At 34.0% G+C, this 144179-nt stretch overlaps 2 protein-coding genes across 2 annotated transcripts; one reads left to right on the forward strand and one right to left on the reverse strand.

The window, feature by feature from the left end:
- The first annotated feature begins 18909 nt into the window (after positions 1 to 18909).
- Positions 18910 to 21493, forward strand: LOC133325649 (cyclin-dependent kinase inhibitor 1B-like). Its single transcript, XM_061534370.1, has 3 exons — positions 18910 to 19075; positions 19149 to 19558; positions 21336 to 21493. Exons 1-3 carry the CDS (start codon positions 18930 to 18932, stop codon positions 21491 to 21493), a joined length of 714 nt encoding a protein of 237 aa, XP_061390354.1. The 5' UTR covers positions 18910 to 18929.
- A 7624-nt stretch (positions 21494 to 29117) lies between these two features.
- Positions 29118 to 96350, reverse strand: LOC133325650 (death-associated protein kinase related). Its single transcript, XM_061534371.1, has 9 exons — positions 96264 to 96350; positions 43411 to 43501; positions 43125 to 43328; positions 41108 to 41345; positions 39422 to 39525; positions 36807 to 36959; positions 36532 to 36736; positions 34995 to 35163; positions 29118 to 30331 (listed from the first exon to the last, which is right to left on the reverse strand). Exons 1-9 carry the CDS (start codon positions 96295 to 96297, stop codon positions 29118 to 29120), a joined length of 2412 nt encoding a protein of 803 aa, XP_061390355.1. The 5' UTR covers positions 96298 to 96350.
- Positions 96351 to 144179: the final 47829 nt, after the last annotated feature.

Here is a 144179-nt window from a genome sequence, read left to right on the forward strand (position 1 = left end):
AACTACCAACAGCAACAACACCCCCGAGAAAAAAAAATACGTTACACTTATTAAAAATTCTGAATTTTTCTTAATTAGAAAATATTTCGAAAATTAACCCAACCAACTATGGCAACAATAACGGACAATAAACAACAACCAGACAATATGAAAACGAAACTGAAACCGAAACTTCGGAAATGCTTTTCTTTAAACAGGCGGACAATAAGAGGCGACACGCGTTTTCCGCCTTATGCCTCAGCTTAAGAGTTATGCAGCCCATGTCGAATAAGTAGGGGTGTATTTTATGTAAATCATGATCACGACTCTATGACCACTTTGCCGAGCAGCCCACAAATGGCCAAGGCACTTTACTCCCCTCCATGTTCGAGTTCAGGTTCAGTTTCTGGTCATAGTTTTGTTTTTCATAATGCCACGGAAAAATCATAAAGCGTAACGACGACGACGACGATAAAGAGGAAAAGGAAAAGAAATAAATTTTGTACTTTCAAATACCCACCACCCCTCCCTGACGCTTGGCAGGTCCGTCACCTTGTGCATCTGTGCCGAGTTTTGAAATGAAATGCAATAAAATATTATTATGTTTTTTTGTTCGGTTACGCCATTTACGCCGAAGTAACGTACAAATTTAAATAATTTAGCAGCCGCCGAGCAAAGTAGAAGGAAATTAGTTTTTTGTTTAATTCAGATACAAGAAATGTGGAAAAACAGAATGCCATTATAAGAAATTAGCATTACAAGGAAGGCTGAAGGTTTTTCTTCTTCGACCGGTGTCTGTAAATTGAAACCCACCACCACCCAAAGAGACCCTTTTAGCCTCTTGAGCAAAATGCAACAGCGTTGAAACCACAAGTGGGTTATATTTACACCACCACCAACACCGCCACTTGCAATCATTACCCACCCGGGCAGGTGTTAGATAAACTGAAATAAAACAAGCAGGACCAAAATGGTCATGGCTATTAAGGAATTTCGGAATTAATTTATGTTTTCTAAAAATTATCAGCCTTTAAGAAAGTGAAAAGTGTATGAATAGCTTAAAGAATAATGACCCTAAAAATGTTCATTTGCACCTTGACAATTTCAATTTTTTATTTGTCCTTTCATTCAAAATTCAATTATTTTTTTTTATAAAAATAACCATAAAAAATTAAAGAAAAAACCAGTAAGGAAAGTTCAAAAGTCGGACAGGGCCGACTATATGATACCCTTCACCACTTTGGGTACAATATCCTTTTGATAGAATAGACATAGCATCTTTGGAGGACCACTGAAATGGAATCGATGGAATTTATGAAAAATTGAATTGAAAACTTTATATGGGAGCCATATCTAAATCTGAACCGATTCCAACAAAACTTCACATACATCAATTTGGGCCTAATTCAATACTCTGTGCTCCATTTACATAAAATCGGACGAAAATATATATGGGAGCTATATCTAACTCTGAACCGATTTCAACAAAACTTAACACGCAACAATCTGTACCTAATTCAGTACTCTGTTCAAAATTTTGTCTCAATCGGACCAATATTGGCAGTATAAAATTGGACGAATCTATATACGGGCGCTTTATCTAAATCTGAACCGATTCCAGCGAAACTTCGGATACATAATGTTGGAAAGGGACTTTGGTGCACCACTAACATTAAATCGGATGAAAATATGTATGGGAGCTATATTTAAATCTGAACCGATTTTCACGAAACCTAGCATACATCACTCTAGACTAAATTCCGTACGCTATGAAAAATTTCGTGCAAATCGAAAGATATATAGGGTCTTTGGTGCACCATTTACGTTAAATCGGACGAAACTATGTATGGGAGCTATATCTAAATCTGAACCGATTTTCACGAAACTTAACACACATCATTCTAGACTATTTACCTTAAATCGGACGAAAATATATATGGGAGCTATATCTAAATCTGAACCAATTTTCCCGAAACTCACCACTCACCATTCTATACTCAATTCAGGACGCTATGCCAAATTTCGTGCAAATCGAAATTTATATAGGGACTTTGGTGCACAATTTTCATAAAATCGGACGAAAATATATATGGGAGTTATATCTAAATTTTAACCGATTTTCACGAAACTTAGCACATTCATTATAGGCTTAATTCAGTACGCTGTGCCAAATTTCGTGCAAATCGAATAATATATATGCACTATTTACCTAAAATCGGACGAAAATATGTATGGGAGCTATATCTAAATCTGACCCGATTTTCAGGAAACTTAACACACATTATTCTAGACGTAAATCATTAGGCTGTGCCAAATTTCGCGCAAATCGAAAGGTATATAGAGACCGATTTTTCCCAATTTCAATAGAGTTCGTCCTTGGGCCAAATAAGTGACCTAAGCCAAATTTCATACAATTCGGATCATAATTGCGACCTGTATTTTGTTAACAATTTAACATGGACGGACGGACGAACATTCATAAATTGAATGAAATTGATTCTATGCATATTCTCAAAAGGAACCATGGGTCTATCTCGATTCCTTTTGCCTGTTACAAACATATGCACAAAGACATAATACCCTGTACCCACAGTGTGGTGAAGGGTATAACAACGCCTAAGGAGGCTTCTTGAAAAATTAATTTTAAAAAAATTTAAAATATTTAAAAAAAATAAAATATTTTTATCTCAGTTATGACTATTAAAACATATATTTTTACGCAATCCCCTGCCCCTTAACACCATAATAACTTCTTGTTCTATTCAAATGCCTGTCAATCTTAATTCCTTTAATAATTTCCAAAACCACTGTCATCCTCCTTAACCTTCGAGTACTTAGTTGATGGCGGTGGTGCTGCTGTGTAGTTGTTATTTTTGTTACCACTTGCTGATTGTGATATCGATAACAAAACGAACGAACTGAAAAAAAAGAAATGCCAACCTCTTTGCCCACTTCGCCATGACGCTGATGAGGCCTGCCTGCCCCGCAACAATGCTGGCTGTTGTAGATCTTGCTGTGATTTTTTTTGAGGCACAAGATCACATCAGAGATCGCATCAGCAGCTCGTCACCAAAAAGTAAATGTAAGGCATTTACAACAAATTTGATGACCTCGTTCTTAAATGCGACAGACGGACATACACACACACTCTCTCTGAAATAAGGGCTGCTTGTAACGAACGTTACAAAAAAATTCACAAGTCCATAAAAAAAACACGATTTACATAAATTGTGTTCTTTTTTTTTGAGAGAGATTTTTTAATGTAATTTAAGATTTAATTTTTTTGACACAAAAAATCAGACAACAACTGTGGTTGTTGTTGTTGTAAATTTGAGTGGCACTTATGCACGCATGCGTGCACATCTCAGTTTTTTCGTGACGATTTCGAAACAAAAACCCAAAAAATCAACGACCCTTAGAATTCTGCTGCACAAAATTTTCTTAAATCGAATTTCCTTTTCATGTCTTTTGTTGTCCAACAATTTTAATTGCCACTCTTTACTGAATGCAAGGGTGGTGGGGGGCCACAAGGCGACAGAGGAGTTATAATCACATAGAAAATTGTTTGAAATTTTTCTTTCAAAAAAAAAATTTTTATTGATTTTCGAAGGCAATTTATGAGCGACTATTTTTGCACATTATTTGTTTTTATTTGTTCTCAAATATTTATGACTTTTACACACACACAAACTCAAAATTTTTTTTTTATATATAAAAAAGGATGTCATAAAAAAGTTCAAAAAGTCCTTTCGTTGTTTTTTCCTTTTTTTGTCTAATTTACGTAAATTACAATAAATTGTCACTAAACGTTTTTGCCATAAATTTTCGATCAGTTAACAAAACTTCGGTATTGATTTTCCAGGATTCCAATAAAAAGGACATGTTTTTCTACATGAATATTTATGGGATATTTTCAGTTGTTTTTTTATTATTGTAGTTATTAGTGTTAACAAAATAGTTTCGATAAACAACAACAACAACAAAAAAGAAGGACTCTCGTGTTGATAGATTTATGTTTCTTTGTTTGTTCTTAGTGGTAAAAGGAGGACAGGATAATGGACAACTATACTCATATTTCATATTTATTGCCGGAGTTATGGTCTTGAGTGGAAACATAAATCATACAAATTTTTAAGAGGATATTTTGAAGGAGCAAAAACATATTTAAGGACTACACAACTATGTTGTCAGGGTATTATAGCTTTGTACGGCCGCGAAATATTGGTCCTAGTATAAACATGCCTATTTTGATAAAGATCGGTCAATATTTAGCGGGTTCCATGAGGTTCCAGTTATAATCAAGGACAACGCCTATTATTTGCGGTGATGATCCGATAGTATTTTTTGGGATGAAGTGGACCAAAAACCAAAATTTTTGTGTTTTTTTTTTGGATCTATAGCCCAAGCTCAGAGTATAAAAACCACTCAAAGTTCGTTTTTCGAGGAAGTTGTGTAGGGTATAGTGGAAGTGATGCAAATGTGGTATAGGTTGGTAATGTGGTATAGTCACTTTTTTTGTGAACTGAAAATTTTAGAATAACTGAAACATTTTCTATAGTTTGCTGTTCTCAAAAAAATAAGATAGCAATGACCTGTTTAATTTATTTAAATCACGTTGAGAATCAGTACCAAAAATAAAATTTTTCATGAAATTGACTTTTTTTCGGTTGAAGTTTAAAAATAATTTTTTGTTTTACGGATGTACTTTAATCCTTATTACTAAAGCATTAAAATAATCAGTATGAACTAAAAATCAAATAATATGCTCGATTGCACCACATAATCACCAATTTGGAAAAAAAACTAGACATTTCTTCAGTAAACACAAGTGTAGGTAATGTGGTATACCTTGATTCTGCATGAAAAAAGGCCAGCACTATACAAAATCTCATTACTATGTGAAACATTTGTACTCTACGAGAGTCTACCATGAGTCACAGGGATGAAAAACAAAGGCTATGAGCTTTAACAACTTCTCCATACAAAAATTAAATATTGCCATGTGTAGACATTATTATATAATAAAAATTAAAGTTGCACTCAACGTATCCGTTAAAAATCTTAACAGACATAAATCTCGAGCTAATTCGCATTCATTAAAAACGATAAATTATATAAGATATCAATTGGAAGTGAAAATTATACTATACCACATTAACATCATGTGGTATACCACATTACCTGCACTTTTTTTAAAATCACTTTTTATGGGATTTCAAATATTTTCTCAAATATCTCTTAAATTGTTAGAATAATATTATTTTCAAATTGATACATGGGAAGACAACACATGTAGCATGTTAAGTGTAAATTTTCAATTTAATCGGATAAAAAATAAAAATTTGGCAATCTAAAAACAAATGGATATACCACATTTGCATCACCTCCTATAATATGGTCGGCCCCGTTCGACTATATACTGCTCCACTCACTGGTTTTAAATAATATTTCTTCAAGTATAAAAACAGGCGTGGATTAATTTTTTTTCAATGTATTACCAAGTCGTGGATTTGTATACCCTTCACCACACTGTGGTACAGAGTATTACGTCTTTGTGCATATGCTTGTAACAGGCATAAGTAATCGAGATAGACCCATGGTTCCTTTTGAGAATATGCATAGAATCACTTTTGAAGTCGGTTTATACATGTCCGTCCATACGTCCGTCCGTCTGTCTGTCAATGTTAAATTGTAAACAAAGTATTGGTCGCATTTATTATTCGAATGGGATGAAATTTGGCACAGCTCATTTATTTCGCCCAAAGACGAACCCTATTGAAATTGGGAAAAATCGGTTCAGATTTAGATATAGCTCCCATATATTTTCGTCCGATTTAATGTAAATAGTGTACCAAAGTCCCCATATATCCTTCGATTTGCACGAAATTTGGCACAGCGTATTGAATTAGGTCTAGAATGATGTGTTTTAAGTTTCCTGAAAATCGGTTCAGATTTAGATATAGCTCCCATATATATGTTAGTCGATTTTATATATTTATGATTCGATATCATTCGATTTGCACGAAATTTAGCATAACGTACTCAATCGAGCATAGAATGATGTCTGCCAAGTTTCGTGAAAATCGGCCCAGATTTATATATGTAGCTCCCATATATATTTTTGTCCGATTTTATGTAAATGGTGCACCAAAGTCCCTATGTATCCTTCGAATTGCACGAAATTTGGCACATCGTACTGAATTAAGACTAGAATGATGTGTGTTAAGTTTCGTGAAAATCGGTTCAGATTTAGATATAGCTCCCATATATATTTTCATCCGATTTTAGGTAAATACTGAACCAAAGTCCCTTTATGTCCTTCGATTTGCACGAAATTTGGTATAGCGTACTGAATTGAGCCTAGAGTGACGGGTGCCAAGTTTCGTGAAAATCGGTCCAGATTTAGATATAGCTCCCATATATAGTTTCGTCCGATTTAAGGTAAATAGAGCACCAAAGTACCTTTATATCCTTCGATTTGCAAGAAATTTTGCATAGCGTACAGAATTGAGACTAGAATTAGGTGTGTAAAATTTCTTGAAAATCGGTTCAGATTTAGATATAGCTCGCATATATATTTTCGTCCGGTTTTAGGTAAATAGTGCACCAAAGTCCCTATATATCCTTCGATTTGAACGAAATTTGGCACAGCGTACAGAATTGAGTCTAGAATGATGTGTGTTAAATTTCGTGAAAATCGGTTCAGATTTAGATATAGCTCCCATATATATTTTCGTCCGATTTAAGGTCAATAGTGCACCAAAGTCCCTATATATTCATCGATTTGCACGAAAGCTGGCATAGCGTACTGAATTAAGTCTAGATAGATGTGTTTTAAATTTCGTGTAAATCGGTTCAGATTTAGATATAGCTTCATATATATTTTCGTCCGATTTAACGTAAATAGTGCACCAAAATCTCTATATATCCTTCGATTTGCACGAAATTTGGCACAGCATACTGAATTAAGTCTAGAACGATGTGTGTTCCATTTGGTAAAAATCGGTTCAGATTTATGTATACCTCCCATATGTATTTTCACCCGATTTAATGTAAATGGTGCACCAAAGCCTCTATAAATTTTCCGATTGGCATGAAATTTGGCAAACCGGGTATCATATAGTCGGTCCCGTCCGACTTTTGAACTTTCCTTACTGGTTTTAAATTGTTTAAATATTTTATAAACACTTTTTATGAAAAAAATTTTGATATTTCAATTTTCAAAATCGTAATGAGTTAATTTCTTTATTTGCTTTAAATTGTAAACAAAAAAAAATGTTGTTGTTGTTGATATTGTACAACAACACTCAGCCGCTTCTTTCTTTGGTTGTAATAAATGTTCGGGGGTTTTGGGGTAAATTAAAATCCATCCATTAAAGTTTACATTTTGTAATTGCCGTTGAAATTCGAACATTTATTTTCAAAAATTTGTTTTTGTTATTGTTTACTTGAACTCAATTGGCATTTGTTTATAAATTTAGTTCAGCCAGTGTGTGTTTGTATGTATGTATGTATGTATTCGGATGCTTTAATTTAGCTTGAAAATAAACAAACAAAAACCAAAAAATTATTTTCTTTGTTTGGAATTTTTATTTGAAAATTTTCAAACGAAAAAAAATCAGTTCAGTGACTTTTTAAGATTCAAAAAAAATTTGGGAATGATTTTTAAAATTTGTATATTCCAGACAAAAAATTGTCTGGTATGTGGAAAAAAAGGAATATTTAAATTCGTCCTCCTGCCACCCAGCTATCTATCTATCCATCAAACCGGAAAAGTCAATCTCATGTCATGGTATGACCTTTTCCTCAAAGGATTTAATTTTCAATTTTTTTTTTTTTTTTTTTTTTTGACAACCAGACATTGAAGTGTCCTGTCCGGTTGATGTCCAGTCAGTTTTGATGTGTAAACCTCACAGGAAGGAAGTTCAATTTTGAGATGAACGTGATGAGTATCAAGATGACAGGACAAGACAGGACATCAAGGGATTGAGTAGTAGTTGGGCCACCTAGGTGGTATGGCCACCTGGGTGGAATTGTGACATTTTCTTTCTTGGCTTCTTCAAATTGAAAATTAAATCCTTCACAAATTTCAAATACCCTCATATCCATTCATTTCAATGATATACCAATTAGTAGCTTCCTTTAATTTATTTTTTTGTTTTTTTTTTTTTTTTTGGTGGCAAAAATATCCTTTCTTGCCACCGGTAGCTAGCTAGCTTCCATGTAATGGCATCCCGCATTTAATCCTTTTTGTTAGATCGAAAATTGAATTGCAACTAATTAGGATGACGATGACAACAAGGACATATTCTTGGAACTAATACCCGCACGTTCCCGGGCAGATAAATGCAGCCAAACCCCCTATCCTGGCAATAGACAAGTACCCCTCTCCACTCCTCATAATTATTTCAACACGTTTAATATAGCCAAGCCAAAAATATATCCTTTTAAAACCAGCAGCAACAACAACAACAAACAAAAGACAGCCACTTGAACTAAATATCCAAAAATCCTTAAGGAGGTTGATTGTTTGTTTACTCCTCTTCTGGGTTACAAGGATTATGCTCGCATGCTCGCTCGCCTGATGAAATATTTAGACAAAAAAGACAACAACAAAAAATGCAACATTTTTGTTCTTGTTGTTGTTGCATTTTTTTTTTTTTTGGTATGAAAACATCACGTTTACAAAACACCTCAGAAAAAAAAAACGAAAGAAATCCACAAACTATGCTGGCATCCTTTCCGGTAGAAACAAATACCCCTTCAACAAGGATTCGAACAACAACAACAACAAGGAAGGAATCTCTACTACCGTGTAAATAATTGTCAAGTAACCAACAAAAAAAAAAAAAAACACAAAACAATGCACACAAGTAGTAAATTAACTAAGAAAGCCATAAAATTTGTTTTCTTTTCACTGAGTTATTGTGTGTCCTTTTTTTCTTCTAAAAAAAAGGATCTCTTTTTGCTACGAAAAACTCCTTTAAAAAATTTAAAACGTCGAACAACAACACCAACAAGAAGAACACACTTAATATTTTGTAATACGAAATTCTGAGGGTGTGCCTGGCAAAAGGATCACAAAACATCACCACCACGAACTGTATGCTAAGGACTTTATGTCTGTCCTGCCATCTATCCCTAAAGGCTGTCTCTCCCTTTTTAAGGTGGTGTTTTGTCACATTGTATCTTTGTTGTTACACTGCGTGTGTTTCTGTGTTCCAAATATAGGACGGCAATACGCGTGATGACGATCTATTCCACAAAGTGGTTAAATTGTGTCCTTTTGAAAGAAAAAAAGGAGGCACAGTGGTAAAAAAATCAAATAATTTTTATAAAATTGAAAAAAAATTGTATGAAAAAATTTTTTTGATATATTTAAAAAAAATACGTGCTTCTGAAAAGGGGAAGCGAAAAAAAATTAAAAACCGGTTCACTAGGGTAAAAAACCGGTTTTCATTTTTTTCAAAACCGATTCTGAAAATTAATTGAAATTACTAAATAATGTATTTAATAAAAAAATAAATATAATTTAATTTAAACCCGGTTCTGAAACACCAATAAAATAGTTATATTTTTCAAGACCCGGTTTAAAAATAAAAAAGAAAATATGAAAAATAAAAAAAGAATGTAATAATATATTGATATTGAAAATATACGATTTTGTAATAACAGCAAAGTAAATAAAATTAAACCGGGTTAATTGGAAAAAAACGGTTTTCAGTTTCTTAAAACCGGTTATGAAAAAAATTGTATAATCAACAAAAATTAAAAATATATGATTTTCATAACAATATAAATCTTAATAAATGTTTGATATTCAAAAAATATGTATTTATGAAAAAAGGAAGCGAAAAAAATTAAAACCGGTTCACTAGGGGTTTCATTTTTTTTTAACCCGATCCTGAAGATTTGCGAAAATTAATTAAAATCACTAAAAAAATGTTTTGAATAAAAAAATAAGTATAAAGAACTTTAAACCCGGGTTTGAAACCTAAAAGAAAGATTATATTTTTCAAAACCCGGTTTCAAAATTAAAAAATATATATGAAAAATATAAAAAAATAATGTAATTATCTAATGATATTGAAAATATACGATTATATAATAACGGCAAAGCAAATATAATTAAACCGGGTTCATTAGAATAAATATAAGCAATTTTAAAACCGGGTTTGAAACCCAAAAATTGTTATATTTTTCAAGACCCTGTTTAAAAATATAAAAAATAGTGTAATAAGACATTAATATTGAAATTATGTGATTTTATAATAAAGGGGAAACAAATAAATTTAAAACCGGTTCATTACGGTAAAAACTCGGTTTTCAGTTTTTCAAAACCGGTTATGAAAAATTTGTATAATCAACTAAAATTAATAATATATACGTTTTTTATAACAATATAATTCCAAAATAGCTTTAAAACCGGTTCGGAAACCAAAATTCATTGGTTATATTTTTCAAAACCCGGTTCAAAATTTCACCTGTTTCCATGAAATTGAATAAAAAATAATTAAACTAGAAGAAATACTAAAACCGTGTTGATTTTTTCTTAGTATTCTAATTTTATAATTTGTTCTAATTAAAACTATTTTCGGGTGCACAGTGGTAAAAATAATAACAATTATTTAAAAAAGTTTGTGAAAAATATATTTCCTGAATAAAAAAATTATACTGATATTGAAAATATACGATATAAAAAAACGGCGATACAAATAAATTTAAAACCGGTTCATTATGGTAAAAACCCGGTTTTCAGTTTTTCAAACCCGGTTATGAAAAAATTTGAATTAATAACTAAAATTAATAAAATGTGTATTTAATAAGAATATAATTCATAAATAGCTTTAAACCCGGTTCGGAAACCAAAATTCATTGGTTATATTTTTTCAAAATCCGGTTCAAAATTTCACTATTTTTTATTCCATCAAATTAAATCAAACAATAAAAGTAGAAAAATTTTAAAGGCGTTTTGATTTTTTTCCTAATATTCTAATTTTATAATTTGTTCTAATTGTTTTCGGATGCACAGTGGTAAAAATAATAACAAAAATATTAAAAATAGTTCCTGAAAAATATAAAAAATAATGTAATAATATATAAATATTGAAAATATACGATTTCATAATAACAATGTAACAACAAAAATTTAAAGCCGGTTCATAAGGGTAAAAATCCGGATATCAGTTTTTTAAAACCGGTTATGAAAAATGTAAATAATCAACTAAAATTAAAATAATAGAGGTTTAATACTAATATTACAGTAATATAGCTTCAAACCCGGTTCACAAACCAACAAGTTTTTGTTTAAACCCGGTTCAAAATGTTTCCATTTTTATTCTACACAAATAAATAAAATAATATACCTATAAAGAATGGAGTTTAAGAGTATCTAATCCCGTTTTGAATTATTTTTTCTTTCAAATTATAGAGGATCGTATAAAAAAAAAAAAAAAACAGTGGTAAAAAATATGACAAAGGATTCAAAATATTTTTATCAAATTATTAAACTATTTAATATTGACATTATACGACAATATACGATTTCATAAGAAAGGAGAATCAAAAAAATGAAAACCGGTTTTGTGTTCCAATGAACTTCAAAACCATTTCAGAAAATTTTAAATAATCAACTAAAAGTACCGAAAGATATTTGTAAAATAAAAAATCATTAAACCCGGGTTCAGACACCAAAATTCGCTGGTTATTTTTTTTTTTTTCAAAAATTCGGTTACAAATTTCAATTCTTTATTCTACACAATTTAAAAAATTATTTAAAAATGAAAAAATCCGTTTTGTTTTTTTTTTTTAATTAAATTGTGTCCTTTCAAAAAAAAAAAAAAAATAAAAAGAAGGAAAAAATCAGAGGCACTGCGGTTAGGGTAAATACCCGGATTACATTTTCTCAAAACAGATTCAGAAATTTTTGGATACTCAACTAAAAGTAGTAGTCAAACCTTTAAAATATCAAGGACATTTGAAAAAATAATTTTTTTCTTCGATGCTTAAAAAAATATTTTTTAAAATATCCACGCCTTGTGTTGATACTTTACAACTTGTTTTTAAAAATCCACGCCTAAGGGAGCAACAGGAAAATATTTTTAAACCATAGTCCTTAAAATCTTGGATTTGAAGGACTTTTGTGGTGTCATTTCTTAATATTTTGTTTCCTATTTTTTTATAAAATTCTCTTTGAATATCTTTGTCCTTTTTTTGATTATTAATTGCGTTCAATGTTTCTTCACAGCTTCCATCCCAAATTAAAATTAATTACAGTTGATAATTTATGTAAATTAATTCTCTGATCTTTTTCAAACGATTCTAATCTCTCAAAGAAAAGAGTGACCCTGACCTTGCTTTAACAAAACAAAGCAAGCCCAAAATTAAAAAGAAAATAAGAACAACTAAAAACCCGTTTAAAAAACAACACCAAAACAAGAATCTTTTGCAATAAGAATCGATTTTTAATCGAACCCCGATTACCAATCTGTGAGAATCAGAATCCAAGAAGAATCTATTGATCCCCCGCAGACAAACAAACAACTAAAACGAAGGAAAAACGAAGACGACAACGACTAGGACGACGATGTCTTCCAAACAAATATATAAACAAAACAAAAAACTCAACAAAAATAAGAATTTTCATAATCAAAATAAAATGAAAACCCAGTGAAAAACGAACGAGCAGGTAAAGAGGGAAAAACTAGACAAACGAACGAAAACAGACAACAAACGAACATCCCAAGTGATAAAATAGTCTTTCTCTACTCTCTTCACTTACAGAGGATGATAAGAGCCATGCAACAACAAACACAATTTATTGGACGACGGGATGGATGATCGCACAAAACGAACGAGTGAACGAACCAAACCAACCATCCAACCGAATGTCAAACGGAGAAACAGAAGAAGGAACAACAAAAAAGTACAGCAAACAGGGTCAAAACAAAAAATCGATGATGAAACTGAAAAACACTGAGGGAGGAAGGAGAGAGAACAACGGCACAAATGTCAGAATTTCTGTTGTGTGCATGTCTTATGTGTGTGTGTGCGTGCTACGCATTGACGCAAGAAAAACAACAGAGGAAAACTAGATGAAAACATAACAACGGCATAAATAACAACAAATTTATTTTTAAAATAAAAAAAGTACAAAATATGTTCTATTCTAAATTGTTGTTATTTTTTCTATACGTTGAAAAATGCTGCCGACGACAACGTCAGTAATTTGGCAGAGAAATGGCATGGAAGCTTTTTCAATAGACACAGTGGGGTAAATGCAGAAAGTTGAGAGGGAAATTTTCAAATTAAAAAATATATATTTAAAAAAAAATAAAAAAAAATATTTTGTTACAAAAATATGTATTTTTAGTATTTAAACTGATTATTTACTAAATATAAAATTTTCCAATTGGAATAAATACGAATCCTTTGTAAAGGATATAATAACAATTAAGAAGTATTTCTGCAAAGGATAATTCCAATTAGAAAAGGACATTTGTGATTGCAACTTTTTTTAGCCATATTCATACTGTTTTGAGCAAAAAAATATTTAGAAGTAATATTATTCTATGAAGATATAAAAAATATTAAAAAGAGTTTTCCAAATTTTTTGGTCAACAAGTTTGGAGTTTGGGGTCCATAATTTAATAATTTTAAAATTATAGTTATTAAAAAACAGTGAGCGGACGGGGCGACTATACGATACCTACACAACTACCACGGAACTCTAACTTTCTGCGGATTTCATTCCGATCCTGGGCAATATTTCGTGATAGTTAGACCCTCTTGCCCGATTAGAGGTCAACAGCAATTCTTCCTTACACTGACATATTTTCCGAATATTACTAATATTCAGTAAAGTCGTTCTAATTACTTGTCCATAATCCCTTAACCGTGGGTTGTATTGTAATGCTCGGGTTATAATTGTGGCCTATAGATCAACCTCTTCCTCTTCCTTACACTGACATATTTTCCGAATATTACTAATATTCAATAAAATCGTTCTAATTACTTGTCCATAATCCCTTCGTCGTGGGTTGTGTTGTTATGTTCGACTTAAAATTGTGGCCTAGAAATCGACTCAAAAAAAAAAAAATCGGTCCACTTCATCCCAAAATTATTATCTTATCATCACCGAATATTATAGCCGTTGTCCTTGACCTCATGGAACATTTCAAAGCGAAAAACGTGTTATTTCCGCGCAAATGGTAATGGTGTGGTAATGGTTTACTAAATATCGGAATACGTAAGCATCTATAAATATTTATGTGTAATATAATTGGTATAAATTTAAAGGTCAACCACTCCTCTAGGATATACTATCAACTTCTCGTCTATGTCCGTCAGGAGTAAATATATTCCCTATGGAATACAATTTTTTTTAATTTTTCACACAAAAGTCAGGGTCCATTTGACCCGTTATGACATGCTTATTCTTTAGCCCAATCTCCTTATTCTTGTAAAAATTTGCGATGAAAAACCGACAAAAATTAAGTATTTGGTCCATTTCATCTCCTAAATATTAATCGATCTTTACCAAAAATTGTTCACACAAAAGGCAGGGTCCATTTTACCCGCTACATATTGGCCGATTTTTATCAAACCAGGCATGCTTATTCTTTAGCCCAATCTCCTTATCCTTGTAAACATTTGCGATGTTTGGGTCATAATTACGGCCCCTGGAGCGGCCAGAAAAAAACCAACAAAAATTAAGTATTACGTCCATTTCATCTCCTAAATATTAATCGTTTTTGGTGAAACAATAGAGGTCTTAATTGGTCAGAACCCATCTTGCTCGGGTTATAATTGTGGCCTATAGATCAACCTCTTCCTCTTCCTTACACTGACATATTTTCCGAATATTACTAATATTCAATAAAATCGTTCTAATTACTTGTCCATAATCCCTTCGTCGTGGGTTGTGTTGTTATGTTCGACTTAAAATTGTGGCCTAGAAATCGACTCAAAAAAAAAAAATCGGTCCACTTCATCCCAAAATTATTATCTTATCATCACCGAATATTATAGCCGTTGTCCTTGACCTCATGGAACATTTCAAAGCGAAAAACGTGTTATTTCCGCGCAAATGGTAATGGTGTGGTAATGGTTTACTAAATATCGGAATACGTAAGCATCTATAAATATTTATGTGTAATATAATTGGTATAAATTTAAAGGTCAACCACTCCTCTAGGATATACTATCAACTTCTCGTCTATGTCCGTCAGGAGTAAATATATTCCCTATGGAATACAATTTTTTTTAATTTTTCACACAAAAGTCAGGGTCCATTTGACCCGTTATGACATGCTTATTCTTTAGCCCAATCTCCTTATTCTTGTAAAAATTTGCGATGAAAAACCGACAAAAATTAAGTATTTGGTCCATTTCATCTCCTAAATATTAATCGATCTTTACCAAAAATTGTTCACACAAAAGGCAGGGTCCATTTTACCCGCTACATATTGGCCGATTTTTATCAAACCAGGCATGCTTATTCTTTAGCCCAATCTCCTTATCCTTGTAAACATTTGCGATGTTTGGGTCATAATTACGGCCCCTGGAGCGGCCAGAAAAAAACCAACAAAAATTAAGTATTACGTCCATTTCATCTCCTAAATATTAATCGTTTTTGGTGAAACAATAGAGGTCTTAATTGGTCAGAACCCATCTTGCATGCAAAATTTCGTGAAGATTGGTTCATAACTGTGGCCTGTATCGTGTTTACAAATTATACTGGACAGACGGACATGTCTAGATCGACTCAGCTAGTCGAGAGATAAGACGATCGGTATACTTAAATGTGGATCTAGGACCAATATTTCTTTAAAACACTTTCATTATGTGTTTGCAGGAAATGTTTTAGTGACCAGTATTAGGCAGACATCTTTTAAGGACTATAATTTTTTCAATAATTGTTTCCCTGATGTCGTAAAATCCTCAAATAAATCTTGAATGTATTTTTTTGCTGGATTCAAAAAAGAAGCTCGATATTTGGGCGCCACACCAATTAAACACACATTTCTAGATCGACTCAGTTAGTCGAGATAAGACTATCGGTAAACTTAAAGGTGGGTCTAGTACCAATATTTCTTTAAAAGACTTTCATTGTGTGTTTGAAGGAAATGTTATAGTGACCAGTATTAGGTAGGCATTTTTTAAGGACTATTTTTCAATAATTGTTTCCCTGATGTCGAACAATTCTCAAATAAATCGTAAAATGTATTTTTTGACCAGAAACGACCAGAATTGGCCAACAGAACAGGTGTTGTGTTCCACCAGGACAATGCTGGGCCACGTACATCTACAGTGACCCGCCAGAAACTTCGGGAGCTTGGTTGGGAAGTTTTAATGCATCCGCCATAAAGTCCGGACTTGGCACCAAGCGATTATCATCTTTTTCTTGCATTGCAGAATTTTTTAAATGTTTATTTTACGTGTATAATAATCTTGTCCTGTAAATTTCGTATTATGTAAATAAATATTTTTTGTATGAAAAAAATATTTTTTTCTGTTGTTTCAAATTATGTATCCAATATTTTAAATAAATTGTAAACTTGTGTGGACATAACTTAAAACTTTCTTAATATTGAAAGTAAAGTTTGGAAAAAATTAACTAAATAAATATTTTATTATAAATCGACATTTGTGCGTAAATTATACCTTGATAATAGTCTTCTGTTACGAATTTCTTTTTCCCAAGTCTATAATTTGAAGACAGATTTTCTTTAAGTCAAAAAATTGGCAGACGATTACATTTTTATACCCTCAGAATAGTCAGAATTTTATAAATTTATTAATTTACCAGAATAGTTCAATTGGGGACTATTCTGTTAACAAAAATCTCGCAGTCGATTATATTTTTACTTAGTTTTTAATATATGTCCACTCTTCTTCTACCAGAAGCTGAAATGCCGCTTTTCGAAATTTGCTTATTTAAAATGATCATCTTGGAGGACTGATTATCCGAAAAAGAAAGACTCTTAATAAAAATCTCGGCTTTTGGAATACATACCTTTAGTTCAGCATGCATATTTCAGTTAACCAATGTCTATTTTGTAACCTTGGACCTTATAAACCAAGTATCAAAAATTTTAATACCAAAAAAACTTCTTAGGACTCAAAATAGATTGTCTTGAAAATCTCTTTTTTCTACTACGAAAAAATTTCAATAGATATTTTTTTGCAAATATCGTCAGTTCTGGAGGCATATTTCAATTACTGTAGTCCACTTTTATACTCCTTGAAGCTTATAAGTCAATTTTCTAAATTTGTATGCCAAAAATAATAACTCTTTAATTAACCCATAGAGGAAAATACGCATACAAATCTTTATTTTCTACTACAAAAAATTTCCAAATAAACATTTTTGCAAATATCTTCATATTGAAATTTAAAAAGAACTTTGAAAATAACATTAGCTCTCCTTGCATTTGACCCTATTGATTGCCACCTATTTTCCCCAAGAATACGAAAAAATCGTCGTTTACTTTTATTTACATTTTATAGCTAATTATTTTAATCATTAACCACTATTAACTTCATTAATATGCCAATTTTCGGATCCAAAAATCAAAAATCATTTCAAATATTTAACTGAAGTTCTGCTGTAGTTGACCTTTAAAAAATCATTTAAAACACTTTTCGGTGACCTTCCCCACTGTAATTTATTCTTAAGGCTTAGTATAGAAGCAGAGACGTTGCTGCATTGCTGGCTGCAGCGACAACGATTTGGTCATATGCTGTGTTAATAATATTACTGTTCGTTTTGTTTACGAAATGAAACCCATTGTGTGGGGAGAGATATAGCACGAGAGAGCCAGAGTGAGAGAGAGAACATAAAACTCCACCAAGAAAACAGACACTCTCCCATTGTGCCTTCACTGGCTGAGTTTGTTGTTTGTGCATTTAGTTGGGGGTTTCTTTTTGTTGTTGTTTGTTTGGCTCTGGCTCTCTTGTGTGCATGCTCGTTTGCTTGCTCGCTGCATTGTTTACGTGACTGAACAATGGCCGAGTGTTGTTTTCATTAGGGGAGTACTGTGGCTGTGTGTTTTGTTATTGTTTGTTGCTATGCTCTCATCCCAGTTTTGACTTCGTGCGATGGCAAGTAAGAATGCCGAGAGCCGTTGTTAAATCAGTTGAGAGACACTACTCGTCGAGTTAACAGCAGTATTTGCTTGCGCTAAACGCTGAAAGTAATTCGACAATTTTATTAAAAAAAATATTTTACCAAACAAAATAAACGTAATATTACAAAATATATATTTTGCAAATAAATTTAAAAAAAGCGAATTTATATTTTTGGAAATATAAACAAAGCAACAACCTTGGAAATCAACAACAAATTACCAGCCAGTAACATTTTTTACTTTGTGTGAAAAGAAACATTCAAAGAGTACCAGTGAGAGTGCAAAGCTATCCCATTGTGAGAGAGAACTAAAGCTTTTCAAAAAGATAAAAATAAATAAATTTATTAAAAACATAATAAACAATTATTTTGAAAAGTGAAACATTAACGAAAAAATAATTGAACAATTAAATAAAAACAGTTAAAAAAACTATTAACTTGCTTAGACACGATTTATTGTGCCACTTTGTCTGCTGTGAATGCACCATCACTGCCTGTCAAATTGGAGCATTGCTTGACTGTACGAACGTCGCAGCAAGGTGGAGTAGAAAGAAAAAGCTTTGCGTCACTTGTTGTGTTTATTTGCGTGAGTGTGTTAGTGTATGTTGGGGAAATTGTCAGTGATTTTGGCGCCAAAATTTGACAGTTCCACAATAGAAAAAAGAAAAGACGCAAAAACATCATAAAAAACAACTCGCCTGTAGAAGAAGCCATACAAAAATAAGTGCAACAAAAATAAAAATATAAAATTGTGAAAAACAATTTTTTGGAAATTTTGAATTGAATTTGATATAAAAGTAAAACAAAACAGAACACAAAAATGTCTGCTGCCCGTGTATTGAATCCCATGATCTGCAAAATCTCCAGCAGTCCAGTGGCTATGCGTAGCAATGTGACATGTGGACGCCAGTTGAATCGCATTAAAAGGGATCTCTTTGGCCCTGCCAATCCCGTTGAAACCACAAAGTAAGTCCAAAAAAATACAAAATTTCCATATTCAATCTTTATTAATAATTTTTTGTTTTCGTTTCTCCTTTAGAATCTTCAACGAGGAATTGGAAAAAAGCCAAGAAAGAGCATCCCGTAAATGGGGTTTCGACTTCCGTAATGGTTCACCCTTGTCCGCCAATTCACAATACATTTGGGAACGTGTCTCCACCCAAGAGAATCAAAATGCTCCCGAAATGTTCACCTTGACACGTGCCGCTCATGTCCGCCCAACCCCTGCACCCAAATCACAAATGGAAATGTTAATGGATGAGCGTGCAGAACGTGAAAATCAGCTGAATTTGTCACAGTCTTCGATGACCACAGATACCGACTCCTGCGATGATAGCCAAGATGAATCCATGGTTGAATTCAAAGTCCCTGCTGGTCCCAATAACGCCGAGACCAGTGTCTTTGTGCCACGCAAAACACATTTACGCAAGAGACAGCCCAAAATTACAGGTAAATATGAAATCCATTTTAAATATTTCAGATTGTAGATTTATATACATTTTATATTGTAGAATTAAATCAGCAAGGGTTAAAAATTCAGGGTATATCCCAACACTTCTTACTGACACTACATTTAATTGCAAAATATTCCCAAGCTTTTCTCTCTCATCAATCAAATTTTGAAAATTATTCACATGGAACTGTTATATTTAAAATATCAAAAATTCCCACACCTTTTCCTCTGTGCCCAATCAGCCTTGAAATGCTGCACGCAATTTCCTCCAAACCAATTTCCTTTAATTAGCCAGCCAACCGACGAGAAAAATAGTAACGTATTGTAAAATAAAGTAATTTCGCCACTCCAAAAACAAGTGCCGTGTGGGAAATCGATACATTTCCCATAACAATAACGAACGATCAATACCGAACTCTAATTTCCACCCTCTATAAAGCAACTCAATATCATACCGTTTTTGGGAGGGTTTTCAAGCCAAGCCCTAGTAACGGTCACGAACAAAAACAACAGAATTTTTTGGGGGAGTAAAACAAATAAAACTTGCATTGCTGCATGCATGTTGTAGGCGTTGCAAGGTATGCTTTTGTTTTGCGGTTACTGATTTAATAGCTTTCATTATTTATATTTCCGTTTTATAAGGTTTGGCATATATTTGTCTGCCATGGCAGTAGATAATGATCCCTTTTATGGACTTCAATCATGATCTCGGAATACAAAAGGGGTTGATTTTTTCAATATCATTTATTTTATCCTTGTCTGGAACAAAAAACCAAAGCACAAGTGATTTTTTCAAGCACAGCTGTGTTGAGTTTCAAATAAACCCCCATAAAATGTAAGGTAGCTACCTTACCGACCTTCCCCTTTTTTTCCGTATCGCTGCACGCTTTAAAAAAGGTTCGCGTGTTTTGCCAAAACAACCCCTCTCTAGGGTTTTACCCATTGTCCAGTTGTGATGTGCGTGATGAATGATTTTTCATATTGTGGTAATGATCTTGTTGGATTTGAAAATCTTTCATCCTGAAATTTGAACAGATGTTTAATGGGGTGGCTAGCTTTTCCTATGAAAATTTTTCGATTATAACAGATGTTTGGAAAAACAGCCCCCTTTATCAAATTATGGAAATTTAAAATAAAATAATGACAGCCCTGCAAAGATAGATCGTAGGGACAGAAGAGGAATAGGAGAGACTAATTCAGGAGTCTGAAATATTAAAATAATGGAAAATAATTTTGTAGTCAAAAATTATTTTGAGTGGAAAATAATTTGCAAATCTGAATATGAATTTTTTTATTCTGACATTTTCCCCTTCTAATAATTACTCAGAACTGTCTGTTTCTGTATTAAAGAAATTAGAGATTGATTTTTCTGAGTCTCTTTGTCTTTCGGCTCATTTTGTTTCGTCCTGTGCCGAACGCGTGCCACTTTCGTGGGTACTTCTTAATGCACCTTTGTTTTAAAAATTTGCTAATACAACAACAATGTTAGCAGCTAAGGCATTAAGGGATGCAAGCAAAGGATCACAGGACAAGGCAATGAACTCTACTGTAGGGGATGAACAAAACTAATCGCCTAGGTGGTTGAGTTGAGTTGGGGATGAAAACAAAACTAGGGCCTATTTCCAATTAATCCTTGGAAAATTTCAAACAGCAGGAGGTAGACAAATTTTCCCTTTTCTTATTGGATTTTAGCATACGATCAAATTAAAAAAAAATATTTCTTTTCTCTTAATGTACTTTACTAATTTATTTTTTCTCTCTTTCTATTTTTAGAATACATGAAGGAACGCAAACGTTTGGCCCAGACCCCCAAGAAAGTATCCCCCGCCAAGCGTATGCGCACCAGCTCCGGCTCCTCATCAGCGGTCAGTCATGCTGTCAATGCCAATAGCATAGCAGCGCATTTCTCGCTAAGAACACGCCAGCATTAAGGATCAATAAGAAAAAAATCTAACCCCCCATTATCCTGCAGCAGCTCTTAGTTTTATAAGGAACACACAAATTGATTGCAATCATATTTCAACAACAACATCAACATCGTCATTTATTTTACTTCTTAACCAAGCAACAAAAATGGATTAATCCTGGACCAAAAATCAACATCAAGGAAAAAAGTTTTAGTTTTTTCCCCTGGAAAGTTAACCCCACACCCTATTGCTACTACACTAAACAAAAAACAAGAAATGCCATAAACTAAGTTCTATTATTTTTGTAGTTATATAATACATAATAATTGTAAGTTTCTTTTTAGGTTTATATATAAGTTACCTTTTAGGGTATTTATCCTTAAATATTTTAAGGTTATGATATGAACAAGTTAGAAATTAAGGTCCCCAAATCACCCCCTACCAAAAACCCATTTGTGAATTCTTTTCCCTCTCCCCTTTAAAGGATTTGTTAATTATTTGCAAAACCAGACGAAAAAAGTTGGCTATTGATCTCAACATTGTTAAAATATTCCAATCTTTTTTTCTTCTTGTTTTTGCAATCGAAATAATTAACAGACCCTTTAAAGAACACACACACCCACACCTTCCTTAAGAAAAATTTCTTTAACAATTTTTAAGTGTAACTGTAAACAATAATTCATTTTTTGGAATTTACAAATTTTATTTAAAAAAACTTCTAAATTCCAAGAAAATTTTCCTTTTGCAGTTGAAATTGTTTTGGAAATTTTTCAAATCACCCCCCAGTCCAAATCCTTTTGAAGTACAAAACAAAAAATTGTAAATTATCAAAATACCTTCTATACCCCTCCATACCCCCCTTTACTTTCCTCTCCTCACCTTCTTTCCTTTCCTCCCTCCCCTTTAAATAATTCTTTAAAAAATTTTACAAAAAAAAAAAAAAAAAAAAAAAAAAAAAAAAAAAAAAATAATTAAGGGGAAAAAATTCCCCAAAATATCCCAAAACAACTTAAAATTTTTTCAAACAATGAAAAAAGAATTGAAGTTGCAAATCAATTCTTTATACGAAAACAAAAATAATTTTTGAAATATTTAAAAAATATTTTATCCGTATATTTTTCAAAACATTTTTTTGAATTTTTTTTAGAAAAATTTGAATTTTTTAAAAATAATTTTTCTCCAAAAATTTGAATTTTTTAAAAATAATTTTTCAGAAAAATTTGAATTTTTGTAAATATTTTTTTAAAAAAAATTTAAATTTTTTTTAAATATTTTTTTTCACAAAAATTTGATTTTTTTAAAATAATTTTTTCAAAATTTTGAATTTTTTCTAAAATAATTTTACATTATTTTCCCTCTTCTCAAACTTTAAATTATTATGAATTGTAAATCCCATTAATTTTAAATTTTCATGAATTATTTTTTTCATTTTTTTATTGTTTGTAAAAAAATTTTATATTTTTTGGAGATATTTGTGAAATTAATTATGTTTCCCCCCTACTCTTTATTATTTATTTTTTGTAACATTTTTATTAAGAATTGTAAAACTATTATTTTTTCCAACATGGAAAAACTTGACTTAAATTTCTGAAATTTGAAATTTTTTTTTTTGGAAATTTAACAAAAAAGTTTTTCTAAAACCCCTTTTTTTGAAAAAAGGTCTTTGTTTTCTGGGTTGTTGTCAAGACCCGAAAACAAACATCTTTTTTTTCTTTCAAAACTTTTCCCATTCCCTTCTCCCCTCCCTAAAAACCTCCCTCCCCTCACCCTTGTAAATTGTATAATTTTATTTTTTAGTTTTTTTTGTAGGCAGTGCCTTTTAATTTTTTTCCTTATTTATATTACTTTAATATATTTTAGTTATAATTACAATACTTATAACATACATATATTTTTTATATATAAAAAACAAACTGAACTAATTATTTTGCGCAAAAAATATATACATCATCTAAAACAAATACAACAACACTTGATTGCATTTTGTATAAAACACACTTTTTTGGAGTTGTAACAAAATACCAAATCCATTTAAAAATTCAGCAGCAAATCCTATTTGAAAACCTTAACATGAAAATCATATTGAAAATGGATACAACAACAAATTGCATTCATTTAATTTTAATCTTCAATATTTGCATCAACTTCAAATTCTTACATTGTTTTGAGATTTGCATCAGTTCCCTCATCGAGAACCCTACACACACAAACTTACATACTCTAGATTGCAATACTAATTTGTATTATCAAACAAACAAATAGTTTTATAACACATATACATAATCCATATATACATACATATGCATATATATGTACACTTTTTTTATAAATGTAACTTTTTGTATAATTGTAATTTATAAGAAAAGAAAAAAATTAAATTTAAATTACAAACAAAAACTATTACATAAGAAAACAAAAAACAACAACAATAACAAAAAATCCAGAAAACTTTAAATTTGCATTGTTTTCGTTTTGAAGGAGGAAGGGAGGATTTACGAGCCCGAGGATCTGGGCATCAAAAATTGAAAACGACAAATTGAAAACAAAAATTCAAAAGTGAAAAGTCTTCTATGGTATTTGGAAATCGTAAAAAAATTAATTATTTTTTTTTAAGAAAAATTATTTTATGTTTTATCAAATATATTGAGAATATTCTTTTAACCAAAGCACTATATAAGAATTTATTAATTTTATACGGATTACAAATACCCAGGTTCCACGCCTATTTTTCCAATCACTCCATAATATTTCCCTCACAAAACATATTTAACATAACCCAACTTAAAAAAAAAATTTTGTTTTGAATATTTTTTAAGGAAAACAATTTCCACTCCCATTAAAAAAAAAAAAAAAACACCACAATATTTCTCCACACAAAACACATTCTATATAACTTAACTTTTTTCAATAATATTAATGTTTCGTATCCTATTTTTTTAACAAATTCAAAATTTATTTAACGAAAATCTAGAATAAAAAAATTGCGTTGTAATTCGAAGACCCATCAATGAAGTGATAATTTTGATACAACCACCACTACTACTACCACTCCCATACTGTGTGCTGTGTGTTGCGTGCCTCAAATCGAATGCAATGCGCGTCAAAGCCATGGAATAGATACAATTTTTTTTATTATTGGAGATAACAGTTTTGTTTTCTGTATGTGGAAAACGCAAATGAAACAAGAAGAAGTGGATGAAAAACTAGCTGAAAAACTCGTTGGACATTCTTCTCACTTTGTAAACGATGTACAGACACGAACATGCACCACCACGTGTGTGTTTGGTTTGGAATTAATTTTTTAGAGCCGCTTCTAGAAGATAAGCGTATGAGTAGATGGGGGGACAAATTTGAAAAAAAAAGAATAAAACATTTATGAAAAAAAAGAAAAATTTTGGAAATTAAAAAATCAATAGATATTATTGAAAAAAGTGGGGTTAGGTTGAAGAACTTTTTTATGAGAGCAATATAGTGGAGTTTTTTAATAAAAGGAGTGGGAAATGCTAGTGCTAGGAGCGGATAATGAGAATGAAACAAAATATTATTGAACAAAATGTTTAAAACATAAAAAAATTCTCAATGTGTTATAGAACAATTTTGGAAATTGAAAAATCAATATTTAAAAAAAGTGAGGTTAGGTTAAAGAACTTTTGTATGCGAGAAATATAGTGGAGTTTTTAAAAAATGGGAGTGGAAAATGATGGTAAAAATCAAAATAATTGCAATTGAAAATAAAATTTTCTTGAAAAAAGTGAGGTTAGGTGGAAAAATTTTTTATAATTGAACATTTTTGCAGTTTTTGAAAATAGGAATGGGAAAATGAGAATAAAAATAAAAGTTTAAAAACGTGAACAAATGTTCAATGTGTTATAGAGAAAATTGAAATTGAAGAACATATTTTTATAATGTACATTTTTTTGGGAGTTATTGAACAATAAGAGAGGAAAATGACAGTGAAAATAAATATTATTGAAAAATAAGTGAGGTTAGGTTGAATAAATTTTGTGATTAAAACATTTTGGAGTTTTTAAAAAAGGAGTGGAATATGAGAATAAAAATTAGAATTTTAAAACATGAACATCAGCTTTTTATGAGAGAATTATTGTGGAGTTGTTGAAAAATAGCAGTGGAATATGGTAGTGAAAATCAAAATAATTGCAATTGAAAATAAATATTATTGAAAAAAAAAAATAGTGAGGTTAGGTTGAATAATCGTTTATGATTGAAGCAATTTAGGGTGTTTGAAAATAAAAGTGGGAAAATGAGAATAAAAATCAAAATTTTAAAACTTGAAAATTTAAAAAAATGTTGGAAAAGATTTTTTTAAGAAATATATCCTTCTCTAGAGGTGTGGATTTTTTTAAAGATTTTTTAAGAAGGATATCCTCCTCTAGAGACGTGGATTTTTTAAAGAAGATATACTGCTCTAAAGGCGTGGCTTTTTTAACGATTTTTAAGAAAGATATCCTCTTGAGGCGTGGATTTTTTAAAGAAGATATTCTGCTCTAAAAGCGTAATTTATGAAATATAGATTATAATTAATTTATATTTCATAATTTTCAACATATATATGGATGTCAGCCTCCAAACCCCGGAATGCGAAATTACAATTACTTTGGTGAGAAAATACGATTAAAATCTTTAAAATATCGAAAATACTGCGGTACCGCTATCTGGGAGCTATAACAAAAGAGAGCCGTAATTCATATTTTCTTAGTTTTGACATCCGCTAAAGTTCCGAAAGTTGCCGAATTTTAGGGTGGCACCCTTATGTGGGGCATACATTTATGCTAACCATTCTCTGATTTGAATGAAATTTGTCTATTCGCCGTTCGCTGTCATATGAGATTTATAAATTTTCAAAAATTATACAATCTGTACGGGAGGTAACTGATAGCGACATGGCGATTTGGTACCATCTTGATTTTGGTTTTGGTAAAATATTACGATGTGTCCAAAAATTTTATACTCTATATTGCTATATGCTTTATTTTACCTAGCAATGACATCAACCGAACTATGAATTTGTTATGCTAGACACCAACCCAATAACAAAAGTTATCGTTATCGATCATTGCTGTATGCCAATCATATGACATGGCAATTCTAAATTAATTTTAATCAATAATGATGTGTGATATGACAATGTCATAACGGTGCCTGGCTTGGCTAAACATATAATTTTAGACTCGCAGACAAAATAGTATAAACCAAAGATGGGGTACCTAAAAAACTATAATTCGGTTGCGCTAAATTGAAGATTTCCCATCAGAAACCTTAAAAATGTTAAATTAATTAATTTCAAGAGAAATTTTGGCTACTATTGATTTCCGCCACCCTTTGCATTAGAAAACGTTGATTTAATTTCTCTTACCTTTCAAATCTCATTTGACAGCAAACATTCTCTTCCAAAGCTCGCGAAAACAACAGAGAATGCAGTTTGTACGATGAACGAACGATGACGGCAGCGATTGCGACTGAGACGACAACGAATGCGTAAACGTACGACGAAAACACGAGATACACACACGTGAATATGGCCGTCAAAGTAAAAGAACAAACAACAGCACAATTTTGACAAACATATTCCAAATATTTTTTAGCACAAATTTTAATATTGAAACTATGATGAAATATTTTGAAAAAACACTTTCTACATGAGAGCACAACATAGAGACCATTTCTCTTTTCACTTTGCAAAAAATAACGACAAAGGGACTACGTGAATGATACAATCTTCAGCAGTTAAGACGTCAGAAAGAACGAAAATCACCGCACAACAAAAACAAATAAAGAAACACAGTAGTGCGTTAAAATTACAAACTTTTGTAGAAAATAACCAAATTCCCGGATTCATAAACTATTTTATTACACTTTACAATTAATATTTCTTAAAAAACATTTACCGAAACTACCGACCGAAAACACGACTCGCGATATCGGGGAAAAACCATGTTTTGCAAACTGTTGCAATGGAAATGTCAATGTCAACTAATGAGAGAATAACAATAGGGTTGCCATTATTAATGTAGTTGTAATAAGATGATGTGATGTCAAGACAAATAATGGGAACGATTAATTGAAAAAATTAATTAAATAATTGGAAATTCCTTGTGTTTACCAAAGCTCTGGTGGTAGGTCAAGTTTTTGAATAAAATTCGCACTATGTCGCCAGTTCGTCTTGGCTTTCCTCCCCTTTATAGCTTACCTCCCAAAGTAAAGTTTCAAAACGCCGATACACATGTCTTCAAGTTTTAGCCCCTCTTTTAATAATCCGTTGGAATTTCACGGCAAATATTTTTTGTTCTGCACAGGGGAACTCTACACTTATTTTCTTTTCCGTTCTTCAGTTTGTTTTCTCTTTTCCTTGAAGCCGGGCGTGTGTGTTTTCTTTAATTTCGATAATAATTATTTAATGTGATCCATCAATCATCAGTAAATGTTCATAATTTAATTTAACATCAGTGAATATGTTAAATGTTATTAATAATTTTAGCATGTTTAGTTTTGTGCGTAGTTTTTTTTTTTTTGTTTGCAAGCTGTCCATTCTTCTGTGCTCGTTTTTTTCTGTGTGTTCTTTTGCTTTATCAATTGGGCAATTCGTGCTTTGTTTACCTATTTCGTGTCCGTCTCGGTCTTAACAATCGTTGACGTCGCAGTCGCCTCGCTCGCCGCCGTCGACATTTGATCTCTGTGTTTAGGTTAGTGGTCATTTGGTTCGTGGTTTCGTTTGTTTACATTTTTTGTAACTTCTCGGTCGTTCGTTTGAACAATCGTTGGCGTCGCAGTCGCCGCAGTTGTTGTATGATGTCTGTTATTCTCGTAAGCTTAGGAGAGTAATGAAATGGCAGATGAGCTCTTCTTCAAGGTAAGAACTTTATATTGTTGTTGTTTTTGTGTTTTAATAGAATAATGGGGAAAAATAAACAATATGCAACTGCAATTCGTTCACAGCAGCAGTATTGCCAATATTTGTGTGGGGATATTGCCTTATAATTTTATATCATTTGTACATTAATATAATAATAAATAAGGACGGAGTGATGATTTTTTAAAAACATTTTCGAAAGACTAATTATGAGTGTAGATTTTTTTTAAGGTATTAAATCGGATATTAATATTTTTTTCTAGGTTTAAACATATTTTCAAGACCTAATAATAAGCGAGGATTTTTGAAATATTTTTTTTTAAGACCTAGTTATGTGGACGATTTTTGGTTTCGATAGGAAATCTTTAATTTAGCCCAGCTGAATTAAGGTTCCTAAAGGAAATTTTCAATTCAGCCCGGTTGAATTAAGGTTTCCATTGGAAATCCTCTAGAAAATAAAGTCAAATTCGCTTACACATTTCAATTTTTATTTTCTTTATTTACAAAACTAATTTAATTTTTTTTTCATAAAATAATAAATAAATTAAAAATTAATTAATAAAAAAACATAAATAAATAAAACTTAAATATACAAAAATAATATTTTTTTCTTATTCTTTTTTGTGGTTCATTTTCTTCTTCTTTAAGAGTACATTCAACGAAATTTATGCTAGGAGTATTTTATGTGGAGGAAACAAATGAAAAATTCAAACTGCAAGGAAATTTATTTTCAGGACCCCATGGCTTCAAAGATACTTTTTAAATTTCCCTTTCTCCTCTTCAATTAGCCGCACCCCCGGTCTTTTCCTGTAGCTGCTGCTGCAATTGTTTCACCATATTCCCCCTGTTGTTGTGACGCTGAAAGAAGGCATTGATCGAACTCATCGAACGATATTCCAAATTGTCGCTAACATTCCAATCGATGGCGCCAATACTCTGATGCCTACCCAAGGGGTTGCGGGTCTTCGATTCGTTATATTTCTCCAGGAGATGCAGGAGACAATCTTTGGTATTATTGGCGGCCTCTTCCAAATTCACCGCCTGATGGGTATTGGGTAGGCCGACGGGAACATCACGGCTCATTTGACTGATACGGAATTTGGCCCGCTTTATGCTGGCTGCCTCTTGGAAACGATCCGCCGCTGAGGTGGGTTTTTGGGCATTGCCAGTTGTCATGGTACTGACGGAGGATTTCCTGGGGCCATTCGAGGAGGTATTCAATTTGGGTGTCTCTTCAATGGATTGTTGCAGACGCCAGGAGAGGCTGCTGGTTCGGCTTTTACCGGGGTTCAAGTTGCTGAAGAAGTTATTGGTGGTGGAGGTTGTGGAGGTGGAGCTGCTGGTGGTGCTTGTGGTCGTGGTGGTGTTATTGTTGTTATTGGAGGTCACTGAATTTTCCATAGCGGTCTTCTTTGAGGTAGTTGTTGTTGTTGTTGTATTGGAAGTTTTAGGGGTCTTGACTTTCCCCTCCTTTTCCTTTGTGCTTCCCGTTTTTTCACTTTCCGAGGTTTTGGGGGACTTTTTCTTTTCCCCAGTACCCTTCTTTGTCTTGGGTTTCTTTTCCACCTCTTCGCCCTCCTTCTCCTTTTCACTACCATCCTTATTGAACTTCGTATTAATCTGGGCCAACATCAGCAAATGATCGGATAGCTTTTTAATTTCATCGGCCAAATTGACCCGCTCTCCTGACGAACGACGACCCAACAAATAATTCGTATCCGAATTACGGCGATCGAATGTATGAAGATACGATTTCAGAGAGCGTTGCTGCAAATTCAGGGTACTGCCATTCAACTCATCCACCCGACTGCCAAACGGATTCGACATATTAATACTCTGTGGCGTCGGGGTAGCAGCACCACTGGGCGAGGGGAACAAATGTTCCCGGGACTCATTAATGGGTGTGGGAGGTTCATCGATATTATTGAACTCCGATAAATAGGATTCGTCATCGGTTACGGTGTCAAGGCTCTCGCAGGGTGATGGAGAGCAAACTGCAAGATAGAATAAGGGAGAGAAAAAATATTTTTGTTATAAAAATACATTTTTTGAAATTTTTTTTTTAAATAAATTGTGTATTTTTACAGCCAAGCCTTGTGTCGATTTTTTCAAAAGCAAATTAAAAACAAAGAGCAAACAATTCATAAAAAAGAGAGACAATTTTACAAAGGCTAATATACTCTAGGAAATAAAAGAGAACATTTAGAGAGTGCATGAGAGAGAAAGAGAATGATTAATATATGATCAGAGAGATATACAAGAGACGAAAAAACAACCGTTAAGGGCATTAAGTGAATAAAACATCCATTCAGCTCAGCTGAATTAGGTTTCTGATAAAAAATCTCCAATTCAGCCCGGCTGAATTGAGGAAATCTTCAATTCAGCTCAGCTGAATTAGGTTTCCGAAGGTAAATCTTCAATTCAGCTCAGCTTAATTATGTTTCCGAAGGTAAATCTTCAATTCAGCTCAGCTGAATTAACGTTTCCACAGGAAATCTTCAAGTCAGCTCAGCTGAATTAGGTTTCCAAAGGTAAATCTTCAATTCAGCCCGGCTGAATTAAGGTTTCTGTAGGAAATCTTCAATTCAGCCCAGCTGAATTAAGGTTTCTATATGAAATCTTCAATTCAGCTCAGCTGAATTAAGTTTTCCATAGGTAAGCTTCAATTCAGCCCAGCTTAATTAAGGTTTCCATAGGTAAGCTTCAATTCAGCCCAGCTGAATTAAGGTTTCCATAGGTAAGCTTCAATTCAGCCCAGCTGAATTAAGGTTTCCATAGGTAAGCTTCAATTCAGCACCAGCTGAATTAAGGTTTCCATAGGTAAGCTTCAATTCAGCCCAGCTGAATTAAGGTTTCCATAGGTAAGCTTCAATTCAGCCCAGCTGAATTAAGGTTTCTTTAGGAAATCTTCAATTCAGCACGGCTGAATTAAGGTTTCTATAGGGAATCTTAAATTCAGCCCGGCTGAATTAAGGTTTCTATAGGGAATCTTCAATTCAGCCCGGCTGAATTAAGGTTTCTATAGGGAATCTTCAATTCAGCCCGGCTGAATTAAGGTTTCTATAGCATATCTTCAATTCAGCCCGGCTGAATTAAGGTTTCTATAGGAAATCTTCAATTCAGCTTTACTGAAGTGGGGTTTCTATATGAAATCTGCAAGTTTGGTCAGCTGAATTAGGCTTTTCTATGTAGTAATATGAGCTTTTAAAGCTTTGATGAAGTGAGTAGTGCCTTTAACCTATAATGAATAAAAAGAGCTTTCGAATGTAACCAATAAATAAAGCTTTTAAGCTTAAGCTAATCTCTTAACCATAACCAAAAAAAGTGTCTGATCTTGAAAGCTTAAAAGCCATGAAAGAAACCCAAAACAAATGAAATGAAGGACAATCTCTTACACTGCAGGATAATTTCCATAAAATTATACAAATACCAAATTGAGAGAGAGTGTGTGTGTATATACGTATATATGTATGTGTGTGCATGGGTGCCATGTAGCGAGAATAAAAATGGTGCCAAATTCAAACAGAAAAAAACGTATTAGAATTTATTTTCCATAGAGAAGCTTACCTTTGGCCTTTGATTTTATTGAATGGTCTGATGTTTTTCTTTGTTATGCGGAACATAAAGTGGATAGGTGTTTGTGTGGGTGGTAGAATTTTCCTTGAGCTTTTTTGTTAAAATGAGAATTGATTTTCGTATACAAATTTTTTGATTGGAACTGGAATGCAAATTGCAGTATCGAGCCCCCTAGAGAATATTCGGCATTATTTGCGTGGCAATTTCTAGGTCTTTAAAGACTTAAGAAGAACAAAAAAAAAGAGAAGAAAGAGGGAAAAAGAAGGGTATTTTTTGATAAAGATCACACACAAACAAATGTAACGACCCAAATAGCGAACCAGCTTTAAGGAAGAAAATAAAAAAAAAACTGCAATTGAAGTAACCCATCAGGGGTATTGCCGAGGCAGGGAATCACTGAGGGGAGAAAGTAGAAAGAGAAAGCAAAGAGAGTGAAAAAATGAAATCAAAGCTATCGGTATGTCACATTGACCGACTAAGAGGACAACACACACAAGTAGATAAGGACGAAAGGACATCACGAATGAGTGGAGGGAAAACGAATTCCACGTTTTGCAATCAGGGTCCCTTTTATCTTCGTTTTTTTATTCGAATTGAAATTAAATATTTTTTTGCTCAGATTTATTTGTGGTTGTGGCAATGAGGAAAAATGAAGTAAAAAACTATTTGCCTTCGATGATATGATGGTGGCAGTTGTTGTTGTTGTTGCTGCTGTTGCATGATACTGCTGCATTACGAATGCTGCCTTTGGTGACGTTGGCTGTGTGTGTGTGTTTAAACAAAATTATGCTTAAGGCGCTTAAGAGAAGCTTACAAAGTATAATCCCGCTCTCATACTCTCACACACACACATACTCTCTCATGGATTACAACACATAACATGACACACACAACAACAGCAATATGACAGTTGGCTGCTTGTTTAAAGCTGAAGAAAACAAACAATGGAGATATATAAGCGGAACTAAGAAGATTGTGAATATCAGCACAAAATAACCCCAATAAAAACACATTTATTAAATTTAGCTGAATAAAGAAATTTTTTTCTCAATTCAGCTGAGCTGAATATGATTTTCCATGAAAAATAATGGAATTAAAATTAACTGAATTAAGAATTCAAAGGGAAAATGCATTTCAGATTAGCTGAATTAAGGATTCCATAGGAAATCGTCAATTCAGCTTAGCTGAATTAAGGTTTCCATAGGAAATCTTCAATTCAGCTTAGCTGAATTAAGGTTTCCATAGGAAATCTTCAATTCAGCTTAGCTGAATTAAGGTTTCCATAGGAAATCTTCAATTCATGACACAGCCCAATTCAGCCCAGCTGAATTAAGGTTTCCATAGGTAATCTGCAATTCAGCCCAGCAGAATTAGGGTTTCCATAGGTAATCTGCAATTCAGCCCAGCTGAATTAAGGTTTCCATAGGAAATCTGCAGTTCAGCCCAGCTGAATTAAGGTTTCCATAGGAAATCTGCAATTCAGCCCAGCTGAATTAAGGTTTCCATAGGAAATCTGCAATTCAGCCCAACTGAATTAAGGTTTCCATAGGTAAGCTTTAATACAGCCCAGCTGAATTAAGGTTTCTATAGGTAAGCTTCAATTCAGCACGGCTGAATTAAGGTTTCCATAGGAAATCTTCAATTCAGCACGGCTGAATTAAGGTTTTGGTAGGAAATTTGTAATTCAGCTCAGCTGAATGAAGGTTTTGGTAGGAAATTTGTAATTCAGCCCAGCTGAATTAAGGTTTTGGTAGGAAATTTGTAATTCAGCTTAGCTGAAACATATTTTTGGTGGGGGATTCGTATTTTAGCTTATATCAACATATTTTAGCAACATCAACATTTTAGTTAGAAATCTGAAAATCTGTCTTGCTGAATAAGATTTCGGTAAGAATTTTACATAATGTAGCCCTGCTGAATGATGTTTCCGATGAGAAATCTTAAATCGCGCTTAACTGAATTGTTTTTTTATGGGAAATCTTCAATTTGGCTCATTTGAATTAGGTTTCTGATGGAAAATCTTATATAACTTAGGTGAATATATTTCCTAGTGGGAAATATATATTTATAGTTAGCTGAATTAGGGTTCTTAGATGAAATCTGCAATTCAGCCTAGCTGAATTAGGTTTCCGACGGGAAATCTGCAATTCAGCTTTGTTGAATTAGGTTTCAGGCTCGAAATCTGCAATTCAGCTTTGCTGAATTAGGTTTCAGGCTCGAAATCTGCAATTTAACTTAGCAGAATTAGGTTTCTAGGTCGAAATCTGCTAAGTTGAATTAAGTTTCTAACGGAAATTAAGGTGTTTTCTGGGGTTATTTTGCTGAATTACGAAAGCTGACACATATTGACTCACACTGACACAACAAAAAAGGTGGGGGTTAAAATTTTGTTTATGTTATTTTTTATTAATTATTTCACAGTATTTCTTGTGTTTGTTGTTGTAGTACACATATAAATGACAACAAATATTTGTAATACTTATCACAGTATAATAGAAAAGAAGAAAATATAACGAAAGATGAAAGTAATAGGAATGAGAAAAAAATATGAAAAAGGAAACATTAAAATTGAGGTTAGTTTGAAAAGGCAAGGTGTGGGTGAGGTGACGGCGAAGATATTTTTTAACAACTAAACTTAATCTTTGGCTTTAAAATAATAAATACATAACAGACAGCAAACCAAAACAAATCCCTGGAAGGACAACAAAATCGAGGGGCAAAGCAAACCGGTTCGGTTAACCTTCCAGGGAGGGAAGGGTTTGCTTTTGGTTGTTGTTGTTTTTAATTTGCTTTGGCATGTTTGCTATGTGCTTTTTATTAAATGTTGTTGTTGTCTTTGTGAGCATGTTGTTGTAGTTGTTGTTGCCATGGCAGACGACATCACTGACACTGTCACAACATTTGATGATTTGCATGTTTGTGTTTGTTCGGTTTTTGTTCTTTTGTTGTTGTTCTTGTCGCATGACTCCATAGGAGGAGGGCAGGCATATGCGGCGGCACAGGCTCTGATGGCTGCTGGTGTTGTTGTTGTTGCTGTCGCTCTGGCTGCGGATGTTGCCCTATCTGTCATACGGTACTCACCTCTTGACGATGATATGCTGTCGGGGCCGTGAGCCTTTTTGTACTCCGTCTCGCTGAGCGGGGCAATAACATTTCCTTCGACATCGAATACATACGGACTGTTCGGATGTTCCTCCCAGCGTTCTATGAAGTTTTTCAGATTATCTTTTGTTGTATCCAATTCTTTTGTCTGTCGTAGGAAAAAAATTACAAGAAAATCAAATGAAAATCAGAAAAGAAGAAGAGGAAATAAAACAAAAACTTGAAGCCAAAGGCAAACGAGTTGAAAGAACTCTAAATAACAAATTAAATTAAAATTGAATATGAATATAAAATTTAGTTGAATTATGGTTTATAAAGGAAATCTTAAATTCAATTTAGCTGAATTATGGTTTATAAAGGAAATCTTAAATTCAACTTAGCTGAATAAGGTTTCCGATGGTAAATCTGCAATTCAGCTTAGCTAAATTGGGTTTCTGATAGGAAATCTGCAATTCAGCCTAGCTGAATTAGGTTTCCGATGACAAATCTTCAATTCATTAGGTTTCCCTTGAAAAATCTTCAATTCAGCTCAGCTGAATTAGGTTTCCCTTGAAAAATCTTTAATTCAGCTAAGCTGAATTAGGTTTCCGTTAAGAAATCTTTAATTTAGCTTAGCTGAATTGAGTTTCAGTTGGAACTTTTTCAATACAGCTTAGCTGAATTAGGTTTTCGTTGCAAAATCTTCAATTCAACTTAACTAAATTAGGTTTTCATTGCTGATAATAAATCTTCAATTAAGCTTAGCTGAATTAGTTTTCCGTTGCAAAATCTTCAATTCAGCTTAGCTGAATTATATTTCCGTAATAAAATCTGCAATTCAGCTTAGCTGAATTAGATTTTCTAACTTAAATCTGTAATTCAGCTTAGCTGAATTAGATTTTCTAACTGAAATCTACAATTCAGCTTAGCTGAATTATATATTTTTGTTCGGAAAATGCCCATTTAACTTAGTTGAATTTGGGTTCTAATGGAAATTCTTCAATTCAGCTTAGCTGAATTAGGTTTTTGATGAAATTTCTTAATTTTTGCATAGCTGAATTAGAGTTCCGTTGGTAAATCTTCAAGTCAGCTAACCTAAATTGCAATTTCGTTAAGAAATTTTCAATTTAACTTAGTTTTAATAGGAATTCTTCAATTCAGCTCAGCTGAATTAGGTTTCCGGTAGGAAATCTTCAACATAACTTAGCTGAATTAGGTTTGCGGTCGTAAATTTTCAATTCAGCTCAGTTGAATTCTGCAATATCGATGGGAATCTGCAATATCGCTTAGCTGAATTAAAGTTTCGATGGGAAATTTACAATTCAGCCCAGCTGAATTAGGTTTCCAATGAGAAATTTGAAATTGGGCTTATTTGAATTAGCTTTATTGTAGGAAACCTTCGTTTCAGCCTAGCTGAATTAGTGTTCCAATAGGAAATCTTAAATTTAGATTAGCTGAATTAGTGTTCCAATGGGAAATCTTAAATTTAGCTTAGCTGAATAAGATATTTTGTGCTAAATTTTAATTTTTTACTCACCCCCGTTACTGGATCGCTCTCCTCGGTTTCATTACTGGCCACCGAACTGTGATCCCCATCAATGCTGGGCGGTATGGGTGAGGGTGTGGTTGCCTTCAGCGAGGCTTCTGGTATGGTTAAGGGCTTTGGTGAAACCTTTGGTGGACTCTTGGGGCGTCTCTGTAGCCATTTGTGTTTCAGACACTGTTCAGCTGTCATGCGGGTACTGAAAATTCGAAAAAAAAAACAAAATTATTTTTTCCTCCTTACATTCCTCGAACAGACCTCATACTTACTTCAAGTCTTTTACTAATAGCTTCGATATAAAATCGATGCATTCAGGTGAAACATTGCTAAAGGATTCATCCTCAAAATCATATTTGGCAATTGTCACATTGGCCATGGTCTCAATATCAGTTTCTCCCATAAACGGTGAGAGGCCGGAGATTCTGTAAAGTGTCAGAGGAAGAAAACGGAATTTCCATTAAATCAGCCATTGGTTAAATTCAGGACATAGCACAATGGCAGAATAACCAAAACAGTGTAACCATGTTGTTGTTGTGTTTTTATTTTTGTTCGAATTATTTTTGTTTGGTTGGAGGGTGGATGAAGGCATTCGAAGAGTGGTTGGTTGCCATGTCCAAAAACGTTAGAAGAATTGTAATTATGTTGTTGTAACATGATTGTTGTTAAAATTAGTTGTTGTTATTGTTGTTGTGGTGGTAGTTGTTTTTGTTGTTATTGCCCGAATTGTTGTTAAGTCATTTTTGTTAATAGCCAAAAGTAATGAAAATTGGGATTTTTGTTGTTGTGTTCGTTGTGCAATGTTGACGGGCGGAAGGAAGGATGTGATGTGACGTAAAGAGTGAATGGAAGAAAAATGGGAAAAGATGAAAATGAAATAAGAAATTAACTCAAGAAGGCTAATCTTAAAGCTAACGGGGTTTTTATGACTAAGCAGACAATTAAAGGGGGGAATTTCTCAAGGAGACTTTAATTTAGCTTAGCTGAATTGAAGAATTCTTACGGGAACTCTAATTCAGCTATTCTGAATTGCAGATTTCGCATCGGAACCATAATTCAGCTATGCTGAATAGAAGATTTCTTATCGAAACTCTTATTCAGCTGAGCATAAGTGAAGATTTTGTATAGGAAACCCAATTCAGCTAGGCTAAAATGCATAGCTACGATCGAAACCCTAATTCAGCTTTGCTGAATTGAAGATTTTCTCTAGGAATCCATATTTAGCTAAGCTAATTTGACGATTTCCTACAGAAACCTTAATTCAGCTATGCTAAATTAACAATTTCCTGCAGAAACCCTAATTTAAGTAAGCTACATTGGAGATTTTCTATAGAAACTCTAATTAAGTTAAGCTAAATTGAAGATTTCAGATGATAAACCTAATACAGCTAAGCTGAATTGAAGATTTCCCATCGGAACCTCAATTCAGCTAAGCTGAACTGAAGATTTCCCATCGGACTGCAATTCAGCTATGCTGAATTTAAGATTTCTCACAGGGAACCTTATTCAGCTAAGCTAAAATGAAGATTTCAAATGAAAGACCCCAATTTAGCTAAGCTGAACTGAAGATTTCCCATCGGACTGCAATTCAGCTATGCTGAATTTAAGATTTCTCACAGGGAACCTAATTCAGCTAAGCTAAATGAAGATTTCATACAGAAACCCCAATTCAGCTATGGTAAATTGAAGATTTTCCACAGAAACTCTAATTCAGCTAAGCTGAATTAAAGATTTCCTATTGGAACCCTAATTCAGCTAAGCTAAATTAAGAATTTTCTACAAAAACTGTAATTCAGCTAAGTTAAATTAAAGATTTTCTACAGAAACTCCAATTCAGCTAAACTAAATTAAAGAGTTTATACAAAAATTCCAATTCAGCTAAGCTTAATTGAAGATTTCCCATCGGAACCCCAATTCAGCTAAGGAGAATTGAAGATTTCTCATAGGAAACCTAATTCAGTTAAGCTAAGTTGAAGATTTTCTAAAGAAACTCTTATTCAGTTAAGCTGAATTGAAGTTTTGCCATCGGAACCACAATTCAGCTAAGCTGAATTGAAGATTTCTCATCGGAAATTCAATTCAGCTAAGTTAAATTGAAGATTTCCCATCGAAAACTCAATACAGCATAGGTTATTTACCATCGAAGCCCTAATTCAGCTGAGCTGAATTCAATATTTCTCATCGGAAACCTTATTCAGCTAATCTGAGTTGCAAATTTCTCATCGAAACCCAAATTCAGCTAAGCTGAATTATAGATTTTTCAACCTGACTCAAATTTAGCCAAGTTTAACTGACAATTTACCACTGGAAACCTTATTCAGCTAAGCTGAATTAAAGATTTCCTGTCGGAACCTAATTCAGCTAAGCTGAATTCCCAAAGAAATCACAATTCAGCTAAGCTGAATTGATGAATCACAATTCAGCTAAGCTGAATTGATGATTTCCCTTGAAAATTCATATTCAGCTAAGTTTAATTTTTTTCAACCCCCCTCGTTTTGTATAATTATTTAATTTAATCAATACGAAGTCATTGTAAAACCAAATGAAACCTCTTTATTATTCTTAAGGGTCATTGTCGGAATTGAAACCAAATGAAATCATTTTTTAATTAGATTCGTAACCAAAACAACTACAACGGCAACAACAACAAAACAAAACATGCACACAATACCATAACAATGTGTTCGAAATTTGTTTAACAAAAAATCTAATCAATGGAAATTAAATTATTTTTAACCAAGGATCATCTCCATCCATCCCGCCACAAATAAAATTTTTCCCATGACAACCACGATTTTGATTAACCAGATTTTTTAATTATGTTTTAATTTCTTGTTAAGAAAGGGGAGGGAGGTCCGCTCCCCGCCCTCCTCGAACTTTTACTTACAGAACATATGTTATAACGCCCACACTCCACATATCTGTGCTATAGGAGATGCAATCAAAGTTAACAACTTCAGGAGCCACAAATTCCGGTGTACCGAAAAGGATCTGCAAAAAATTAACAAACGAAAAGAAAACACACAGAAAGAATGGTTATTGTTCAGTTAGAAGGTGAGGGAAGTGGATGAAATGATGAACCAAGGGATAGAACTTTGTAGGTGGGAAATTCATTAACATTTGTATGTTGGTGTAATCTCGGATTTTTATTGCATTCCTTTTACTTCGAGATTTTTATTTTTGTTCTTCTTCGTTTTAATTATGAAACACCCCATTGCTATTGTCATATTACACGTATGGATGTGCGTGTGTGTGTGTGTGTGTTTGTTTAATACAAAGTAGAAGAACAAGAATTGGGGTTTAAATTAAAAATACAGTTGGAAGAAGTCGTATAGGAGCACTTAAATTACATTGTTTCAACTGAAACCCTAATTCAGCTAAGCTGAATTGAAGATTTCGGCTATGAAACCTAATTCAGCTAAGCTGAATTGCAGATTTCGAATCGGAAAACTAATTCAGCTATGCCGAATTGAAAATTTTTAATCGGAAATCCTATTCAGCTAATCTGAATTGCAGATTTTAGAGAGGAAACATAATTCAGCTATGTTAAAATTTCAAAATTTCAATCTGAAATCCTATTCAGCTATGCTAAAATTAAGATTTCTTATTGGAAAGCTAATTCAGATACATTTAATCGCTAATTTTTACATCGGAAACCTTATTCAGCTAAGCTGAATTACAGATTTAACACCGAAAACTTAATTCAGCTGAGTTGAATTGCAGATTACCCTTCAGGAACCTTATTCAGCTGCGCTGAATTATAGATTTAGCCTCAAACACCTTATTCAGCTAAGCTGAATTGCTGATTTAACATCGGAAACGCTATTTAGGTATGCCGAATTGCATATTTAACATCGGAAACACTATTCAGCTAAGCTGAATGAATATTTTCCTATCAGAAACCATATTCAGCTATGCTGAATTGCAAATTTCCCAACGAAAACCTTATTCAGCTAAGCTGAATTGCAAATTTTTCATCGGAAACCTTATTCAGCTAAGCTGAATTCCGGATTTACCATCGGAAACTCTATTCAGCTAAGCTGAATTGCAAATTTTCCATTGGAAACCCTATTCAGCTAAGCTGAATTCCGGATTTACCATCGGAAACTCTATTCAGCTGAGCTGAATTTGCGATTTTTGTTCATTTTTAAATTTTCCTCAGTGTTTTTTTACCAATCGCAGTGTTTTTGTAAGACAAATATTTTAATTTAGTTTTTATTCGATGCTCGGATATAAAGTTGTCAGTTATTACCCTCAAATTATGCAGTACCCTAAACCTTGCGGATCTATTATTTCAAATGTGTTAAATACACCTCTATCAAAGAAATTCATGTCAAATAAATTAAAACCCATTTTTAATTAGCTCCAAGAGCTTTAATAAAATAACTTGAGAATAATTAAAGAGAGGTCGCCCCCTCTCTTTTTACTACTCTTTTATGACCACACACATAAACACACAAATACATATGTAAATCTTCTTGTTAACGAATTACCAGGCAATTAATTGCCAACCCTCTGCTCAGGATTAATCCTATGTGGTTCTGGTTAATGACTTCGTTTTTATGTTTCGTACCTGTAATTTCTTGTTCGGATCAAATTTCCGTGCCAGACCAAAATCTATGATTTTAATGCGGTTACCCTCCTGGGTTAGACATAAAATATTTTCAGGTTTCAAATCCAAGTGGAGGATATTGTTGCGGTGTATAAATTCCATAGCTTCGCAGACTTGGCGTATGAAGACGACACACACCCTCTCGGTGAGGACAAATTCATCGTCGACCACACGATCGAATAATTCACCGCCTTCTACTCTGGAAAGAGAAAGAAAAATATAAAGAGAGTAAAAAATATTCACAGCTCAATTAGAAAAGAGTAATATAAAATTAATGTGTCCGAGGGGAAATCTTCGAGTTAGATTAGCTGAAAAGGGTTCCCAGTTAAGAATCTTCAATTCAGCTCAGCTGAATACGAATTCCTATAGGAAATTTTCAATTCAGCCCAGCTGAATGAATGTTTCCATAGGTAAGCTTCAATTCAGCCCGGCTGAATTAAGGTTACCATAGTTAAGCATCAATTCAGCCCAGTTGAATTAAGGTTTCCATAGGTAAGCTTCAATCCAGCCCAGCTGAATTAAGGTTTCCCTAGGAAATCTTCAATTCAGCCCAGCTCTATTAAGGTTTCCATTAAAATATCTGCAATTCAGCTTAGCTGAATAAGGCTTTCATAGGAAATCTTCAATTCAGCCCAGCTGAATTAAGGTTTCCATAGGTAAGCTTCAATTCAGCCCAGCTGAATTAAGGTTTCCATAAGTAAGCTTCAATTCAGCCCAGCTGAATTAAGGTTTCTATAGGAAATCTTCAATTCAGCCCAGCTGAATTAAGGTTTCCATAGGAAATCTTCAATTCAGCCCAGCTGAATTAAGGTTTCCATAGGAAATCTTCAATTCAGCCCAGCTGAATTAAGGTTTCCATAGGCAAGCTTCAATTCAGCCCAGCTGAATTAAGGTTTCCATAGGCAAGCTTCAATTCAGCCCAGCTGAATTAAGGTTTCCATAGGCAAGCTTCAATTCAGCCCAGCTGAATTAAGATCTCCATAGGTAAGCTTCAATTCAGACCAGTTGAATTAAGGTTTCCATAGGTAAGCTTCAATTCAGCCCAGCTGAATTAAGGTTTCCATAGGAAATCTTCAACTCAGCCCAGCTGAATTAAGGTTTCTATTGCAAATCTTCAATTCAGCCCAGCTGGATTAGGGTTTCCGCTTAGCTGAATACGTTTGTGATAACTACAATTAAACCTAGCTGAATCATGTTTCCAATGGAAATCTTCAATTTAGTTGAGCTGAATTAGGTTTTTGATGGGAAATTTTAAATTTAACTTAGCTGAATAAGTTTTTTATTGCGAAATCTACAATTTAACTTAGCTGAATTAGGTTTCCAAAAAAAATCTGCAATTCAGCCCAGCCTAATTAAGGTTTCCATAAAAAATCTGCAATTCAGCTTAGCTGAATAGGAGTTTCTATGGAAAATCTTTAATTCAGTTTAGCTGAATTAGAGTTTCTATAGAAAATCTTCAATTCAGCTTTGCTGAATTAAAGTTTCTGTTGGAAATCTACAATTTAACATAGCTGATTCAGCTTAGCTGAATAAGGTCTCCTATGGAAATTGTCGATTCAGCTTAGCTAAATATGGTTTTTTTAGGTTTCTATCAGTTAATTTTTCATTTAGCACTTCCGAACTTACTCTGGCCTTGTTTTTGTTTCTTTTTTGATTTTTTCTTCTGGGCTTCTCCACGTGAAAAATATATTTCGGCCCGAGGTGAACATTGACTGTCACCAAAATATTGAATACTTTTTTCAATATTCGGCCGAGTATTAAAAGACACATTTTTGAGGAGCCTCGAATAAGTTACGCTTAGACTTAAAAACTACAACTAAAAACAAATGCTCAGCTAGCCTAAGCGGTCTTGAAAATTTCCTATCGAAGCTATTAGCAATTCTAATACCCTCATACTAAGTACTGGAGGGTCAATAGGGTCTTGGAATATTTTCCATTGTTAGTGTTGTTGTTTTTATTGTTATTTTTTTCTACTTACAATTCCTGCACCACACACATCATTTTGTTGTATTCATATGCGGCATACAACTGTGTAATTAAATGGTGCTGCAGCGAATTCATGATCTCCACCTCCCGTTCCACATTGCGGCGATCCTCCTTCTTGGGTGTGGGTACAAATTTGGCAGCCAGCTTTAGGCCATTACTTTTGTCTTGACATTTGTAGACGACACCGAATTTGCCACTAAAAATTTAAATAATTTTAATTATAAATATTTATCTCGCCCTATCCCTCCCTCTTCCGCTCTCTCTCTCTCTCTACATACCGTCCCACCTCTCCGAGAATGTCGTACAGTTCATGGGCATCCACATCTCTTTGTATTTGAACATCACGATAAGGAAATGCCGGTTCCAATTCTGCAAAGAAAAAAAAAACGAAAAAATATTTTCAATTAATTATTTTTCTATAGTCGATCGGAATTGGGTCCAAATATTGATCGGCATTTGTAGCCAAATTTGACATAAATAATATTTATTGAATAATTTGTTGAGCAAATCCCCAGAAAATATCTTTTTAAGATCGTCTAATTGCTCGGGGCAATAATTCATAGCCAGCCGGCCAAGGCGCATTAGGCAAATGTCACAGATATGTCACTGCCGAACGGCATCTTTGGGCCAATATCTATTATCCAATATCGAAAGGGGAAGGGGGTATTCAATTGAAAATATGAAAATGATGAACACGAAATTAATGAAAACGCTTAGAAATTTTGAAGGTCCAACACAGAGATTTGTGATAATGCTAATGGTGGTGGCAGAAGATGGTGTGGAACTGATTTATATGGGCCAGCTGGTCGGATGGCTATTGAATGTTAATGGCTAATATGGCCCATTTGGTAAATGATGAATGTTTACAGCAAATAGTTTGATTGGCAAAATGCTTAAAAAGAGATTTAAGGCAATTTTTCTAAAACGAAGGAAAATTATTGGCGACAGGAAATCATCAATTCAGCAAAGCTGAATTGCCGATTTAACATCGGAATCATTATTTTCATAAGGAAACTTTGAAGATAACCTATGGAAACCTTTATTCAGCTAAGCTGAATTGAGGATTTCCTATAAGAACCCATATTCAGCTAAGCTGAATTGAAAATTTCCTACTGAAACCTAATTCAGCTAAGCTAAGCTGCAGATTTTCCATCGGAACTTATATTCAGCTAAACTAAATTGAAGAATTTCTATTAAATACCTAATTCAGCTAAGCTGAATTGAATAATTTCCATTAAATACCTAATTCAGCTGGGCTGCACTGAAGATTTCCTATAGGAACCTTAATTCAGCTGGGCTGAATTGAAGATTTCCTATAGAAACCTTAATTCAGCTGGGCTGAATTGAAGATATCCTATAGAAACCTTAATTCAGCTGGGCTGAATTGAAGATTTCCTATAGAAACCTTAATTCAGCTGGGCTGAATTGAAGATTTCCTATAGAAACCTTAATTCAGCTGGGCTGAATTGAAGATTTCCTATAGAAACCTTAATTCAGCTGGGCTGAATTGAAGATTTCCTATAGAAACCTTAATTCAGCTGGGCTGAATTGAAGATTTCCTATAGAAACCTTAATTCAGCTGGGCTGAATTGAAGATTTCCTATAGAAACCTTAATTCAGCTGGGCTGAATTGAAGATTTCCTATAGAAACCTTAATTCAGCTGGTCTGAATTGAAGATTTCCTATAGAAACCTTAATTCAGCTGGGCTGAATAGAAGATTTCCTATGGAAACCTTAATTCAGCAGGGCTGAATTGAAGATTTCCTATAGAAACCTTATTTCAGCTAGGCTGAATTGAAGATTTCCTATAGAAACCTTAATTCAGCCTGGCTGAATTGAAGATTTCCTCTGGAAACCTTAATTCAGCTGTGCAGAATTGAATATTTCCTATAGAAACCTTAATTCAGCTGGGCTGAATTGAAGATTGCCTATAGGAAACTTAATTCAGCTCGGCTGAATTGTAGATTTCCAATAGAAACCTTAATTCAGCTAGGCTGAATTGAAGATTTCCTATAGAAAACTTAATTCAGCTGAGCTGAGTTGAAGATTTCCTTTAGAAACCTTAGTTCAGCTGAGCTGAATTGAAGATTTCCTATGGAAACCTTAATTCAGCTGGGCTGAATTGAAGATTTCCTATGGAAACCTTAATTCAGCTGGGCTGAATTGAAGATTTCCTATGGAAACCTTAATTCAGCTGGGCTGAATTGAAGATTTCCTATGGAAACCTTAATTCAGCTGGGCTGAATTGAAGATTTCCTATGGAAACCTTAATTCAGCTGGGCTGAATTGAAGATTTCCTATGGAAACCTTAATTCAGCTGGGCTGAATTGAAGATTTCCTATGGAAACCTTAATTCAGCTGGGCTGAATTGAAGATTTCCTATGGAAACCTTAATTCAGTTGGGCTGAATTGAAGATTTCCTATAGAAAATTGGCTGAGTTGCAGATTTTCCATCGGAACCCATATTCATAAACCATAAATTGAAGAAATCCTATTCAGCAAAGTTTTTTTTGTCGATTTTCCATATGTAATTAAATTTTAAAAATGTCTGCATCTCCTTTACCTCTTTCAAAATCATTATACAACTCCAATTTATGCTCATCATTTCGAACTTCTTGTTTCTAATCTTATTACACTCTCATGGCCTGCAAACTATTCAAGTAATTTTGCCAGTTGATTAGAGCAACAAAACAGAACAAAACAAAAAGATATCCTGTCTCGTCAGAGAGTATCCTTTCAACATATTTTCAAAGCCATTAGACAAATGATGGGATTTTCGGGTTAAAACAAACTATAAAAATTAAGACTTTATTCGGATATTCAGAGAAATTGCCTGCCAACACATGTGAACTCCATACACCCTCCCAATCTCTCTTCTTCTCCCTCAAATAGAAAAGGATAACTGGCTCCTTACTCTCTCCCCCATGGAGAAAAATATTTGCTAAATAAATTATTTTTGGCCAGCACCACATAAAAATGCTCCACTGGAAGCATTAAAATGAAAATAGCCATGGCCATGCTGTTGTGATGGCCGGTCAGCTGCTGGCTAGGGCCATACCGTTTTTGTAGCATCAATCCCAAAATAAGCCCTCCACAGATTAGGCCTTGTAAATAATTTGTTCTCTTACTCTTCGACCAACAACAACAACAACTAAAAATCTGTAGAGTGTAAAATCTTAATAAGTGCTGAATATGCTGGAACACAACAGGCAAGCCTTCAGTTCGGTTCTCTATGAAATTGGGATTTAGTTATAGGCCAAATGCTGCTGAATTGGGTTCCGCATGAGATGGATGGGATTGCACGAAGTTGGTTATAATTAAATATGTTTGGTAGAGGATTAGAATCAATCGCAGAGAAACAAAACTACAATATTCGAATTATCAGGCAATATTTGATGAAAGCAATGGGGCCCTGATACTTTCTCTCTTGCTCTCTGGAGTTGCCTCTCTTTACTCTATAACTCTCTGGCTATGCATTGACCTTCTAATCCATTTGTTTATTATTCAGTAGGTTCCCAGAGGCTCTTCAGCATAGAAACATGATACTCAAATTATTCCAGAGAGGAATGCCTAGATTCCCAACTACCTCTCCTTCTCTTGTCCCGTCCCAACCCTTTCAATATTTTGCAAATCTTAATAACTGAATAGAATAACACAGGACACACACACATGGACGTGACTCCACTGCAGGTTTACTTTATTTTTCAGGAATAAAAACAACAACAATATCAGGATTTTTTATTTTGAAAAAGTTTTTGTTGTTGTGGTTGTCTGAATGTTTATCTTCGGACTGCATGGTCTTGGAAATATCCATACAATTATCATAAATAAAAAAATGAGTTTTGCAGGATAGATGAGAGCCTAATGGATAGTAAAGTGAATTAAAAAATCAAGACCACAAGATTTTGTAAATAATTTCGTAGGACTTCATATCGACCACAATCGATGTCGATTTTTAGAAAATAATGAAGTTATATAATTAATGTAAATAATAAATAAATGTATCTTTGGTGCGGGTTGCGTATTAGTTACGACAATACTTATACGCAATACTGAACATAGGAAAAATATCCAATACTGATCTCAAGGTGTGATTTTTTTATAGAATTTTAGGGCTCTATACCGAGCACAAAACGAGGATTTTTGTTTACTAATTAGTTGGGAGTTCCTTCAGATATTTAAAAGGAATAGTTTTCCTTTAAGACCACTTGCCATGAACTCTGAACGACTTTTTAGGACAATTTTTAAATCCTAAAATGTGGATTTTTTAAATAATTTTTAGCTTCATAAAGACCACAATTCATGGCTTGTAGATAAAAATGAAGTAATATGGAGCTTATCATCTGAAAAACAATTAAAATGTACTTTGGTGCAGGTTGCGTATTAGTTACGACAATACTTATACGCAACAATAGTCATAGTAAAAATATCGAATAAAGCGTGAATTTTTAAGGGCCTCATACAGACTATATGCTAGAGATTGTTTAAACATATATTTAGATCCTTATACTGACCACAAATGTACGCCTTTGTTATAGATTTTTATGGTCTCATACCGACCATAAGTCGTGGAGTTTTTAATTAGTTTTATAGTGTTTTGTACCGGCCATAAGACGTGGAGTTTTTAATTAATTTTGGAGTTTTTAATGAATTTTGTACCGGCCATATGACGTGTACTTCTTAAATATTTTAGGGCTTTTTAAGGCGTGGATTTTTTAAAGATGTACTTAGGGCATCATAGAGACTACAAGATAGCTATTTTTATACCCTTCACCACACTGTGTATTATGTCTTTGTGCGTATGTTTGTAACAGACAAAAGGAAACGAGATAGACACATGGTTCCTTTGAATAATATGCATAGAATCACTTTCTGAGTCGATTTACGCATGTCCGTCTGTCCGTCCGTCCATGTATTTTTGTGAACAAAGTACAGGTCGCATTTATGATCCGATTTGGTTGCCCCAAGGACGACCCCTATTGAAATTGAGATATAGCTCCCATATATTTGTTCGTCCGATTTAATGTAAATGGTGTACAAAAGTCCCTATATATCTTCCGATTTGCACGAAATTTGGCACAGCGTAATGAATTAGGTATAGAATGATGTGTGTTAAGTTTCGTGAAAGTCGGTTCCGATTTAGATATAGCTCCCATATATATTTTCGTCCGATTTAATGTAAATGGTGTACAAAAGTCCCTATATATCTTCCGATTTGCACGAAATTTGGCACAGCGTAATGAATTAGGTATAGAATGATGTGTGTTAAGTTTCGTGAAAGTCGGTTCAGATTTAGATATAGCTCCCATATATATTTTCGTCCGATTTAAGGTAAATGGTGCTCCAAAGTCCCCATAAATCATTCGATTTGCACGAAATTTGGCATAGGGTACTGAATTAGGTCCAGAATGATGTGTGCTAAGTTTCGTGAAAATCGGTTCAGATTTAGCTATAGCTGCCATATATATTTTCCTTCGATTTAAGGTATATGGTGTGGCAAAGACCCTATATATCTTTCGATTTGCACGAAATTTGGCATAGCGTACTGAAATAAGTCTAGAATGACGTGTGCTAAGTTTCGTGAAAATCGGGTCATATTTAGATATAGCTCCCAAATATAGTTCGCCCGATTTTAGGTATATGGTATGCCAATGTCCCTATATATCTTCCGATTTGCACGAAATTTGGCATAGCATACTGAATTGCGTCTAGAATGATGCGTGTAAAATTTCCTGAAAATCGGTTTTGATTTAGATACAGCTCCCATATATATTTTCAACCGATTTAATGTAAATGGTTCACCAAAGCCCCTATATATCTTCCGATTTCCACGAAAATTGGCATAGCGTACCGATTGGTGCACCAAAGTCCCTTTATATCTTTCGATTTGGACGAAATTTGGCATAGCGTACTGATTTAAGTCTGAATTAAGTAAGTTTCATGATTGGTGCAGAATTAGATATAGCTCCTATAGATTATCGCCTGATTTATGTTTAATTTTTAATTTTGAACGAAATTTGACATAGAGCACTGAATTAAGTCTAGAATGATGCGTGTAAATTTTCCTGAAAATTGTCCGATTTTGCACAACGTACTTCCGATTTTAAGTAAATGGTGCACCATAGACACAAAGTAAGGCGAATTGACACACAATTTTGCACAACGTACTTATGATAGTATAGTTTATAGTTAAGTTTTGTTGGAATCCGTCCAGATTTAGATATAGCTCTCATATAGTTTCGTCCGATTTTAAGTGAAACCCAAGGGCCAAAAATATGTCTATTAGGAACAAAACGTGCATAAATTAGTCTAACTTAGTCTATTGCTACCATATCTATTTTCATCCTATTTTAAGTAAATGGTACACCAAACTCTTCATGTTTTTCAGAATAGAATGACGTAATTGCGTGTTACTTTGGCTCTAAATATTTAACGGGTGCACGATTGATATTTGCTTTAAATCGGTTTACAGAATTTGGTCCCATTGTAACAAACGAATGCCATGTTTATGGATTGAATTAAGTAGGTTCACATTTAGTTAAAGGTCATATATTTTAGTTCATCCAATTTCATGTTAATGGCCTTTTTAATATACCCATAGTGGTGAAGGGTATCATATAGTCGGCCCGTCCGACTTTACTGCTTTCCTTACTGGTTTTATATAATTTTTTAGTTCCTCTTTTCGACCATATGGCGTGGATTTTTAAATAATTTCGAAGGATTCCTTCAGACCACAAGGCAAGATTTTTTTTTTAATAATTTCGAAAGCTTCCTTCAGACCACAAGGCGAGAATTTTTTTAAAAAAAATTAAGAGTTCCATCAGAAGCGGGACATAATATGAAGCTAATCATTACAGGTTGCGTATGAGTTACGACAATACTTATACGCAAATAATGATTATATGAAAAAATATTGGATTAGAAATGGGTTTTCCCATGAACTTGGTAAATTTTTTTAAATATTGTTATAAGGTATCACAAAACCCTTAATGGTTTGGATATTTTAAACGAATTGTTCTGGGCAAATAAAAATTTTTTTTGGGTTTCATATAATCAATATGCTGTGGATTTTAATAATAATTATTTTAACAATGTCATGATCGAGCCTTACTGTGCGAAACTTTCGAGCCGTTTTTAAACCCACCCAGCTAAATTAATGTTCCAATTAAGTTTTCCATTAAAACAATTTTAATTTAACTCTTGGTGAAACATTTTTTTTCGCTTCATATCCTTCCTTCCTCCACTTTGTATTGTTTTTCCACAGCTATATCCCACTGAGTGCATTCATATGACTAATAACAATAAGTTCTTATTAATCACATGTCCGGTGGTTTCGTGACACGAAACCTGAATACAGTTGTGAAACACCAAGTTCTACTCCTGCTTCTCATCTCACCCTATCAAGGACTGCTACTAAGTAAACACACACTGAGAGAGAGAGAGAGTGAAACAAAAGAAGCAAAATGACATGTCTGAGCTTCCATAGCAAATACTCCATTAACACAAAACTTTTCATCTTGGCTACCTCCAACGAAGAAGAAGAAAAAAAAACAACACACATCGCCTCCCAATAGAGAAGGAAAGAAACTAATTTCCATTTATGTCTGAACCAACATGCAACAAAAATAACAAAACCGACATCCTTTAACATGTAATGAAAACGAAGTAGAAGTCTGGGATCCGACCAAAAAGGAAACTTTTAAGTCTACCAAAACCGAGCAAAAAAAAATTGGACCTTTGGGTATTTCATATTTGGGTTTGCATGTTGTAGTAGTTTCCTTGCAATGTCTTAAAGGTTTTTTTGTTTTTATTTTCTTTTTGTTGGTGGATTCTTTGCCTAACCTAGTTGGCCTGGCTTGATTTTAATGAAAACACCAAACAAAGTTAACCGCCAACTGTGGCGTCAGATGTGGCCGCAAAGAGAGAGGTGCCAAACAATAAAAACCACATAATGGTTTATTCAATTAGTTGGCTGGGGATAAAGTTAGTGAAGAAAAAAGAGAGAAGGCACAGGGATCGGAAAATGTTTATTTAATGAATAGAAGAAGCCCTAAAAAGCCCCTAAGTAGCTTGGCGGAGTAGAAGAAGCCCTAGAAGGCTCTATGAAGTCTCTACGATTCTTTAAAATATCCAAGGTTTGATTGCTCTAAGAAGCGCTATAAAATTCTTTAAAAAAGCCATTTATTGTTGACTGAAGGTATCTCTAAAAAATCTTCTAAAAAATATACGCCTTGTTGACATTAAGACGTTGTTAAAAAATAATTTAACAAATCCACACTATGGATATACTAACATGCCCTGAAAATTTCTATAAAAACTAAAAATCTTGGCATCTCTTAAAATATCTGTTCCATATTGACTCTAAAGAACCATAAGTTTCTTTCCAAAATTCACGCCTTGAGCCCTGAAGAAAGCCATAAAACATCTTTGAAAAAATTATTTTAAAACAATCGATATCGTGGTTACTCTAAGAATTCCTACATTTTTTTTTAAAAATTGTGCTCTAAAGAAAACTAAAAAATCCTCGCCATGTTCTGTATGTACGCTTTAAAATATGTATGGCTTGTTCCATATTATTCCTATGACCAATATTGCGTATAAGTATTGTCGTAACTTATACGCAGCCTGTACCAAAGTCACATGTAGGCCCAAATCTTGACAAAACTTTCGCCTTGTTGTCTATGTGAGGACAAAAATTTTTTTTTATAAAATTTTAGATATTACCCTTGACACTCAAGCATGGTGGCTGTGTGGATCCATAAAAAATCGTTCAAAACCCATGCCTAGATGCCTCTATGAAGCACAAAAAAAAATAAAAATAGGTCTCGCCTTTTACTCTGATTACCTTAAATCATCCGGCGTGAATTAAATATTTCCTAATCAAACTATTCTGTATGGATCCTGGTGCGTATAAGTATTGTCGTTACTTATACGCCTTTAAAAAACACGTCAAATCAAACTATTCTGTATGGATCCTGGTGCGTATAAGTATTGTCGTTACTTATACGCCTTTAAAAAACACGTCAAATCAAACTATTCTGTATGGATCCTGGTGCGTATAAGTATTGTCGTTACTTATACGCCTTTAAAAAACACGTCTCAGAGTATTTATGAAGCCTGAGTATTCATGAAGCATGAACAAATATTTCAAAATCGACTCAGAGTCTCAATGTTGCCCTAAACATTTTTATTACAATCTCACGATCTGGTGATTCAAATATGCTCGGAGAGAGTCTCTAAAAATTCACACCTTATGAATTCTAAGAAGGAAGCCCTAAAAGTCTATAAACAATCCACGCCTTAGGGTCTCTAATTTTATTTTTGAAAAAAAGTTATTTCTTAAAAACTCTAAAAAGCCATATTTTTTAGAAATCCCCGATATAGTGGAGACTCTTTACTCAATATTTTCCCTATGGCCAATATAGCGTATAAGTGTTGTCGTAACGAATACGCATCCTATGACGAAGCAAATTTTAATGGTTTTCAAAATGAATCTATGCCTATGGTGGCTCAAATATTCTCTTTAAATTCAATAAGAAATCACGCCTAAGTGACTCAACAATTTTCTTAAACACCCCCCACACCCCCACAGGGCTCTACGAAGCCCAAAAAAATATATTTTTTGAAAATCTACTTATTAGGAACTCTTAGAAGCCATTTAAAAAATTCGTGCCTTTGAAACTATATGAGAACCTAAAAAATCTATAAACAATCCACGCCTTAGAGGCTCTAAGAAGCGGTAATATTAATTCACTCCCATATAGCGTATACGTATTGTCGTTACGAATACGCAACCTGGACCAAAGTGAATTTTATTTTTTAAATAAATCCATGGCTTACATGAAAATTTAAAAAAATCTACGTCTTATAGCCTTCATAGTGCCTTAAAAATTTTCCAAAAATCCTTAATTTAATTTTCCATATAGTTTTCATTTCCTCCCTCTTTATCGGAATTCATGTGTCTCACAATGTATGCATGTGTGCGTGTGTCGGAGTTTGTCTGGAAACTTAACACTATTTGTAATTTTTTTTTGTTCGCTTCTTTTTGTTGACTGAGGGAGAGGCGAAGGGGGTGTGTAATAATGTTTAAACTCATATTTTTATTAACCATTCGACAATATGAAAATTGAGTTAAGCTGCAGTTAAAAGTTAACATTTTTCATAATTTCCCCTTGTCATGCCCTTGTGCGATGTCGGTGATGATGATGGCATGTCGTCGATGACGATGACGATAGCTTCAAGTTAGTCCCAATGGATGTTTGGCGTTTCGTTTCCTTCAATTTCTTGTGCTGGCACCTTTAACTAATACCGTTACGGAGGACTTGTGTTAGCTTGGTGACTGCAAAAAAAAAGTTCACCCTTGGTGACTTCAGTTTTTTTCTAGCGGCAGCCAGTGTAGCTAAATGCTGCCACCACACATGCTGACGTTAACAAATTTTGTTCGGTGGCGTTTTTTTCTGATGACTATTTTTTATTTGAGGAAAATGAGGGGGAGTAAGGGTTTGAGTGTGAAGCTACGTGTTATGCCAGCAAATGTGTTGCATTCTAGTGAGACGACGACAACACGACTGCATATGTTCCTAATTCCATGCATTGCCATAAAAAAAGGCACACGGAACTATTTCGTGGGAGTTCACATGGGAGGCAGATTATGAATTTAAAGCTTCATGCTTGGTTGGTTGGTTGTTCGGTGGAAGGTTTTATTTTCTGCCATCTCATCCGACTAATTCAAAAATAAGTTCAAAAATTGTCACACATTCTGCAGAATGTGCTGCTTCGGTAGAGGGTAATAAAACTAAATGGGATGCAAAGAGAAAAGAACACAAAAAAATCGAGGAGAACAACAGCAACTACAAGTTGATGTTTAATCAACTCAGTTGAAGATTTAATTTGTATTATTTATGGGAAAATATGAGAGCTGTTAAAACAGTTTCTTTGTTTTCAGTTATTTTTTCCTTTTATTGAAGGAAAATATGTTACAGTTTTTGTGAGAGGAGGAAAATTGTTGCAAAATTAAATTTGAAATAAATTTTAGAGGATTTGGGAAGATAAAGTTGGATTTGAGTTTAATATTTAATAGAGTTAAGTATTAACAGGATCATATTTAAGGTTTATGAGCAAACGTTTTTTTTTGTGAAAAAATTAATAATAAAGAGAATCTATTAATTGATTAATAACGTAACTGTATGATGGTCCATGTTGCGTATAAGTAACGGCAATACTTATACGCTCTGGAGTCCACAGAATATGTTCTTTATTATCAGGCCCTGCAGATGGTTTATAATCAGGACCTCACACAAAATTTAAATAAAGAATTGAAATCGTCATTTGTATAGGGGGCGTATGAGTTGTGACAATACTTATCCGCAATAGCGGTCATTTAGAAATAATGGGGAGTTTATTTGTTAATAATTTTACATACAGACCAACAATCGATTTTTATTACATAAAAAAAATTCTCAGGTCATTGAGAACTCTTTTCCTATTGGAAAAAAACTCCTCAGACCACAGGAGACTCTTTCATGTAGAAAAAAATCCTCAGACCACTGTGGACTCTTTTTCCCAGAAGAATAAGTTCCTGAGACAATCCTCAGATCACTTAGGACTCCTTTCCTTATAGGAACAAATTCCTCAGATCACTTAGGACGCCTTTTTCCTATAGGAATATGACCACTGGAGGACTCTGTTTCCTAAGTTGTGAAAAAATTAATAAAAAAGAGTATCTATTAATTGATTAATAACGTAACTGTATGATGGTTCATGTTGCGTATAAGTAGCGGCAATAGTTATACGCTCTGGAGTCCACAGAATATGTTCTTTATTATCAGGCCCTGCAGATGGTTTATAATCAGGACCTCACACTAAATTTAAATAAAGAATTGAAATCGTCATTTGTAAAGGGGGCGTATGAGTTGTGACAATACTTATACGCAATAGTGGTCATATAGAAATACTGGGGAGTTTATTTGTTAATAAGTTTACATACAGACCAACAATCGATTTTTATTACATAAAAAATTTCCAGGTCATTGAGAATTCTTTTTCTATTTTTCTTTCATATAGAAAAAATCCTCAGACCACTGTGGGCTCTTTTTCCCGGAGGAATAAGTTCCTGAGACAATCCTCAGATCACTTAGGACTCATTTCCTTATAGGAACAAATTCCTCAGATCACTTAGGACGCCTTTTTCCTATAGGAAAAAAATTCTACGACCACTGAGGACTCTGTTTCCTAATAAATAATTGAAATCGTCATTTGTATAGGGGGCGTATCAGTTGTGACAATACTTATACGCAATAGTGGTCAAATAGAAACAATGGGGAGTTTATTTGTTAATAATTTTACATACAAACCAACAATCGATTTTTATTACATAAAAAAAAAAATTCTCAGGTCATTGAGGACTCCTTTCCGTTTAGAAAAAAAATCCTCAGACCACAGGAGACTTTTATAGAAAAACTCAGACCACTGTGGACTCTCTTTCACAGAGAAAAAAAGTTCCAAGGACAAATAAGGACTTTTAATGTCTATTTGATAATTTTCTCAGATCACTGAGGACCATCTTTTCCTATAGGAAATACTCCCACAGATTACTTAGGACTCCTTTTTCCTATAATCATATTCTAAGACTACTGAGGACTCCGTTTCCTAGAGGCAACAATCCTCAGACCACTGTGGAGACTTTTTCCTATTAAAAAATATCCTGACCACTGTAGTGTCTTTTTCACACATAGGAAATTTTTTGACTATTTGAAAAATTTCTCAGATCTCTGAGGACTCTTTTTCCATAGGAAAAAATTCTAAGACCACTGAGGACTCTGTCTCCCAAAGGAAAAAAAATCCTCAGACCACTGTGGAGACATTTTTGCTATTAAAAAATGTCCAGATGCCACTAGGGACTCTTTTTCATAAAGGAAAACAAATTCTCAGACCACTGAGGACTATTTTTCCTATAGGAAAAAATGCTCTGACCTCTGTGGAGACTTTTTCCTATTAAAAAGATATCCTGATGCCACTAAGGACTCTTTTTCCTATAGGAAAATTTCCACAGACCACTGAGAACCCTTTTTTCCTATAGGAAAATAGAATCTAGAGCATTGGGGATTATTTTTCCTACAGGGAAAAAATTCCTCAGACCACTGAGGAACTGAATATTTTTTTTTTTGAATTTATTTCTTCTCATGGAATGCCCATTCCATTTTCGTTTCCATTCATTTCGATTATCTCATCACACATTTTCATATTCGTTTCCATGTCTTTCTTTTTCATTCTTAGACATTAGTAACATTATGAAAATTACTCAAAAAAATACAAATAGATTTCCTTTCAATGCAAAAAAAAAAAAAAAAAAAAAAAAACAAAAGCAACAACAATAAACCAAATATTCTTATATATTTCTAATCAGCCTAAGTGCAATCACATCAAAAAATCACATTTTTGTTGTTTTTTATTTCAACTGATAAGCCCAACAAAACAAGCAACCAAAAAAATTTGTGAAGAGAAAAAACTATCCCCACAAAAGCCTCGAAAAATACCATATGAACCAAATTCAGCACCCTCTCCAAAAGACACAACGAAAAAATCATCATGATTGAATGTGTCGAAATGTGAAAGACATTTGGTTTTTGTTAAACCCAGAATCCATATGAACCCGGCACAGCGTGAGAGAGAGAGCCAGAGTCCGCTTTTTGAAATAGTGACAGTAGAAAAAAAAACGGATAGTTTTGTAAAAGCCAACAAAAGTCCCTAATGGCTGGCTGGATGGCTAGCTGACTATGGCGGAATAAAGGGTGCGAGGGGTGCTATGGGTGGCTAAATGCTGTGAGAACTGCTAACGCGTTTGCTAAAATGTTGCTGGCTTTCAAGGGACACAAAAAACTAGGACCGGAAATTCACATAAACGACCATGAAAACAAAAAGATCAAATGCATACAAAACTACAACAACAACAACAAAGTAAGAACAACAACAAAAACTACAGCTGCTGCTGCCAAGCGTTTGTGAAAATATTTGGGTTATCCTTTCAAAAATATTTTGAATAGCCATATGGATGTGGTGTATTAGCGGGGAGGGTGTGGGATAGAAAAAAGTAAGTGAAAGGATTACACAAATAAAATAATATTAAACAAATAGCCATAGTAAAATAATATTTAACAAATAGCCATAGTGCGTATGATTATTATTAATAACATATTATTATTATTCTATTGATAATACTCATACGCCCCCATGGTTGCAATAATATTAATTATACGCCAAGAAGTACCTCACGGAATTTCAACCAAATTTTCAATATTTTTATTAGTCCAGATTTTGTTCAATCTGCTTTTTATTAGATTTTTAAAAATCTCGAAATCCCTTCTTAGTAAAAATTTATATTCTTCCAATATCCGATTTAATTTTCATGTTTCCCAACCCATCCCAATACCCATTTACATAGATGACTGGACACATGTTGGATTAATGAAAGAAAACATATGAGGTTTTCAAAAAAATAACAAAAAACTCCCCTCTTTTTTTCGTTGTCAATAGACCTCCGGGCAAGTTAAACAAACCGGCTATGGGGGAAACTGCCGAACAAAAACGACACGCCAACGGATTATGTCTATGATGTTAGTCAAAACTAAACTAAAGTGTGATTACCACACACAGACTAAACATCGGAATCCCTTTTTGGTAACTTTTAGTTGAGTGACGAGCGCAAAAAAAAGTATTAAAGTTTCACAATGAAGTGAATAATGAAAATAAAACTAAAACATAAATTGGCACAAGGATTTTTTGGAAGGATTAAAGAAGATTGAATATATTTGAATGAGGAAAAATAGTCTTCAGGGGTCTAGAGATTTTTTTCTTTAGAAAAAAAGAGTCCTAAAAGGTATGAGGATTTTTTTTCTAGAAAAATATCCTTAGAGGCTCGAGGATTTTTTTTTATAAGAAAAGATGTCCTCAGTGGCTTTATGATTTTTTTTTCGTATAAGAAAAAGAATCCTGAAAGGCTTGAGATTTTTTTCTTTCTGAAAAAAGACCTCAGAGGTCTGAAGAATTTTTTCCAAAAAGAAAAAGAGTCCTCAGTGGACAGAGGATTTTTTTCCTATGGGGAAAAGAGTCCTCAGTGGACAGACGAATTTTTTCCTATAGGAAAAAGAGTCCTCAGTTCACTGAGGAGTTTTTTCCTATAGGAAAAAGAGTCCTCAGTGGACTGCGGAATTTTTTCCTATAGGAAAAATAGTCCTCAGTGGAGTAGGATTTTTTTCCTATAGGGAAATGAGTCCATAGGAGCTTGAAGATTCATTTCCTGTAAGAAAAAGAGTCCTCAGTGGCCTAAGAAATTTTTTGGGTAAAAAAAAGTACTCAGGTTTTGAGGATTTCTATATGAAAAAGAGTCCTCAGTCGACTGAGGAATTTTTCCCAATAGGAAAATGAGTCCACAGTGGCATGAGGACTTATTTCCTAGAGGAAAAGGATTCCTCATTGATCGGAAAATATTTTCCTATAAGAACTAGAGTACTAAGTGGACTGATGAGAAATATCATTGGGTATTTTTTTGTATTCGAAAAATAGTCCCCAGTAGACTGGGATTTATTTTCTATAGGAAAAGATACCTCATTGACCGGATAATGTTTTACATTAAGAACAGGAGTCCTAGGAGACCTTAGATTTTTTTCCAATAGGAAAAAGAGTTCTATGTGACCTTATGATTTCTTTCCAAAAGGAAAAGTGTCCTTTGCGGTCTGACAGATTTTTCTAAAAAGATCCTTAATAGCTCCTTTATAGGAAAAAAATCCTCATTGGCCGGAGTAATTTTTTCCTATAAGAACAATAGCCCTAAGTGGCCTGAGAAGTTGTTTCCAATAGGAAAAAGAGTCCATAGATGCCTAAGGTATTTTTCATATGGGGAAAATTGTATTCAATGGCCTGAGGAATTTTTTACTATAAGAAAAAGAGTCTCCGGGGACCTTTAGGATTTTTTCCAATTGGAAAAATTGTATTCAGATTCTTGAGCATTTTTTCCTATAGAAAACAAGAGTACACAGGTACCTGAAGAATTTTTTCCAATAGGAAAACTTGTACTCAGAGGCCTTAAGAATTTTTCCTATAGGAAAAAGAGTTCTCTTAAGGATAAGGATGTTTATAAAGATTTTTTCCTATGGGAAAAAGTGTCCTCATTGGTCTGAAAAATTTTTGGCTATAGGATAAAGAGTCATCAGTTCTCTGTGGAATTTTCCTATAGAGAAAAGAGTAGGCAGAAGGCAGAGGATTTTTTTCTAATAGGAAAACATTTCCTCAGTGGCTTAAAGAATATATTTCCTATTGGAAAAAAGTCCTCAGAATTTCTTGCTTATTGGAAAATAATTTCTCATTCAATTGAACCATTTGCTCATAGGAAAAATTTCTTCAGTGGCTTAAAGAATATATTTCCTATTGGAAAAAAAGTCCTCAGAATTTCTTTCTTATTGGAAAATAATTTCTCATTCAATTGAACCATTTGCTCATAGGAAAACTAGTCTTGAAAACAAATCGAATCGTATGAATTTTATTGTCACAATAAATTATCACAAATTATTTGATATGTCCTCTATATTCCCATTCACATTCTGATATCATGGCGATTTTTTTTTTTCATTTCCTCCTTTTTCCCCATTTACCCTGATCTTTTGGCTCATTTGTTTTGTCTTTTCATCAATTTACTTCGAGTGTCTTTCTTAATTCTTATCACTACTGCTTTTGCTCTCTACGAACCATTACCAAAAGACATTTTTGTATTGTTGTTGTTGTTGTCGAGATTTGTATATGAATTTGCGTGTCGACAAATACGACTTCGAGGAAGAACCGAACAAGAAAAAAAACTGCTGGCTATGTTTGTCATCATTATTTTTGGGCTCTTATCCAAATGTTATCGATGCCAGAACAAGATTTTTCCTATTGTCATTGGGCGGGCCATAGACATTCCGTCCGAGCATGGTGGTTGTCGGTTTCTCGATTGTTGTTGTTTGTTGCCTTGTTATTGTTTGGCATTAATATTGACTTGTAGAGGAATTTTCGCTATCAATAAAAAAATCGTGTACGGAGGATATAGCCGGGTTGCCTAGTAATAGAGGCAACGGAGCGGTCTGTGTAAATTACTGAATGACCAACAAAAAAGAAATAAAAATCGGCAAATGAAATGAGGCATAATGGTTAGCCAAACGAATACGAGCAAAAAAATTGTGGCAAGTACCGAAACGTGCAATTTACTTTTCTAGTGGTTATTTATCTTGACATACAAAAATATTTAAATATGTTATAGACAAATGGCTGGTGTTGGAGAAGGAATTTAATCCGCTATCCATAAAAGGGTGGACTTTTGTAATAGCTCCTCAAAAATTTTGTTTTTAAAATCCACGCCTATCGGTAGCTCCTCAAAAAATATTTTTTTAAAAATCAACGCCTATCCGTAGCTCCTGAGAAATATTTTTTTTAAATATCCTTTTGCAGGTATCGGAAATATATTTTAAAGTACATGCCTAAAACGGCTACCATTCATAATTATCTTCGGAGGCGTATGCTTATTATTAATTCTAAATAAGGTACCATAGGCGTATGATTGTTATTAATAAAATATTTTGTATTAATAATAATCATACGGCTATTGGTTCGAATCTTATTCGGAATTTCTTATTATTTTCAATAATTTTTTTATTTCTTATTTTGTTTCAGTTTTTCTCTCGTTCCACCCCACTATACTGCTTATCTCGTTGGCTATTGAGGCTATTACGACCGACCCAACCAAAAACCAGCACCGACCATATAAACTTGACATTGACACTTAAGTAAACGACAAAGACAAAGTAAAATAGACGACAAAACTGAAATGAAATTGTTGTCGGTTTTTATTTCTATTATTTTCTATATCCGAATGTGAGTGTGTAGTGCCTATTATTTGTGTATTACGAATATGTGTGTTGCTGTTCTGCCGGTAAAAGCTGCTAAATTTGATTTGACAATTCAATGGCAATATGCAATACGGCCATTTACCGCTTAGCTGTATTTATTTTATATTTGTGCTGGTTTTTATGATACATATGGGAACTGTTGTTATTATTGTCGACAATAATTAGCAAAAATAAAGATGAATTTTATTTCAAACAAAAATATTTTTTATTAGACAAATGTTCAAATTATTATTTTTATTAAATTATACATGAGGGGTACGAGTGCGTATACGTATGGATGATACGTATACGTACTATTTATCGAAAGAGGCAACTCTTTTTCCTATAGGAAAAAATTTTTCAGACCACTGAGGACTCTTTTTCCTATTGGAAAAAATTCCTCCGACCACTGAGGACTCTTTTCCTATAGGAAAAAAATCCTCAGACTACTGAGGACTCTTTTTCCTATAGGAAGGACTCTTTTTTCTATTGGAAAAAATCCTGAGACCACCACTGAGGACTCTTTTTCCTATAGGAAAAAATTCCTCAGACCACTGAGGACTCTTTTTCCTATAGGAAAAAAATTCCTCAGTTCACTGAAGTCTCTTTTTCCTATAAGAAAATAATTCCTCAGACCACTGAGGGCTTTTTCCTATAGGAAAAAATCCTCAGATCACTGAGGACGCTTTTTCCTATAGGAAAAAAATCCTCAGTCCACTGAGGACTCTTTTTCCTATAGGAAAAAATTCCTCAGTCCACTGAGGACTCTTTTTCCTATAGGAAAAAAATCCTCAGAGCACTGAGGACTCTTTTTCCTATAGGAAAAAATTCCTCGGACTACAGAGGACTGTTTTTTATATAGGAAAAAAATCCTCAGACCACTGAGGACTCTTTTTCCTATAGGAAAAAAAATTCTCAAACATTTGAGGACTCCTTTTTCCTGTAGGAAAAAATTCCTCAGACCACTGAGGACTCTTTTTCCTATAGGAAAAAATTCCTTGGACCACTGAGGGCTCTTTTTCCTATAGGAAAAAATTCCTCAGACCACTGAGGACTCTTTTTCCTATAGGAAAAAAATCCTCAGACCACTGAGGACTCTCTTTCCTATAGGAAAAAATTCCTCAGAACACTGAGGACTCTTTTTCCTATAGGAAAAAATTCTTCAGACCATCGAGGACTCTTTTTCCTATAGGAAAAAATTCCTCAGATCACTGAAGACTTTTTTTCCCCAAAAGAAAAAAATCCCTCAGACCACTGAGGACTCGTTTTCCTATAGGAAAAAATTCCTCAGAACACTACTGATTATTTTTCCTATAGAAAAAAATTCCTCAGACCACTAAGGATTATTTTTCCTATAGTCCTCCGTGGTCTGAGGATTTTTTTCCTATAGGAAAAAATTCCTCAGACTACTGAGGACTCTTTTTCCTATAGGAAAAAATTCTTCAGTCCACTGAGGACTCTTTTTCCTATAGGAAAAATTCTCAGTCCACTGAGGACTCTTTTTCCTATAGGAAAAAATTCCTCAGTCCACTGAGGACTCTTTTTCCTATAGGAAAAAATTCCTCAGTCCACTGAGGACTCTTTTTCCTATAGGAAAAATTTTCTCAGACCATTGAGGACTCTTTTTCCTATAGAAAAAAATTCCTCAGACCACTAAGGACTCTTTTTCCTATAGGAAAAAATTCCTCAGACCACTGAGACCTCCTTTTCCTATAGGAAAAAATTCCTCAGACCAATGAGGTATCTTTTTCTTATAGGAAAAAATTCCTCAGACCACTGAGGACTCTTTTTCCTATAGGAAAAAATTCCTCAGACCACTGAGGACTCTTTTTCCTATAGGAAAAAATTCCTCAGACCACTGCAGACTCTTTTTCCTATAGGAAAAAACTCCTCAGACCACTGAGATCTCCTTTTCCTATAGGAAAAAATTCCTCAGACCAAAGAGGTATCTTTTTCCTATAGGAAAAAATTCCTCAGACCACTGAGGACTCTTTTTCCTATAGGAAAAAATTCCTCAGACCACTGAGGACTCTTTTTCCTATAGGAAAAAATTCCTCAGACCACTGAGGACTCTTTTTCCTATAGGAAAAAATTCCTTAGACCACTGAGGACTCTTTTTCCTGTAGGAAAAAAATCCTCAGACCTCTGAAGACTCTTTTTCCTATATGAAAAAATTCTCAGAATACGGAGGACTCTTTTTCCTATAGGAAAAAATTCCTCAGACCAATGAGGACTCTTTTACTTATAGGAAAAAATTCCTCAGGCCACTGAGAACTCTTTTACCTATTATAGAACTCTTTCACCACTGAGGACTCTTTTTCCTATAGGAAAAAATTCCTCAGACCACTGAGGACTCTTTTTCCTATAGGAAAAAATTCCTCAGACCACTGAGGAGTCTTTTTCCTATAGGAAAAAATTCCTCAGACCACTGAGGAGTCTTTTTCCTATAGGAAAAAATTCCTCAGACCACTGAGGACTCTTTTTCCTATAGGAAAAAATTCCTCAGACCACTGAGGACTCTTTTTCCTATAGGAAAAAATTCCTCAGACCACTGAGGACTCCTTTTCCTATAGGAAAAATCTATTTTCCAATAATTCTATTTTCCAATTTTCAGGCCACTGAATATTAATTTCCTATTAGAAAAAACGTCAGGCCAGAGAGGACTATTTTTCTTATTGGAAAAATTTCCTAAGGTCACTTAGGACTCATTTTTCCTAATAGAAAACATTCCCAGGCTACAGAGGACTCTTTTTCCTATAGGAAAAAATCCTCAGACCACTGAGGACTCTTTTAAATATTAGTTTAGATTTATCATCCTTTCAAACATATTTCCTTTATTTCAACTCCATTATCAAAAATAAATAAATTATTTTATATCAAAGTCTGTTTTTGATATTTAATTCCAGGCAAAAATCCCATTCTTCAAAAAATGCCTTTGTTTGTTGTTATTGTTGCTGTTGTAGTTGTCTGTATGTCTGTCTTCACATAATCGTTATGCATCCTCTTAAATGATAAAAATGTCTGTTCTGTTGAAGGAATGAAAGAAAGAAGCTTTGCGAAGTAACATGACATGCTCCCTGGTAGGTTGGCTTGGTTGCTTGGATTTTTTCTGGTTGTGGATCTGTTGATGTTGATGACATTTGTTCAAGGCTTTGTCACCAGTAGTGGCTGGCTGTTCCTACAAAACGTCAAGCAGAATATGAAAGAGAGGATGGAATGGGAACATTTTATAGTTTACCGAAGTTAATGTAAAGTGAATGTACCCGTAAAAATGAGCAGTGATTATGTTTGCAGTGGCAGCAGCACACATTTTCCAATTAAATCAGGAGCAACAACAACAAGAATTTATGACATATCAATTTAATGGGAATTTTTAATGGAAAAAATATCTCATTTATTTTTGATGTTAAAAAAATAATAAAAAATACAAACAATTAATAAAAAGGGAAGCAATGAACTCTGGCCTTCATTGTTGTATTTTAAAATCATGATTTTTAGTATTTTTATTTTGGCCTTTATCTCTCCCCCACTCCTCCTTCCCCCACTCCTTATTATTTTATACGCTGCAGCTATCTCTTCTAACTCTCATTGAAAATGCATTTGTTACGCCCCAACTGCATTCATCGTTATGTTTTCTTTTTCTATAGCCTACATTTAGGCTGTTTTGTAATACGGTATACAATTTAGAGCATACCTTTAGGCTGCACTGCCTTTATATTTACACAAAAGCCATGCAATTTTCATTCTTTTCAACCCAAAACACTTATGTAGTTTTAGGGAAAACACTGCAGTGCATTTTCTTTGTTTTCCCCATTCAAACAACGACAAGCCAAAGAAGAAGAAGCAGAAGAAGACAATTTGCTTTGCAAATATGGCTTCATCTCGCTCTCTATCTCTCGGTTCGCTCTATGGCTATAGAAACAAGGACAAGGTTAGGTGGATGTATTCGAAGTGGTTATGGGGGTTTGATTTAAATTCTAAGAATTTTTTAGAAGTTTTGAAATTTAAATCTGAATTTTCACACACACCTACATGACGCCGCTCTCTTCGGTGTTGACATAAATTTTCGATTTTCCGAAATTAGTGTCTAATGTCCCCATTAACACTGGCATTTCGTTCGTTATTCAATCAACGACACTGACATAAATGGGCAATTAAAATCAAACACATAAAGTTTTCAGAGGAGGCGGCAGGTAAAATGGAAAGGGGACTAAGTCATAGAATAAATAAATAAAAGAAAAATCGTCAACAAAAAATTGGAAAAAACACAGGAGAAGGACCAATTTTTTTCTCTAAGTATTGAGGATACTTTTTCTTATAAGAAAAAAATCCTCAGGCAACAGAGGCCACTTTTTCCTATAGGAAAAATTCCTCAGGCCACAGAGCACCCTTTTCCCTATGGGAAAAATTTCCTCAGACCACAGAGGACTTTTTTCCATAGAAAAAAAAAACATTAGGCCACTGAGGACTCTTTCTTCTGTTGGAAAAATTACTCAGCATATTTAAGACTCTTTTTCTTATAGGAAAAAAATTCTCAAAACACTGAGGACTATTTTTCCTATAGGACAAAAATCCTCAGACCAGTCAGGACTCTTATTCCTATAGGAAAAATTCCTTAGTCCACTGAGGACTTACGACTTTTTTCTTATAGGAAAAAAGTCCTCTGGAAAAAAATTCCTCAACCCACTGAGGACTCTTTTTCCTATAGGAAAAAATCCTCAGTCCACTGAGGACTCTTTTTCCTATAGGAAAAAAATCCTCTGTCCACTGAGGACTCTTTTTCCTATAGGAAAAAATTCCTCAGTTCACTGAGGACTCTTTTTCCTATAGGAAAAAATTCCTCAGTTCACTGAGGACTCTTTTTCCAATAGGAAAAAAATCCTCAGTTCACTGAGGACTCTTTTTCCAATAGGAAAAAACTCCTCAGTTCACTGAGGACTCTTTTTCCAATAGGAAAAAATTCCTCAGTTCACTGAGCACTCTTTTTCCTATAGGAAAAAATTCTTCAGTTCACTGAGCACTCTTATTTTTATAGGAAAAAAATACCTCAGTTCATTGAGGACTCTTATTTTTATAGGAAAAAAATACCTCAGTTCACTGAGGACTCTTTTTCCTATAGGAAAAAATTCCTCAGTTCACTGAGGACTCTTTTTCCTATAGGAAAAAATTCCTCAGTTCACTGAGGACTCTTTTTCCTATAGGAAAAAATTCCTCATACCAATGAGAACTCTTTTTCCTCATACCAATGAGGACTCTTTTTTCTTATAGGAAAAAATTTCTCAGTACGCTGAGGACTCTTTTTCCTATAGGAAAAAATTCCTCAGTTCACTGAGGACTCTTTTTCCTATAGGAAAAAATTCCTCAGTTCACTGAGGACTCTTTTTCCTATAGGAAAAAATTCCTCAGTCCACTGAGGACTCTTTTTCCTATAGGAAAAAATTCCTCAGTCCACTGAGGACTCTTTTTCCCATAAAAAAATCTCATGCTTCTGAAGACTTTTTTTCCTATAAGAAAAATGGCTCTGGCAACTGAGGACTCTGTTTCCTATAGGAAAAATTCCTCAGACCACTGAGGACTCTTTTTCCTATCGGAAAAAAATCCTGAAGTCTCGGGGGACTCTTTTTCCTATTGGAAAAGATTCCTCAGGCTACAGAGGACTATTTTTCTTATAGGAACGAATTTTTCAATCCGCTGTGAACCCCTTTTCCTATTGGAAAAATCTCCTTAGTTCGCTGAGCACTCTTTTTCCTATTCTCCGACCATTCGGAGTCCTTTTCTCTATGTGAAAAAATGCTCATATCACAGAGGACTATTTTTACTATTGGAAAAAATCAGATCGCTGTGGACTGTTTTTCTTATCGGAAAAAAATCTCTTAGGCCAATAAGGATCATTTTTCCTATTGGGAAAAATTCCGCAGACTGTTGAGGGCTTTGTCCAATATGAAACTCCTGTGTTCGTAGGAAAAAAATCTCTGAATACTGAGGACTCTTTTTTATATAGGAAAAAATCTCATAGTCTAGTGAGAACTCCTTTCCCAATTGGATAAATTGCATCAGGTCGCTGAGGACTACTTTTGTCTATGGAAAAAAATCAGTAAACTGAGGACTCCTTTTCTTGTAGGAAAAAATTCCTAAGACTATTGAGGAAAAACATTTTCGTATAGAAAAAATTATTCAGTCCAATGAAGTCAATTTTTCTTATTGAATCTTCAGCCTACTGAGTACTATTTTATCTTTGGGAAAAAATCTTCATTTCACTGACTATAAAAAATTGCTCTTACCACTGAGAACTTTTTTCTAAACGAAAAAAATTTCAGACCCCTGAGGACGCTCATAGGAAAATAAATTTCTATTAACGATACCATCCCACACATAATATCTTTTGTACATGATCACATCTTACACACATGATTTTCTTCTATCCTCCCTCCACCAACTTCCCAATTTCTAACCCTCCACACACCCACCCAAAATTTTCTACACGACCACCATAAACGTGACTTTTGACAATATTGGTTTTCTGATGCTGTGATGTCGCTGTCACAAACTATTGTCTTTTGACGACAACATATGATGTCCTAACCCTCGTCCTCCTTGTCCTTTTCGTCGTTGCCATCATCGCCATCGTTAGTGTCAAAATGTATTGTTACGTTCGGGCCATTCTGCTGTGGTTAGCAAAATAATTCAGTTTTTCAAAAATTACTTTACTTAATGAGGAAAATTTATGGGCGTTGGCGGAGGTAGGCGTGCTTGCAACAACGACAGGAGACAAGTATGGAAAGTGTCCATTGCATAGGACAGGACATTGATTATCTCTGTGTATCTTGTTATGGAAGGTGTGCGTGTGTGTTTCGATGTTGTTAAAGTTGTAATCATTAATTTGTAACATGAATCTACGTAAGCGGTTAATTAGAAGGTAAATGAGAAGAATATGCCGTTGGATCGGGGAGCGTATGATTATTAATAATAATAGAGAACTTGGAGGGCGTATGATAAATATTGAGGTATTAATATTAATCATACGCATACTTTGCTTATGGCAAATGTACTGATTTTGAAATATAGATCTAAAAATGTTCCGCATCTTGGGATTTTACGTTCCAAAATTTTCAAAAAAAAAGATAATAGGTTCCACACGATTTTACATAGAAAATATTATTTAGCATTAGATTTTAAATTCAAATTTTAACGTTCCACAAAATAATCTACAGAAAATATTATGTTCCACCAGATTTTTGATGAAAAAGTTTACCTTCCCCATGTCTTCTTATAAAGAAAAAATATTTTATTCTACTAATTTATAATTTAAATACATAAATTTAAATTTCTATAACTGGGTTGCGTATAATTGTTATTAATTCCGAACAGCGGGGCGTATACGAATTTTCCACTATCACATATATTTATCATACGCCAAATTCTTCTTTCATTTCCTTGCTTTTCAAATTCGTGTGTTTCTGTTTTTAATATTTCATGTTTTTTAGTTCAAATACATTTTGAACTTTTTTATATATATACACACATATATAATATATTTTATAATACGATACATATATTATAAAAAACACATACTGAAAATAATATATATGTATGCATGTACATAGTACGTCATTATATGGCCTCAGGTGGTAGCCGACCGTCACTGATATTTACTTCGAGAAAATATTTACCGCATACCACAGACATAGGAAATATAAAGGAGGTGAACTGAAAAAATACAGCAAAGGGTGAAGCGGGAGGGGGAGGTTGATGCTAGGGGAAACCCTTATGTTGATGGTAACAAAATTTTACAGCAAATGATATTTGCTCTCTTTTACAGCGACATCATCATCGACATCATCGTTATATATGTATGATGTTGTTGTTGGTGTTGTTCTTGTTGGGGACACGTTCAATTTTCAATGAATAAAAAATGTTGTGTTTGTACGTACATATGTACATATTGTATGTCTGTGAAATAATACACACACACCGACACATGTGAACACAACCTTCGTTGTAAAGTGCGTGCATAATGCAAGCATTTGTAAACACCACAGATGTATTGAATGTGTGTGTGCGCCACAAATTGAGTGCGTTGAACAAAAAAAAAAAAAAAAAAAAAACAAGGATACATTTTGTAATCGTTTGTCGCCTGACCCCAAAAAAACAACGAAAACAAAATGGAAATCAAATCATGAATTAACTAAAAATATATTTTTTTAGATGTGGATTTTTTTAAAAATATTTTTTGATCAGTTATCGACAGTTTTTCTGATCGATCCAGAGGCCGCAATTGTGGCCCGAACATTGCAAAATTTTGCATGGACAACGGGATCGGTAGAAATTAGAGGGTAGAAATTTTCTATGAGGATCCAGGTATGGTCATGGACAACGCCTATAATTTTCGGTGATGAACAGATAATAATTTTGGGATAAAGTAGACCGAAAATTTAATTTTTTGTGTTTTTCGAGTCGATCTGAATGCCACAATTGAAAGCCGAACATCACAACACAACCCACAGTGAAGGGAATCTGGACAAGTAATTAGCAGAGCTGTACTAAATATTAGTAATGTTTGTTGACCTATAGACGGCCAGGAGATTGCAAATATCGCGAAATATTGCCCAAGCTCAGAATATAGAGCCACATAATGTTAGATTTTCGTTGAAGTTGTGTAGGGCATCATATGGTCGGCTCTATCCGATTATATTTTTCCGCTCACTGGTTTAAAAATATTTTTTGAACAGCTTTTTATACCCTTCACCACACTGGCAAAAGGAATCGATATAGACCTTTGGTTCCTTTTGAGAATATGCATAGAATCACTTTCTGAGTCGATTTATGCATGTCCGTCTGTCCATCCATGTATTTTTGTTAACAAAGTCCAGGTCGCATTTATAATCCGATTTGGATGAAATTTGGCACAGCTCATTTGTTTGGCCCAAGGACGAACCCTATTGAAATTGGGAAAAATCGGTTCAGATTTAGATATAGCTCCCATATATTTTTCGTCCGATTTAAGGCAAATAGTGCTCCAAAGACCCTATATATCTGCCGATTTGCACGAAATTTGGTAAAAGGTACTAAATTGAGCTTAGAATGATGTATGCCAAGTTTCGTGAAAATCCGTAAAGATTTAGATATATCTCCCATATCTATTTTCGTCCGATTTTATGGTGCACCAAAGTCCCTAAAAATCGTTCGATTTGCACGAAATTTGGCATAGCGTACTAAATTAAGTCTAGAACGATGTATGTAACATTTCTTGAAAATCGCTTCAGATTTAGATGTAGCTCCCATATATATTTTCGTCCGATTTTATGTAAATGGTGCACCAAAGCCCCTATATAACCTTCGATTTTCACGAAATTTGGCATAGCGTGCTGAATTGAGTCTAGAATGTTGTGTGTTAGTTTCGTGAAAATTTCAGGATATAGATATATATCGATTTTATGTAAATGGTATACCACCGTCCCTATATATTCTTCTGTTTGGGTGATATAGCTCAGATTTAGATATACATATATATTCGTCCGATTTTACATAAATGGTGCACCAAAACTCCTAATGTTTGTCCGATTAAAACGAAATTTTGCACAACGTATCAAATTTAGACTTGAATGACGTTATTGGGTTTTGTTGAAATTGGTATAGATGCAGCTATAGCTTCCATATGTATTTCGAACGGGTGTCTGATTGAGATTAAATTTTTAACTGTGCGACCTACCGTTTTCCATAAATTTGTCCCATGGTACGCAGACTACTCTAGATATGCACGATTGAAGTTAAAATTAGCACAGGTTTGCAAAAAGGCATGAGTATGTTCTTTAGGGTGCACATTGATATGCAATTTTAAGGATACATATGTACAATGTTCCCTAAGTTGTGAAGGGTATCATATAGTCGGCCCAGTCCGACTTTACTACTTTCGTTACTGGTTTTTTATTTAATTTTTGTGAAGCTACCTTCAGGGGTGAATTTTATAAATTTTTTTTTTGAAATACAACCATCAGACTTGGATCTAAAACATATGGTTTGTGGAGCTATCTAGGCAGTTCCTTATTTTATTTTTCATGTTCCGAAAAAATAACAAAACATTTTCCCCAAAATCGATATCCCTACCTTAAACAATCGTCATAACTAAGTTTTTTGTGTATTCCAATCAATACCTTTATCTCTAAAATTTATTTTCCCCCCTGATTCACATAACACACATATTCGATTGACATAATTATAATCAAATTCCTTACGTAATATAACCAGACTTGTGATTTACATTACCATTCCCACAAATCCATTAGGGAAATTGCAGCCACCTCCACCGTTCCCGCCGCGACTCGACTACTGCTCCCGCCTTGGCTTCTGTTGTTGACATTTTTCTGTCGCCATGATTTGTATTTGGAATTCTTTTGTAACTGCAGTCTGACATGACATGTTTATTGTTGTTGTAGCTGTTGTTGTTGTCATTATTTGTCTTTATTGTCCCCAAACCATGTTTTTGTTGTCTAACAGGGGTTTTTTCACGGATTATTTATGGTCGTTTACATGTTGTTGTTGTTGCTGCTGCTGGATTTTTAAATTATGGCTGTTGCACTCTGTTGCACATAACAACATTAGGATTTGTTGTTGTAGTTGTTGTTGTCTGTTTTCTTAAATAATTATCAGGTAACGGCGCCTCATTAACATGGAAATTTAACGAGGGGTTTGAAAAAAGCGAGGTGGGGAATGATAAGAAAATGATGGTATTAAGGGAGGGGAGGGCAATGGAAATGAGAAAAAGGAGGGGTGCAGATACTTCCCAAATCCCTGGAGACAGTTTGCTTCTTGCAATTCAAACCTCGCTGAAAAATGTATTACTCCTCGAAAATTATTCGATCACCAGAGTAATGGTGGTCCCAGAAAATGCATCTCACCCAACCTTCCTCTCACAAACACACACACACCCTCATTTACCTACTTGTATATGTCACTATGTTAAGCTTTTAATGTCTGTTGTTTTGGTGGGTTTAATCTATGTAAATGTCTGTCGTGTCTGTCTTGTCTCTCATTTAGTTTGACAGACAAATTTCCACAAGTCTGCGTATCTATCTTTCGACAATAAGGGAACCGACAGCGAGGCAGGCTGGCTGCCAGCCACATCAATAGGAAATCATGTACAGAAAAATGTTGACAATAGAAATTTTCGTAATCCAACGCATTATCGTAACGTATAGGGGTGGGAGGAAGCAGAATTAATGCTATGAGACTTGGTTGCGTATGATTATTTAGAAATTTAAGGTGTATATGAGGGCGTATGATTTATTTGCAAACTGGATTAATATGTATACGTTCAAAAGTATATTTTTACAAATATATATAAAAAAGAAATTAAAAATCCTTGCCATTTTTAATGTCCTCAAAAAATATATTTAAACCGGTAAGTCGGTCCCGTCCGACTTTACGGACTATATGATACCCTGCACCACTTTGGGTATATTCAACAGATGAATCCTAACAGACGTCGCATTTCTAAAGGAACAGAAAAATGAAATTGGATCCATAACCATGTCATTCTGCAACCGATGCTAAATTTTTCATATAGTCAGATATAAGAGCTATATCTTATATCTGACTATATGAAAACTTAACACACATCATTCTAGACCTAATTCATTAGGCAAAATTTCGTGCAAATCGAATGATATATAGGGACTTTGGTGGGCCGTTTAAATTAAATCGGACGAAAATATATATGGGAGCTATATCTAAATCTGAATCGATTTACAGGAAACTTTACACACATCATTCTAGGCTTTATTCAGTACGCTGTGCCAAATTTCGTGCAAATCGAAAGATACTAAGGGACTTTGGTGCACCATTTACATTAAATCGAACGAAAATATATATAGAAGCTATATCTAAATCTGAACCGATTTTCAGAAAACTTAACACACATCATTCTAGACCAAATTCATTACGCTGTGCCAAATTTCGTGCAAATCGAGAGATAGATAGGGACTTTGGTGCACTATTTACATTAAATCGGACGAAAATATATATGGGAGCTATATCGAAATCTGAACCGATTTCCAGGAAACTTAACACACATCATTCTATACATAATTCATTACGCTATGCCAAATTTCGTGCAAATGGGAAGATATATAGGGACTTTGGTGGACTATTTCAATTAAATCGGACGAAAATATATATGGGAGCTATATCGAAATCTGAACCGATTTTCAAGACTCTTATCACACATCATTCTAGACTCAATTCAGTACGCTGTGCCAAGTTTCGTGGAAATCGAAAGATATATAGGGACTTTGGTGCACTATTTACATTAAATCGGACGAAAATATATATGGGAGGTGTATCGAAATCTGAAACGATTTTTTCGAAACTTAGCACACATCATTGTAGGCTCAATTCAGTACGCTGTGCCAAATTTCGTGCAAATTGAAAGTTATTTAGGGGCTTTGGTGCACCGTTTACCTTAAATCGAACGAAAATATATATGGGAGCAATATTTAAATCTGAACCGATTTTCACGAAACTTAACACACATCATTCTAGACCTAATTCATTACGATGTGCCAAATTTCGTGCAAATCGAAAGATATATAGGGACTTTGGTACACAATTTACATTAAATCGGACGAAAATATATATGGGAGCTATATCTAAATCTGAACCGATTTTTCTCAATTTCAATAGGGTTCGTCCTTGGGCCAAATAATTGACCTATGTCAAATTTCATACAATTCGGATCATAAATGCGACCTGTACTTTGTTTACAATTTAACATGGACAGACAGACGGACGGACTGACGGACATGCGTAAATCGACTTAAAAAGTGATTCAATGCATATTCTCAAAAGGAACCATGTGTCTATCTCGCTTCCTTTTGCCTGTTTCAAACATATGCACAAAGACATAATACCCTGTACCACAGTGTGGTGAAGGGTATAAAAATGTTTATCCAATATAAGGTATTGATTTTTTTAGAAAATATTTTTTCAAAATTTCCAACATTATGTTTTATACATTGCGTTTTATAAAAAACAAATTATTTTAACTATTTTATGAAAATGTCTTTAAAAATCAAATGTTGGTACCATATTGCGTATAACTAATATTAATATGAAATAGGGTGGCGTATGATAAATAATCAATTAAACATATCCACACATATTAATCATACGCAAAATAGAGTTGGAGCTTATGAAAACAATTTTTAGAAATATAAAATTAATCTTTAAAGGAAAATTTTTAAAACTTCAGGACAACTATGAATACAGAATTTTTGAGAAGTATGTAGAAGATGCCGCATGGCTTTTAAAAAATAGATTAAAGAAATTCAAGGAGAATTATAACTGTATTTTTGTGGTTTTCATTTCAAAAATCCTTATAATAGTGTTTGGTACCTGACTCATTATGTTATCAAACATCGAAATGAAATATTTTTCATAACATGCCTATATATTCTTGCCCTACCTGACAGATGTCATAAACATCGACCACCAAACATAAAACATACATATGGTCGGTCATGTGTGCTTCGGATTTTTTTTCTGTTTACCACAAATATAGCAACAAAATTATTCGTTTTTATTTCTATATAAATATAACACATTTTGGGTCATTCACTATATAAAGAAAAATGTATTCGAATGCAAAGAAATCGCAAGAGTGGCTGCTGGGCTGACTGGTTAAAAACACAACATGTGCGAGTGTCTGTCTGTAAATAAATTATTGCCAACATTTTTTTTTAAACATTGAAAGAAAAAACAACGAACAGCAAATAAACAATTCGAACAAAACATTTCAATACATAATGAATTGAATTAAGCAACTGCATTGACAGCATCTGTAGTTGCATCAGCCGGAGCACATCATTCCAAATAATGCAGGCATCCACCCATCGATCCATTCAGCATTCGTTCACTTGTATTCATTCAAATATTTGCAGTGATTGCTCATATTTTATGCGTTAATTTCAAATTGAAAAGAGACGTCTGAGGAATCTGCAATTTTTTTCGTCGATTTTTTTTTTGCGGATTTTCTTTGCTGCTGCTAATGATTTATTTATTAATTGAATTCGTTGAATGTTAAAATCATTTTGGTCTGGTTAAATGCATAAATTAAATATTTATTAATGTTGCAAAGTGACCGATCGACCGCCACATACACACGCACACACCACACACACATACAGAAATTACAATTTACATTTGATGACCACAATATTCAATTAAAAAGAAATCAGTGCGGTACATCAAATAACACGACAACAAAAACTGTGTAGTTAATAAATAAATCAAAAAAATGCATTTAAAAAAAATTACTTTGGAAATTTTTAATCAAAAACACAAATGACATTTATGTGTTAAGGGAAATTTTATGGAGAGGGAAGAAGGGAAATTGTATAAAATTTAAAATTAATTTTTTTAATATTTTCAGAACACAAAAATAATCATTTAGTCAACTTCTTTATACATTGGTACCCGGTTGCGAATAACTAATATTAATGAGGAACTTTATGGCGTATGATAAATATCATTTTAAATATTGGCGTACACATAAATCATACGCAAATGAAGTAGGGCAGAAATTGATATTTTTTGGCCAATGAAATTGGGTTCTCTTCAATGATTCAAAAAATTTATTTTCAAAAAATAACACACATTTCAGTTGGAATTTCGTCAAATAAATATCTTCCATAACAATTTGTTGGGTAGATAATATATTTATTCCTAGTTCCATTGCTGCAAAATCGATGCCAAACCAAAGGAAGGATTAGAAGGCATAACTGTTACACCTTTCGACAAATTTCCCAGGATACGGCCGATTTTTGGTACTTGGAAGAATTTAGTCGCTTTTTCCAGAAGCGAAGAATTAAAAAAATCCTTGTTAAACTGCACTTTTTACAAGTTATTTGTTTTGAGTAGATTTTTTTTAAATTTAATTTGTTGGACATGGTGACGTATAACTACTTTGAATTCAAGCCAATGTGGCGTATGATAAATACACCATCAAACATTACTCATACGCAAATGTTTCGCCTCGACGTAATTCCTGTATAGGGAAATGGTTAGATTTTTGGCATTTGGAAGGATTTAGCCTCATTATCCAACTAAAATGATTTTTTTAAATAATATTAAAAAATATTTTTTTGAAGAGCACTTTTCACAAATTATTTGCTTTAAGTGGATTTTTTTTTGATTCGTTGGACATGGTGACGTATAAGTACTTTTAATTCAAGCCAATGTGGCGTATGATAAATACACCATCAAACATTACTCATACGCAAACATTTAGCCTCGACATAGTTCCCGTATAGGGAAACCGTTTGATTTTTATACCCTTCACCACCCTGTGGTACAGGTCTTTGTGCATATGTTTGTAACAGGCAAAAGGAAACGAGATAGACACATGGTTCCTTTTGAGAATATGCATAGAATCACTTTCTGAGTCGATTTATGAATGTCCGTCTGGCCGTCCGTCCGTCTGTCCATGTTAAATTGTAAACAAAGTACAGGTCGCATTTATCATCCGAAATTGAAATTTGAAATTTGGCCCAAGGACGAATCCTATTGAAAATGGGAAAAATCGGTTAAGATTTAGATATAGCTCCCATATATATTTTCGTCCGATTTAAGGTAAATGGTGCACCAAAGTCTTTATATATATTTTAATTTGCACGAAATTTGGCACAGAGTACTGAATTAGGTCCAGAATGATGTGTGCCAAGTTTCGGAAAAAATGGGTCAGATTTATATATAGCTCCCATATATATTTTCGTCCGATCTAAGGTAAATGGGGCTCCAAAGTGCCTATATATCTTTCGATTTGCACGAAATTTGGCATATGGTACTGAATTAGGTCCAGAAGGATTTGTGATATATTTCGAGAAAATCGGTTCAGAGTTAGATATAGCTCGCATATATAATTTCGTCCGATTTAAGGTAAATGCTGTACCAAAGTCCCACAGAGTACTGAATTAGGTCCAAAAAGGTTGTGTGCTAAGTTTCGAAAAAATCGGTTCTGATTCAGATATAGCTCCCATATATATTTTCGTCCGATCTATGGTAAATGGGGCTTCAAAGTGCCTATATATCTCTCGATTTGCACGAAATTTGGCACAGAGAACTGAATTAGGTCCAGAATGATGTGTGCTAAGTTTCGAGAAAATCGGTCCAGATTTAGATATAGCTCCCATATATATTTTCGTCCGATTTAAGGTAAATGCTGTACCAAAGTCCCTATATATCTTTCAATTTACACGAAATTTGGCACAGAGTACTGAATTAGGTCCAAAATGATGTGTGCTAAGTTTCGAAAAAATCGGTTCTGATTCAGATATAGCTCCCATATATATTTTCGTCCGATCTATGGTAAATGGGGCTCCAAAGTGCCTATCTTTCGATTTGCACGAAATTTGGCATAGGGTACTGAATTAGGTCCAGAATGATGTGTGCTAAGTTTCGTGCAAATTGGTTCAGATTTATATATAGCTTCAATATATATTTTCGACCGATTTAATTTAAATTGTGCACTAAAGACCCAAAGATTTGCCGATCGGCACTGGTTTTAATACAAGCCAATGTGGCGTATGATAACTACACCATCAAATATTACTCATACGCAAATGTTTAGCCTCGACGAATTTCGCGTATAGAGGAACCGTTCGATTTTTTGGTATTTGGAAAGATTTATCGGCATTTTCCAACTAAAACTTTTTTATAGTACCTGGTAGTATCGTAAATTTTTTGTTTTAACTGGCTTTTCTAAAAATTTCGTGGACATGGTGACGTATAACTATCTTTAATTCAAGCCAACGTGGCGTATGATAACTACACCATCAAATATTACTCATACGCAAAATTTTCCTTTAGCCTCGAATGCACATACAAATTGGAATATGATTATCATTTCGGAATAAGAAATATTTTAAATAATACCAAACATAAAACGTTTATTTTTTATTTCGTTTTTTTTTTTTTTGAAATTAGGCCATATTAACTAACTTCCTTCCTGGCAATTTTTTCGGTTTCTTTTTTTCTACATTTCATTCATGAGCTTTTTCCTGGGTGTCATTTCATTTTCGCTTGTGTGTGTGAGTTTTTTTATTTTTACGATTATTACTGGAAATTGTTCATAGCTAACGTTTAATTGACAATTAAAATAAAAAAATGTGTGGCAGAGTATTTTTTGGTGGGGAGATGAGGGTTAGGTATTGTGAAAGGGAGAGGAAAAAGGTATGGTGTTAGATAGTAACTGTTGATGACGATGTTGGAGAAAAACAGCGCTCATCGATGTTGGTGTCATTGCATAAAAATTCAAATTTGGCACAGAGAAAAAAAAATATGAATTTTCACACAAAAATTATTATTAACTGAGAATGAAGGCAGGAAGGAACTACCACTAAATTCAGGATGACGAGGTTGCCAGGAGGGTGCTTGGGATTTTTTTTTATATATTTTTTTTTGATGGTATACCTAATACCGACTTTGTGTGATATTATGATGCAATATTATTAACACAATAATGTGTAGAGGGTTTTGTTTCGCCGAGAGAGGGGAGTAGCGGTGTTTTATTTCCAAAAATGCTGCTGATGTTTGCAAAAATTAAATTGCTTTTCCTGTGTTTTTTTGTTGCGTTCGTTCGTTCATTACAAAACTCTGAGTTATTTTTATGCATTTCAATTAGGTTTATAGGTGAGAAAATAAATTTTGAATGCATAATGAAAGCCAGTAACAATTATGTTCTCGATGTGTGGTTGTGTATGTGTGTGTTTGCATAATTGAAATTTTGTGGTAATAATTTTTTGGGGAAAATTTCGAAATTTGAAAATTTGAATTTAGTGGGAATTCCACAAGCTTTAAATTTTGGAATTAGAATAAACAGAAATTGGTTAAAGTGGTATAAACATAAGCGTGGACTTAAACAAATTTGGAATAATCATAACCGTGGATGTTTTAAAAATATGTTTAGGATTTTTTTTAAAAACACATTTTTTTATGCCTTACCCCAGGCATTGACTTTTATTTTTTTAATATTCGCCTGAGATTTTTTATAAATATTTATTGGTCAATACTTATCAATTTAATTTAAGTAGAAATCATAAGTGTGGATTTTTTAAAAATATATTTTTTTTAAAGTGTACTTTTCACAAATTTTTTATTTTAATATGATTTTTTTATATTTTTGTCCGATTTTATTTAAATGGTTCACCAAAGTCCCTATATATCTTTCGATTTGCACGAAATTCGGCATAGCGTAATGAATTAAGTCGAAAATGATGTGTGTTAAGTTTCGAGAAAATCCGTTCCGATTTAAATATAGTTCCCATATATATTTTTGTCCAATTCTATGTAAATGGTGTACCAAAGCCCCTATATATATTTCGATTTGCATCAAATTTGGCATACGTTCCGGAATGATGTGTGCTAAGTTTCGCGAAAATCGGTTCCGATTCAGATATAGCTCCCATATTTTCGTCCGATTTTATTTTAATAGCCTCTATATATCTTTCGATTTGCACGAAATTTAGCATAGCTTACTGAATTGAGTCTAGAATAATGTGTGTTAAGTTTCGCGAAAATCGGTACAGATTTTGATATAGTACCCATATATATATTTTCGTCCGATTTTATGTAAATGCTGCACTAAAGTCCCTATATATCGTTCGATCTGCACGAAATTTGACATAGCGTACTGAATTGAGTCTAGAATGATGTATGCTAAGTTTCGTGAAAATCGGTTCAGGTTTAGATATAGCTCCCATGTATATTTTCGTCCGATTTTATGTAAATGGTGCACCAAAGTCCCTATATATGTTTCGATTTGCACGAAATTTGACATAGCGTACGGAATTAAATCGGTTCAGATTTAGATATAGCTCCCATATCATTTAATCTGCCTAGTCGGACATTACTGCTTTCCTTACTGGTTTAAACATATTTTCAATCCTAGCCATTGCCTTGGATTTTGTGGCCCATACTTATTATTATAATCTTTGAGTCCCTTATGAATTCCCAATGTGAATCTGTGGATCTGTAATAATCTTCTCTTTGGTAATGTTTCAATATTTTTTTCCCACTACGTATAAGTAATATTAATTCCCTAAAGCATATGGTGGCGTATACGTAATTTTTGTCTCTCCCCATAAAGCATACGCCATTGTGATTGAATCTATTATTTGCCAATCAATTTCTTCGTCCAATCTACCAAAGTAAAACCATTAAATAAATTAAATCAAGAATAACAAACAAGTCATGTGGTCAAATATCTAAGCATTTGATAATTTAATAGACTGTGTTTTGTATTTTCATTTAAACCATGTTGACTAAATTGACCACAATTTGCCAAAAACTTGTGGCCAATGGGCAACACATAAAAGTTAGCTGGCCACAAAACTAAGTTACTACGTCGGCCACAAGCCACAAAAAAAAAACACATATTTGAAAATAAACAAAAAAAAAAAAAAAAAAAAAAAAACAGAAACAGAAACAGAAACAGAAATGGCATGACAGACAGATGCAGAGGAAAACCATGCTCAGGTACCCATAACAAAAACCATATAGAACCTCCTCCTTTCCCCTTCCATAACAATTTCACCGTCAGGGCTTAGCTCAACGATAACAATCATTCATATTCGCCACATTGACAGGAAACACCTCGCTAGTAACACTTTCACACAACAAAATTATATTTGTTATGACGTTATATGGTATTTGTGTATTTATGTGTGTGTCTGCATGTCATGCGGATGTCTTGGTCAAACATTCTAATCTCTTTGTCGCCCAATATACAGACATATGTACAACGGAACTTCCGTTTATTGTTTGCATTTGCATTGCTTGTTATTTGTTTGCTTATTTTTCTTCACATGCATATATGTATTTGTATGAGTATGTGTGTTTGTTTGTCTCTGTTGTTATGTCTTTGTATATACGTATTATGTCAACAATTACCTTATTTCCGGTTTTTGCAAAATAGACTGACAGGCGAACCGACAGACAACTAATTCTTAGAACAAACACTTTTCAATCATATCAGAAGGGGGAAAAGGGAAATTTAAATAACAAAATTGCATATAGAGATTTTCCAACTCAGATAAGGCAAAAGGTATACTAAACAGGTCAAGGAACCCACTTAAAAAAGTAATCGTACAAAATATAAACCTTAAAATTTTATAAAAAAATCATGTATACAAAATAGTTAAAAAAATGAATTTTTAACAATGAAGAAAAATTATTGGCAAACACATTAAATGATATGCCCCCAAAAATACTCTATTTTGCGAATGAGTAATATTTTTTAAAATATCTATTATACGCCACTTTGTCATTAATTAAAAACAATTATACGCAACCATGTTCAAGGTAATAGTAACTTTATTAATTAAATATAAAATAGGTTTTATAAAATCAATGCCTCTGGTTATACCTTTGAACATAGATCTAAACAATGCAGGCCTATAGGTAGCTTTTCAAATATTTAATATAAATCCAGTAAGGAAAGTAGTAAAGTCGGACTGAGCCGACTATATGATACCCTTCACCACTTTGGGTATATTGTATCCTTACAATTGTATGTCAATGTTCCCTCGAAGAAACATACTCATGTCTTTCTGCAACCTATGCAAAATTTAATTTCATTTAGGCCGATTTAGAGTCGTCTCCGTACCATGGGACAAATTTATGGAAAACGATTTATAGCAAAATTGATACAAGTTATTGGGTACGCCGCACGGTTAAAAACTTAATTTCAATCAGACACTCGTTCGAAATACATATGGAAGCTATGGCTGCATCTGCACCAATTTCAACAGAACCCAATAACGTCATTCAAGTCATAATTTGATGCGTTGTGCAAAATTTCGTGTTAATTGGACAAACATTAGGAGTTTGGTGCTAAATATATATATATATGAGAGCTATATCTATCTCTGAACGGATCTTCTCTGAACTTAGCACACATCATTCTAGACTCCATTCAGTACACTATGCCAAATTTCGTGAAAATCGAAAGATATTTAGGGACTTTGGTGCACCATTTATTGTAATTCGGACGAAAATATACGGGAGATATATCTAAATCTGAACCGATTTTCAGGAAATTTTACACACATAATTCCAGACACAAGTCAGTACGCTATGCGAAATTTCGTGCAAATCGAAAAATATATATTGACTTTGGTACACCATTTACATAAAATCGGACGAAAATATATATGGGAGCTATATCTAAATCTGAACCGATTTTCACGAAACTTAACACACATCATTCTAGACCTAATTCATTGCGCTGTGCAAAATTTCCTGCAAATCAAAGATATATAGGGACTTTGGTGCACCATTTACAATAAATCGGACGAAAATATACATGGATGCTGTATCTAAATCTGAGCCGATTTTCACGAAACTTAGCACACATCATTCTAGACCCAATTCAGTACGCTATGCTAAATTTCGTGCAAATCGAAGGACATATAGGGGCTTTGGTGCACCATGTGTCTTAAATCGGACAAAGATATATATGGGAGCTATATCTCAATCTGCACCGATTTTTACGAAACTTAACACACATCATTCTAGACCTAATTCATTGCGCTGTGCCAAATTTCGTGAAAATCGAAAGATATTTAGGGACTTTGGTACACCATTTACATAAAATCGGGCGAAACTATAGGTATATGGGAGCTAGATCGAAATCTGAATCGCTTTTGACGCAACTTAGCACACATTATTCTAGACTCAATTCAGTACGCTATGCTATATTTCGTGCAAATCGAAAGAGATATTGGGACTTTGGTGCATTTACATTTAAATTAAATCGGACGAAAATATATATGGGAGCTATATCTAAATCTGAACCGATTTTCACGAAACTTGGCATATATCCTTCTGGGCTTAATTCAGTATGCTGTGCCAAATTTCGTGCACATCGAAAGATATATATTAACTTTGGTGCACCATATACATTAAATCGGAACCGATTTTCCCGAAACTTAGAACACATCATTCTAGTATTAATTCATTACGCTATTGGTACACCGTATACATAAAATCGGACGAAACTATATATGGGAGCTATATTTGAAATCTGAACCGATTTTCACGAAACTTGACAGATATCACTCTAGGCTCAATTCAGTACCTTATGCCAAATGTTGTGAAAATCGGGAGATAGATAGGGACTTTGGTGCACCATTCGGGCGAAGATATGTATGGAAGCTCTACCTAATTCTGAACCGATTTTTCCCATTTTCAATACGGTTTGTCCTTAGGCCAAATAAGTCACCTATGCCTATTTTCATCCAATTCGGATCATAAATGCGACCTGTACTTTGATTGCAATTTAACATAGACAGACAAACGGATGGATGGACGGACATGCATAAATCGACTCAGAAAGTGATTCTATGCATAGTCTCAAAAGGAACCATGTGTCTAGCTCGTTTCCTTTTGCCTGTTACAAACATATGCACAAGGACATAATACCCTGTACCACAGTGTGGTGAAGGTTATAAATATATTTTAACAATACACGATTAAGGAGGCTACTGAAAAAAATATGTTTTCTTAAAATAATAAAAATTCTTAAAAATCCATTTAAACCGTGGTCTTTGAGGCGTATGATGATTATTTTTTTTATTGTTGACATTAATCATACGCCATAGAATCATTTTGTTAGGAATTAATCCCAAAAATTCCCATTAGTGTTCACTTATCACAAGAAAAAAAGTTTTTCCATTTGTATTTCTCTTATTTATAAACCGAAATTGTTTTCCATTTATCACTCACTTTACGAAAGTTTTTTTTTTTTAAATATTAGAAAATAAAATGAAAACCAGTGAGCGGAGCAGTATAGTCGGACGGGGCCGACCATACGATACCCTACACAACTACCACCTCTTCCTCACACTGACATCCGAATATTACGAGTATTCAGTACTGCTATTGTCCAGATTCCCTTCACCGTGGGTTGTGTTGTGATGTTCGGCTTTCATTTGAGGTCTATAGATCGACTCGAAAATAACACAAAAAATAAGTTTTCGGTCCACTTCATTCCAAAATTATTATCTGATCATCACCGAAAATTATAGGCGTTGTCCTTGACCATAACAGGAACCTCATGGAACATTTCAAAGCGATCAGCGCTATAGTTCCGCTCTCCAGAGTGATAATGGGTTACTAAATAATATACGAATACGGAGATACCTGTAAATATTTAGGTGTAACTCCCACATCCGAGCACATACAACAATATAATTGGTATTAATTTAAAGGTCAACCACTCCTCTTGGATATAATATCAACTTTTCCGGTATATGTCCTTCAGGGGTAAATATATACGCCATAGAATACAAATTTTGTCATTTTTCACACAAAAGTCAGGGTCCATTTGACCCGCTAAATATTGACCAATCTTTCTCCAAACAGGCATGCTTATTCTTTGGCCCGATCCGCTTCTCCATGCAAAATTTCACGATGTTCGGACCATTGGTGCGGCCTCTGGAGCGACCAGAAAAACCGACAAAAATTTAGTATTTGGTCCATTTCATCCCCTAAATATTAACCGATCTTTCCTAAAAACAATAGGGGTCTTCATTGGCCAGAACCCATCCTACATGCAAAATTTCGTGAAGATTGGTCCATAACTGTGGCCTTTATCGTGTTTACAAATTATAATGGACAGACGGACGGACGGACACACATGTCTAGATCGACTCAGCTAGTCGAGATATGACTATCGGTATACCTAAAGGTGGGTCTAGGACCAATATTTCGCGGCGTTACAAACTTTTGGGGCTGCACAAAGCTATAATACCCTGACAACATAGTTGTGTAGGGTATAAAAAGCAATTCAATATGATTTTGCTCGAGGTGGCTGTTTTCAATAAATATGTTTTATTGTTATGTTTTTGTCGTCGTTGTTCATTTTCGAAATGCCAAATCATTTCGTATTCAATTTTTTTCTTTCTTTTAATATTCATCAGTTGTATGATTAGTTTGGTTGCTGCTGTTGTTGTTTTTGTTATTTTGCAAATTGTTTGGCTTTTTCCGTTGCACAGATGATGTTGTTGTCAATACCGACAACAAACAGAATGTCAATTTTTTGGGATTTTTTTTAATATTTTGCTTTTATTTAAAAGGAAATGTGATTTGGAAAATTTGTTGTTGTCTGAAATGTTTAGGTTTTTAAATGGAAAAGGCATTTAGAGATTTAGAGATATGTTTTTTATGGAGAAAAAAAATGATATCTTTGTTTTAGATGTTGTCAAATTGATTATTAAAAAAATAGTTTAAAAATTACAAGCTAAGAAAAATTATTTTAGAAAAATGTACGCCTGTACTGTATGGGGGTCAATGATTTTTTTTTTCTAAAATATTTGATTTTGAATTTTCCTTGATCTTTTTTTCTAATCCTCGTCTGTGTATATTCCTTGAAAATATTTTCTCTTAGATTTTTATACCCTTCACCACACTGTGGTACAGGGTATTATGTCTTTGTGCATATGTTTGTAACAGGCAAAAGGAAACGAGATAGACACATGGTTCCTTTTGAGAATATGCATAGAATCACTTTCTAAGTCGATTTATGCATGTCCGTCCGTCCGTCCGTCTGTCTGTCTGTGCATGTTAAATTGTAAACAAAGTACAGGTCGCATTTATGATCCGAATTGGATGAAATTTGGCATAGGTCACCTATTCGGCCCAAGGACGAACCCTATTGAAATTGGGAAAAATCGGTTCAGATTTAGATATAGCTCCCATATATATATTTAACCGATTTAATGTAAACAGTCCCTATATATCTTTCGATTTGCACGAAATTTGGTACAGCCTAATCATTTAGGTCTAGAATTATGTCTGCCAAGTTTCGTGAAAATCGGTCCAGATTTAGATATAGCTTCCATATATAGTTTCGTCCGATTTCATGTAAATGGTGCACCAAAGTCCCTATATATCTTTCGATTTGCACGAAATTTGGCATAATGTACTGAATTAAGCCTATAGAGATGTCTGCCAAGTTTCGAGAAAATCGGTCCAGATTTCTATATAGCTCCCATATATAGTTTCGTCCGATTTCATGTAAATGGTGCCCCAAAGTCCCAATATATCTTTCGATTTACACGAAATTTGGCATAACGTACTGAATTAAGCCTAGAGTGATGTCTGCTAAGTTTCGAGAAAATCGGTCCAGATTTAGATATAGCTCCCAATTTCATGTAAATGTTGCACCAAAGTCGCTATATATCTTTCGATTTGCACGAAATTTGGCATAACGTACTGAATTAGGTCCAGAATGATGTGTGTTAAATTTCCTGAAAATCGGTTCAGGTTTAGATATAGCTCCTATACATATTTTCGTCCGATTTTAGGTAAATATTGCACCAAAGTCCCTATATATCGTTAGATTTGCACGAAATTTGGCATAGCGTACGGAATTAAGTCTAGAACGATGTGTGTAAAATTTCGTGAAAATCGGTTCAGATTTAGATATAGCTCCCTATATATTTTCGTCCGATTTTAGGTAAATAGTGCATCAATGTCCCTATATATCCTTCGATTTGCACGAAATTTGGGATAGCGTACTGAATTATGTCTGGAACGATGTGTGTTAAATTTTGTGAAAATAGGTTCAGATTTAGATATAGCTACCATATATATATTCGTCTGATTTTATGTAAATGGTGCAACAATGTCCCTATATATGCTTCGATTTGCACGAAATTTCGCATAGCATACTGAACTAAGTCTAGAACGATGTGTGTCAAATTTCGTGAAAATCGGTTCAGATTTAGATATAGCTCCCATATATATTTTCGTCCGATTTTGGATTTATAAGTAAATTTGGATTTATAAGTAAATAAAGAACTCAAAATGCAAAATGCAAAAACCATACTGAAATAAGTGTAACCTATATTTCGATATTTCGCTTTAAATTTATTTACATTATGACCAAAATTTAGTATAGGTTGCAGAATGACATGTTTAATTTCATGTTAATGGTTCTTCAATAATGCGACGTCTGTTAGGATTCATCTGTTTAATATACCCACAGTGGTGAAGGGTATCATATAGTCGGCCCCGTCCGACTTTACTACTTTCCTTACTGGTTTTTATTTCTTTTATGTTTAAATTAAATATTTCTTTTTTTTTTTCTTTTTTCTGAACTCACATTGTGTCCACAAGTACGTATCTACGAAATAATGTATGTGTGTTCTAAGTGAATATATATTTAAAAATGGTCATAAATTTCCTTTCGCCAAGCATACATGCAGAGTACCGAGTATATATTTTTGTTGTATGCATAAATATTTGAAACAATTTTAAGTGCTTTGGCATAAAATCAAAAACTACACCCACTAAAGGCCTTTGTCGAAGCTATGCCATATGAAAATATGAAACAAAAACAAAGAATGATGCTGGTATTCTTTTGCAGAATACCAGCTCCTACACCGACAATTAGTTATAATTATGAAAATCTCGAAACAAAAACAAAAAAATGTTCTGTAGACATTTCTATTGTTCCGAACACTTAGCCGGTTAAATGAACGCCAGAAATGTCATTCCGTATATAAATTATTTGAATAATTTTATTTTGATTTTTTTTTTTCATATTTGACACTAGACAAAAAACATGGTGAAATAAAACATAGAAATTTAATTGGGGGTGGTGGTATTAGTAATGAAGAAAATGTAGAAAAAATAAACGATGAAGGCCTTAGTAAATATTAAAAAACCAGTAAGGAAAGTTGTAAAGTCGGACGGGGCCGACTATATGATACCCTTCACCACTTTGGGTATATTCAACAGATGAATCCTAACAGACGTCGCATTCTTAAAGGACCAGTAAAATGAAATTGGATCCATAAACATGTCATTCTACAACCGATACTAAATTTTTCATTTGGTCAGATATAGAAGCTATATCTAAACCTGAACCGATTTTCAGGAATCTTAACACACATCATTCTAGACCAAATTCATTACGCAGTGCCAAATTTCGTGCAAATCAAAAGATATGTAGGGACTTTGAAGCACCATTTACATTAAATCGGATCTAAATATATATGGGAGCTATATCTAAATCTGAACAGATTTTCAGGAAACTTAACACACATCATTCTAGACCTAATTCATTACGCTGTGCCAAATTTCATGCAAATCGAAAGATATATAGGGACTTTTGTGCCCCTTTTACCTTAAATCGGACGAAAATATATATATGGGAGCTATATATAAAACTGGATCGATTTTCACGAAACTTGGCACATATCATTCTAGCCCCAATTCAGTACGCTGTGCCAAATTTCAAGCAAATCGAAAGAATATAGGATATTTGGTGCACCATTTATATAGAATTGGACAAAACTATATATAGGAGCTATATCTCAATCTGAACCGATTTTCACGAAATCTAGCACACATCATTCTGGACGTAATTCAGTAGTCTGTGCCAAATTTCGTTCAAATCGAATGATATATAGGGACTTTTGTGCACCATTTACCTTAAATCGAACGAACTATATATGGGAGCTATATCTAAATCTGAACCGATTTTCTCGAAACTTGGAACACATCATTCTGGACCTAATTCAGTACTCTATGCCAATTTTCATGCAAATCGAATGATATATAGGGACTTTGGTGCACCATTTACCTTAAATCGAACGAAACTATATATGGTAGCAATATTTAAATCTGAACCGATTTTCTCGAAACTTGACACACATCATTCTGCACCTAATTCAGTACTCTGTGCCCAATTTCGTTCAAATCGAAAGATATAGAGGGACTTTGGTGCACCATTTACCTTAAATCGGACGAAACTATATATGGGAGCTATATCTAAATCTGAACCGATTTTCTCGAAACTTGGCACACATCATTCTGGACCTAATTCAGTACTCTATGCCGAATTTCGCGCTAATCGAAAGATATAGAGGGGCTTTGGTGCCCCTTTTATCTTAAATCGGATGAAAATATATATGGGAGCTATATCTATTTCTGAACCGATTTTCTCGAAACTTGGCACACATCATTCTGCACCTAATTCAGTACTTTATGCCAATTTTCATGTAAATCGAATAATATATAGGGACTTTGGTGCACCATTTACCTTAAATCGGACGAAACTATATATGGGAGCTATATCTAAATCTGAACCGATTTTCTCGAAACTTGGCACACGTCATTCTGCACCTAATTCAGTACTCTGTGCCAAATTTCGTTCAAATCGAATGATATATAGGGACTTTGGTGCACCATTTACCTTAAATCGGACGAAAATATATATGGGAGCTATAACTAAATCTGAACCAATTTTTCCCAATTTCGATTGGGTTCGTCCTTGGACCAAATAAATGACTTCTGCCAAGTTTCATCCAAATCGGATAATAAATGCGACTTGTACTTTGTTTACAATTTAACATCTACAGACGGACAGACGGACGGACGGACATGCATAAATCGACTCAGAAAGTGATTCTATGCATATTCTCAAAAGGAACCATGTGTCTATCTCTTTTCCTTTTGCCTGTTACAAACACATGCACAAAGACATAATACCCTGCACCACAGTCTGGTGAAGGGTATAATTAGTTGTAGAAATCCTGAAGGTTCCTAAAATCGGGTTTAATTTTAAAAATCAACTCAAGAAGAAATTTATTTATTTTTTTATTTAAAAAAATAAATCCTCCTCCCTACATCACCCTCTTTTCCACATTCCCCTTGAAAATTAAAAAATAAATAAATAATTTATTTTTTTTACATGAAAAAATCCACAGACCAGCAATGACATCACATCACAACGAATGTCTACAAAAAAATCCTCAACACCAAGCACAGAGAAACGTGCGTTCGAATTGAAATGAAATGAAAATGTCTTTCAACGACCTTAACAATGATGGCGCATAACATTGCCCCCGAAGTAGGAATTTCATGGTCATTAACGATATTCTCCTCAAACAAATACATACATACACTCATATATTCATCATCATCATCATTAACAAGAATAACACCAACCCACTACGACGACAACAAAAGAAAAAAACAAAACTCAAAACACTCAGTATTCAAAAGAGAAAATTATGATCATCGGGGTATTAACACAAAAGCAGAAAAAAAGACGACGACAACGAGGGCAAAGTGGTCATGGCAAAACATGAAAAAAGTGTCAAAGAAAAAATGATCAATGTTTTCCCTCGTTTTGGAAAAACAACGAATGGATTTTTCTTTAACGAGAAATGTCATCATGTTGTCTTGAGGAGAAAATTTAGATAAATGAAAAAAAGTAGGCGTGGATATAATTGGATTGTTTCGGAAATCAATTAAAAAAAAAATCCACGCCACTCGATTGGCTTGGAAACAAATTAAAAAAATCACGCAAATATATTGGCTTCGAAGAAATATTAAAAAAAAATCCACGCCGATTTATTGGCTTCGAAAAAATATTAAAAAAATCCACGCGGAAAGTTCAAAAGTCGGACGGATCCTATATGATACCCTTCACCACTTTGGGTACAAACAAGAAATGATAATGTATACAATATCCTGTTGATAAAAGAAACACACCATCTTTGGATGACCATTGACATGGAATCGGGTAAAAAACAAATGTGATCTACATAGATATTAGAACCAAACAAAAACCATACAAATGACATTCTGAAATCTGTAAAAAATTGCATGTCAATCGGGCAGACTTGACCCGGCAAAATTTTGTATGGGAGGTATATGTAATCTGAAACAATTTCAACAGAACTTCACTCACACCAAACTGGATTAAATGGTGCGCAAAATTTTGTCTCAATCAGACAAATATTGGGAGTTTGGTGCACCATTTACCTAAAATCAGACGAAACTATATATAGGAGCTATATATAAATCTGGACCGATTTCAACAAAAACTTCATAGATGTCAAACTGGACTACATTCCGTACGCTGTGCAAAATGTTGTCCCAATCGGGCAACTATTTCCAATTCGGTGCACCGTTCACCTAAAATTGGACGAAAATATATATATGAGAGCTATATCTAAATATGAACCGATTTCAAGAAAAACTTCATAGATGTCAAACTAGACTGAATTCAGTACGCTGTGCAAAATTTTGTCCCAATCGGACAAACATTTTCAGTTTGGTGCACTATTTACCTAAAATCGAATGAAACTATATATGGGAGCTATATCAAAATCTGAACCGATTCCAACAAAACTTCGCATACATGAATTTGGACATAATTCAGTACTCTGCGTAAAAATTTGTCTCAATCGAACCAATATTGGCAGTATGGTGCTCTATTAACATAAAATCGGACGAATCTATATATGGGAGCTATATCTAAATCTGAACCGATTTCAACAAAACTTGGCACATATCAATCTAGACCTAATTCAAAACTGTGTGCAAAATTTTGTCTCAATCGGGCCAAGTTTGACAGTATGATCCACCATTTACATAAAATCGGATGAAACTATATGTGGGAGCTATATCTAAATCTGAACCGATTTTCTCCAAAATCAATAGGGTTCGTTCTCAGGCCAATTAAGTGATATGTGCCAAATTTCATCAAAATCGGATCCTAAATGCGACCTGTACTTTGTTCACAAAAATACATGGACGGACGGACACCATTTACCTTAAATCGGATGAAAATATATATGGGAGCTATATCTAAATCTCAACCGATTTTCACGAAACTTAACACACATCATTCTAGACCTAAATCATTACGCTGTGCCAAAATTCGTGCAAATCTAAAGATATATAGGGACTTTGGTGCCCCGTTTACCTTAAATCGGATGAAAATATATATGGGAGCTATATCTAAATCTGAACCGATTTTTCAAAATTTCAATAGGGTTCGTCCTTGGGCCAAATAAGTGACCTATGCCAAATTTCATCCAAATCGAATCATAAATGCGACCTCTACTTTGTTCACAAAAATACAGGTGCGGACAGACAGTCGAACGGACGGACAAAGCCTAGACATTATCAAAATATTTTTTAACCACTGTGCTCATCATATTTTATGTCATTTTTATTTACATAAATATTTCGCATGAGAAAAAAAAAACAAAAACAATAATTATAATATTTAAGTGAACGGAAAGCCTTCAACCTCTCCCCCAGGAGAAGTGGAAGGAAGGTTGCATTGAGAATGCAATGAAAGTAAAATATGAGTATGAACAGAACAAAAAATAATTATCTAGAGAAAATGGAATTTTATTTAACAAAATACGCACTCACACACACACATACACACACACATATATACATATATATTCAAGTGATCTTTGGAACTGTGTTAATGATGCGTCATTTATTTGTAGCTCTTGTTGTCTTTGTACTACCTTCAACTGAGAAATATTTTCATTTTACAAAATAACAACAATAATCGTCATAATGCATTGGGGAAGGAGGAGGGGCAGACCACAAACTCACCCTCATCCTCCACCCCCCAGCCTTTGACACAAAATGATTGATGATGACTTGACTTTGGGTTTTTGGTTTAGTGGCAGGTTTTCTTTTTGGCATCATTTCCCTCCTTCATCTTCCATTTTTGGCTACTTTTAATGGCCGCTCGTCCAGCATCTACCCAATTGATGACGTCAAATTGACCAATAGTTGTTGTTGTTTTTGTTATTGTTTGTGGTTGTAAAGTAACGCATTTTCGGTTCGGGTTTTTCTATTTTTATTGCAGGAAATATCTATGGGGAGATTTGTTGTTGATGCCTTGCCTAAGTTATTGCCAAATTCCACAATGAATTGAAAATGTTGTTTATTTTACATTATTCGAAATTAGTTGTTGTTGCTGTTGTTATTTTTGTTTGTTTTCAAAATAAACAATGTACGAAGAGGAACAACAGCAAAAATTATATGAATGAATTTTTTGTGACGTCAGAGTGGAAAAAATGCACACGAAGCAAATAATATTGGGGTGGTGTTTTTCTGAATGTCAAAAATTAAGAAAATGAATCCAACTATTGGCCGATTTTTTATATATTTTCGAGGTATGGATTTTTTAAAAATATTTTGTGAGCAGCTACCTATAGGCTTGGATGTATGAAAAAACTATTTTTTGAGAAGGTACCAAATAGCGTGGATTTTTTACAAATATGTTTTTAAAGCTAAATATGTTTGTTTTTCTTTTTATTTCTTTTATAAAAAAATATATATTTTCCTTTGTATTTCTTTATAAAAAGTTGAAAATTTCGTGCAACAAATCAACCGAAACCCTCAAATCGCTTTCCTTGACTGCAAATGTCTGCATTCATTAGCATTTAACCGGAAAACCACAAACAAAACGGGAAACTAAGTATTTTTGCTTTTGGGCTTTTGTTTTCCTAACACTTTTAGTGAAAACTTTTTTTTTGTCGGTTTGTTCTTGATTTTCAATAATTTTTGTGGTCATTGGTGCTCAACACAGAGAATTTAGAGAATTTTCGCAAACAATTTAAATCCAAAAGAAAGGATTCTCTAAATCCAAAATTGAAAGGAAGAGTAATTTCCTTCCGGTTTAAGAAAATAAATTGAAACAAATTTTCCTTAAATGGAAAGGAAGGAAAGCAGGCAGGCAGGCAGGCAGGCAGTGGTCCAGGAAGCCCGAAAATGGTTGGAGGTAGGGGGTTAAACTCCCACTTTCCCAAAATTTGTATTTAACAAACATTTTAAGTTGATGGCTTTTGTGTTTAAACGCCTTTCTCCAGCTTTGGGTCGCCACAATTTTTCCCCGGGGAAATGTTTTCCCCACCGATGAAAATGGAAAATGGGCGTGCTTTGTCTTGCCGCTGCTGCTATTGTTGTTTATTGTGGCATTTAATGGTGATTTTATTGTTTTAAAATATGGCCAAGTCAAGGTGGTCCCCAAAGGTGGTTGTGTGTGCGTGTGCTGCTGCTGAACATCTGATGAGTCTCGGGATTTAGGGTTTGCTAAATTATGTGCTAATGATAAACTCAGGTGATTTGTGAATATAATTTATTATTGCAAAGGGATTGTAAATTCTTTACAAATAAAACAAAACGAAACATCTCGAGATAAGGGATTTTCATTGGGAATAATAGGCATTTCATTGTGATGATGATGGTGTAATTTTGCTGGCCTACGGGGAACATTTAGAATACATTTAAATGATTTAGAGAAGAAAACTAAAAGAAATTGAACATTTGTTGGATGATAAGAGAGAAATTTTATTAACAAAAGTTTTAATTGTTATAAGAAAAGGGAAAATATAAATGGATTTTTATACCCTACACAAGTATGTTGTCAGGGTATTATAGCTTCGTGCAGGCCTAAGGGTTTGTAACGCCGCGAAATATTGGTCCTAGACCCACCTTTAAGTATACCGATCGTCATATCTTGACTAGCTGAGTCGATCTAGACATGTGTGTCCGTATGTTGTCAGGGTATTATTGCTTTGTGCAGGCCCAAGAGTTTGTAACGCCGCGAAATATTGGTCATAGACCCACCTTTAAGTACACCAATCATATCTTGACTAGCTGAGTCGAACTAGACATGTGTGTGCGTCCATCCGTCTGTCCATTATAATTTGTAAACACGATACAGGCCACAGTTATGGGCCAATCATAGAGATGTGGGATGGGTTCTGGCCAATGAAGACCTCTATTGTTTTTAGTAAAGATCGGTTAATATTTAGGGGATGAAATGGACCAAATACTAAATTTTTGTCGATTTTTCTGATCGCTCCAGAGGCCGCAATTATGACCCAAACAATGCGAATTTTTACATGGAGAAAGGGATCCGGCCAAAGAATAAACATCCTGGTTTGGTAAAGATCGGTCAATAATTAGCGGGTCAAATGGACCCAGACTTTTGTGTGAAAAATTACAAAATTTGTATTCTGGGTCATATATATTTACTCCTGAAGGACATAGACCCGAGATGTTGATAGTATATCCAAGAGGAATGGATGACCTTTAAATCGACACCAATATATATTGTCGTATGTACTCGGATGTAGGAGTTACACGTAAATATTTACAGGTGCTTATGTATTCAGATATTATTTAATAACACATTTCCACACTGTAGGGCGGAATTAAAGCGCTAATCGCTTTGAAATTTTCCATGAGGATCCAGGTATGGTCAAGGACAATGCCTATAATTTTCGGTGATGTTCAGATCATAATTTTGGGATGAAGTGGACCGAAAACTTAATTTTAGATGATTTTTCGAGTCGATCTACAGGCCACAATTGTAAGCCGAACATCACAACCCACGGTGAAGGGAAGGACTGTACTGAATATTAGTAATATTCGAAAAATATGTCAGTGTTAGGATGAGGTACTCTTGATCTCCAATCGGGCAAGAGGGTGCAACTATCACGAAATATTGCCCAGGCTAGGAATAAAAATCCTCAGAAAGTTGGAGTTCCATGGTAGTTGTGTAGGGTATCGTATGGTCGGCCCCGTCCGACTATACTGCTCCGCTCAGTGGTTTGAACATATTTTTCCACAACCCAACATAGGCGTGGATTTTTTTAAAAATATTTTTTCACCCAGCCCACCAAGGGCGTGCCTCCTTAGGGTGGATTTATTAGTTGAAAAATAAGTTCCCACAACCCACCATAGGCTTGGATTTTTTTAAAAATATTTTTTTCACCACCCAGCCTATCAAAGGCGTGCCTCCTTAGGGTGGATTTATTAAAAATATTTTTTCCCACCTCCCTGCCCACCAATGGCGTGCCTTCCTAGGGTGGATTTTTTTAAAGATATTTTTAAGACATAGCCTTAGGCCGGGAATTTAAGAAGAACATGGCTTTTTTAGTCGTGGATTTAAAAAAAATATTTTTCACAAAGCATCTTTAGGGGAGGGTTTAAGTCATCTTTAGACATTTTTTAAATTTATTTTTAGCAATATTCTATTTATTTTTCATTTTTAATTAAGGTTATAAAAAAAAAATCCCCTTATCTTATCAATCTGAAAATGTTTTTCCAATTTCTTTGAAACGACCTTGCTTATCTATTTTTTCAAATTGTTTGCCCCTTTCCTGACCACTCAGACGTTATTGAATTAGCTATTATCAAACCAAGTGTTATCAGACTTTTTATTATTTATCAAGAATTATTATTTTTTTCACTTTGTCTTCAATTTCATTTATTTCAATGCTTATCAATATTAGACCAATTCCCACCTATTTATAAAAATTTGTTTTTTTTTCTAATAATATTTTATGAAAGTGATTGAAAATGAAGAATTTGGAGGTACTTACCACCTTCCGGCTCTGAATCATCAATATAAATCATATTGGTTTTATTTTCACGATGTTCACGCAGACGGGTACCTATTTTGGCGGCTGAGGTTTTGAGGACTTGAAGGTGCGAAGAAAATATTTAAAAAAATATAATCCAAAAATGGGCAGGATAAGGAGGGCGGATTAGTTTCCTTTCTGATGCAAAATTGGAGGTAGAATTTTTTAAGGCGTTTTAAATAATTTTTTATATATTTGTTGTATTTTTTTGTAGAATTCTTCTGTAGATTTTTTTTGTGGATTTTTTTTAGCGGAATTTAAAGGGTTTTTTCTAGGTTTCTAGCACTTATTTTCTTAAGATATTTTTAGAATTATATTTATATTGCAAACACTTAATTATTGTTCTATATTTTTAATTATTTATTATTTTGTTGCACTGAAAGGATAACATAATTTAATTTTCATTACAATTAATAACATATATATTTGTTGGATTTTTAATTATATTTTTATTGTATATTTATACTTTTAAGTATATTTTCACTTTTAATTTTAATATTAATTTTTTTTATCATATTACACTTGTTCACTTTATTGTTCACTTTATTTCCATGTTATAAAAATTATTAATTTTATGTTATATATAATTTAATATGAATTTTATTTTTATTATTTTTTAATATTGAAATTATTATTACAGAACAGCTTTGACCACACAGCCAACACAATAATGACACTGATATTAAATATTCTTTAAAACTCCTACTCATTGGTAGGTGCTATGCGTCGATTTTTCTTAAAGCTAGCAAATTATATGGCTGTGCCTTGACAAAAATATTCTTCAAAAAAAAAATTTGCTTTAAACTCCAAGACTTAACTTTAAAAAACTAAAACATCTGCTTCTAATTGAATTTTTTTACTAATTTCGCGAAAAATATTCTTTTAAAAATCCAGCCGTGTCAATCGTCTTTTGAAAAAATCTACATATTTGCTAACTTTCAATAAAATCTAAAAACGGCTAAAAAATATAATCGTCAGTACGTTGTGTCAATAGGCCTAGCTATGGATCTTTTCACGAAGCTTAGCAACATCATTCTAGATTTAATTGAGCACTTAATTCAGGGTCTTTGGTGCACCAATTACCTTAAATCGGATGAAGATATATATATGGGACCTATAACTAAATCTGAACCGAATTTCATGAAACTTTGCACACATCATTCTAGATTTAATTCAGTACGCTATGACAAATTTCGTGCAAATCGAATGCTTTTCAGAGACTTTGGTGCACCAATTACCATAAATCGGACGGAACTATATATGGGAGCTATATCTAAATATGAATCGATTTTCACTGAACTTAGCACACACCATTCTAGAGTTAGTTCAATACGCTGTGCAAAATTTCATGCAAATCGAAAGACATTTAAGATCTTTGGAGTACCATTTATCTTAAATCGGACGAAAATATTTATGGGAGCTATATCTAAATTTGACCCAATATTTTCGAAACTTGATACACGTCATTCTAGACGCAATTTAGTGCGTTATGCTAAATTTCGTGAAAATCGAAAGATATATAGGGACTTTGGTGCACCATTTACATTAAATCGGACGAAAATATATATGGGAGCGATATTTAAATATGAACCGATTTTTCACGAATTTCAATAGGATTCGTCCTTGGGCCAAATAAGTGACCTATGTCAAATTTCATCCAATTCGGATCATAAATGCGACCTGTACTTTGTTTACAAAAATACATGGACGGACGGTCGGACATGCATAAATCGACTCAGAATGTGATTCTATGCATATTCTCAAAAGGAACCATGGACCTATCTCGATTCTTTTTGCAAACATATGCACAAAGACATAATACCCTGTACCACAGTGTGGTGAAGGGTATAAAAAAAATAATTTTAATAAAAAATATCCAAGCCTCTGGATAGTTTCTCAAAAATATTTTTAAACCAGTGAGTGGAGAGTCGGACGGGACCGACCATACGACCATACACAACTTTCACGAAAATCTAACTTTCTGTGGTTCTATATTCTAGGCTTGGGCAATATTTCGCGATATTTGCATCCTCTTGTCCGACTAGAGGTCAACAAATAGTACTAATATTCAGTACAGCCCGTCTAAAGCGATGCGCAGCTTTCAATTGTGGCCTATATATCGACTAGAAAAAACACAAAAAATAAGTCTTCGAAAATTATAGGTGTTGCCCTTGACCACTCCTGGATCCTATAGGAAAATTTCAAAGCGATCAGCGATATATTTTCGCCCTCTAGTGTGGTAATGGGTTTCTAAATAATATACGAATACGGAGATACCTGTAAATATTTAAGTGTAACTCCCAAATCCAAGCCTCTGGGCAGCTTCCCAAAAATATTTTTAAACCCGTGAGCGGAGCAGTATAGTCGGACGATACCCTACACAACTACAGCGGAACTCAAACTTTCTGCGGAAGTTTATTTCGAGCCTAGGCAACATTTCGTGATATTTGCACCCTCTTGACCAATTAGAGATCAACAGCACCCCTTCCTTACACTGACATATTACCCGAATATTCCCAATATTCAGTACAGCCCTTCTAATTACTTGTCCAGATTCCCTTCAGCATGGGTTTTGTTGGGATGTTCGGCTTGCGGCCTACAGATCGACTCAAAAAAAAAAGCGACAAAAAAGTTCTCGGTTTACTTCATCCCAAATTATGATGTGATCATCACCGAAAATTATAGGCGTTATCCTTGGACATACCTAGATCCTCAGGGAAAATTTCAAAGGGATCAGCGCTATAATTCCGCCCTCTAGTGTGGTAATGGGTTACTACATATATGTATATATATATAATATACATAATATATAAATACGTAAGCCCTTATAAAAATTTTAATGTAACTCCCACATCTGAGTACATATGACAACCACTCCTCTTGGATATACTGCCAACTTCTCGGGTATATGTCCTTCAGGGTTAAATGTATGCACTGCAAAATTTGTCATTTTTCACACAAAAGTCGGGGTCTATTTGACCCCCTAAATATTGTCTTTGTCAAAACAGGCATGCTTATTCTTTGGCCCCATCCCCTTATCCATGTAAAATTTCACGATGTTCGGGCAATTATTGCGGCTTCTGACGCGACCAGAAAATCAGACAAAAATTAAGTTTTTGGTCCATTTCATCCCCTAAATATTAACCGATCTTTACCAAAAACAATAGGGGTCTTCAATGGCCAGAACGCATCCTACATGCAAAATTACGTGAAAATTGGTCCATAACTGTGACCTGTTTCGTGTTTACAAATTATAATGGACAGACGGACCGACACACCTGTCTAGATCGACACAGCTAGAGATATGACGATCGGTATACTTAAAGCTGGGTCTAGGTTTAATATTTTGCGGCGTTACAAACTCTTGGGGCTGCACAAAGCTATAATACCCTGACAAGATAGTTGTGAAAAATAATTGTGAAAAAAATATTTGTAAAAGCCAAGCCTGTTGGTAGCTTCTCAGAAAATATTTTAGATCCTAAAAATATTTTTAAAGAATTTTTAGCTCCTCAAAAAATATTTTTAGAAAATCCATGCCTATTGGATGATCCTGAAAACATAATTTTAAAAAATCTCGCCTATTGGTAGCTCCTCCTCAAAAAATATTTTTAGCTCCTGAAAAAGTATTTTTTAAAAAATATTTATAGTTGATCAAAAAATTATTTTTAAAAATTTACGCTCTTGGTATCTCCACAAAAAAAAATTTGTCACTTTTATAGTTTTGTTTCAATTTTTATTTATTAAAAATTTTGTCCACCCTTTTTGAAAAAATCATTTTCCACTTTTTTTTAAGTTTTGTAATTTTTATTTAATTTCAATTTTTTCACTAATGGTTGTTTATTTTTTTTTTATATTTACTATTATGTTTTTTTTTTCTTTTCAATTTTCTTCCATTAGAGAGGAGACGCTTTTGTTTCCTTCTTAACATTATTTTAATTTCCGTTCATTGTGGTGGTAATTCACTTTATTTTTTGCATACAAATTATTATTTGTTGTTGTTATTGTTTCACTTTCGTATTCTTCATTATTCTTTAATATTCATTATTATTTTTTTCTAATATTTCTTTTATAATTTTTCTTCCGATTTTTCTATTTTCTATTAAAAAAATAAGAAAAAGAGAAGAAAAGAACTCGGCCACAGTTTAGTTACAGGAAAAATGTATCCACTGACACCGATGTTGTTATTATTTTTTTTTATTTATGTATTTCTTGTTGTTTTTGTTGTAAACATTAATGACGTTGCCATTTGCCTGCTTACCTCGTGCGTGCGTGATGCATGGCAGGCAGGCATGTGGTTTTTTGTTGCTGTTCGTATTATTTTCGAATTCGTGTTTTTTTTTCAACGCTTTCGTGTGCCCTGCTGGTGTTGTGTTGTGCCCGGCAAAGGTTTTACTTCGAACTAATTTTCTTGATAATGTTCCGAATTTGTGTTTTTGGCAATTTCGTGTCGCTGTTTTCCCTCGATGTTGCGGAATCTTTTGTTAGAAGTGTTTATTTTTTTGGTTGTTTCTTCTCTTCACAATAAAAATGTTTCGTTGTAGGTGTGTGCGCCTGTGGATGGATGGGGTTGAGGTATCGAGGAGCGTAACGTTTTATTATTTGGGAGATTGGCGGAAATATAGGGAAATGTGTTCAGTGTGTTCAGTGCCTAATGGTTCTCTGGTACCAATTTGGTTGCCAGTTTTTTTTTGTTGGCTGTTGTTGTGTGGTCAAAGTCTCAATGCTCTCGTTTTTAGTCTCTTCTGGGGGGGAGGGTGATAGATATTCACTTGTGGTCTTTTTTTTGTGTTTTGTTGCTGTATTTTTCTGCTACTAACTATAACCCGTGCCAGTTGTTGTAATTTTCATCATCATTATTATTGTTGTTCTGTTTTGTTTTTCCGAATTTCCTTTGTTACGTTTCAAATGAGCGCGCGCGTCCCGATCTTTTGTGTTGTTCTTTGTACGGCGTTTCTATTTTGTTTGAGTGATTTTTTGCTTTTTCGCCACAAAATTCTTTCTTTCGTTCGGTTGGCAGAATTTTTAGTTGCCGTCGATGTTGTTGTTGCTATTGTTTTGACTTTCCAACTGATTTGATAGCGTCAAATATAAAACAAAAAAAAAACCAAAAATTCTTTGTTGTTGCCACCACCATCACCATCGGAGCCGATATTCGTTGTTGTTGGTTTTGTTTCCTTTTTGCCAAAATAGAAGAAAATCTAAAAATAAAGAAAAAACAAAAACAAAGAAGACAATAAAATAAACAAATTATTTTGTATGGTCAGTCAAACGTAGGAAAATCTAATATAAATACATACATATATACCAATACATACATAGACTTGCTAAGCCCATGTGGATATCTTAAAATAAAGTTATTCCGAAAAAAATTAATCGGGTATAAAAAAAAAAAAAAAACCTGAATTTAGCTCCAGTTTTTTTTTGTTTCCACCTCTAGAGAGAAAAAAACGCAATATTAAAATTTATAAAATTTTTGTTAATAATTTTTTTGGCCTGGTTTTGTTTATATTTTGATGCCACAAAGTGTTTATGCCTGAAAATATTTTGCAATGGGGAGCTAATAAATTTTTCCTCAACCAAATAGCCGGTAAAAGAAACCATTTTTGTATACAATCTTGACATGCAGGTTGAAACTGAGAATTTTTTGTATTGCAAAAGGCATTAAAATTAACAAAAATATTAAAAAAGATTTAAAAATTCAAATTTTTGAAATTATAACAGTTTTTTTAAAACTGTTATACTCCAATATAAGAGTTAAAAATCATTAAAAATACTATTTTTTATCCTAAAAATCAATAAAAGTCCAAAATTTGAGATTTTAAAACTGTATAACAGTTTTCATATAACTGTTATACTACTGTATAACAGTCGGAAAACGCTAAAAACGATTATGAAAACTAATCTAAGCAATAAAAACATTATCCGAGCATAAAAATTAATAAAAACCCAACATTTGAGGTTTTAAAACTGTATAACAGTTTTCATAAACTGTTATAATACTGTTTAACAGCCAGAAAACGCTAAAAACGATTATCTAAGCTAATCTAAGTAATAAAAAACACGATCTAAGCATAAAAAATCAATAAAACCCCAAAATTTGAGATTTTAAAACTGTATAACAGTTTTCATGAAACTTTTATAGTACTGTATAACAGTCAAAAAATGCTAAAAACGATTTTCTAAGCAGTAAAAAAACATCAAATTGACATTTTTGCAATGTATACCAGTTTTAATTAAACTGTTATACTAATGTATAACACTTAAATCTACTGAATTTTTATTTTTAAAATATTTCTATAATTAAAAGCGTTGATTTTAAAAGAAACATATATTTTTGAGGAGCTACCTACAGGCGTGTATTTTTATATCCTACACAACTATGTTGTCAGGGTATTATAGCTTTGTGCAGCCCCAAGAGTTTGTAACGCCGGGAAATATTGTTGTTAGACCCACCTTTAAGTATACCGATAGTTATATCTCGACTAACTGAGTCGATCTAGACATGTGTGACCATCCGTCCGTACGTCCGCCCGAAAACTTTTTTAGTTTCTTTTTTGTGGATCTATTGGCCACAATCTGGACAAGTACTTAACAAGGTTTTACTGAATATTAGTAATATTCGGAAAATATGTCAGTGTAAGAAAGAGGCCCTGTTGATCTCTAAACGGGGAAGGAGGTGCAAATATAACGACATATTGTCCAGGCTGGAAATAAACATCCGCAGAAAGTTAGTGTTCCGTGGCAGTTGTGTAGGGTATCGTATGGTCTGCCTTTACTGCTCCGCTCACTGGTTTAAATATATTTTTTGAATATTTTTTCAAGGCATAACCAAAGGCGAGGAAATTTATACCCTACACAACAATGTTGTCAGGGTATTATAGCTTTGTGCAGCCCCAAGAGTTTGTAATGCCGCGAAATATTGGTCCTAGACCCACCTTTAAGTATATGGATCATATCTCGACCAGATGAGTATATCTAGAATGTGTGTCCGTCCGTCCGTCTGTCCATAGGTCACAGTTATGGGTCAATCTTCACGAAATTTTGCATGAAAGATGGGTTCTGTCCAATGAAGACCCCTTTTTTAGGGGATGAAATGGACCAAATACTAAATTTTTTGTCGGTTTTTGTGGTTGCTCCAGAAGCCGCAATTACGACCCAAACATCGCGAATTGTTACTTGGAGAAGGGGATTGGGTCAAAGAATAAGCATGCCTGTTTTGATAAAGATCGGTCAATATTTAAAGAGTCAAATGGATCCGGACTTCTATGTGAAAAATTATAAAATTCTTTTGTGTATTTATTTACTCCTGAAGGACCTAGGCCCGGGAATTTGATAGTACATCCAAGAGGAGTGGTTGACCTTTAAATATATATCAATTATATTGTCGTACGTACTCGGATGTGGGAGTCTTATATTATTTAGTAACCCATTACCACACTAGAGGGCGGAAATGTAGCGCTGATAGCTTTAAAATTTTCCATGAGGATCCAGGTGTGCTCAAGGACAACGCCTATAATTTTCGCTGATGATCAGACAACAATATTGGGATGAAGGGGACCGACAACTTATTTTTTGTGTTTTTTTTGCGTGTCGATCTATAGGCCACAATTGAAAGCCGAACTTCACAACACAACTTACGGTGAAGGGAATCTGGACAAGTAATTGGATTGCATTGTAAACTGGATATTACAGGGTGGCCCACAAAGGACTGAAGGATGAAAAATAACTGTATTTTTTTAGTTTTTTTTCTATGCTTTTAAACATTTAATCCGTGGAAATTTTTTACATTTAAGTGTGAAATGTAACATCTCTCAAATGGTGTCCATTTTCTTGCAAACATACATTGGCTCTTTTAACCGCATTTACCATTACTGCCCGTAGAGTTTCTGGTTCCAAGTTTATTTCTGCTTGAATGTTGTCCTTAAGCTCTTGAAATATTTGGGGTATATTGATATACCCAACTCTCTTCAAATAGCCCCACAAAAAAGTCTGGAGCGGTCAAATCTGGTGGAAGCCAAGCAAAATCACAATTTCTGGAAATTATTCGAATAGCATATTGCAGGCGTGTCTGGTGGTCTTGGGGGAGCAGTTGCTGTGCCATTTGAATTTTATACGGAAAGATTCCGCTGCACAATTCTTTGCAGGGATGTTCTGAAGATCCCCAGTTCTGGAGATTCGTTTACACTCTATCGTAAAGCCTCCACAATTGCTTTATTGCGCACAGATCGACCTCTTCCTGGAAGATCTAACACTGTTTCATGTTCCTCAAAACAAGAGACTAAGTTTCTAATCATGTTGTGACTGGGTGCTGTTCGGACATTAAAATGACAACGATAATTTATTTGATTTGTAATAATTGACTTTCCAGAAGAATAGAAAAATTCAATGATTTTGACGCGTTTCTGCACAAAATATGTAGCCATGATTTATCTCCAAAAACCAGTAAAAAGCCGCAAGATACAAAAAATATACAATATATATATATATATATTAAAAACAAAAAAGATATAACCATTTTTAATCCTTCAGACTTTTTTGTTGACCTCTAGGTGGTCAAGAGGGTGCAAATATCGCGAAATATTCTCCATGTTCAGAATATATAACCATAGATAGTTAAATTTTCGTGAAAGTTGTGTACGGTATCATAGGGTCGGCCCCGTCCGACTATATTGCTCCGCACACTGGTTTCAAATTGTTTTTGAAGAGCCACCAAAAGGCGTGGATTAAAAAAATTGAGGAGATACCAAAACGCGTGGATTAAAAAAAATATCTTTGAGGAGGAGCTACCAAAAGGCGTACATTTTTTGAAAATATTTTTTGATGGTATACTTTTGTGAAACTGCCTTAGGTGAGGATTTAAATATTATTTCCTTGGACTAAAAATAGGCGTGATGTATTTTAATGCCTGACCTGGATTTTTTTAAAAAATATTTTTAAGACCTTCAAAGAGGGGTGGATTTTTTAAATATGTTTTTTCAAAGCATAATCATAGAGGTGAATTCGTTGTTCCCCCAAAAAATTATTTTCACTCCACCCTAATGCTTAAATAACACACCTGTATATTTCTATCTGCGTTTAAACTGCATCTATTGTTTTTAAGTTAAATTGCAATTGAAATGAAATGTGATGGTATGGCTCATTCATTGCAAAGCGGCATTTGACTGATAAGGCAGAAAAAGTACATAACTGGGAGAAAATACAACAACAACATAATAAAATTCAGTCAAAGTGTTTGTTATCTGAAGAGGAGCGGAAGGGGGAATGTTTAAATTATAACGACTGATAAAACAGTTAACGGTTTCCCTTTCCGATCCAACCCCCTCCCAACAATTTCAGCTAATGAAGTCATGTTCTTATTTCAGTTTTTTACAAAACGACGTAATTTGTTGTTGTTGTTGTTTTTTTTTTATAGAACCAAATCTATATTTTTTGGGGTGTTGGAGAAGGTGATGGCATTAGCCTAGAATTTAAATGTATTTTTGTTTTTTTTTCTGAAATACATTTGATGACGATGATATCATATATTTGTTGTGGTTTTTTGTTGTTGTTGTTCTTCTTTTAACAAGCAACAAATTTGCAAAACATTTTGAAATTAGGAAAGAACAAAAACAACAAATGTATAGTATTCGATTTTATGTGTTGGTTTTCCAAAATAAATGAATGACCATACGATATGCGTGCCACGCTGAAAGGTTTCAGAGGTCAGTTATCGAACGTCTGACGTATTTTGGGGGGTGTTAATGGCGCAAGTCCAATGTCTGTGTAAAAATTACGCCATTTCATTAATTTGTTATTGTTTTTTTTTTTTAATTTTTTTGAAGATAATGGAAATGCTTCAATTGGTATTTAGATATCCAATTTGTATGAGAGTTATTTAATTAAGTGAAATAAAATTAGGTTGGGTGCTTGAAAAAAATGCTATTACAAATCTATGTCTAGTTGGGAAACTTGGAAATATATTTAAAAAATGTACGCTTTGTTAGGAAAATGGACAAATATATTTAAAAATCTAGGCGTGGATTTATTTAAAAATATTTTTCAAGGCCTACATTAAGGCGTCGATTTATAAAAAATAATTTTCAAGGCCTACATTTAGGCGTGGATTGTTTAAACTTATTTTTTCAAGGCCTACATTTAGGCGTGGATTTCTTAAACTTATTTTTTCAAGGCCTACATTTAGGCGTGGATTTTTTTAAATAATTTTCAAGGCCTACATTTTGGCGTGGATTTATAAAAAAATAATTTTCAAGACCTACATTTAGGCGTGGATTTATAAAAAATAATTTTCAAGGCCTACATTTAGGCGTGGATTTATAAAAAATAATTTTCAAGGCCTACATTTAGGCGTGGATTTATAAAAAATTTTAACTAATTTTCAAGGCGTGGATCTATAAAAAATAACATACATTTAGGCGTGGATTTAAAAAATAATTTTCAAGGCCTATTGGAGGTGTGGATTTATAAAAAAAATAATTTTCAAGGCCTATCGGAGGCGTGGATTTATAAAAAAATAATTTTCAAGGCCTATCGGAGGCGTGGATTTATAAAAAATAATTTTCAAGGCCTATCGGAGGCGTGGATTTATAAAAAAATAATTTTCAAGGCCTATCGGAGGCGTGGATTTATAAAAAATAATTTTCAAGGCCTATCGGAGGCGTGGATTTATAAAAAAATAATTTTCAAGGCCTATCGGAGGCGTGGATTTATAAAAAAATAATTTTCAAGGCCTATCGGAGGCGTGGATTTTTTAAAGAATATTTTTTCAAGGCCTACATTTAGGCGTGGATTTATTAAAAATATTTTTTAAGGCCTTTTAAAAATATTTTTTCAAGGCCTACATTGAGGCGTGGATTTATTAAAGAATATTTTTCAAGGGCCAACTGAGGCATGGATTTGAGGCGTGGATTTATTAAAAATATGATTTATAAAAAATAATTTTCAAGGCCTACATTTAGGCGTGGATTTATAAAAAATAATTTTCAAGGCCTACATTTAGGCGTGGATTTATAAAAAATAATTTTTAAGGCCTACATTTAGGCGTGGATTTATAAAAAATAATTTTCAAGGCCTACATTTAGGCGTGGATTTATAATATTCAAGGCCTAAATTTAGGCGTGGATTTATAAAAATAATAACATTTAGGCGTGGATTTATAAAAAATAATTTTCAAAAAGGCGTGGATTTATAATATTCAAGGCCTACATTTAGGCGTGGATTTATAATATTCAAGGCCTAAATTTAGGCGTGGATTTATAAAAAATAATTCTCAAGGCCTACGTTTAGGCGTGGATTTATAAAAAATAATTTTCAAGGCCTACATTTAGGCGTGGATTTTTAAAAAATAATTTTCAAGGCCTACATTTAGGCGTGGATTTATAAAAAATATTTTCAAGGCCTACATTTAGGCGTGGATTTATAAAAAATAATTTTCAAGGCCTACATTTAGGCGTGGATTTATAAAAAATAATTTTCAAGGCCTACATTTAGGCGTGGATTTATAAAAAATAATTTTCAAGGCCTACATTTAGGCGTGGATTTATAAAAAAATAATTTCCAAGGCCTACATTTAGGCGTGGATTTATAAAAAATAATTTTCAAGGCCTACATTTAGGCGTGGATTTATAAAAAATAATTTTCATGGCCTACATTTAGGCGTGGATTTATAAAAAATTATTTTCATGGCCTACATTTAGGCGTGGATTTATAAAAAATTATTTTCAAGGCCTATATTTAGGTAGGGTTTTTTTTTAAATAAGACAAGGGTGTCCCTTGCTAAAAAGTATTTAATTTGAATTGTCCTTTAATCGGTAATTACTTCTTTACACAGTTTCTTTTATTGGATTCCATTTTACGCATTTTAATCTGAATGGAACACAAGAAAAAAATAAAATAAACCGGATGGGATGAAAACATAACCTATAAAAAAAAGTTAATGTTATTTTTTTCATTCTCCACTTGCCCTTAAACAAGGATAATAAAAAAACGTACGCAAGAAAAATATCAACGATTGACTTGATTTCAATGCGAGAGAAAAAAAAACTGAATGGAGAAGTGAAAGTAAAAAATTCATGGAAATGAAAAGATTGAAGCCGATTCAATCAATTGGAAATTATAACGCACACTCCAATACAAAAATGGAAAACAGAAAAAACGCTTAAGGCGGCGGCAGCCACTTAAATGTAAGCGTTGAGTGGTAGTCGGGAAAAATCGTGGAAAAACGAGAAAAATCAAAGTAATGCCTATTAAGTCAACACCATGGCAAATGGGTAAAAAGAGAAGAGCAGAGGAGAGTGAAGAGCGAAAGTGTGGGATATTAAGGCAATTAATACAGCAGTGGAGCCTAGGTAGGCCTGGGAGGATGATTGGAGATTCTGTAATTGGTCTTCTGAATAATGAAATGAACTCAGAACGCAGATTGTGCCAAATCCCATTTATGTGATATTTTTCCAAAGAAAAACGAAAGTAAATTTTCTCAAAGAAAGAAATACGAAAAAGGATGAAATTGATCCATGTTCCGCCCACCCCTCCAGAAACCCCCATTTTCACACTCATAAATTAAATATAAATAACACAGTAATGAATATCTGAAATGGAATTTAATTAACTTAGATTTCAATAGAAACCCGCCAAAGTCTCCTTGAAATGCTACTCCTCTGCTATATCCTTTTTTTTCGATATTTTGTTGGCAAGGAAATGGTAACCACAACAGAGCAAAGTTTTAAAATTTAATTGTTTTGAAACAACAAAAAATAATTTCCTTTTCAGATTGTTTTTGTTGTTGCTGCGATTGTGATTTTATTTTTCTTATTTCATAAAATCTCATTCAATTAATTAAGCCAAGTAGAATTTGTTTTTAATTAATATAAACAAATAGAATGCGGGGCAAAAATTCGTATTGCTGTAGAAGAACGTGCCTTGTTGCCGCCATTGTAAATGAAGTCGACTACAACAACAACAACTAGATGATGGGGTATTTGAAATTGCCAACATCGGTGAGATGATTGAAAATGATGGCACCACAGAACCGATGTCGGAACGATGACTAGTGCTTTTGTTATTTCATATATTTATTTAATTTTTATTTGGCTAAGAAACGTTATTTGTTATCCGGCAGTGTGACAGGAATGAAAAGCAAGGGGAAGTAGAATAATAAATTTTCTAAAATATTACTATGAAAACAATTTCAATATTTTTTCTTCCTTTTTAATATTTTTAAAAATTCGTGTATCAAAAACAAAAAAAAAACGCCTAAATGTAGGCATTGAAAATTACTTAAAATAAATCGAAGCCTGAATGTAGGCCTTGAAAATTACTATAAATAAATCGAAGTCTGAATGTAGGCCTTGAAAATTACTTTAAATAAATCCAAGCCTGAATGTAGGCCTTGAAATTTATTTTTAAAACATCCATGCCTGAATGTAGGCCTTGAAAACTATTTTTAAAACATCCATGCCTGAATGTAGGCCTTCAAATGTATTTTTAATAAATCCACACCTTAAGGTAGGCCTTGAAATGTATTTTTAATAAATCCACGCCTTAAGGTAGGCCTTGAAATGTATTTTATAATAAATCCACGCCTTAATGTAGGCCTTGAAAACTATTTTTAAAACATCCATGCCTGAATGTAGGCCTTCAAATGTATTTTTAATAAATCCACGCCTTAAGGTAGGCCTTGAAATGTATTTTTAATAAATCCACGCCTTAAGGTAGGCCTTGAAATGTATTTTTAATAAATCCATCCCTTAATGTAGGCCTTGAAAATTACTTTAAATAAATCCAAGCCTGAATGTAGACCTTTAAATTTATTTTTAATAAATCCAAGCCTGAATGTAGGCCTTGAAATGTATTTTTAATAAATCCATGCCTTAAGGTAGGCTCTGAATGTTATTTGTAATAAATGCACGCCTTAAGGTAGGCTTTGAAAGTTATTTGTAATAAATCCACACCTTAAGTTATTTTTATTAAATCCACACCTTAATGTAGGCTTTGAAAGTTATTTGTAATAAATCCACGCCTTAAGGTAGGCTTTGAAAGTTATTTTTAATAAATCCACGCCTTAAGGTAGGCCTTGAAAGGTAATTGTAATAAATCCACGCCTTAATGTAGGCCTTGAAATGTATTTTATAATAAATCCATGACTTAAGGTAGGCCTTGAAATGTATTTTTAATAAATCCACGCCTTAAGGTAGGCCTTGAAATGTATTTTTAATAAATCCATGTCTTGAAATGTATTTTTAATAAATCCACGCCTTAAGGTAGGCCTTGAAAATTATTTTTAATAATTCCACGCTTAAATGTTGGAATTTTTTCCTATTTTTTACTTCTCTTTAAAATGTTCTCTTCATTCCTCATAAACCACAAATGAAATTGATTTATTTTCGTTTTTGCTGCACATGGCCTGGCCAAAGATCTATCACGCCGTGTATAACTTCATTTTGTGCTACTGGGGCAATTACATTATTCACCTGTCTGGCACTGCGGATTCTTAAGAAAATTCTTTGCAAGTGTTTTATATGCCTGCAATATTTTATATGTCGAGGCGAAGAGAGGCAGAGCGAAACAGAGATAAGAAATATGCAAACAAATATTTTTCAATGTAGGAAGTAAAACCATTTACCTCTATCGCCTCCTAGGGAAAATAAAAACATCAAACCGAACCACAACATAATCCCTCACACTCTACCACAGAGATTTTGCAAAAACATAAAAACATAAATACATTTGCCTATAAATGTAGACAATCAAATGGCCACACCATTCAGGGTGGAGGGGGTCTTAGTCAAGCTAACATCTCTTTTTTTCTGAAGCTTCATTGTGTCAGCTTTTAAAAGTTAATAATATGTATAAATTCCCATATAAAAATCCAGGTAAGAGTTTTTAAAATAAAAAGCTTATTCAATTTTGTTATGGTCCAGAAAAAAAAAACACCAGAAACAGGGATCTAACCAAGCAGCAGGCCAAATAAAAACCATTCAACCCCCTTCCTAGGTCGGTGAATGGCACTGCAAAAAAAGGGGCTATCAATGGAATTTAAATTCATTTTTATAGCATTGCCTGCAATTGCAGTCATTCATGGTGTTGTTTTGGATATTTACCTCAGTAAATGGCGGAGGGGAGATGCTGGCTGGCTGACTGGCTGGCACTAAAGCATCAGAGATCAATGGGATTTAAAAGAGACTTTACACCCGAGAGGGAAATGACCATAAATTCTACGAAAATCCATATTCACACATACCCTTATGCTCAAAATCTATGAATGTATACGTGTGTAAGTGTGTGTCTGTGTGCACATATAGCTGTCCAAATCAACGAACCATTTTATATGTTGTCCGTTCGTTCGTTCGCTCGTCGTTGTAACAGCTGCAGCAGTAAACAACAAACATTCTGTATTGCTGTGTTTCTGTCTCTGCCACATGCTGCATGCCTCTGCTATTTCTGTTTGGTTTGTTGAATTTATTTTTTTATTCAGCCAGACAACCTGCTGCGCCATAGAAATGTGCTGTGCTGTGTTTTTGTTGCTTGGTCCCCCAAATCACCCAAACGCATTCACATGTATCATGCAGTGTTATGGGTGCAACAGCTACAACAACAACAGGCACCAGCAGTATTGGTGAAGTAAATTGCAGTTTCACCTGTAAATATTGAAATGAAGAGTTAAATAAGAAATCTCAAAGAAATCCGCAAGCATTCGGATTGGCTTGGATTTTTTGAAAAAAAATATTTATTTAAGGCATATTCATAGACGAGGATTTTTAAAAATATTTAAGTTAGGATTTTTAAAATTATGTTTTAAAGTCCTACATTTATGTGTGAAGTTTTAAAAATACTTCTCTTAGCCTAAAAATACTTTTCTGAGAATATGCTTAGAATCACTTTCTTAGTCGATTTAGGCATGTTAGTCCGTCCGTCTGTCTGTCTGTCTGCCTGTAGATGTTAAATTGTAAACAAAGTACAGGTCGCATATATGATCCGATTTGGATGAAATGTGGCACAGCTCACTTATTTGACCCAAGGACAAACCCCATTGAAATTGAAGAAAATCGGTTCAGATTTATATATAGCACCCGTATATATTTTCGTCCGATTTAAGGTAAATGGGGCACCAATTTCCCTATATATCTTTCGATTTGCATGAAATTTAGCATAGAGTTCTGAATTAGCTCCAGAATGATGTGTGCTAAGTTTCGTAGAAATCGGTTCAGATTTAGATATAGCTCCCATATATAGTATTGTTCGATTTTATGTAAATGTTCCACCAAAGTTCCTATATATCTTTCGATTTGCATGAAATTTGGCATAGAGCTCTGAATTAGGTCCAGAATGATGTGTGTAAGTTTCGAAAAAATCGGATAAGATTTAGATATAGCTCATATATATATTTTCGTCCGATTTAAGGTAAATGGGGCACCAATGTCTCTATATAACTTTCGATTTGTATGAAATTTGGCATGGAGTTCTGAATTAGGTCCAGAATGATGTGTGTTAAGTTTCGTAAAAATCGGTTCAGATTTAGATATATCTCCCATATTTAGTTTTGTCCGATTTTATGTAATTGGTTCACCAAAGCCCCTATATATCATTCGATTTGCACGAAATTTGGCATAGCGTACTGAATAAAGTCTAGAATGATGTGTGTCAAGTTTCGAGAAGATCGGTTCAGATTTAGATATAGCTCCTGTATATAGTTTCGTCCGATTTATGGTAAATGGGGCAATAATGTCCCTTTATATTTTTTGATTTGTATGACCTTTGGCATAGAGTTCTGAATTAGGTCCAGAATGATATGTGCTAATTTTCGTAAAAATCGGTTGATATTTAGATAGAGCTCCCATATATAGTTTTGTCCGATTTTATGTAAATGGTGCACTGAAGTCCCTATATAAGCTTCGATGTGCTCGAAATTTGGTATAGCGTACTGAATCAAGTCTAGAACGATTTATGTTAAATTTCGTGAAAATCGGTTCAGATTTATATTTAGTTCCCATATATTTTCGTCCGATTTTATGTAAATGGTGCACCAATGTCCCTGTGTATCTTTCGATTTGCATGAAATTTGGCATAGCGTACTGAATAAAGTCAAGAGTGATGTGTGTTAAGTTTCATGAAAATCGGTTCAGATTTATATATAGCTCCGATATATATATATATATGGGCAATATTGTCAATTTTTTAATATTCCATTTTCAAAAAATCAGCTTTTTTGTTTTTGTGGCACATCAATGATTTTTGGTACACATATAGAGAAAAATGTTCTGACTCCGAAACCGTTCGCGATCAAATTTTTGGTTGATGCGCGCAAAAGTTATCGAGGTTTTAATTTTGGGCATAAGAAAAAAATTTTAAAATTACGCCGTTTATTATATTGACCAAAAACGTTGATATATATCTTCCTCCGTAAAATAAGAATATGAATATTTTATAATAATCACGGTAAAGTTGCACATATTCGCGAAATATGAGAGAAATAAAAAAATATAGAAGATTACATCAATATTCTCATTATATTAATGACATACACACACCTAAAAATTAATTTAAAAATATCTACATAATTTAAAGACCACGATGAATCAAATGATATCAAAATCACACAAGTCCGTTTAGCGGTTTCTAAATCACAGCGACAACAAAACAAGATATTGAGGAAAAAATATTTGTTTTTGGTTCGAAAAAATAATGTCATCATATTTATTTTTTAATTTTATACAAGAAATTTCAGAAAAAAATGTTTGGGTTATTCTGCTGTTTTACCCGAATTTCGCCCAAAAATTTACATACTTAAAAATAATCACATTTGGTGTATAAGTATACACCTTGTGGATTGTAGCAAGACCCTTCCGATAAATCTTGGGGTTCTATAAATAGGAATAAATCTTAAAATAAAATAATATTATAAAATATACATTTTAAATTGCGTGTACATCGCGTAATTCTCAAAATCATTTGATGCGCATGCGGTTTCCAGGAAGTACTGAAGTTTATCTTTCAATCAATATATATTTTGCGAAATTTAATTTGACGGCTAAGATGTGCCACACGTTGCATTGAAGTACCCAAAAAATCGTAAAACGCGAATAATTTCCGAAAACTCCATATGCCATTAACGCGCATGCGATTTCGGTGTGCACCCTAAAAAAATACATCGATCTATAACGATTTCAATGTGGTCCATTAAGAACCGTGGATGCGCCAGGTCACACTATTTATTAGATAAATTGCGTCTAAATCGCGAAATTCTCAAAATCATTTGATGCGCATGCGGTTTCCAGGAAGTACTGAAGTTTATCTTCCAATCCATATATATTTTGCGAAATTTCATTTGACGGCTAAGATGTGCCACACGTTGCATTGAAGTACCAAAAAAATCGTAAAACGCGAATAATTTCCGAAAACTCCATATGCCATTAACGCGCATCCGATTTCGGTGTGCACCCTAAACAAATACATCGATCTTTACCGATTTCAATGTGGTCCATTAAGAACCATGGATGTGTCAGCTCACACTATTTTTGAGATAAATTGGGTACATCTCTCTTTCGGCTGAAGTTTTTAAAGGTCTCTTTTTGAAAAAGATCAAAATCCGTTTGAGGTCATTTATTGAAGCGGAAATGATCCACAGAAAACGCAATTAAATCCGCGATATTTTCAAAAACATTTTTTGCCAAATTTCGTGTTTTTGGAAGGCCAGTTCCCGCCGTTCTAGTAGATGGATTTTCACGAAGAAGATTTTATATCATCCGAAACGTAAAAAACCTTATTGATCGCGGGTACCCATGTCATTCAGTTGACAGATCTAAAAATTTGGCCCGAAAAATAGGTTTTTTAGAAATTTGATCGCACAAAATTCGCACCTTCGGATGAGTATTACTCTGAAGCTGTGCATACTACATACACAAAATACATATCAAATTACGCAGATTCGCGACTACAATAATCTTATAATCGATTTTTATAAATTCCTGTTTGCGTATTAAAGCTAGAAGTAAAATTAAAAAAACACTCAAAATCGAGCTTCAAAATGTCAGCATCATTTAAAGGTAGATGCAGTGAAAATTTTGAAAAATGATACATAAGGGGCGTAGTCCCCATTTTGTTGGCTTCTAGTTTTATTTTGACACGAAGACCGTGCAATGAGTGGCTTAGTCACAAATCGATAGAGAACATAAAAAAAACTGGTTCGCCTCAACGTGTTTTTACACATTTTTTTACATTAAAGTAGACACAGCTTCCACCAAAACAAAGTTTGGAGGTCAATATCATGAACAGTTTGCAACGACAGATCAATTAACCCAAAACTATTCACTTTTTTTCATATACTTAAGTAGTTCCCGAGTTACAAAGGGGTGAACTATGTTAAAAAATTGGCAATATTCCGCGATTTAAGGTAAATGGTCAGTCCCTATATATGATTTAAAAAATTGGTCCAGAATGATATGTGCTAAGTTTCGTAAAAATCGGTTGAGATTTAGATATAGCTCCCATATATAGTTTTGTCCGATTTTATGTAAATGGTGCACTGAAGTCCCTATATATCCTTCGAGTTGCTCGAAATTTGGCATAGGGTACTGAATTAGGTCCAGAATAATATGTGCTAAGTTTCGAGATAATAGGTTCAGATTTAGATATAGCTCCCATATACATTTTCGACCGATTTTTTTTAAATAGTGCACCAAAGTCCCTATATATCCTTCGATTTGAAGGAAATTTGGCATATGTATTTTGAGCGGCTGTCAGACTGAAATGCAGAAAGACATAAGTATGTTCCTTCGAGGGAACATTGACATGCAATTGTGAGGATACATATGCCCAATATACTCAAGTTGTGAAGGGTATCATATAGTCGGCCCAGTCCGACTTTACTACTTTCCTTACTGGTTTAAATATTTTTTGATGGCCTACATTTGCCAGGATTTTATAATAAATATTTCTTGGAGTCCTTTAGTTATTTTCAATATTGTTTTTTTTTTAATGTTTTTTAGGCCCTACATTAAGGTATAGGTATTTTTAAAAATAAATTTCAGGGCCTACATTTTGGCGAGGATTTTTATAAAATAATTTTCGTGGCTTGCCTTTAGGCAAGACCTCTACATTTAACAGTGATTTTTTTAATATCTTTGTTACATTTTCTATTTCCTTAAATTCGAATAATTGTTCGTTTCCCATTTTCATATTCAAAATTATTTCGAAATTGCATGCCAAGTAGTAACATAATATTTACTTAACATGATGTGTTGTTGTTGTTGCTGCTATTATTGTTGTGGTATGAGTAAACGGAAGTTGCGATTAACTCAATACAATTGCATTGTTTGGAGATTTATGTGTTCGTTCGCATTCTCGACACAGCTGTGGCAGCTTAGAATAAAAAAAAATCCAGTTGGAATATGGAGTTAAGGTTTGTGAAAATGTACTTCGGATTGTTAGATGAATAAAATTGAGTCCGTATGTTTATGTAACTCCACCTAGTTGGTGTTGTTGTGGTTCGGTTGGTGTTAGTGGCAACAACAACAAAAAATGGGTAGTGAAAAAATAAAATAATTGTGAATGTGAATATTCTCCCTCCGGCAGATTTTTATTGTCGAAGTTTTTTTTTTGCATAAAAATTCCATGAATTTCATGGCAGCACTTAACAAGTTTCAGGTGTACAATATAGGAGTATATTATTTTGTTGTTGTTATTTTTTTCCACAATATTTTTTGTAGTTGTTATTCAACACTAAACCAACGGCAGCGGCAGCCCTTTCCAAATCTTCTATTCTACGGCACAAGGATATATATTTCTTCTAGGCGAATATTCATTTGAAACTACGGAGCTTTTTTTCCCCAGTTATGCTCTCTGTTTGTTTGTTATTTACAAACACTTCGTGGAAAGTCGAGGATGAAAAAATCAGGACGAACATTTTTTCCGCACAAATATATTTATTTCATTTTAAATGTCTAAATAAGCTTTAGTTAAATTTATTTATTACACCCGTGAGTGGATTGGGGCAAAATTGAAGTGAGAAGTCATTTTAATTTCAGAACCATACTTATGGGAGTTATGTATGGCTATATACTGCCTATAGGCGTAGATTTAAATTTTTTTAAGGACTGGATTTTTTGGACTTTTATACCCTACACAACTATGTTGTCAGGGTATTATAGCTTTTGTGCAGCCCCAAGAGTTTGTAACGCCGCGAAATATTGGTCCTAGGCACACCTTTAAGTATACCGATCATCATATCTCGACTAGCTGAGTCGATCTAGACATGTGTGTCCGTCCATCCGTCAGTCCATTATAATTTGTAAACACGATACAGGCCACAGTTATGGACCAATCTTCACGAAATTTTGCATGTAGGAAGGGTTCGGCCCAATGAAGACCCCTATTGTTTTTTGTAAAGATCGTTTAATATTTAGGGGATGAAATGGACCAAATACTTAATTTTTGTCGGTTTTTGTGGTTGCTCTAGAGGCCGCAATTATGGCCCAAACTTCGCGAATTTTTGCATGGAGAAGGGGATCGGGACAAAGAATAAGCATACCAGTTTTGATAAAGATCGGTCAATATTTAGCGGGTCAAATGGACCTTGTGGATAATTACAAAATTTGTATTCTATGGCCATAGACCCGGAAATTTGATAATATATCCAAGAGGACTGGTTGACCTTTAAATTGATACCAATCATATGGTCGTATGTACTCGGATGTGGGAGTTACGCTTAAATATTTACAGGTGCTTACCTACTCAGATATTATTTAGTTACCCATTACCACACTAGAGGGCGGAAATATAGCGCTGATCGCTTTGAAAATTTCCATGAGGTTCCAGTTATGGTCAAGGACAACGCTTATAACTTTCGGTGATGATCAGATTATAATTATGGGATGAAGTGGGCCGAATACAATTTTTCTGTGTTTTTTCGAGTCAATGCCAATAATAGGCCAAAAATCACAACACAACCCACTGTGAACGGAATCTGTACTGAATATGAATAGTAATATTCGGAAAATATGTCAGATGCTGTTGACCTCTAATCGGGCTAGAGGGAGCAAATATCACGAAATATTGCCCAGGTTCGAAATAAACATCCACAGACAGATAGAGTTCCGTGGTAGTTGTGTAGGGTATCGTATGATCGGTCCCGTCCGACTATACTGCTCCGCTCACTGGTTTAAAAATAGTTTTGAGCGGATATCCATAGCCTTGGATTTTTATACCCTTCACCATAATGTGGTACAGGGTATTATGTCTTTGTGCATATGTTTGTAACAGGCAAAAGGAAACGAGATAGACACATGGTTCTTTTTGAGAATATGCATAGAATCACTTTCTGAGTCGATTTATGCATGTCCGTTCGTCCGTCCGTTTGTCCTGTCCACGTTAAATTGTAAACAAAGTACAGGTCGCATTAATGGTCCGATTTGTATGAAATTTGGCACAGCTCATTTATTTGGCCCAAGGACGAACCCTATAGTAATTGAAGAAAATCGGCTCAGATTTAGATATAGCTCCCGTATATAGTTTCGTCCGATTTAACGTAAAAAGGGCACCAAAGTCCCTATATATCTTTCGATTTGCTCGAAATTTGGAATAGAGTACTGAACTTGGTCCAGAATGATGTGAGCCAAGTTTCATAAAAAATCGGTTCAGATTTGGATATAGGTCCCGTATATAGTTTCGTCCGATTTAAGGTAAATGGGTCTCCAAAGTCCCTATATATTTCGATTTGCACGAAATTTGGCATAGGGTACAGAATTGGGTGTAGAATGATGTGTGCTAAGTTGCAAGAGAATCTGTGCAGATTTAGATATAGCTCCCATATATAGCTTCGTCCGATTTTATGTAAATGGTGCACCAAAGACTCTATATATATTTCGATTTGCACGAAATTTGGCATAGATTACTGAATTAAGTCTAGAATGATGTGTGTTAAATTTCGTGAAAATCGGCTCAGATTTAGATATAGCTAGTTTCACCCTATTTTAGGTAAATGGTGCACCAAAGTCCTTGAAAATCATTCGATTTGCACGAAATTTGGCATAGCGTACGGAATTAAGTCTAAAATGATGTGTGCAAAGTTTCGTAAAAATCGGTTCAGATTTATATATATAGCTCCCATATATAGAATGATAAATGATACCCCAAAGTCCATATATATCTTTCGATTTGCACGAAATTTGGCATAGCGTATTGAAATAAGTCTTGAATGATGTATGCTGAGTTTCGTGAAAATTTGTTCAGATTTAGATATAGCTTCTATATATATTTTCGTCCGATTTAATGTAAATGGTCCACCAAAGTCCCTATATATCTATCGATTTGCACTAAACTTGGCACAGCGTAATGAAATGGGTATAGAATGATGTATGTTAAGTCTCCTGAAAATCGGTTCAGATTTAGATATAGCTCCCATATATATTTTCGTCCGATTTAATGGAAATTGTGAACCAAAGTCCCTATATATCTTTCGATTTGCACGAAATTTGTCACAGCGTAATGAATGAGGCCTAGAATAATGTGTGTTAAGATTCCTGAAAATTGGTTCATATTTAGATATAGCTCCCATATATATTTTTGTCCGATTTAATATAAATGGTGTACCAAAGTCCATATATATCTTCCGATTTGCACGAAAATTGGCATAGCGTAATGAATTAGGTCTAGAATGATGTGTGCTAAGTTTCGTGAAAATCGGTTCAGATTTAGATATAGGTCCCATATATATTTTCGACCGATTTAATAGAAATGGTGCGCCGAAGTTCTTATATATCTTTCATTCAATTTCACGTCAAAGTTCCTTCGAAAAGGCGTCGTCTTTTAGGAGACATATGTAGAATATATCCAAAGTGGTGAAGGGTATCATATAGTCGGCCCAGTCCGACTTTACTACTTTCCTTACTGGTTTTAATAAGTTTTATTTATTTTTAATTGATTTTTTTAATTTTTTCCCCATCACATTTTTTTGAAATTATTTTTCCCGTTCACATTTTTACATAATTCACTTTGTTTAGATCACTTCCTTTAAAATCTTAATTAGTTTTTTGTTTTTTGAAATTTTAAATTTTATTCTCTTTATTTTTTCCTTTGATTATATACCTTTTAATTACTTTCGATTTGGCAGCCACCGAGTGATGAATGATGTCGTTATTTTGAAATACAACACAGCATTTACAACACTCAACTAAATTTTCAAAAAATGTTGTAATCGTAATTCAAACAACAAGCACTTATAAATTTTCAAACCAAAAAAGAACACTTCAATACATTTTTTGCTAGCTTACAAAATATTTAGCACATATTTTTGAAATTTAAAAAAAAAGAAAAACACTATTCAGCACACACACAAAAATTTCAGACAAACGATTGGCGCCAAAAAGGCCTTAATTGTAATATTTTTTCTATTCGAATTATTCTTTTTGGATAAAAAAATATTTTCAATATTAAAATTTTTTACACACCAGCAATTTTCTGTATTATATTTTTTTTGATTTTTCTGTTATTTTTTTCATAAATTCACCATTTACCGTTGCCGTCGAAAAAAATGTGTTCCAACAAATGAATCTGTACGAGATCTCATTAAACGAACAACTGAGCCAATAATTGAGGAAAATCCGATGAAATTTTCGAATGAAAAACAAAATTTTCGAATTTCGTATTCGTATGTATTTGGCAAAGAATTAAAAATATACTCAAAATACAAACAATGTTGGGGAAGAAGAATCTGCGTCGTTTTTTGTTTCTTATAGAGGAGGAAGAAGAAGCAGAAGAAAAAAAAAACAAAAACACTTTTCGGTGAGTATGGAAAGCAACAGGGCCCAATGGGAAAATTAAAAAAAAAATAACACAAAATTAAAATGAGAGGTGGAAATTAATTGTTCAATGAATTTAAATTATATTATCACTCTCAAGAGAGAATACTATATTCGAAAGAGAGTAGGAGAGAGCGAAAAAAAAATTTAAATAAATAATATACAAAAAACATATTTATTTCTTCGCATCAACAACGAATAAAATGCCTCTACCGGACTTAAAAAACATTTAAAAAATCCACGTCTTGGACTATGCCTTGTAAAAATATTTTTTAATAAAAATCCACGTCTTGGACTATGCCTAGTAAAAATATTTTTTAAAAATCCACGTCTTGGACTATGCCTTGTAAAAATATTTTTTAAAAATCCACGCCTTGGATAGGCCTTAAAAAATCCACGACTTGGATAGGCCTTAAAAAAATCCACGCCTTGGATAGACCTTAAAAAAATCCTCGTCTTGGATAGGCCTTTAAAAAATATTTTTTTAAAAATCCACGCCTTGGATAGACCTTAAAAAATCCACGCCTTGGATAGGCCTTCAAAAATCCACGACTTGGATAGGCCTTAAAAATCCACGTCTTGGATAGGCCTTAAAAAAATCCACGCCTTGGATAGGTCTTTAAAAAATCGAAGTCTTGGATAGGTCTTTAAAAAATCGAAGTCTTGGATAGGTCTTTAAAAAATCCACGCCTTGGCCTTTAAAAAATCGAAGTCTTGGATAGGTCTTTAAAAACTCCACGCTTTGGCCTTTAAAAAATCGAAGTCTTGGATAGGTCTTTAAAAAATCCACGCCTTGGATAGGCCTTTAAAAAATCCACGCCTTGAATAGGCCTTCAAAAAATCGACGTCTTGGATAGGTCTTTAAAAAATCCACGCCTTGGATAGGCCTTTAAAAAATCCACGCCTTGGATAGGCCTTTAAAAAATCCACGCCTTGGATAGGCCTTTAAAAAATCCACGCCTTGAATAGGCCTTTAAAAAATCCACGCCTTGGATAGGCCTTTAAAAAATCCACGCCTTGGATAGGCCTTTAAAAAATTCACGCCTTGGATAGGCCTTTAAAAAATCCACGCCTTGAATAGGCCTTTAAAAAATCCACGCCTTGAATAGGCCTTTAAAAAATCCACGCCTTGAATAGGCCTTTAAAAAATCCACGCCTTGAATAGGCCTTTAAAAATCCACGCCTTTAATAATCCACGCCTTGAATAGGCCTTTAAAAAATCCACGCCTTGAATAGGCCTTTAAAAAATCGACGTCTTGGATAGGCCTTTGAATAGGCCTTTAAAAAATCCACGCCTTGAATAGACCTTAAAAAATCCACGCCTTGGATAGGCCTTTAAAAAATCCACGCCTTGAATAGGCCTTTAAAAAATCCACGCCTTGAATAGGCCTTTAAAAAATCGACGTCTTGGATAGGCCTTTGAATAGGCCTTTAAGAAATCCACGCCTTGAATAGACCTTAAAAAAATCCACGCCTTGGATAGGCCTTTGAATAGGCCTTTAAAAAATCCACGCCTTGAATAGGCCTTAAAAAATCCACGCCTTGGATAGGCCTTAAAAAATCCACGACTTGGATAGGCCTTTAATAATCCACGCCTTGGATATGCCTTTGAATAGGCCTTTAAAAAATCCACGCCTTGAATAGGCCTTTAAAAAATCCACGCCTTGAATAGGCCTTTAAAAAATCCACGCCTTGAATAGGCCTTTAAAAAATCCACGCCTTGAATAGGCCTTTAAAAAATCCACGCCTTGGATAGGCCTTTAAAAAATTGACGCCTTGGATAGGCCTTTAAAAATCCACGCCTTGGATATACCTTTAAAAATCCACGCCTTGGATATACCTTTAAAAAATCTACGCCTTGAATAGGCCTTTAAAAAATCCACGCCTTGAATAGGCCTTTAAAAAATCCACGCCTTGAATAGGCCTTTAAAAAATCCACGCCTTGAATAGGCCTTTAAAAAATCCACGCCTTGAATAGGCCTTTAAACAATCCACGCCTTGAATAGGCCTTCAAAAAATCCACGCCTTGAATAGGCCTTAAAAAATCCACGCCTTGAATAGGCCTTTAAAAAATCCACGTCTTGAATAGGCCTTCAAAAAATCCACGCCATGAATAGGCCTTTAAAAAATCCACGCCTTGAATAGGCCTTTAAAAAATCCACGCCTTGAATAGGCCTTTAAAAAATCGAAGTCTTGGATAGGCCTTTAAAAAATCCACGCCTTGAATAGGCCTTTAAAAAATCGACGTCTTGGATAGGCCTTTAAAAAATCCACGCCTTGGATAGGCCTTTAAAAATCCACGCTTTGGGTAGGCCGTTAAAAAAAGCCACGCCTTGGATAGGCCATTAAAAATAGACGTCTTGGATAGGTCTTTAAAAAATCGACGCCTTGGATTGCCCTTTAAAAATCCACGCCTTGGATAGGCCTTTAAAAAATCCACGCCTTGGATAGGCCTTTAAAAAATCGAAGTCTTGGATAGACCTTTAAAAAATCCACGCCTTGAATAGGCTTTTAAAAAATACACGACTTGAATGGCCTTTAAAAAATCCACGCCTTGAATAGGCCTTTAAAAAATCTACGCCTTGAATAGGCCTTTAAAAATCCACGCCTTGGATAGGCCTTTAAAAAATCCACGCCTTGGATAGGCCTTTAAAAAATCCACGCCTTGGATAGGCCTTTAAAAAATCCACGCCTTGAATAGGCCTTTAAAAAATCCACGCCTTGAATAGGCCTTTAAAAATCCATGCCTTGAATAGGCCTTTAAAAAATCCACGCCTTGGATAGGCCTTTAAAAAATCCACGCCTTGAATAGGCCTTTAAAAACCCACGCCTTGGATAGGCCTTTAAAAAATCCACGCCTTGGACTATGCCTTAAAAAATCCGAACCTTGAAAAAAATATCAGTAGGCCATTATAAATCTTTTTTGACTTAATCAAACTACAAATAATGTGTAGCTAATATTCCAAAATTTTGTTAATGTCCCCTCTAAGGGATCGGAAAACATATTCTCCTTTTTTAAACACCATTAACCATTCGAATGGAGGCGTCATTTGATTTAATCCCACCCCCCATTAGCTTTAAATCAAAAGATAAGATAATGTTTGATCTTATGGCCCAAACAAAAATAAACAACGGCGATAAAGGATAGGAAATATTCTGGTTCTCACCATAAATTATGCCCTATGCTCGGTTTTTTCGTTCTTCCTCTGCACTGAGGAAGATGGTGCGAAGATTAAGGTGGAGAAAAAAGAGACATAATTGTGCCATATTTAGCAGCCACTTTGTATGGCAGCAGCCACTCGGTTTTTTTTTATTGCCACTTGTTCGTTGAATGCTGTTGTGTCCCTGTGTGTGTGTGTCTGACTGTCTGTCCTCTACATGTGTCGATGTTACGACAAGTTTGCTAGGTTAATGGCTAAATGTAGTATCTGTGAATCTGTATGCTGGCTGGCTGGCTGACTGCCTGACTGAGATACAAAGCGCAGTGGCTTGTGGTTACAATGGATTGCCGCCGCCGTATGAGGATCCATTCTCGTTCGGTGAAAAGCTGAATGAAATTTATTTGCTTCTTCATTTTTGGTTGTTATTCGCCGCTCGTTCACTTGTCCATTGGCTTTTTATTTTATTTGCTGTTGTAGTTGTTCGTTTTCATTTGTGTTGTTGTTGTTGTGTATGTGGAGAGGGTTCTTAGACAACGTTTGGAAGAAAATATTTCACATTTAGTGGGTCATGAAAATAATCTTGAAATATGCAGACATCGATAAATTTAAAGATTCCCGGCTAGAAAACCGCAATCATTCACATACACACCGAATATGTGTGTGAGTGTGTAACTGAAAATCTGCAACAATGGCATGGACAAAATTAGTTGTTTTCAGAACAATTTCATGGATTTTGACAACAATTGTTTTGGGTAGGAAGATGACTACAGCATTGAAGAGTCATTGAAGAGATGGATTTTGTAAAAGATTTTTAGTGTAATAGATAATGGCAGGATGCAGGATTTAAGAGTTTCTTAAGAAACGTATTGGAAATTTTATCCACGTCTATATGAGGCTTTGAAATATAAAAAAGGGCCGAAAAAAAATAAACAAAAAACCAGTAAGGAAAGTAGTAAAGTCGGACGGGGCCGACTATATGATACCCTTTACCACTTTCGGTATATTCAACTGATGGGATCCTAACAGACGTCGATTTTTTGAAAGTCCATTAACATGAAATTAAACATGTCATTCTGCAACCTATACTAAATTTTGATCAGATATAGTGTTGCTTCTTATAATGGGACAAAATTATGAAAAAAATTTAAAGCAAAATATCGAAATATAAACCGATTTCATCGAAACTTGTCTCATGTTAGGTTACACTTATTTCAGTATGTTTTGTGCAATTAGCCACATTTTGAGTTCTTCATTTACTTTTAAATCCAAATTTTGGCAAATCGGAGGATATATAGGTACTTTGGTGAACCATTTACATAAAATCAGAAGAAAATATATAAGGGAGCTATATCTAAATCTGAACTGATTTCCACGAAATTTAACACAACTCTTTTTAGACTTAGTTCAATACGCTGTGCCAAATTTTGTGCAAATCGGAGGATATATAGGGACTTTGGTGAACCATTTACATAAAATCGGACGAAACTGTATGTGGGAACTATATCGAAATCTGATCCGTTTTCGAAATTTGGCACACATCATTCTGGACCTAATTTAGTACTCTATGCAAATTTCGTTCAAATCGAAGTATATATAGGGACTTTGGTGCACCAAATCGAACGAAAATATATATGGGAGATATATCTAAATCTGAACCGATTTTTACGAAACTTAACACACAACATTCTGGACCTAATATAGTACCCTATGCTAAATTTCGTGCAAATCGAATGATATATAGGGATTTTGGTGCCCGATTTACCTTAAATCGGAGGAAAATATATATGGGATATATATATAAATCTGAACCGATTTTCTCAAAACTTGGCACACATCATTCTACAATTTAGTACTCTATGCCAAAGCCATGCAAGTCGAAACATATATAGGAACTTTGGTACACCTTTTACCTTAAATCGGACGAAAATATATATGAGAGCTATATATAAATCTGACCCGATTTTCTCTAAACTTGGCACACGTCATTCTGGACTAAATTCAGTACACAATGCACAATTTCGTGCAAATCGAAGAATATATAGGGTCATTGGTGCGCTATTTACCTTAAATCGGACGAAAATATATATGGGCGCTATATTTAAATCTGAACCGATTTTCACGAAATTTAACACACATCTTTCTAGACTTAATTGAGTACGCTATGCCAATTTTCGTGCAAATCGAAAGGGATTTCCGAGCCCCATTTACCTCAAATCGGACGAACCCGATTTTCTCGAAACTTGGCACACGTCATTCTAGACTCAATTCAGTACCCTATGCCAAATTTCGTGCAAATCGAATGATATATAGGGACTTTGGTGTCCGAATTACCTTAAATCGGCCGAAAATATATATGGGAGCTATATATATAAATCTGTCCCGATTTTCTCGAAACTTGGCACACGTCATTCTAGACTTTATCCAGTACGCCATGCCAAATTGTGTGCAAATCGAAGGATATATTTGGATTTTAGTGCACCATTTACATTAAATCGGTGGAAAATATATATGGGAGCTATATCTAAATCTGAACCGATTTTCACGAAATTGTCCACACATATTTCTACACTCAATTCAGTACACTGTGCCGAATTTCGTACAAATCGAAGAATATATAGGGACTTTGGTGGACTATTTACACAAAATCGAACGAAAATATATATGGGACATAATACCCTGTACCAGGGACGTACGCAGGGGGGCGGCCCGGGGGGCCCGGGCCCCCCCCCGAAATGAAATTTTTTCACAGTAAATTTATGTTTGCAATAGCGAATTTTTTCATTTTGTACTACCGGGCCCCCCCCGAAATGAAATCCTGTGTACGTTGCTGCCCTGTACCACAGTGTGGTGAAGGGTATAAAAAATCCTCTTCTATGGGTACCACCTGAAAAATGTACCTTAAAAAATCACGCCTAGGCCGTGACAAAATATTTTAAATAAATCCATTGAAAAATTAACATTTTTTTAATAAACGCTTATCATTGGCCCTTAAAATTTCCTGCCTATCCTAAGCCTTAAAAATCCTTAAAATATCTACTCTTATTTTAGGCCTTGTAAAAATAGTTTTAAAAATTCTCGCTTATATGTAGGCCTTGAAAAGTTATGTTTTAAATATGTAAGCCTAAATCTAGTTCAGGAAAAATATCTAATAAAAGTATACGCTTCTTTGAGACTTGAAAAAATATATTTTTAAAAAATCCACTTCCATAGAGGATTGAGAAATATCTTTTTTAAAATATTTGCATAAAAAATTGCCACCTTTCTTTGTTTATGCCATCTCACATAATATTGAGGGTATATTAATTTTGTGTATGTTTATAAAATCTATTTTCATTTAAATTATATTTTTATTATTTGTTTATATGTATCAGCCGATGTTTTTAAGCACCACCTCATTTGTCATATCCCTTCCTAGTATATAAATTTCGGGGTAATTTTTTATAATCAACCCAAAAATAAAAAAACAAGCATAAGTATTTTTAGCTAATTTTCGGTTATTCTGTTTTTTTATTTTTCTCCATTCTTTATTAAAATTTAGGTCAACATTTTCATTATACGTATATATTTCCTTCTCCACAATTGTTTTTTTTTTTTGTTTTCCCAACGTCAGATAGTTGAACAACAAATTTTGCACAAGGCCAATCAAGCGTTTCTAATAACAACAACAACAACTTAAATAAAAAAATTAAACATTTTTCAAATTTTCATTTGAAAACCACTAAACGAAAGACAAATTGAGAAATTCTTATTATTATTTCTGGCATCACACACTTAGACACACTCTCGGTCCTTCTGGAACCCTCCTCCGAGCAGTAACTCAATTAAATCCTCAAATGGATAATATGTCGTCCAGACATAAAATTCTCGCCGAAGATTTATGGCAACACAAATACAATTTATATTTTATTTGCTTCGCTTTGTTCGGCTCACAAGCGAAACAAAATGTCATGTCAAGGAAAAAGAAATGGAAGGAATGGAATAGAACAGAACGATGGTTAGGCAGTGATGCCAGAGGCATGGGGAGGAGAGAATGGGAAAAAGTCGTGAAGAGTGTGAGTGGGAATAAAATGTGCGGTTGTGACGCTAATCAAGAAGTTTTGCAATGTTCTATGTCGCTAATTTATTGCAGAAACCAAAGTGACCACAAAACGAAAGGAAAATAGACAAGTAAATAGAAACTGGAATGGCATGTGAGAAGGAAGAACGTACATGAAAGTTTCCAGGGATTTCAAGTAGAAAAGGACATGGGTTTGAGAGTGGATAATCCTTTACAAGGCCTAGGAAAGGCGTGGATTTTTTAAAAACATTTTTCAAAATATTTTTTCAAGGCCTATAATAGGCGTGGATTTTTCCGTCCGTCTGTCCGTCAGTTGATGTTGAATTGTAAACAAAGTGCAGGTCGCATTTATAATCTGATTTAGATGAAATTTGATACGGCTCATTTGTTTGGCCCAAGGACGAACCCTATTGAAATTGGGGAAAATGGATATTTTAGAAAACATATATATTTTTAATATTTAAATGGTCCACAAAAGCCCTATATATACCACACGAAATTTGGTACAGCGTACTGAATTATGTCTAGAATGATGTGCATAAGTTTGTAACAGGCGAATAGGATATACATTTTAGGTGAATAGTGCACCAAAGTCCCTGAAAATCGTTCAATTTGCACGAAACTTGGCATAGCGTACTGAATTAAGTTTAGAACGATGTATTTTAAATTTCGTGAAAATCGGTTCAGATTTAGATATAGCTCCCATATATATTTTTGTCAGATTTTATGTCCATGGTCGCATTTATATATCCGATTTGGATGAAATTTGGCAGCGTACTGTATGAAGTCAAGAATGATGTGTGTGAAATTGAAGAAAATCGGTTCAGATTTAGATATAGCTCCAACATATATTTTCGTCCGATTTAAGCTAAATGGAGCACCAAAGTACCTTGCGATTTGCACGAAATTTGGCACAGCGTACAGAATTAAGTCTAAAGTGATGTGTGCGAAGTTTCGTGAAAATCGGTTCAGATTTCGATATAGCTCCCATATATATTTTCGTCCGATTTAAGGTAAATGGTACACCAATGTCCCTATATATCTTTCGATTTGCACGAAATTTAGCACAGCGTACTGAATAAGGTCCAGATCGATGTGTGTTAAATTTCGTGAAAATTGGTTCAGATTTAGATATAGTTCCCATATATAGTTTCGTCCGATTTAAGGTAAATGGTGCACCAAAGTCCATATATATCTTTCAATTTGCACAAAATTTGGCATAGCGTACGGAATTAAGTCTAGAATGATGTGTGCTAAGTTTCGTGAAAATCGGTCTAGATTTTGATATAGCTCCCATATATATTTTCGCCCGATTTAAGGTAAATGGTGCATTAAAATACCTATATATCTTACGATTTGCCCGAAATTTGGCATAGCGTACTGAATTGAGTTTAGAGTGATGTGTGTTAAGTTTCGTGAAAATCGGTCTAGATTTTGATATAGCTCCCATATATATTTTCGCCCGATTTAAGGTAAATGGTGCATCAAAATACCTATATATCTTTCGATTCGCCCGAAATTTGGCATAGCTTACTGAATTAAGTCTAGGAAGATGTGTGTTAAGTTTCCTGAAAATCGGTCCAGATTTCGATATAACTCCCATATATATTTTCGTCCGATTTAATGTAAATGGTGCATCAAAGCTATATATACGATTTGCACGAAATTTGGCACAGAGTAATAAATTAAGTCAAGGATGCTGTGTGTTAAGTTTCCTGAAAATCGGTTCAGATTTAGATATATAATTTCGTCCGTTTTTATGTAAATGTTGCACCAAAGTCCTTTTATATCCTTCGATTTACACGAAATTTGGCATAGCGTAATGAATTGAGTCTAGAATGATAAGTGGTAAGTTTAGGGAAAATCGGTTCAGATTTAGATATAGCTCCCAAATATATATTCATCCGGTTTTATGTAAATGGTGCCTCAAAGTTCTTATATATCTTGCGATTTGCACAAAATTTGGCATAGCGTACTGAATTAAGTCTAGAACGATGAGTGTTAAGATTCGTGAATATCCGTTCAGATTTAGATATAGCTCCCATATATTTTCGTCCGATTTAAGGTATCATATAGTCGGTCCAGTCCGACTTTGCTACTTTCGTTACTGGTTTTTGTTTAAATCACCAACAAGCCATGTATTTCAGAGGTGGTTTCGAATTAAATTCCTTTTAAATACTTTCACTTCATATTCATGTCCCTGCGTGTTTTTTTTTTCTTCTTCCTACAACCAATTTAGTCAAGTAAATTGAAAACGAACAGCTTGGCACTTCCTTGCCATGTCCTTCGTCAGCAAACAATCTGTTTGCATTGTAAACTGGTTTCCCATTTTTTTCTTTGTTGCTGTTGGATTTCTATGTCATCATCGTAAATTTAAAATGAACTCCCGATCTTTGTCGCTCTCTGTCGTTCTATTCTTGGCAGTCAAATATTGACATGGCCAATTTATGAGTTATTCACTTGTTGCTGCTTTAACAATGGAGTCTGTATTTTTTTTTATTTTTTTGGTTATCCTGAAAATAAGTTATGTGTCTGGCAAGACATCGACGACAATTGGCTGTGTTCGTGATTTCCTGTCAATGGAATTTTTTTGTATTCCACCATTTTTTTTTGTTTGCCAATATTTATCCTTAGGCTGCTCTATGTAAAACTGTCAATAATGTAGAGGGATTCAATGTGTCCGCCAAAGATAATATATTTCCCCTTAGCCATATTCTACAGCTCTTCGGCTTCATTTTGTTGGCCAATGTCCTTGATGGCTTATTCCTTTCAATTGTTATGTTTCGGTTTTAAAGCATCGAGTGCTAGACTTCCTGTTTTACATTGTTTGTTTATTGGTTGTCGTTGTGGATTTTCATTCCCGCCATTTCCCCAGCCTTCCCTGTGGCCCCTTGTTTTACTTATTTTCCCATAATTTTTTGTACTTTTGTCTTTTTTTTTGCATAGCCTGTGTCCCCTACAAACACACAGCCGCGCCATAATTCTTTCAGCAACACGAACATCGTTTGGCTGGCTGATATACGACAACAATAAATCCGTTGCCATATAACGAACAGTTCGATATTTCCCGATGATGCCGTTGATGCTGTTGATGATAATGTTCCCGGTTTTGTTGTTGTTGCTGTTATGGACATTAAACGTAAAAGAAAAGAAATGACCGGCACTCTCTTTTGTGTTGAGCAGAGTTTGTTGTTGTTTTTGACCATGACAATGGCATTTTTACAAATGACGCATTTGGTGGGTGGGTGGTTGGCTTGCTCTTTGACAAACTAGTTGTGAGAGTGTTGGTGTTTGTGTGTGGCGTTGTGTGTGCTTGCTTGTCCATGTTTGTTTGCTTGGTCAATTGTTGTTATGTTAAGCCTCAGGCATTTGACTCTCTCTCACTCAGCATGTAGTTTGCTTGGTTGTTTGTTTGTGTGTTGCTGATAATAGTGTTGTTGTTATTATTGTTGTTATCACTACTCGGTTGTAGGCCGATGAGTTGTGAGATTCGTTAGTGACAGCAACAGCAGTTGTTTGTAGGCTTGTGTTCGTTATTTCGTTGAAAATACTCACAAGCAATGCTCATCATGTTAAACATGAAATGGAGACACAAAACATACAGCATACTTTTAGGCGTTTTAATAGAAATCAAAGGAAATCTTGCAAATAAAGATTATTTGTAATAATAAAAAAATAATATTATGAAATAATAATATTTAAAATAAAAAAAGCTAAAATAAAATAAATATTTATTTGTATATTAAATAATATAAACATAAAAATTTTTTATATGAATTTTTAAAGAATATTTTTTTAAAATTACAATAAAGTGTGGATTTTTAAAGAATTTTTTTTTCGAGTTGATTTATTAAAACATATTTTTCAAGGTGTTTCCCAACAAGGCAGAGATTTTTTAAAATTATATTTTTGACAATCCCAACTAGGCGTAGATTATATAAAAAATATTTTTGACAATCCCAACAAGGGGGACTTTTTATATGAGTCTTTTTAAACAATATTTTTTCAAATTACAATAAAGTGTGGATTTTAAAGAATATTTTTTTGAGTTACAATAAAGCGGTGAAATGTTTAAAGATATTTTTCGAGTTCTTAACAAGAAGTGGTTTTATTAAAACATATTTTTTCAAGGCGTTTTCCCAACAACGCAAACATTTTTTTAGAAAAATATTTGACAATCCCAACAAGGGAGAATTTTTATATCCTACACAACTATGTTGTCAGGGTATTATAGCTTTGTGCAGCCCCAAAAGTTTGTAAATATTGGTTCTAGACCCACCTTTAAGTATACGGATCGTCATATCTCAATCTAGACATGTGTGTCCGTCCGTCCATTACAATTTGTAAACACGATACAGGCCACAGTTATGGACCAATCTTCATGAAATTTTGCATGTAGGATGGGCTCTGGTCATTGAAGACCCCTATTGTTTTTGGTAAAGATCGGATAATATTTAGGGGATGAAATGGACCAAATACTTAATTTTGGTCGGTTTTTCTGGTCGTTCGTTTCTGACAATCCGAACAAGGCGAAATATTGGTCCTAGACCCACATTTAAGTATACCGATCGTCATATCTCGACTAGCTGAGTCGATCTAGACATGTGTGTCCATCCGTCCGTCTGTCCATTATAATTTGTAAACACGATACAGGCCACAATTATGGACCAATCTTCACGAAATTATGTATGTAGGATGGGTTCTGGTCAATGAAGACCCCCTATTGTTGTTGGTTAATATTTAGGGGATGAAATGGACCAAATATTTAATTTTGGTCGTTTTTTCTGGTCGCTCCAGAGGCCGCAGTTATGGTCCGAACATCGTGAAATTTTACTTGGAGAAGGGGATCGGGCTAAAGAATAAGCATGTCTGTTTTTATAAAGATCGGTCAATATGGGTCAAATGGTGAAAAGTGAAAAATGGATGGGTTCTGGTCAATGAAGACCCCTATTGTTTTTGGTAAAGATCGGATAATATTTAGGAGATGAAATGGATCAAATACTTAATTTTGGTCGGTTTTTCTGTCGCGCCCAAGGCCGCAGTTATGGTCCGAACATAGTAAAATTTTACATGGAGAAGGGGATCGGGCCAAAGAATAAGCATGCCTGTGTTGATAAAGATCGGTCAATATGGGTCAAATGGATCCTGATTTTTGTGTGAAAAATTACAAAATTTTTATTCTGGGGCATATATACTTGCTCCTGAAGGACATATACCCGAGAAGTTGATAGTATACCCAGAGGAGTTGTTGACCTTCAAACTGATACCAAACTTATGGCTGCATGTACTCTGATGTGGGGCTTATATGTAATTAGGTAAAAGAGATTATGTGCATAGTATTACTATTACTCCATTAGAGGACGGAAATGTCGCGCTGATAGCTTTGAAATTGTACATGAACTTCCGATTATGGTCAAGGACGACGCCTACAGTTTTCGGTGAAGTTAATATTTTATTCAGGTGGTGCACTGAACTGAAAACTTTAATTTAAATCGCTCTGGAGGCAATTATTATATGCAGAACATCACACATTTTACAAGGTGAAGGGTATCGGACCAAATATATAGAGCGGCTGTTTAGATGACGATCGGTCAATATTCCGACGTTCAAATCAACCAAAACCTAAAGTAATTTTTTTTATTTTACGCCATAAAAATTCACTTCAAGAAAAAAAAATTGGAAAATATGCCAGGGTTAGAAAGTGAAGCTGTTGATCTATAATCGTAAAAAAAGGTACAAATATCTCGAAATATTGCCCAGGCTCAAAATATAGAACCGCAGCATATTTGATTTTCGTGGTAGTTGTGTAGAGTATCATATGGTCGGCCCCGTGTGACTATACTGCTCCGCTCACTGGTTAAAAAAAATATTTTTGACAATCCCAACAAGGAGGAATTTTTTAAACAAAATATTTTTGATCCCAACACGGCGAAGAATTTTTTAAAAATATTTTTGACAATTTTTATAGCTTAGAACAAATCCCAAAAAGACGTAGTTTAAAAAAAGTATTTTCGACGATCCCAACAAGGAGTATATATATTTTTTTAATATTTTTCGGGTCCCCAAAGGGTCGTAGATTTCTCTAAAACCAATTTGCTTTAAGTCTCCAATTGTATATGAATTTGTATATAAAATATTTCTATTTGACTGGGAGCGTATACGTACCGACAACACTTATACGTACTGGTGCTACATTACCTTAAACAAATTCTTAAATTAAAGTTACGGAAAAATTTGTATTTTGTTTAATAATATTGTTTGTTTAAATATATTAATTATTCAGCTTGGTTGGAATTTTATTGTGTAAAATTATATATTGAAATTCCTCCCTAGTACCACATCCTTTTTCCACCCCTATCTGTTACCATTTTCATTTGTTCCATTCCTTTTTTGTTGCATTGTTTCCACACTGGCTGTCCGTTCGGACAAAATGAATTGCATTGCAATCGTTTTGGCCATCATTGTAAGACAATGAATTAACGGCTAACTACAGTTGAGAGAATAAAAATAATTCTTTGTGTTTTTTTTTTGACCAGAATACCCATCAGAATGTTGCCCCGAAAAAAATTCGTAATAAAAGAATGCAATTTTATTGTGTTCCTTTTTTATTAAATTTTACAAAGAAATATTGTTGAACATTTGGTTTTAATTCTTCTGCTGCTGCTGTTCTGAAGAGATAAATGACCCCGTGGGATAGGGAATCATTTTCTAGCTATCTGTTTTTGGGGGGGAGAATGCAAACATGTGTGTGTGTGTGGTTTTCAACATGACTAAATAAAAATTGAATTGAAAAAAATTATAGACAGTTAAGCGGACAATGAACTTGAAGGATGGCAACAAAAAATTGAAGCATGAAAATAGAAGAGATTAATGCATGGAGAGTTGTCTAAAAAAATATTAAACCAGTGAGCGGAGCAGTATAGTCGGACGGGGCCGACCATATGTTACCCTACACAACTTCCACTAAACTATAACTTTCTGTGGTTTTATATTCTGAGCTTGGGCAATATTTCGCGATATTTGCACCCTCTTGACCGACTAGAGCTCAACAAATATTACAAATATTCAGTACAGCCCTTCTAATCGCTTGTCCAGATTCTCTTCACCGTGGGTTGTGTTGTGATGTTCGGCATTCAATTTTGGCCTATAGATATATGATCATCACCGAAAATTATAGGCGTTGTCGGTGACCATAACTTGAACCTCATGGAAAATCTCAAAGCGATTATCGCTATATTTCCGCCCTCTAGTGTGGTAATGGGTTACTAAATAATATATGAATACGTAAGCACCTGTAAATATTTATGTGTAAGTCCCGCATCCGAGTACATACGACAATATAATTGGTATCAATCTAAAGGTCAACCACTCCTCTTGAACATACTATCAACTTCTCGGGTCAAGGACCTTCAGGTGCAAATATATACCCCATAGAATAAAAATTTTGTAATTTTTCACACAAAAGTCAGGGTCCATTTGACCCGCTAAATATTGACCGATCTTTATCAAAACAGGCATACTTATTTTTTGGCCCAATCCTCTTCTCCGTGCAAAAAATCGCGGTGTTTGGGTCATAGTTGCGGCCTCTGGAGCGACCAGAAAAACCGACAAAAATAAAGTTTTTGTTCCATTTCATCCCCTAAATATTAACCGATCTTTAACAAAAACAATAGGGGTCTTCATTGGCCAGAACCCATCCTACATGCAAAATTTCGTGAAAATTGGTCCATAACTGTGGCCTGTATCGTGTTTACAAATTATAATGGACGGACGGACACACATGTCTAGATCGACTCAGCTAGTCGAGATATGACGATTGGTATACTTAAAGATGGGACTAGGACAAATATTTCGCGGCGTTACAAACTTTTGGGGCTGCACAAAGCTATAACACCCTGACAACATAGTTGTGTAGGGTATAAAAAAATATATCAAACCTTGATGGATCGTCCTGAAAAATATTTGTTTTAAATCTAAGCATTGCTATAGCTGGAACCCCGGAGCGTATACGTTTTGCCGCTACGTATGCAACACCATGGTAATATCATCTCAAAGTTTTGGTACAGCATTACGTATACTTGATGTCGCTACGTATACGCATCTAACCTTGATGGATCGTCCTGAAAAACATTTATTCGTTTTGCCGCTACGTATGCAACACCATGGTAATAGCATCTTAAAGTTTTGGTACAGCCTTACGTATACGTGTTGCCGCTACGTATACGCCACCACTACCAGCCAAGCTAAATTAATTTAAATTTCCAACCAAATCATTCAAAACTCTGCGTACCATCAATGACAGCATAAAACTGAATTTCTTAAATTTAAAACTCTTCCACTACCTGATTGACTTAACTCTAAACTCTGCTTTAAATCAATAAAAAAACCCCTCCTTCCAATAAACAAACTTCGAAGTTTCGAAATCCCTCTTGAAAATGCCTGCAAAGTTTAAAGTTTATATTGACAAGATCTCGGCAGCAACTTGTCTTCGATGGTGCACACAGAAATCCATGCAGCATCGCAACATTGGTTCTTTATGGACCCCATACATACACATACTCACTCACTCACATATTGACAACATGTTGATGCTATGCCGTACCGAGAGATTGAGGTTGTAAATCTTTTTGCAGTTAAACTGCAGTTTTTCGGAATAAATTTTTCCTACTTCTTCGTCGTCGTTTGCAATCTAAACACCTTCATTTACAGCTAAGAATGGTAAAAACTGCCATGGAAAGAGAGAGAGAGACAGACGGATTTGTTGGACAGACAGTTGCAGGTAAATCCAATCGTTGCCGTAGTCTTTTGTCCTGACATGCTGATGCTTTTATGCCACTACAAACGATAGAAAGATAGATTGGTGTTGTTGTTGTTGATGGCGATGATGCTGCTGCTGTGCTCTATTGGTGCCATGATTGTTGTTGTTGGCCGTGTTTGAAGTTCGTTCTGATATTGTTGAACTTTATGATGTTATAAACAGAAGTTATGTCATAAACTTCATGAACAATAAACAACAACATCAGTTGCAGCAACAACAATAGCAACAAAAACACTGTTGAATTCTAATTTTGTAACTTTATGTTGCACACACTTGAGAACAACAATGTTGGAGTTGTTGCAGGGGATTGGTGTTGACAACATTTGGTAAGGGAAGGTGGGAAGGAGGTAGGGAATTTTTAAAGGGAAATATTTGAGAAAGATGGGTGTCTTACAAAAATATGTTTTAAAAAATCCATGCCTAATTAAAACTTAAAAAAAATACTTTTTAAAAAATCCATGCCTAGTGGAAACTAAAAAAATTTTTTTTAAAAAATCCATTCCTAGTGGAAACTAAAGACCTGTAAAGAAAACAGTAAAGTCGGGGCCGACTATATGATAGCCTCCACCACTATGGGTATATATAAAAGCTGCATCCCAATAGAAGGGCCCTTAACATGAAATTGGATGAACTAAAATATATGACCTTTATCTAAATGTGAGCCAACATAGAGAATATATATATATATATATATATATGTATTCTAAAAAAATAAATGTTGCACCAACCATTTACATGAAATCGGATGAAAATAGATATGGAAGCTATATCCAAATATGAACCGATTTCAGCGAAACTTGACACAGGTTGGGTTATATTAATTTCAGCACGTTTTGTTCTTAATGGACATATTCTGGGTCCAACTAAAAATCCGACGAAACCGTATGCGACCTATATCTAAATATGGAAGGATTCCAACAAAACTTGATACATGTTTGGCTATACTATCTGAAGTACGTTGTGCAAAATTTTGTGCCAATCGGCCTAAAATTGAGTCTTTGCTGCACCATTTATTTAAAATCAGAAAAAATTATATATGGGAGCTATATCAACATCTGAACCGATTTTCACGAAACTTAGCACACATCATTCTATGCTCAATTCAGTACGCTGTGTCAAATTTCGTGCCAAACGAAAGATAGTTAGGGACTTTGGTGAACCATTTACGGGGTCAAAATTTTTGTTGATATAATTCGAATCTACACTGATTAAAGAATGTCTCTACAAAGCTTCAAGTGAAAATCTCAAGAACTCTTGAAGATATAGCCGATTTATTGTCTCAGCATCAAGTGACGGCTGAAGGGCTTCTCAAACTTTAAACGCGTTTTTCTCTTTTGCGAATGGCGGGCACGATAACTCAAAAACTAATAATCCAATGGGTTCCACATTTTGCAACGTTTCCCTGGGAGTGTATAGCTCTCGTATGAACTAGGATAAAGCCAATCGGTGAAGATCTTCCTTATTTGTTAACTTGGTTTTTGGTAAAAAATAGGCGATTTTCCAAAAATATTTTTTCAAAGGTTCACCGTTTTGTTAATTTTAGAGCGAAGTCAATAATCCTAGTTCATACGAGAGCCAGATATGTACTCTTTCTAACACCGTTGGAATATTCGGATTCCGATGTTCCAGTGAGGAGTTATCATGCCCGCCATCAAAATTAAGGACTTTTCTTTAATTACAAAAAACAACAACAAAACAATAACAAAAATTTTTTGTAAATTATTTTTCTTCTCTTTTAAATCTTTAATTATATATGTGCAAAGTTACAAACCTTAACAAGCATTTGTATTCATTTACCAGCCCATTGAAAATCTTGAAAAATTAAATCGAGAATGGGTGGGATTCCCTTAAATCGGGCGAAAATATATATGGGAGCTATATCTAATTCTGAACCGATTTTCACGAAACTTAGCACACATCATACTAGGCTCAATTCAGTACGCTGTGCCAAATTTCGTGCAAATCGAAAGATATTTAGGTTCTTTGGTGCACCATTTACCTTAAATCGGGCGAAAATATATATGGGAGCTATATCTAAATCTGAACCGATTTTCACGAAACTTAACACACATCATTCTAGGCTTAATTCAGTATCCTATGTCAAATTTCGTGCAAGTCGAAAGATATTTAGGGACTTTGATGCATTATTTACTTAAAATCGGACGAATATAAATATGGGAGCTATATCTAAATCGGAACTGATTTTCACGAAACTTGGCAAACATGATTTTAGGCTTAATTCAGTAGGCTGTGCCAAATTTCGTGTAAATTGAAATATATGGACTATTTACCTAAAATCGGACAAAAATATATATATGGGAGCTATATCTAAATCTGAACCGATTTTTCCCTATTTCAATAGGATTCGTCCTTGGGCCAAAAAAAAAAAATAGCTGTGCCAACTTTCATCCAATTCGAATAATAAATGCGACCTGTACTTTTTTTTACAATTTAACATAGACAGACAAACAGACAGACGGATGGACGTTCGGACGGACGGACGGAAATGCATAAATCGACTTAAAAAGTGATTCTATGTATATTCTCAAAAGGAACCAAAAAATGTGTCTATCAAAATTCGTTTCCCGAAAATTTGCCTGTTACAAACATATGCACAAAGACATAATACCCTGTACCACAGTGTGGTGAAGCGTATAAAAATCCACGCCTTGTTGGCTACTTGAAAAAAAATATTTTTTAAAACATCGACGTCTGATGGGTACTTGATAAAATATTTTTTTTTATAATATCCATCCCTTTTAAATATCAGAAAATATATATATGTATATGTATATATATACATATATTATATATATATATATATATATATTAAAAAAAACTCACAACTAAATTTCCTATCACTTCCTTAAACATCACCCTCTATCGCAATTTCTAATCCCTCCCTTCCCCCTATTTTCAAAATGCATGTTGCTGCCAAAAGGCATAAATTGTTTAGAATCCCTTAAAAGCTATGAAAAAAAACTTTATTCTAAGCAAAACTTTATTTAACTTATTAACAATTTTATTTTTGCTATTTGATCTATGGTGTCAAATATGTCGTAAACTTGCACTAAAAATTTGTCACATCTTTTTGTTTACAACTGTAATTTTGAAACAATTAAATGGAAATATTTGACAACAATTAGAACAAAAAAAAAAAATGTGAACAAAAAACTGTTGTTTTGGAATTTTCTTTTAATTGATTTAATTAAAAAATATTTTTTTTTTGGAATTCGGGGAGAATTTTAAGAAGCAGATGGCAAGAGAGTTTTCAAACACACACACATGTGTTTATGAGTGACAGGTATGTGTGAGTTTATAATTTTGCAGATGTTTTTTTTTTTAATTTTTAAGATGCCATTCAGTTGGAGGACAATGGCAATTTGGTAGACTTTTTATGTGTGACAAAATCTGAGATGCAGTTCAAAGGCAGGTTTATAATTGTGGGAAATTGTGGTCTTGGCATATGCATGAATATTTTGAATATGAATATTTAGATTTATAAAAAATCATAGAAATCATTTTTTTAAATCATTGGAGTCTAAAAATCTAAAAAAATGTAGTTTTTATACAAACAGTTTGTTGTTTTTATTAAAAACAACTATTTATTAGTGGGGAATGTATGACATTGTCCGCCGAGGGGTAAGGCAGGGAAGACTATAGTTTCGAACTTCTCATTGGGGTCGTATCGCTGGTAACGTAAGAACTTCGAATTGTCACAAGAGACATTTGGGTTTGAAATGTTTTTTGTAAAGAAGCTATTAATAGCTTCTGGGGAGAAGCTATTAATAGGATCTCGCCACTGATGAGGATCAGTGGCGAGATCCGAAACTATAGTCTTCCCTGCCCCTCGGCGGACAATGCCATACATTCCCCACTAATAAATATTTGTTTTTTATAAAAACAACAGACTGGGATTAAGCCTGACTATTTTGCAAAAACAAAATACAAATGGTATCCCAAATAACCCGGCAACACTACTGAATTTTTATTTTTGAAAATCCTTGGGAACATCTTGGTCCTTTGAAAAATTAATTTTAAAAAATCCCCGCCTATAGTTGGTGCTTGGAAATGATAATTTAAAAATCCACACCTATTAATTTATAATTCCTTAATTTAGTTGTCCTAGGAATAATATTTTAAAAAATTCAATCCTGTTTTTTGTCCTTGAAAAATAATTATAAAAAAGAGAAGCCTTAGAGAAAAATATTTTTTTTAATCCCCTCCTATGGCTCTGTTGGTCCCTGCAACAATTTTTTTGGTCAAATGAAAAAAATTCCCCACACGTTGTCTTCTAATTGAAATACCATTACACATTTTACTTATACATAAACTGCATATTTTTGGTCCCCTTGATTCCCCACTAAAAAGCCAATCCAACTGACTTCAAAAAAATTCTTCCCTTTTTATGTGTGGAATTCAAATATTCATCGCAATGCATATCCTCCAAACATGACACTTCTTTTGATTTGTGTGTTTTTTTATTTTTTCTTAGCAAAAAACGGCGAAAAAAATCTCACAAAAAACTTGTTGTCTAACATTTTACAAATCAATTGAAACGTGGCATTGTTAGAATGTGACGGCAGGCAGGCACTCTGCATATCCGCAGATGTGCAACAAGAAAAAATAAAAATCACAAAAACTGGGAACAGAAAAAATCCGGCATCTGGATATGGGTAAAAAATCAATGGCTCTCTTTTTTTTGTGCATGCCAACAACCATCTATTGATTCTCCCCCTGAGGGGGTGTTAAGCGAACATTTATGGCTGGTTAGTTAGCGATGTTGTTTTGGGACCATGTCGAGTGATGGCGTTAAAAGGCAAAAGGGGATAATATCTAAATTTCAATATCGATAAAAATATGGGTTTTTATACCCTTCACAACACTGTGGTACAGGGTATTATGTCTTTGTGCATATGTTTGTAACAGGCAAAAGGAAACGAGATAGATACATGGTTCCTTTTGAGAAAATGCATAGAATCTCATTCTAAGTCGATTTATGCATGTCCGTCCGTCTGCCCGTCTGTGTCCATGTTAAATTGTAAACAAAGTACAGGTCGCATTTATGCTCTGAATTGGATGAAAGTTGGCATAGGTCACTTATTTGGTCCAAGGATGAACCCTATTGAAATTGGGAAAAATCGGTTCAGATTTACCGATTTAATGTAAACAGTCCCTACATATCTTTCGATTTGCATCAAATTTGGCACAGCATAATGAATTAGGTCTAGAATGATGTGTGTCAAGTTTCTTGAAAATCGGTTCAGATGAGGATATAGCTCCCTTATATATTTTCGTCCGATTTAATGTAAATGGTGTACCAAAGTCCCTATATATGTTTCGATTTGCACGAAATTTGGTACAGTCTAATGATTTAGGTCTAGAATGATGTGTGCTAAGTTTCTTGAAAATCGGTTCAGATTTAGATATAGCTCCATATATATTTTCGTCCGATTTTAGGTAAATAGTGCACGAAAGTCCCTATATATCCTTCGATTTACACGAATTGGATGTAATTTAGCACAGCTCATTTATTTGGCCCAAGGTCGAACCCTATTGAAATTGGGAAAAATCGGTTCAGATTTAGGTCTAGCTCCCATATATATTTTGTCCGATTTAAGGTAAATGGTGCACCAAAGTCCCTATATATTTTTCGATTTGCACGAAATTTGGCATAGCGTACTGAATAAGGTCTAAAATAATGTGTTGTAAGTTTCCTGAAAATCGGCCCAGATTTAGATATAGCTCTCATATATATTTTTATCCGATTTAAGGTAAATGTTGTACCAAAGTCCCTATATATATTTTGATTTGCACAAAATTTGGTACAGCCTAATGATTTAGGTCTAGAATGATGTGTGTCAAGTTTCATGAATCGGTTTAGATTCGGATATAGCTCTCATATATACTTTCGTCCGATTTTAGGTAAATAGTGCACCAAAGTCCCTATATATCCTTCGATTTCCACGAAATTTGGCATAGCATACTGAATTAAGTCTAGAATGATGTGTACTAAGTTTCTTGAAAATCGGTTTAGATTTAGATATAGCTCCCATACATATTTTCGTCCAATTTAATGTAAATGGTGTACCAAAGTCCCTATATATGTTTCGATTTGCACGAAATTTGGCACAGCATAATGAATTAGGTCTAGAATGATGTGTGTCAAGTTTCTTGAAAATCGGTTCAGATTCGGATATAGCTCCCTTATATATTATCGTCCGATTTAAGGTAAATATTGTATAAAAGTTGCTATATATCCTTCGATTTGCACGAAATTTGGCATAGTGTACTGAATTAGGTCTAGAATGGCGTGTGTTACGTTTCGCGAAAATCCGTTCAGATTTAGATATAGATCCCATATATATTTTCGTCCGATTTAAGGTGAATTTTGTACCAAAGACCCTATATATCTTTCGATTTGCACTAAATTTGGCATAGCATACTGAATTAAGTCTATAATGATGTGTGCTAAGTTTCGTGAAAATCGGTTTAGATTCAGATATTGCTCCCATATATATGTTTGCGTCCGATTTTATGTAAATGGTGCACCAATGTACCTAAAAATCGTCCGATTTGAACGAAGTTTGGCATAGCGTACTGCATGAAGTCTAGAACTGCGTGTGCTAAATTTCGTGAAAATCGGTTCAGATTTCTATATAGCTCCCATATATAGTGGATTTATAAAAATATCGCAAATAGATTTTCAAACCTTAATTTTTTTAAATATTTTTATAAGCTCTCAATTTTTTTTTTTTTTTTGAAAAGCGTTTTTGTTAAACTCCCGTTTAGGTATGTATTTGTTAATATTATTTTAAATTTGACTTATCCTATTTCCCCTTGTAACCATGACTAGGCCTATTGCAGGAATGTGCGCTTTTTTATTAACACCCTCTTTTTTGGGGTCATTTAGTTTGATTGCAGTTGTCGGCGATTGGAACGAAAACTTTTCTGATCCGAAAAAATATCGAGGAAATTATTAGCCCCTCCTGGATGGGAAAAGTCATTTCAATGGTCCATAGCAGGCTGGATTTTTTTTTTAAATTTATTGTT

The sequence above is a fragment of the Musca vetustissima genome, unplaced genomic scaffold, assembly GCF_032173495.1.
Source record: "Musca vetustissima isolate MV318-11 ecotype Yass unplaced genomic scaffold, APGP_CSIRO_Mvet_v1 utg18455, whole genome shotgun sequence".
In the NCBI taxonomy this organism is placed as follows: domain Eukaryota; kingdom Metazoa; phylum Arthropoda; class Insecta; order Diptera; family Muscidae; genus Musca; species Musca vetustissima.

Coding starts and splice junctions, on each gene's coding strand:
- LOC133325649 (XM_061534370.1), top strand. CDS start 18,930: ATGTCTGCTGCCCGTGTATTGAATCCCATGATCTGCAAAATCTCCAGC. Junction 19,076..19,148: donor AATCCCGTTGAAACCACAAA/GTAAGTCCAAAA, acceptor TTTCTCCTTTAG/AATCTTCAACGAGGAATTGG. Junction 19,559..21,335: donor GAGACAGCCCAAAATTACAG/GTAAATATGAAA, acceptor TTCTATTTTTAG/AATACATGAAGGAACGCAAA.
- LOC133325650 (XM_061534371.1), bottom strand. CDS start 96,297: ATGATTTATATTGATGATTCAGAGCCGGAAGGTG. Junction 43,502..96,263: donor TGATTCAGAGCCGGAAGGTG/GTAAGTACCTCC, acceptor TTTTCTTTGCAG/AATTGGAACCGGCATTTCCT. Junction 36,737..36,806: donor CTATTAGTAAAAGACTTGAA/GTAAGTATGAGG, acceptor TCGAATTTTCAG/TACCCGCATGACAGCTGAAC.